At 51.6% G+C, this 121,896-nt stretch overlaps 2 protein-coding genes across 3 annotated transcripts in view; both read left to right on the top strand.

Annotated features, from left to right (window-relative positions):
- LOC147123797 (V-type proton ATPase subunit B, brain isoform-like) overlaps positions 1-20,512 on the top strand; it is a 265,836-nt gene extending 245,324 nt beyond the window's left edge. For both annotated transcript variants that reach the window (XM_085976134.1, XM_085976125.1), the window contains 4 exons: positions 36-118; positions 14,985-15,089; positions 16,907-17,036; positions 19,141-20,512. In XM_085976134.1, the coding sequence (XP_085832260.1) occupies positions 36-118; positions 14,985-15,089; positions 16,907-17,036; positions 19,141-19,304 (482 nt within the window). In that variant the 3' untranslated portion in view covers positions 19,305-20,512. The remainder of the gene's footprint in view (positions 1-35; positions 119-14,984; positions 15,090-16,906; positions 17,037-19,140) is intronic.
- Positions 20,513-34,897: 14,385 nt separating this feature from the next.
- Positions 34,898-121,667, top strand: LOC147123798 (shootin-1-like). The gene is made up of 16 exons (XM_085976159.1): positions 34,898-35,030; positions 47,234-47,286; positions 71,390-71,456; positions 73,623-73,717; positions 74,618-74,774; positions 85,784-85,881; positions 87,817-87,898; positions 91,038-91,132; positions 95,466-95,612; positions 97,419-97,572; positions 105,273-105,399; positions 107,636-107,697; positions 109,348-109,448; positions 112,801-112,869; positions 115,116-115,257; positions 118,139-121,667. The coding sequence occupies exons 1-16, from the start codon at positions 34,970-34,972 to the stop codon at positions 118,342-118,344; spliced, it is 1,716 nt and encodes a 571-aa protein (XP_085832285.1). The 5' UTR covers positions 34,898-34,969; the 3' UTR covers positions 118,345-121,667.
- Positions 121,668-121,896: the final 229 nt, after the last annotated feature.

Below are 121,896 nucleotides of genomic sequence, written 5' to 3' on the forward strand. Positions count from 1 at the left end.
CTCTAACTGTGTAGAGATTGTTCGATCTGTTACAGATATCACTCACCCCATCCCGGATCTGACAGGATTCATCACGGAAGGCCAGATCTATGTCGACAGACAGTTACACAACAGACAGGTGAGAGCATAAGAAATAGGAGCAGGAGTAGGTCATTTAGCCCTTCGAGCCTGTGAGCGGCTTCACTCCAGATCAGAGTCAGCTCCTCTTCTACATTGTCTTCCCATTAAGGCGAAGGTTACAAGAGCTTGGAATACAAGGTGTTAATTTAACAATAATAATAACAGCAAATGCTGGAGACACTCAGCAGGTCAGGCAGCACCTGTGGAGAGAGAAACAGAGTTAACGTTTCAGGTCGATGACCCTTTGTCAGAACTGGGAAAAGTTGGAGATGGAACAGGTTTTCAGCAAGTGTAGGGGTCGGGAGAGGGGAGAGGGGAGGAAAGAACAAAAGGGAAGGTCTGTGATCGGGTGGAAGGCAGGAGAGATTGAATGACAAAAGGGATGATGGTGCAAGGAGATGGTAATGGGACAAGTAAAGAAACAAAAGATGAGTCTAGAGGAGGTGTAAATGGGAATGGTAGAATCATCAACAGCTGCTGTCCGAAAAAATAGGGGCCGAGGTTATTGTCTGAAATTGTTGCACTCGATGTTGGGTCCAGAAGGCTGTAAAGTGCCTCATCGAAAGATGAGGTGCTGTTCCTCGAGCTTACGTTGACCTTCGTTGGAACAGTGTAAGAGGCCGAGGGCGGAGAGGTCAGAGTGGGAGTGGAGCGGAGAATTAAAGTGACAGGCAACCGGAAGCTCAGGACTGAATGGAGGTGTTCCGCAAAGCGGTCGCCCAATCTGCGTTTGGACTCCCCAATGTAGAGGAGACCGCATCGTGAGCAGCGAATACAGTATACTAGATTGCAAGAAGTACAGGTGTTAACTTAAGTTGCGGGAGTATGACAGTGGGGGAGACAGCATCAAACTAGTGAAAGGTAAATTTAGGACAGGAAATTCTTCAGAGAGAGTGATCATTGCGTGCAATAAACCTCCAGATACAACAGTGGAAGCAAAATTGAGGATTTAAGATGATTGCAGGATTCGATAGGGTAGAAAGAAACTATATCCTCTGGTGCGGGGAGTCCAGAACAAGGGGGCGTGACATTAAAATTAGAGCCAGGCCGTTTAGGGGTGATGTCAGGAAGCACTTCACACAAAGGGTGGTGGGAATCTGGAACTTTCTCCCCCAAAAAGCTGTTGATGCTGGGGGTCAACTGAAAATTTCCAAACTAAGATTGAAAGATTATTGTTGGGCAGGAGTATGAAGTGTTACAGAACCAAGGTGGGTAATTAGAGTTAAGATACAGATCAACCATGATCTAACTGAATGGCAGAACAAGCTCGATGGGCTGAATGGCCTCCTCCTGTTCCTGTGTAACAGGCTCGAGGGGCTGAATGGCCTCCTCCTGTTCCTGTGTAACAGACTCGAGGGGCTGAATGGCCTCCTCCTGTTCCTGTGTAACAGGCTCGAGGGGCTGAATGGCCTCCTCCTGTTCCTGTGTAACAGGCTCGAGGGGCTGAATGGCCTCCTCCTGTTCCTGTGTAACAGGCTCGAGGGACTGAATGGCCTCCTCCTGTTCCTGTGTAACAGACTCGAGGGGCTGAATGGCCTCCTCCTGTTCCTGTGTAACAGGCTCGAGGGGCTGAATGGCCTCCTCCTGTTCCTGTGTAACAGGCTCGAGGGGCTGAATGGCCTCCTCCTGTTCCTGTGTAACAGGCTCGAGGGGCTGAATGGCCTCCTCCTGTTCCTGTGTAACAGGCTCGAGGGGCTGAATGGCCTCCTCCCGTTCCTGTGTAACAGGCTCGAGGGGCTGAATGGCCTCCTCCCGTTCCTGTGTAACAGGCTCGAGGGGCTGAATGGCCTCCTCCCGTTCCTGTGTAACAGGCTCGAGGGGCTGAATGGCCTCCTCCCGTTCCTGTGTAACAGGCTCGAGGGGCTGAATGGCCTCCTCCTGTTCCTGTGTAACAGGCTCGAGGGGCTGGATGGCCTTCTCCTGTTCCTGTGTAACAGGCACGAGGGGCTGAATGGCCTCCTCCTGTTCCTGTGTAACAGGCTCGAGGGAGCTGAATGACCTCCTCCTGTTCCTGTGTAACAGGCTCAAGGGGCTGAATGGCCTTCTCCTGTTCCTGTGTAACAGGCTCGAGGGGCTGAATGGCCTCCTCCTGTTCCTGTGTAACAGGCTCGAGGGGTGGTATGACCTCCTCCTGTTCCTGTGTAACAGACTCAAGGGGCTGAATGGCCTCCTCCTGTTCCTGTGTAACAGGCTCGAGGGGTGGAATGACCTCCTCCTGTTCCTGTGTAACAGGCTCGAGGGGCTGAATGGCCTCCTCCTGTTCCTGTGTAACAGGCTCGAGGGGTGGTATGGCCTCCTCCTGTTCCCATGTAACAGGTTCAAGGGGCTGAATGGCCTCCTCCTGTTCCTGTGTAACAGGCTCGAGGGGCTGAATGGCCTCCTCCTGTTCCCGTGTAACAGGCTCGAGGGGTGGAATGGCCTCCTCCTGTTCCTGTGTAACAGAATCGAGGGGCTGAATGGACTCATAGAAACATAGAAACATAGAAGATAGGAGCAGGAGTAGGCCATTCGGCTCCTCGAGCCTGCTCTGCCATTCAATGAGATCATGGCTGACCATCCAAATTCAGTACCCTGTCCCTGCCTTCTCCCCATATCCCTTGATCCCTTTAGCCTTAAGAAATATATCCAACTCCTTCTTGAACATATTTAATGAACTGGCCTCCACCGCCCTCTGTGGCAGAGAATTCCACAGGTTCACCACTCTCTGGGTGAAGAAATTCCTTCTCATCTCAGTCCTAAATGGCTTACCCCTTATCCTTAGACTATGACCCCTAGTTCTGGACTCCCCGGCCATCGGAAACATTCTTCCTGCATCTAGTCTGTCCAGGCCTGACAGAATTTTATAGGTTTCGATGAGATCCCCTCTCAATCTTCTAAACTCCAGTGAGTACAAGCCCAATCGACATAATCTCTCCTCATACGTCATTCCTGCCATCCCAGGTATCAGCCTGGTGAATCTTCGCTGCACTCCCTCCATGGCAAGAACATCCTTCCTCAGATAAGGCGACCAAAACTGCACACAATACTCAATGTGCGGTCTCACCAAGGCCCTGTACAACTGCAGCAAGACGTCCTTGTTCCTGTACTCGAACCCTCTTGCTACGAAGGCTAACATACCATTTGCCTTCTTAACCGCCTGCTGCACCTGCATGCTTACCTTCAGCGACTGGTGCACAAGAACACCCAGGTCTCTTTGCACTTCCCCTTCTCCCAATCTATTGCCATTCAAATAATAATCTGCCTTCCTGTTTTTGCCACCAAAGTGGATAACCTCACATTTATCCACATTATAGTGCATTTGCCACGTTTCTGCCCAATCACCCAACCTGTCCAAATCGTACTGGAGTTTCACGACATCCTCCTCACAGCATACCCTCCCACCCAGCTTTGTGTCGTCTGCAAATTTGGAGATATTACATCCAATTCCCTCATCCAGATCATTAATATATATTGTGAACAGCTGGGGTCCAAGGGCCGATCCTTGCGGTACCCCACTAGTCACTGCCTGCTCTTTGCTTTCTATCTGCCAACCAGTTCTCTATCCAAGTCAATACCTTGCCCCCAATCCCATGTGCCTTAACTTTACACGCTAATCTCTTATGTGGGACCTTATCGAAAGCCTTCTGAAAGTCCAAATACACCACATCCACTGGTTCTCCCTTATCTATTTTACCAGTTACATCCTCAAAAAGTTCCAGTAGATTAGTCAAGCACGATTTACCTTTTGTAATTCCATGTTGACTTTGTCCGATCCTGTCACTGCTTTCCAAGTGCTCTGCTATTACATCTTTTATAATGGACTCTAGCATTTTCCCCACTACCAATGTCAGGCTTACCGGTCTATAATTCCCCACTTCATCTCTACCACCTTTTTTTGAATAGTGGGGTAACATTAGCTACCCTCCAATCCATGGGTACTGTTCCAGAGTCTATCGAGTTCTGGAAGATGACCAGCAATGCATCTACTATCTCCAGGGCTACTTCCTTAAGTACCCTAGGATGTAGATTATCAGGCCCTGGGGATTTATCGGCCTTCAATCCCGTCAACTTCCCCAATACCATTTCCCTACAAATACTGATTTCTTTCAGTTCCTCCCTCTCATCAGACCCTATGTTCCCCGACATCTCTGGGAGGTTATTTGTGTCCTCCTTTGTGAAGACAGAACCAAAATATGTATTTAATTGGTCTGCCATTTCTTTGTTCCCCATTATAAATTCCCCTGATTCTGACTGTAAGGGACCTACGCTTGACTTCACCAATCTTTTTCTCTTCACATATCTATAAAAGCTTTTATAGTCAGTTTTTATGTTCCCTGCAAGCTTACGTTCCTAATCTATATTCCCCCTGTTAATTAATCACTTTGTCCTCCTTTGCTGAATCCTAAACTACTCCCAATCCTCAGGTTTGCTGCTTTATTTTGGCCAATTTATATGTCCTCGCTTTGGATCTTATGTTATCCATAATTTTCCTTGTTAGCCACGGTTGAGTCACCTTTTTTGATTTGTTTTTATGCCAAACTGGGATAAACAAATTCTGTAGTTCATCCATTCGATCTTTGAATGTTTGCCATTGCCTATCCACCATCAACCCTTTGAGTGACATTACCCAATCAATCCTACCTAACTCGTGTCTCATTCCATCATAGTTCCCTTTATTTAAATTCAGGACCTTAGTCTCTGAGTCAATGACTTCACTCTCCATCTTAATGAAGAATTCTATCATATTATGATCGCTCCGACCCAAGGGGCCTCGCACAACAAGGTTGCTAATTAATCCTTTCTCATTACATAATACCCGTCTAAGATGGCCTGATCCCTAGTTGGTTCCTCGACATATTGGTCCAGGAAACCATCCCGTATACACTCCAGGAATTCCTCCTCCACAGTATTGTTACTAATTTGGTTAGCCCAATCTATATGTAGATTAAAGTCTCCCATGATAACTGCTGTGCCCTTATTGCACGCTTCTCTAATTTCCCTTTTAATGCCATCCCCAACCTCTGCATTACTGTTTGGGGGTCTATACACCACTCCCACTAACGTTTTCTGCCCTTTGGTATTTCTCAGTTCTACCCATACAGATTCCACATCATCAGAGCTAATATCTTTCCTTACAATTGTGTTAATCCCCTCTTTAACCAGCAATGCTACCCCACCTCCTTTTCCTTTTTGCCTATCTTTCCTGAATATTGAATACCCCTGGATGTTGAGTTCCCAGCCTTGGTCCCCCTGGAGCCATGTTTCCCTAATTCCAATCATATCATATTCATTTACCTCTATTTGCGCTGCTAATTCATCCACCTTATTACGAATGCTCCTTGCATTAAGACACAAAGCCTTCAGGCTTGTTTTTTTAACGCTCTTAGACCTTTTAGAATTGTTATTTACTGTGGCCATGTTTGTTTTAAACCCTTGATTTCTCTGATTGCCACCTTTGTTTTTCTCCTTCCTGTCTTTTGCTTCTATCCTTGTTTCCCTTTCCTTTGTCTCCCTGCTCAGGTTCCCAACCCCCTGCCATTTTAGTTTAAACCCTCCCCCACAGCACTAGCAAACACTCCCCCAAGGACATCGGTCGCGGTCCTGCCCAGGTGCAGACCGTCTGGTTTGTACTGGTCCCACCTCCCCCGGAACCGGTTCCAATGTCCCAGGAATTAGAATCCCTCCCCCTTGCAACATTCCTCTAGCCACGTATTCATTTGACGTATCCTTCTATTTCTACTCTGACTAGCACGTGGCACTGGTAGCAATCCTGAGATTACTACCTTTGAGGTCCTATTTTTTAATTTACCTCCTAATTCTCTATATTCAGCTTTTAGGACCTCATCCCGTTTGTTACCTATATCGTTGGTGCCTATATGCACCACGACAACTGGCTGTTCACCCTCCCCTTCCAGAATTTTGTGTAACAGGCTCGAGGGGCAGAATGGCCTCCTCCTGTTCCTGTGTAACAGGCTCGAGGGGCTGAACAGCCTCCTCCTATTCCTGTGTAACAGGCTCGAGGGGGCTGAATGGCCTCCTCCTGTTCCTGTGTAACAGGCTGGAGGGGGCTGAATGGCCTCCTCCTGTTCCTGTGTAACAGGCTCGAGGGGCTGAACAGCCTCCTCCTGTTCCTATGTAACAGGCTCGAGGGGCTGAATGGTCTCCTCCTGTTCCTGTGTAACAGGCTCGAGGGGCTGAATGGCCTCCTCCTGTTCCTGTGTAAGACTTGAGGGGCTGAATGGTCTCCTCCTGTTCCTGTGTAACAGGCTCGAGGGGCTGAATGGCCTCCTCCTGTTCCTGTGTAAGACTTGAGGGGCTGAATGGCCTCCTCCTGTTCCTGTGTAACAGGCTCGAGGGGCTGAATGGCCTCCTCCTGTTCCTGTGTAAGACTTGAGGGGCTGAATGGCCTCCTCCTGTTCCTGTGTAACAGACTCGAGGGGCTGAATGGCCTCTTCCTGTTCCTATGTAACAGGCTCGAGGGGCTGAATGGTCTCCTCCTGTTCCTGTGTAACAGACTTGAGGGGCTGAATGGCCTCCTCCTGTTCCTGTGTAACAGGCTCGAGGGGCTGAATGGCCTCCTCTTGTTCCTATGTAACAGTCTCGAGGGGCTGAATGGCCTCCTCCTGTTCCTGTGTAACAGAGTCGAGGGGCTGAATGGCCTCCTCCTGTTCCTGTGTAACAGGCTCGAGGGGCTGAATGGCCTCCTCTTGTTCCTATGTAACAGTCTCGAGGGGCTGAATGGCCTCCTCCTGTTCCTGTGTAACAGAGTCGAGGGGCTGAATGGCCTCCTCCTGTTCCTATGTAACAGTCTCGAGGGGCTGAATGGCGTCCTCCTGTTCCTATGTAACAGTCTCGAGGGGCTGAATGGCCTCCTCCTGTTCCTATGTAACAGTCTCGAGGGGCTGAATGGCCTCCTCCTGTTCCTATGTAACAGTCTCGAGGGGCTGAACGGCCTCCTCCTGTTCCTGTGTAACAGGCTCGAGGGGCTGAATGGCCTCCTCCTGTTCCTGTGTAACAGGCTCGAGGGGTGGAATGGCCTCCTCCTGTTCCTACCTTACAGTGTTAGCCACGGCTTGGTGGGTAGCACCCTCGTTTCTGAGTTAGAAGGTTCTGGGTTGCAATGGGGGTGTTAAAAGAAAGAATGAAATTGAATTTCTACCATGCTAGTCACAATTTCAGGATGGCCCAGAGTGCTTTACAGCCAATGAAGTGCTTTCAAAGTGTAGTCACTGTTGTAATGTAAGAAGCGCAGCAGCCAATTTGCGCACAGCAAGCTCCCACCAATAGCAATGTGGTAATGACCAGATAATCTGTTTTAGTGATGTTGTTTGAGGGATAAATATTGACCCAGGACACGGGGGAGAACTCCCCCTGCTCTTCTTCGAAATAATGCCGTGGGATCTTTTACATTCACCTGGCAGACGAGGGCCTTGGTTTAACTGAAAAGACGGCCCCTCCGACAGAGCAGCGCTCCCTCAGTACTGCCCCTCCGACAGAGCAGCGCTCCCTCAGTACTGCCCCTCCGACAGTGCGGCGCTCCCTCAGTACTGCCCCTCCGACAGAGCAGCGCTCCCTCAGTACTGCCCCTCCGACAGTGCGGCGCTCCCTCAGTACTGCCCCTCCGACAGTGCGGCGCTCCCTCAGTACTGCCCCTCCGACAGAGCAGCGCTCCCTCAGTACTGCCCCTCCGACAGTGCGGCGCTCCCTCAGTACTGCCCCTCCGACAGTGCAGCGTTCCCTCAGTACTGCCCCTCCGACAGTGCAGCGTTCCCTCAGTACTGCCCCTCCGACAGTGCGGCGCTCCCTCAGTACTGCCCCTCCGACAGTGCGGCGCTCCCTCAGTACTGCCCCTCCGACAGTGCGGCGCTCCCTCAGTACTGCCCCTCCGACAGTGCAGCGTTCCCTCAGTACTGCCCCTCCGACAGTGCAGCGTTCCCTCAGTACTGCCCCTCCGACAGTGCGGCGCTCCCTCAGTACTGCCCCTCCGACAGTGCGGCGCTCCCTCAGTACTGCCCCTTCGACAGTGCGGCGCTCCCTCAGTACTGCCCCTCCGGCAGTGCAGCGTTCCCTCAGTACTGCCCCTTCGACAGTGCGGGGCTCCCTCAGTACTGCCCCTCCAACAGTGCAGCGCTCCCTCAGTACTGCCCCTCCGACAGTGCGGCGCTCCCTCAGTACTGCCCCTCCAACAGTGCAGCACTACCTCAGTACTGCCCCTCCGACAGTGCGGCGCTCCCTCAGTTCCGCCCCTCCGACAGAGCAGCGCTCCCTCAGTACTGCCCCTCCAGCAGTGCGGTGCTCCCTCAGTTCCGCCCCTCCGACAGTGCAGCGTTCCCTCAGTACAGCCCCTCCGACAGTGTGTCACTCCCTCAGTACTGCCTCTCCGACAGTGCAGCGCTCCCTCAGTACTGCCTCTCTGACAGTACACCGCTCCCTCAGTCCTGCACTCCGACAATGCAGTGCTCCCTCAGTACTGCCCCTCCGACAGTGCAGCACTCCCTCACTACTGCCCCTCCGGCAGTGCGGTGCTCCCTCACTACTGTCCCTCCGACAGTGCGGCGCTCCCTCAGTACTGCCCCTCTGACAGTGCAGATCTCCCTCAGTACTGACCCTCCGACAGTGCAGCACTCCCTCAGTACTGCCCCTCTGACAGTGCGGAGCTCCCTCAGTACTGCCCCTCTGACAGTGCGGCTCTCCCTCAGTACTGCCCCTCTGACAGTGCGGCGCTCCCTCAGTACTGCCCCTCCGACAGTGCGGCGCTCCCTCAGTACCGCCCCTCCGACAGTGCGGTGCTCCCTCAGTACTGCCCCTCCGACAGTGCGGCGCTCCCTCAGTACTGCCCCTCCGACAGTGCAGCACTCCCTCAGTACCACCCCTCCGACAGTGCAGCACTCCCTCAGTACTGCCCCTCTGACAGTGCGGACCTCCCTCAGTACCGCCCCTCCGACAGTGCAGCACTCCCTCACTACTGCCCCTCTGACAGTGCGGAGCTCCCTCAGTACTGCCCCTCTGACAGTGCGGAGCTCCCTCAGTACTGCCCCTCTGACAGTGCGGAGCTCCCTCAGCACTGCCCCTCTGACAGTGCGGAGCTCCCTCAGTACTGCCCCTCCGACAGTGCGGAGCTCCCTCAGTACTGCCCCTCCGACAGTGCGGCGCTCCCTCAGTACTGCCCCTCCGACAGTGCGGTGCTCCCTCAGTACTGCCCCTCTGACAGTGCGGCGCTCCCTCAGTACTGCCCCTCTGACAGTGCGGCGCTCCCTCAGTACTGCCCCTCCGACAGTGCGGCGCTCCCTCAGCACTGCACTGGAGTGTCGGCCTAGATTCTGACTCAGAGGCGAGAGTGCTACTCACTGAGCCACAGCTGACAGTGGAGACGAGGGGTTGTGTGCTCTGGGGAAGAAGGGGGAGCCCGACCCGTGATGTCACGCTGCTAGTCTGCAGCCTGCGTGGGCTTCCCTGAGAATGCCTCATCTGTCCCGGTGGGACCGGGGTGTTGCCGGGAGGAGTCACCTGGACAGGTTTTGGGCCTGATGGAGGTTCCCTGAGAAGGATCAAACAACACTCCTTCAGCAATCCTGGCATGGCAGGGCCTGGAGACCTTTTACAACGACCCCCCTCTCCGTCTCCCTCCCGATCCGGATCTCAGGACCTCCCTTAGTGTGAAGTGGGATCCCAGCACTCCGAGCTCCTCCTGTCCTCCCCACAGCACCTACAAAAGATGCCCCGTCGCCTGGGATTGGGAACAAGGTCCAGGAAATTTCAATCCTCGGATGCCTGACCTCTAGGGAGGCGTGCGGAGAAAGTAAAGCAGATCCATAAGAACAGTAACAAGGAGGCGGCAGCCACAATACAACAGCAACAATGTGCATTTATATAGCACCTTAACGGAGTAATACGTCACAAGGCGTTTCACAGGAGCGTTACTGTGGTAAACCACTTTTATCGTTCACTACCGTTACACTATGGTTATCACTGTTATATCGTTACTCTATGGTTATCACTGTTTACACTGTTGTATCACTACACGAGGTCGCCTCTTGCCACGCTGTTATACCTGGGCTGACCACTGCTGACTCCGCCCATAGCTCCGCCTACTTGCCCAGGTATAAAGGTGGTCGACTGGCTGGTATTCCTCCTTGTTGGATCCGATCACCCACGAGGGTGGGCTCTGTTATTTAGCTAATAAAAACCTATAGTTACTTTCTTAACTCGTCGCTTTTCATTGGATGAATTGATAGGTATATCAATTTTATTGGCTAAATTTTAAAAATGTCTAACGAACCGTCAGACCAGTCAGACGCCCAGCTACAACAGCCACAGCAGCCGGCCTGGCTGCGAGCCCTCCGACCGCCGTACCTGGATCTAAACCCACAGGCAGCAAACTCAGCCCTCGACTTCAAACACTGGCTGAGCTGTTTCGAATCCTACCTGGGAGAATCCGGCGTGCCTCAGAGATCCAAACTAAGAGTGCTGACCACCCAAGTGAGCCCTAAAGTATTCGCACTCATACAGGACCTTACTACATACGAGGCCGCCATCAACCTGCTGAAACAGCAGTACCGGAGCCCGGTAAATTCTATGTATGCCAGACACCTCCTAAGATCCCGCCCGCAACAGCCAGGAGAGTCTGTAGATGAATTTTTACGGGCGCTACAAGCACTCGGCAGGGACTGTGACTTTAAAGCGGTAACGGCTGCAGAAAATACTGAAGAGAATATCCGCGATGCCTTCGTGAAAGGCCTTCGGTCCGACTACTCACGGCAAAGACTGCTCGAATCAAAGGACCTCGACCTGAACACAGCTGCAGCCCTCGCCCGCTCCCTGGAAGTGGCCCATCGGGACCTCGAGGCGTACTCCAGGTACTGTGCCGCGCGACCCTGGGACTCCGGCCCGACCCCGGCCGCAATACCCCTCGCAACGCCGCCTCCGGGACCTACCTCAGCGTCGGCGTCCCAGAACCGATCGGGACCGCCACCCCCGGTACCGGCTGCAACATCGGACCCCCGCGATCGGGCCGCCGGCTGCTTCTTCTGTGGCCAGGCGAAACACCCGAGGACGCGCTGCCCTGCGAGAAACGCGACTTGCTCCCATTGCCAGAAGAAAGGCCACTTCGCTAAGGCCTGCAGGGGGAGAGCCACAGACGCCAGCAGTGCCTCATGCGAATTGTGGGGGCGGCCATCTTTCATCCAGGCCACAGATGCCAGTATCCCCTCGTGTGAGTCATGGGGCGGCCATCTTGGATCAAGGCAACCGACACCAGCAATGCCTCACGTGAGTTGTGGGGGCAGCCATCTTATTCAACCTCGTGGGCGCCGCCATTTTGTCCACCACAGTCGACCGCCACCTTGTCGTCAGACCCGACCACCGCCTCACCCGCAGACTACAGCAGCTCGCTCAGCCATACACTAGCCTCCGTCACACTGGACCAAGCTCGCCCGCATCACCTGTCCAAGTCCATGATGGACATCAAAGTAAACGGCCACGCCACGACCTGCCTGTTCGACAGCGGAAGCACGGAGAGTTTCATACATCCAGACACGGTGAGCCACTACTCCCTCACTGTCCGGCCAACACGCAACCGGATCTCGATGGCATCGAGGTCCCATTCTACAGACATCAGCGGCTACTGTATTGTGACCCTGTCGGTTAAGGGCACGGAGTATAAAAATTTTAAACTCCTCGTCCTGCCCCAGCTCTGCGCTGCCGCCCTACTAGGGCTGGACTTCCAATCCCACCTGCAAAGTGTCACTTTGGCATACGGTGGACCCCTCCCCCCACTCACAGTCGACAACCAGCAGCCTTTAAACCGCCCACCGCATACCACCTGCGGCCTATCCACCCTCAAGGTCCCGCCCCCCTCCCTGTTCGCTAACCTCACCCGCGACTGTAAACCCGTCGCCACCAAGAGCAGGCGGTACAGCGCCGGGGACAGAGCTTTTATTAGCTGTGAGGTGCAGCGTCTCCTGAAGGAGGGCATCATCGAGAGGAGCAACAGCCCCTGGCGTGCCCAGGTCGTAGTCGTTAAGACCAGCGATAAAAACCGCCTAGTCATCGACTACAGCCAAACCATAAACCGGTACACCCAGCTGGACGCATACCCCCTTCCCCGCATATCTGATATGGTCAATCAGATTGCGCAGTACCGGGTATTCTCCACCATCGACCTTAAGTCGGCCTATCACCAACTCCCTATCCGCCCTGAGGACCGCCAGTATACAGCCTTCGAGGCGAACGGCCGCCTCTACCACTTCCTTAGGGTTCCCTTCGGCGTCACCAACAGGGTTTCGGTCTTCCAAAGGGAGATGGACCGGAAGGTTGACCAGAACGGGCTGCACGCCACGTTCCCCTATCTAGATAACGTCACCATCTGCGGCCGCGACCGGCAGGACCACGATGTTAATCTGGAAAGATTCCTCCGTACGGCCCAACGGCTGAACCTCACCTACAATAAGGAGAAATGTGTGTTTAACACCTCGCGCCTTGCCATCCTCGGCTGCGTAGTAGAGAACGGAGTCATCGGCCCCGACCCCGAAAGAATGCGCCCCCTCATGGAGCTTCCCCTCCCCCACTGTCCAAAGACGCTGAAGAGAACCCTGGGGCTCTTCGCCTACTATGCCCAATGGGTGCCAAATTATGCGGACAAAGCCAGACCCCTCATGAAGTCCACCTCCTTCCCCCTGACGGCAGAAGCGTGCGCAGCCTTCTCCCTCATTAAGGGAGACATTGCTAAGGCCACAATGCACGCGGTGGATGAGTCTATCCCTTTCCAAGTGGAGAGCGATGCATCCGACTTCGCCCTAGCCGCAACCCTCAACCAGGAGGGGAGACCGGTGGCCTTCTTCTCAAGGACCCTCCAGGGCCCTGAGATCCGACACTCTTCGGTCGAGAAGGAGGCCCAGGCGATCGTGGAGGCTGTACGACGCTGGAGGCATTACCTGGCAGGCAAACGATTTACCCCCCTCACCGACCAGCGTTCGGTCGCTTTTATGTTTAATAACAAGCTGAGGGGCAAAATCAAGAACGACAAGATCTTGAGGTGGAGAATCGAGCTCTCCACCTATGATTATGATATCTTGTACCGGCCTGGTAAACTGAACGAACCCCCAGATGCTCTATCACGAAGTACATGCGCCAACGTGCAAACTGATAGACTGCAGACCCTCCACAACGACCTCTGCCACCCCGGGGTCACCAGACTTTACCACTTCATTAAGGCCCGCAACCTGCCATACTCCATCGAGGAGGTCAGGACCATGACCAGGAACTGCCAAACCTGTGCCGAATGCAAACCGCATTTCTTTAGGCCGGACAGAGCAAGCCTGATCAAGGCCACCCGCCCCTTCGAGCGCTTGAGCATCGATTTTAAGGGGCCCCTCCCGCCCTCTGACCGTAATGTGTACTTCCTCAACATCATTGATGAGTACTCCCGTTTCCCCTTTGCCTTCCCCTGCCCAGACATGACCAGCACCACGGTCATCAAATGCCTGAACGACCTCTTCGCCTTGTTCGGGTTCCCGAACTATATACATAGCGACCGGGGCTCCTCCTTCATGAGCGAGGAACTTCGCCAGTTCCTACTAGTGAGAGGTATTGCTGCAAGCAGGACCACCAGCTACAACCCCCGAGGGAACGGCCAGGTGGAAAGAGAGAACGCGACTGTCTGGAAGGCCGTTCTCTTAGCCTTAAAGTCTAAGGGCCTCCCAACCTCTCGCTGGCAGGAAGTCCTCCCGACAGCGCTGCATTCCATCCGGTCACTGCTTTGCACTGCCATTAACGCCACCCCCCATGAACGAATGTTTGTTTTCCCCAGGAAATCGACTACGGGAACCACGCTGCCAACTTGGCTGACTTCTCCGGGGCCCGTCTTGCTGCGAAAGCATGTGAGGGCCCATAAAATGGACCCCCTGGTCGAGAGGGTGGTCCTCCTGCACGCCAACCCCCAGTACGCCTACGTGGCATACCCAGACGGGCGGGAGGACACAGTCTCCTTACGAGACCTCGCACCCTCGGGCACCCCTGAGACACCACCGTTACCCCCCACCACCCCCCCAAATCCAGCCCAGGTAGACGGCATGCCGGAACCCCACGAGCCTTCGTCAACCACGCAGACACCAGCATTAACACCGGAGACTGCAACACCGCCGCTGCTGCTGCGCCGATCAGAAAGACTTACGAGGCCTCCGGACAGACTGACATACCCGAACTGGTAGTACACTTCACCCCACCGGACTCAAATCTAAACAAGGGGTGAATGTGGTAAACCACTTTTATCGTCCACTACCGTTACACTATGGTTATCACTGTTATATCGTTACACTATGGTTATCACTGTTATACCGTTACACTATGGTTATCACTGTTATACCGTTACAGTTACAAAACAAAATTTGACACCGAGTCACATAAGGAGATATCAGGACAGGTGAGGTAGGATTTAAGGAGTGTCTTAAAGGAGGAGAGAGCTATCCAATTAGTCCCATTCCCCTGCTCTTTCCCCATATCCTGGCATCATTTTCCCTTCAAGTATTTATCCAATTCCCTGTTGAAAGTTCCCATTGAGTCTGCTTCCACCCCCTTTCAGGCAGCGCATTCCAGATCACAACAACTTGCCGTGTAAAAACATTCTCCTCATCTCCCCTCTGTCTCTTTTGCCGATGACCTTAAATCTGTGTCCTCTGGTTACCGACCCTCCTGCCACTGGAAACAGTTCCTCCTTATTTACTCCAGCAAAACCCCTCATAAGTTTGAGAATTGTATTGAACGCGGCGATCGACTGCCGGCATACTCCAATCCCTTCGGTCAGGGCGTGGACCCAGTACACGTCATCAGTAAGATAAGAGTGCATTGGTTTGTCCATCGCATGCTAAAGGTGTTTGTTCCACCTCCAGATCTACCCGCCAATCAACGTGCTCCCCTCGCTGTCCCGTCTGATGAAGTCAGCCATTGGAGAGGGGATGACTCGCAAAGACCATGCGGATGTGTCCAACCAACTGGTAAGGATAGAAATGCCCATTGGACCATGGCAGTTAGGGTGGGTACAGTCACCCAACAAGAAAACAAAATGAGACAACAGAGGGAGCAACCCGATGGGAATGGGGGGAGGGGGAGATGGGATTGGGGGAGGGGTGAGATGGGTTTGGGGAGGGGTGAAATGGGATTGGGGGAGGGGTGAGATGGGTTTGGGGAGGGGTGAGATGGGATTGGGGGAGGGGTGAGATGGGATTGGGGGAGGGGTGAGATGGGATTGGGGGAGGGGTGAGATGGGATTGGGGGAGGGGTGAGATGGGATTGGGGGAGGGGTGAGATGGGATTGGGGGAGGGGTGAGATGGGATTGGGGGAGGGGTGAGATGGGTTTGGGGAGGGGTGAGATGGGATTGGGGGAGGGGTGAGATGGGATGGGGAGGGGTGAGATGGGATTGGGGAGGGGTGAGATGGAATTGGGGGAGGGGTGAGATGAGATTGGGGGAGGGTTGAGATGGGATGGGGAGGTGCGATGGGATTGGGGGAGGGGTGAGATGGGATGGGGAGGGGTGAGATGGGATTGGGGGAGGGGTGAGATGGGATTGGGGGAGGGGTGAGATGGGTTTGGGGAGGGATGAGATGAGATTGGGGGAGGGGTGAGATGGGATGGGGAGGGGTGAGATGGGATTGGGGGAGGGGTGAGATGGAATTGGGGGAGGGGTGAGATGAGATTGGGGGGAGGGGTGAGATGGGGGAGGTGCAATGGGATTGGGGGAGGGGTGAGATGGGATTGGGGGAGGGGTGAGATGGGATGGGGAGGAGTGAGATGGGATGGGGAGGTGAGATGGGATTGGGGGAGGGGGAGATGGGATTGGGGGAGGGGGAGATGGGATTGGGGGAGGGGGGAGATGGGATTGGGGAGGGGTGTGATGGGATTGGGGGAGGGGGGAGATGGGATGGGGAGGAGTGAGATGGGATTGGGGGAGAGGTGAGATGGGATTGGGGGAGGGGGGAGATGGGACGGGGAGGTGAGATGGGATTGGGGGAGGGGGGAGATGGGATGGGGAGGAGTGAGATGGGATTGGGGGAGAGGTGAGATGGGATGGGGAGGAGTGAGATGGGACGGGGAGGTGAGATGGGATTGGGGGAGGGGGGAGATGGGATGGGGAGGTGAGATGGGATTGGGGGAGGGGGGAGATGGGATGGGGAGGAGTGAGATGGGATTGGGGAGGGGGGAGATGGGATTGGGGGAGAGGTGAGATGGGATGGGGGGAGGGGGGAGATGGGATGGGGAGGAGTGAGATGGGATTGGGGGAGAGGTGAGATGGGATGGGGAGGAGTGAGATGGGACGGGGAGGTGAGATGGGATTGGGGGAGGGGGGAGATGGGATGGGGAGGAGTGAGATGGGATTGGGGAGGGGGGAGATGGGATTGGGGGAGAGGTGAGATGGGATTGGGGGAGGGGTGAGATGGAATCACTCTCTCTCTCTCTCACCATGCCCATTATCCCTCCTTCCACTGACTGGACTCGCTCTATTTCTATCTCTATCTCTCTCTTTATCTCTCTCTTTTTCTCTCTTCATCTCTCTCTCTCTCTATCTCTCCCTCTCTACCTCTATCTATCTCTCTCTCTCTAAATCTCTCTCTCTGTTTCTCTCTATCTCTCTATCTCTATCTCTCTCTCTCTCTCTCTCTATCTATCTCTCTATTTATATCTCTATCTCTCGCTATCTCTACCTCTATCTCTCTACCTCTCTCTCTGTTTCTCTCTCTCTCTCTCTCTATCTCTCTCTCTCTATCTCTATCTCTCTCTCTAACTGTGCCCATTATCCCTCCTTCCTCTGACAGTACGCCTGCTATGCCATCGGGAAGGATGTTCAAGCCATGAAGGCTGTGGTTGGTGAGGAGGCCTTGACCTCCGATGACCTTCTGTACCTGGAATTCCTGCAGAAATTTGAGAAGAATTTCATCACCCAAGGTAAGGAAACCACAAACTCAGGATAGTCCATGAAAAGAAAGAGGAGCCTCAGCCTCGCTGGTCTCAGGACTGAGCCAGGCTGCCCACGAGCAGCCTGCAGCACCACATTATTCCCCAAGGCCGTTCTTTACTCCCATTTCCCCAGTGATACCCAACCAGACACAGAGAGATGTCCCCCGGTTCGGTCCCTGCCTTGAACCCCTGGGCAGCTCTCCCAGGCACACACCTGGACTTGGCACGCATGGGCTGGGGAGATTGGGCCGCCAGCCCACCAGGATTGCCCTGGCATCTCCAAGAATTGAAGGTTAATCTCCTGGGCATAAGGGGATTTAAGGAAAAACAATGTCTTGTTTTTTTCATTTTCTCTGAACATTTTTATTTATTAGTTATAAAAATATTGGAGATGGGAGGCCAGGTGATGAAATCGGCAGGAATACAGCCAACTAGAGTTGGCAATGCAGGGCGGGGGGGGGGGGGGCGGGTGCCGAGGTGGATGGGGTGGGGTGGGGGGAAGTCAGCCTGGGTTCACAATCCAAAGGACCCTGCTGGAAAGACCTGGTGCGGACGATCAGGCTTTGGTCCGACACCCTCTTTGGCCAAACAGCCTGCTGACGCTCATTATTTTTATTTACTCTTGGGATGTGGGCGATGCTGTCATGACCGTCTTCATTGCCTGTCCCTACTTGCCCTGAGGGCAGTTAATGGCCGACCACGTTGCTGTGGGTCTGGAGTCACATAGAGGCCCAGACCGGGCAAGGACGGCAGGTTTCCTTTCCTAATGGGACATCAGTGAACCAGTTGGGTTTTTGCGACAATCCCACAGCTTCACGATCACTTTCCCTGGTGCCAATCGACAAACTACCGCATTTATGGAATTCACGACTTATGGTGGGATTTGCCCTCATGAACTCTGGCTTGCTAGTCCAGGCCCAGATCTGCTAGGCTACTGTACCCCTGTGTTATTGGAGGGGCTGGTCTCTGCTGTTCTTGATTGAAGGCGCAATCTTAATATTAGAGCCAGGCCATTCAGGAGTGAAATCAGGAAGCATTTTTTCAAACAAAGGCTGGTGGAAATCTAGTACTCGCTCCTCCAAAAGGCTGTGGATTCTGAGGGTCAATTGGAGCTTTGAACACTGAGATCGCTAGATTTTTAATACACAAGGGTACCGAGGGATATGGAGTAAAGGCGGGTCGATGGAGTTGAGGTACAGATCATTCACAATCCAATAGAATGACGGAGCAGACTCGAGGGGCTGAATGGCCTCCTCCTGTTCCTGTGTAACGGGCTCAAGGGGCTGAATGGGCCTCCTCCTGTTCCTATGTAACAGACTCGAGGGGCTGAAATGGCCTCCTCCTGTTCCTGTGTAACAGACTCGAGGGGCTGAATGGCCTCCTGTTCCTGTGTAACAGGCTTGAGGGGCTGAATGGCCTCCTCCTGTTCCTGTGTAACAGACTCGAGGGGCTGAAGTGGCCTCCTCCTGTTCCTGTGTAACAGACTCGAGGGGCTGAATGGCCCCCTCCTGTTCCTGTGTAACAGACTCGAGGGGCTGAATGGTCTCCTCCTGTTCCTGTGTAACAGACTCGAGGGGCTGAATGGCCCCCTCCTGTTCCTGTGTAACAGACTCGAGGGGCTGAATGGTCTCCTCCTGTTCCTGTGTAACAGACTCGAGGGGCTGAAATGGCCTCCTCCTGTTCCTGTGTAACAGACTCGAGGGGCTGAATGGCCTCCTGTTCCTGTGTAACAGGCTTGAGGGGCTGAATGGCCTCCTCCTGTTCCTGTGTAACAGACTCGAGGGGCTGAAGTGGCCTCCTCCTGTTCCTGTGTAACAGACTCGAGGGGCTGAATGGCCCCCTCCTGTTCCTGTGTAACAGACTCGAGGGGCTGAATGGCCCCCTCCTGTTCCTGTGTAACAGACTCAAGGGGCTGAATGGTCTCCTCCTGTTCCTGTGTAACAGGCTCGAGGGGCTGAATGGTCTCCTCCTGTTCCTGTGTAACAGGCTCGAGGGGCTGAATGGTCTCCTCCTGTTCCTGTGTAACAGGCTCGAGGGGCTGAATGGCCTCCTCCTGTTCCCAAGTCCCCCTCATCTCTGATTTCTGTTTCAGGCCCGTACGATAACCGGTCGATCTTCGACTCCCTGGACATTGGGTGGCAGCTGCTGCGGATTTTCCCCAAGGAGATGCTGAAGCGAATCCCAGAGAGCATCGTGTCGGAGTTTTACCCCAGGGAGTCCCGGGAGAACAAGGAGGAGGCTGGGACTCACCTGTGAGCAGCCCCCCGCCACCCACCCCTCACCCGGTCCCCTCCACCCAAACACTCCCCTCGCTCGCCCTCCAACTGGTCCCCTCCCCTCACCACCCCTCACCCGAACACTCCCCTCGCCGCCAACACTCCCTCCACCCCCAACCCATCGTCCCCACCCCCCGGTCTTTCCCCTCGCCCCCTGCCCGCTCCCCCCCTCCCCAAACATTCCCTCCACCGCCGCCTTCCCTGTCCTCCGCCCCCTCGTGGAGCGGAGCAGTTCACTGAAGGAGAGGGGGAGCTCACCTCTCGTGTTAGTAATTACCATCTGAGGCTCGCATCATCTGGGATCATCATCCGAGGCCTCAGGGCAGGGGACAGCAGCCTGTGGCCCAAACCCCTAGCCTCTGCCCAGCCCTCGCTTCAGCTGGTGGGCGTGAGGGGCAGCGGGAAAGGGGGAGGGGCATCGCAAGGCTGAGTTTATTAACCTTTTTGATTCGGCCTTTACAACTGTTGGGAAATTCTCTCCCTCCTAAAACAGTAACAAGATGGAGGGGGAGAGAGGGAGCTAGAGTCCCACACCCACTTCCTTCCTACCCCAAACGTGGCAGGCATTGTAAAAATTAAACGATTGCCCTTGAGAAGGTGGTGGTGGGCCGCCTTCTTGAACCGCTGCAGGTTTGGTACAACAGAGTGCCTCGCTCGGTCGCTTCAGAGGGCAGTTAAGAGCCAACCACGTTGGTGTGGGACTGGAGTCACGTATAGGCCCAGACCGGGTAAGGACGGCCGGGTTCCTTCCCGAAAAGAAATTAGGGAAACAGTTGGGTTTTTAATACAATCCGACAGCTCCATGGTCACTATTACTGACCCCGGCTTTTTATTCCCAGATTTGTTTAAACTGAATTCAAATTCTCAAACTGCCCACGGTGGGATTTGTACTCATGCATTCTCTCGGAATTATTCGTCCAATAATCCAAACCACATTCAAATAAGATGACGTGTATCTCTTTATACCTGCCTCAATCCACTCCTTTCTTGAATATATCATATGGTCTTTAATCAGACAGATTTTAATATCTGAATATATTTTACTTGAATTTTATTTTGTTGAAAACTAATCTTGAATTAAACAAAGTTATGTGTTATAACTAAAAAAAACTTTCTTGATTTAATGCCCCTTCCTGTTTATTTTTTGATTGCGCTGTGTCTCTTTAATAAAACAAATAAACCGCTTTACTCAGTTGCTCGTGTCTCTGTGTTGCTGGGGCAGATTGAGGAGCTCAAGTACCTGCACCTGTCCCGTCACGCACTGCAGTAACCCATATTGTTATGTTTTATTCAGTTGTTGATGAAGTTGCCCCCTGAGAAATGCTCAGGAAAATGATTAAACACTGGCTCATTCAGGGCTCGACATGTCAACGAGGAGCCCGCCGGGATTGGACCTCTGTCCTTGTCGCCCAGTCAGGTTAAAATCTCAAATGGTCAGCTCCCGGTGGCTCGAGGGGCTGAATGGCCTCCTCCTGTTCTGGTGTAAAAGGCTCGAGGTGCTGAATGACCTCCTCCTGTTCCGGTGTAACAGGCTCGAGGGGCTGAATGGCCTCCTCCTGTTCCGGTGTAACAGGCTCGAGGGGCTGAATGGCCTCCTCCTGTTCCGGTGTAACAGGCTCGAGGGGCTCAATGGCCTCCTCCTGTTCCGGTGTAACAGGCTCGAGGGGCTGAATGGCCTCCTCCTGTTCCGGTGTAACAGGCTCGAGGGGCTGAAAGGCCTGTTACTGTTCCAGTGTAACAGGCTCGAGGGGCTGAATGGCCTCCTCCTGTTCCGGTGTAACAGGCTCGAGGGGCTGAATGGCCTCCTCCTGTTCCGGTGTAACAGGCTCGAGGTGCTGAATGGCCCCCTCCTGTTCCAGTGTAACAGGCTCGAGGAGCTGAATGGCCTCCTCCTGTTCCAGTGTAACTGACTCGAGGGGCTGAATGGCCTCCTCCTGTTCCAGTGTAACTGACTCGAGGGGCTGAATGGCCTCCTCCTGTTCCAGTGTAACAGGCTCGAGGGGCTGAATGGCCTCCTCCTGTTCCGGTGTAACAGGCTCGAGGGGCTGAATGGCCTCCACCTGTTCCGGTGTAACAGGCTCGAGGTGCTGAATGGCCCCCTCCTGTTCCAGTGTAACAGGCTCGAGGGGCTGAATGGCCTCCTCCTGTTCCGGTGTAACAGGCTCGAGGTGCTGAATGGCCCTCTCCTGTTCCAGTGTAACAGGCTCGAGGGGCTGAATGGCCTCCTCCTGTTCCGGTGTAACAGGCTCGAGGTGCTGAATGGCCTCCTCCTGTTCCAGTGTAACAGGCTCGAGGGGCTGAATGGCCTCCTCCTGTTCCGGTGTAACAGGCTCGAGGTGCTGAATGGCCTCCTCCTGTTCCAGTGTAACAGGCTCGAGGGGCTGAATGGCCTCCTCCTGTTCCGGTGTAACAGGCTCGAGGTGCTGAATGGCCCCCTCCTGTTCCAGTGTAACAGGCTCGAGGGGCTGAAAGGCCTCCTCCTGTTCCTGTGTAACAGGCCCGAGGGGCTGAATGGCCTCCTCCTGTTCCGGTGGAACATGCTCGAGTGGCTGAATGGCCTGTTACTGTTCCAGTGTAACAGGCTCAAGAGGCTGAATGGCCTCCTCCTGTTCCGGTGTAACAGGCTCGAGGGGCTGAATGGCCTCCTCCTGTTCCGGTGTAACAGGCTCGAGGTGCTGAATGGCCCCCTCCTGTTCCAGTGTAACAGGCTCGAGAGGCTGAATGGGCCTCCTCCTGTTCCTGTGTAACAGGCTCAAGGGGCTGAATACATAGATACATAGAAACATAGAAGATAGGAGCAGGAGTAGGCCATTCGGCCCTTCGAGCCTGCTCCGCCATTCAATGAGATCATGGCTGATCATTCAAATTCAGTACCCTGTCCCTGCCTTCTCCCCATATCCCTTGATCCCTTTAGCCTTAAGAAATATATCCAACTCTTTCTTGAATATACTTAATGAACTGGCCTCCACCGCCCTCTGTGGCAGAGAATTCCACAGGTTCACCACTCTCTGGGTGAAGAAATTCCTCCTCATCTCAGTCCTAAATGGCTTACCCCTTATCCTTAGACTATGACCCCTGGTTCTGGACTCCCCGGCCATCAGAAATATCCTTCCTGTATCTAGTCTGTCCAGGCCTGACAGAATTTTATAGGTTTCGATGAGATCCCCTCTCAATCTTCTAAACTCCAGTGAGTATAAGCCCAATCGACACAATCTCTCCTCATACGTCATTCCTGCCATCCCGGGTATCAGCCTGGTGAATCTTCGCTGCACTCCTTCCATGGCAAGGACGTCCTTCCTCAGGTAAGGCGACCAAAACTGCACACAATACTCAAGGTGTGGTCTCACCAAGGCCCTGTACAACTGCAGCAAGACATCCTTGTTCTTGTACTCGAACCCTCTTGCTACGAAGGCCAACATACCATTTGACTTCTTAACCGCCTGCTGCACCTGCATGCTTACCTTCAGCGACTGGTGTACAAGAACACCCAGGTCTCTTTGCACATCCCCTTCTCCCAATCTATTACTATTCAAATAATAATCTGCCTTCCTGTTTTTGCCACCAAAGTGGATAACCTCACATTTATCCATATTATAGTGCATTTGCCATTTTTCTGCCCAATCACCCAACCTGTCCAAATCGTGCTGGAGTTTCACGATATCCTCCTCACAGCATACCCTCCCCCCCCAGCTTTGTGTCGTCTGCAAATTTGGAGATATTACATCCAATTCCCTCGTCCAGATCATTAATATATATTGTGAACAGCTGGGGTCCTAGGACCGATCCTTGCGGTACCCCACTAGTCACTGCCTGCCACTCGGAAAACGACCCGTTTATTCCAACTCTTTGCTTTCTGTCCGCCAACCAATTCTCTATCCAAGTCAATACCTTGCCCCCAATCCCATGTGCCTTAATTTTGCACACTAATCTCTTATGCCGGACCTTATCGAAAGCCTTCTGAAAGTCCAAATACACCACATCCACTGGTTCTCCCTTATCTATTTTACCAGTTACATCCTCAAAAAATTCCAGTAGATTAGTCAAGCATGATTTACCTTTTGTAAATCCATGTTGACTTTGTCCGATCCAGTCACTGCTTTCCAAGTGCTCTGCTATTACATCTTTTATAATGGACTCTAGCATTTTCCCCACTACCGATGTCAAGCTTACCGGTTTATAATTCCCCGCCTTTTCTCTACCACCTTTTTTGAATAGTGGGGTAACATTAGCTACCCGCCAATCCATGGGTACCGTTCCAGAGTCTATCGAGTTCTGGAAGATGACCAGCAATGCATCTACTATTTCTAGGGCCACTTCCTTAAGTACCTCCTCCTGCTCCTCTATAACAGACTCGAGGGGCTGAATGGCCTTCTCCTGTTCCTGTGTAACAGGCTTGAGGGGCTGAATGACATCCTCCTGTTCCTGTGTAACAGGCTCGAGGGGCTGAATGGCCTCCTCCTTTTCCTCTATAACAGACTCGAGGGGCTGAATATTTTCCTCCTGTTCCTGTGTGACAGGCTCGAGGGGCTGAATGACCTCCTCCTGTTCCTGTGTAACAGGCTTGATGGGCTAAATGGCCTCCCCCTGTTCCTGTGTAACAGGCTCCAGAGGCTGAATGGGCCTCCTCCTGTTCCTGTGGAACAGGCTCGAGGGGTGGAATGGCCTCCTCCTTTTCCTGTGTAACAGGCTCGAGGGGTGGAATGGCCTCCTCCTGTTCCTGAGTAACAGGCTCGAGGGGCTGAATAACCTCCTCCTGTTCCTGTGTAACAGACTCAAGGGCCTGAATGGCCTCCTCCTGTTCCTGTGTAACAGGCTTGAGGGGCTGAATGGCCTACTCCTGTTCCTGTGTAACAGGCTCGAGGGACTGAATGGCCTCCCCCTGTTCCTGTATAAAAGACTCGAGAGGCTGAATGGGCTTCCTCCTGTTCCTGTGGAACAGGCTCGAGGGGTGGAATGGCCTCCTCCTGTTCCTGTGTAACAGGCTCGAGGGGTGGAATGGCTTCCTCCTGTTCCTGTGTAACAAGCTCAAGGGGCTGCATGGCCTCCTCCTGTTCCTGAGTAACAGGCTCGAGGGGCTGAATAACCTCCTGCTGTTCCTGTGTAACAGACTCAAGGGCCTGAATGGCCTCCTCCTGTTCCTGTGTAACAGGCTTGAGGGGCTGAATGGCCTCCTCCTGTTCCTGTGTAACAGGCTCAAGGGGCTCAATGACATCCTCCTGTTCCTGTGTAACAGGCTCGAGGGGCTGAATGGCCTCCTCCTGTTCCTGTGTAACAGGATCGAGGGGCTGAATGGCCTCCTCCTGTTCCTCTATAACAGACTCGAGGGGCTGAATGGCCTCCTCCTGTTCCTGTGTAACAGGCTCGAGGGGCTGAATGGCCTCCTCCTGTTCCTGTGTAACAGGATCGAGGGGCTGAATGGCCTCCTCCTGTTCCTCTATAACAGACTCGAGGGGCTGAATGGCCTCCTCCTGTTCCTGTGTAACAGGCTCGAGGGGCTGAACGGCCTCCTCCTGTTCCTGTGTAACAGGATCGAGGGGCTGAATGGCCTCCTCCTGTTCCTGTGTAACAGGCTCAAGGGGCTGAATGGCCACCTCCTGTTCCTGTGTAACAGGCTCGAGGAGCTGAACGGCCACCTCCTGTTCCTGTGTAACAGGCTCGAGGGGCTGAACGGCCTCCTCCTGTTCCTGTGTAACAGGATCGAGGGGCTGAATGGCCTCCTCCTGTTCCTCTATAACAGACTCGAGGGGCTGAACGGCCTCCTCTTGTTCCTGTGTAACAGGCTCGAGGGGCTGAATGGCCTCCTCCTGTTCCTGTGTAACAGACTCGAGGGGCTGAACGGCCTCCTCTTGTTCCTGTGTAACAGGCTCAAGGGGCTGAATGGCCTCCTCCTGTTCCTGTGTAACAGGCTCAAGGGGCTGAATGGCCTCCTCCTGTTCCTGTGTAACAGGCTCGAGGAGCTGAATGGCCTCCTCCTGTTCCTGTGTAACAGGATCGAGGGGCTGAATGGCCTCCTCCTGTTCCTCTATAACAGACTCGAGGGGCTGAACGGCCTCCTCTTGTTCCTGTGTAACGGGCTCAAGGGGCTGAATGGCCTCCTCCTGTTCCTGTGTAACAGGCTCAAGGGGCTGAACGGCCTCCTCCTGTTCCTGTGTAACAGGCTCAAGGGGCTGAACGGCCTCCTCCTGTTCCTGTGTAACATGCTCAAGGAGCTGAATGGCCTCCTCCTGTTCCTGTGTAACAGGCTCAAGGGGCTGAATGGCCTCCTCCTGTTCCTGTGTTCCAGACAGTAGACTTTCTTCAGTGGGCCTTTGGTGGGTTAGCGACCACGTTGACCAGCTCACCACCGGTATAACCACACGGCTCTGCAGTCGGAAAGGACACAGCCAAACCCTCAGCAGCAAAGGTCTCAGCCATTGCTGGAGTTCCTGATTTGCGACCCCTACATGTGAACTTTGTTGAAATGATTAACCGAGTGATTTCACTTCCCTTTTCTCCAAAGCCTGTCATTCGCCGCTTCCACATACGTTGCACACTCCTCGAGATGTCTGTGATTGTCGACACAAAGATTTTCAAAGGAGGGAGAAGCACTACTTGTAAAAAAAAAGCACCTTTCACGACCTCAGGACGTCCCAAAGCACTTTACACCCAGCGATGCACTTTAGACATGTAGTCACTGTTGTAATGTAGGAAAGGAGGGAGACGATTCAAGCACAGCAAACAGACATGAAACAAATGACCAGATTATCGGTTTTCGTGACATTGGTTGAGAGATTAATATTTGCCCCAGGTCTCCCCTGCTCTTTCAAATAGTGGACATGGGATCGTTTGTAAAGAGCGAAAGAAATCGGTTTCAGCTGTGGCTCAGTGGGCAGCACTCTTGCCACTGAGTCAGAAGGTCGTGGGTCAAGCCCAAAGTCTCCCCCTAATTTTTTTTGGGAGCACGGTCCCTTTACTGGGCTGTGCGGCCCATTCAAAATATTGTGCATGCGCGAAATCTCCCATTGCCGGGCTGAGCGGGCCCGCCAGACAGCTGCACAGCTTAGCGAGAAACGTTGGTCAAGCCCCACTCCAGAGACTCGCCCACGAATCCAGGCTGACGCTCCCAGTGCAGTGCTGGGGGAGCACCGCACTGCCGGAGGCGCAGTACTGAGGGAGCACCGCACTGTCGGAGGCGCAGTACTGAGGGAGCACCGCACTGTCGGAGGGGCAGTGCTGGGGGAGCACCGCACTGTCGGAGGCGCAGTACTGAGGGAGCACCGCACTGTCGGAGGGGCAGTACTGAGGGAGTGATGCAGTGTCGGAGGGGCAGTACTGAGGGAGTGATGCAGTGTCGGAGGCGCAGTACTAAGGGAGCACCGCACTGTCGGAGGGGCAGTACTGAGGGAGCACCGCACTGTCGGAGGGGCAGTACTAAGGGAGCACCGCACTGTCGGAGGGGCAGTACTGAGGGAGCACCGCACTGTCGGAGGGGCAGTGCTGGGGGAGCACCGCACTGTCGGAGGCGCAGTACTGAGGGAGCACCGCACTGTCAGAGGGGCAGTACTGAGGGAGCACCGCACTGTCGGAGGGGCAGTACTGAGGGAGCACCGCACTGTCGGAGGCGCAGTACTGAGGGAGCACCGCACTGTCGGAGGGGCAGTACTGAGGGAGTGATGCACTGTCGGAGGGGCAGTACTGAGGGAGTGATGCACTGTCGGAGGGGCAGTACTGAGGGAGTGATGCACTGTCGGAGGGGCAGTACTGAGAGAGCGCTGCAGTGTCGGAGGGGCGGTACTGAGGGAGCGCCGCACTGTCAGAGGGGCAGTACTGAGGGACAGCCACACTGTCGGAGGGGCAGTACTGAGGGACAGCCACATTGTCGGAGGGGCAGTACTGAGGGAGTGCAGCACTGCTGGAGGGGCAGTACTGAAGGAGTGCTGTACTGTCCGAGGGGTAGTACTGAGGGAGCATTGCACTGCCGCAGGGGCGGTACTGAGGGAGCGCCGTACTGTCGGAGGGGGGGTACTGAGGGAGAACTGTACTGTCAGAGGGGCAGTACTGAGGGAGCGCTGCACTGTCGGAGGGGCAGTACTGAGGGAGCGCTGCACTGTTGGAGGGACGGTACTGAAGGAGCGCTGCACTGTTCGAGGGGCAGTACTGAGGGAGGGCAGCACTGTCAGAGGGGCAGTACTGAGGGAGCGCTGCACTGTCTGAGGGGCAGTACTGAGGGAGCGCTGTACTGTCGGAGGGGCAGTACTGAGGGAGCGTTGCACTGTCGGAGGTGCAGTACTGAGGATGCGCTGTACTGTTGGAGGGGCAGTACTGAGGGAGGGCAGCACTGTCAGAGGGGCAGTACTGAGGGAGCGTTGCAGTGTCGGAGGGGCAGTACTGAGGGAGTGCTGCACTGTGGGAGGGCAGCACTGTCGGAGGGGCAGTACTGAGGGAGGGCAGCACTGTCGGAGGGGCAGTACTGAGGGAGCGCTGCACTGTCGGAGGGGCAGTACTGAGGGAGCACCGCACTGTTAGAGGGGCAGTACTGAGGGAGTGTAGCACTGTCGGAGGGATGGTACTGAGGGAGCGCTGCACTATTGGAGGGGCAGTACTGAGGGAGGGCAGCACTGTCAGAGGGGCAGTACTGAGGGAGCGCTGCACTGTCGGAGGGTCATTACTGAGGGAGCACCGCACTGTCAGAGGGGCAGTACTGAGGGAGCACTGCACTATCGGAGCGGCAGTACTAAGGGAGGTGCGCACTGTCGGAGGGGCAGTACTGAGGGACTGCTGCACTGTTGGAGGGGCAGAACTGAGGGAGAGCTGCACTGTCAGAGCGGCAGTACTGAGGGAGGGTAGCACTGTCGGAGGGGCAGTACTGAGGGAGGGCAGCACTGTCAGAGGGGTAGTACTGAGGGAGCGCTGCACTGTCGGAGGGGCATTACTGAGGGAGCACCGCACTGTCAGAGGGGCAGTACTGAGGGAGGGCAGCACTGTCAGAGGGGCAGTACTGAGGGAGGGCAGCACTGTCGGAGGGGCAGTACTGAGGGAGTGCTGCACTGTCGGAGGGGCAGTACTGAGGAAACGCTGCACTGTCGGAGGGGCAGTACTGAGGGAGAGCTGCACTGACGGAGGGGCAGTACTGAGGGAGCGCTGCACTGTCGGAGGGACGGTACTGAGGGAGCATTACACTGTTGGAGGGGCAGTACTGAGGGAGGGCAACACTGTCAGAGGGGCAGTACTGAGGGAGCGCTGCACTGTCAGAGGGGCAGTACTGGGGCAGCGCTTTACTGTCAGAGGGGCAGTACTGAGGGAGCGCTGCACTGTCGGAGGGGCAGTACTGAGGATGCGCTGTACTGTTGGAGGGGCAGTACTGAGGGAGCGCTGCAGTGTCGGAGTGGCAGTGCTGAGGGAGCGCTGCACTGTCGGAGGGGAAGTAATGTGGGAGGGCAGCACTCTCGGAGGGGCAGCACTGTGGGAGGGCAGCACTGTCGGAGGGGCAGTACTGAGGGAGCACTGCATTGTCGGAGGGTCTGTACTGAGGGTGCACCGCACTGTCAGAGGGGCCGTACTGAGGGAGCACTGCACTATTGGAGGGGCAATACTAAGGGAGGGCAGCACTGTCGGAGGGGCAGTACTGAAGGAGCGCTGCACTGTCGGAGGGGCAGTACTGAGGGATGTTAGCACTGTCGGAGGGGCAGTACTGAGGGAGAGCTGCACTGACGGAGGGGCAGTGCTGAGGGAGCGCTGCACTGTCGGAGGGACGGTACTGAGAGAGCGCTGCGCTGTTGGAGGGGCCGTACTGAGGGAGGGCAACACTGTCAGAGGGTCAGTACTGAGGGAGCGTTGTACTCTCGGAGGGGCAGTACTGAGGGAGCGCTGCACTGTCGGAAGGGCAGTACTGAGGGAGCGCTGCACTGTCGGAGGGGCGGTACTGAAGGACCGCTGCTCTGTCGGAGGGGCGGTACTGAGGGTGTGCTGTACTGTCGGAGATGCAGTGCTGATGGAGCACTGCACTGTCGGAGGGGCGGTTCTGAGGGAGCACTGCACAGTCAGAGGGGCTGTACTGAGGGAGTGCTGCACTGTCGGAGGGGCAGTACTGAGGGAGCGCCGCACTGTCGGAGGGGCAGGAGTGAGGGAGTGCTGCACTATCAGAGATGCAGTACTGAGGGAGCGCTGCACTGTCAGAGGGACGGTACTGAGGGAGCGCTGCACTGTTGGAGGGGCAGTACTGAGAGAGGGCAGCACTGTCGGAGGGGCAGTACTGCAGGAGTGCTGCATTGTTGGAGGAGCAGTGCTGAGGGAGCGCTGCATTGTCGGAGGGGCAGTACTGAGGGAGCACTGCACTGCCAGAGGGGCAGTACTGAGGTAGCACTGCACTATCGGAGGGGCAATACTGAGGCAGTGCCGCACTGTTGGAGGGGCAGTACTGAGGGAGCACCGCACTCTTGGAGGGGCAGTACTGAGGGACCGCTGCACTGTCAGAGGGGCTGTACTGAGGGAGTGCTGCACTGTCGGAGGTGCCGTCTTTTGGATGCGACGTTAAACCGAGGCCACATCTGCCCTCTCAGGTGGACATAAAAGATCCCACGGCCACTATTTTGAAGAAGAGTGGTTGTCCTGACCGAGATTTATCCCACAACCAACACCTAAAACAGATGCGGCATTGAAATTGGGATCGGTAGCCCCCGTTGTTTCGGTTCCAAAATGCGCACGCGCACACTTGTGGGGTGAACCACGCCGGACGCCATATTTGGTGACAGCACAAGTGCACATGCAGCTAACTTCCACCGGAAGTACGCAGAGCAGGCAGATGATAATGTGAATCAGCATGCAACCCTGAATGAATGCCAGCGCTGCCATTTTGGAGCGCAACACTCCAGCTAAGCTCGCACAACTGAACACGTGTTCAGTAGCAGGAAGGACCCCCTACCAGCCCCATCACCTACTTACAGGTTCGCTGCTGATTGATTTTCTCTGGCTGTTCCTACGATTCTGTTGCTTTCTATAGTTGTTTGAAGTCTACAGGGAGTGGTGTGGCAGGTGCAGAAGGACCATTTCCTGTCTTCAAGGCTTCTGCACAAAGCACTTGCTGCCAGACGTGCGTGCACCAGTAGGCATTCCCCTTGGAATACTGCATGACCTGGCTAATGAACACACGGCTTCACGAGGATAGCAGGCTTTCCCGTGCTGCAGGCTGCCATGGACCGCACGCACGTCACTTAGCATGTCCACTCTGCCCTATAACAGAACCGAAAGGGATTCCACTCCCTCAACGTCCAGCTGGTGTGCGCCCATAGGCAGCGCCACGTGCAGGTTAGTGCCCGGTATCCTGGCAGCGGTCACGATGCCTTCATTCCGCGGCAGTCCGCTGTGCCAGCTGCATTTGAGCCACCGCGGTAAACCAGAGGGTGGCTACTGGGCAACAAGGGCCATCCGCTAACAACATGGCTCATGAGTCCGGTGTGCAACCCACGTACACGTGGGCAGTATGCCATGAAAACCATGCTGCCACACGGAATGTGATAGAGCACACCATTGGCGTGCTGAAACAATGCTTCTGCTGCCTGGAGGAGTCCTGCAGTACTCGGCAGAGCGGGTGTCATGATTCGTGGTGGTCTGCTGCACACGATTCACTCCAGGTGATATCAAGAAAATTCTGTCAGGACTAGACAGATTAGACGCAGGAAGGATGCTCCCGATAACCAGGGAGTCCAGAACCAGGGGTCACAGCCTACGGATAAGGGGTAAGCCATTTAGGACTGAGATGAGGAGGAATTTCTTCACCCAGAGAGTGGTGAACTTGTGGAATTCTCTACCACAGAGGGCAGTGGAGGCCAGTTAATTAAATATATTCAAGAAGGAGTTGGATATATTTCTTAAGGCTAAAGGGATCAAGGGATATGGAGAGAAGGCAGGGACAGGGTACTGAATTTGGATGATCAGCCATGATCTCGTTGAATGGCGGAGCAGGCTCGAGGGGCCGAAAATGGCCTACTCCTGCTCCTATCTTCTAGGTTTCTATGTTTTTAAGAAACGGCTGAGCGCACTGGATACAGCAAAGGCTGTGGGCCCCAACAACATCCCGGCTGTCGTGCTGAAGACTTGTGCTCCAGAACTAGCCGCGCCTCTAGCCAAGCTGTTCCAGTACAGCTACAACACTGGCATCTATCCAACAATGTGGAAAACTGCCCAGGTATGTCCTGTCCACAAAAAGCTGGACAAATCCAATCCGGCCAATTACCGTCCCATCAGTCTACTCTCAATCATCAGCAAGGTGATGGAAGGTGTCGTCGACAGTGCTATCAAGCGGCACTTACTCACCAATAACCTACTCACTGATGCCCAGTTTGGGTTCCGCCAAGACCACTCGGCCCCCGACCTCATTACAGCCTTGGTCCAAACATGGACAAAAGAACTGAGGTGAGAGTGACTGCCCTTGATATCAAGGCAGCATTTGACCGAGTGTGGCATCAAGGAGCCCTAGTAAAACTGAAGTCAATGGGAATCACAGGGGGAAACGCTCCACTGGCTGGAGTCATACCTAGCACAAAGGAAGATGGTTGTGGTGGTTGAAGGTCAATCATCACAGCCCCAGGACATCACTGCAGGAGTTCCTCAGGGCAGTGTCCTAGGCCCAACCATCTTCAGCTGCTTCATCAATGACCTCCCTCCAACATAAGGTCAAAAATGGGGATATTCGCTGATGACTGCACAGTGTTCAGCACCATTCACAACTCCTCAGATAATGAAGCAGTCCATGCCCGCATGCAACAAGACCTGGACAACATTCAGGCTTGGGCTGATAAGTGGCAGGTAACATTTGCGCCACACAAGTGCCAGGCAATGACTATCTCCAACAAGCGAGAGTCTAACCACCGCCCCTTGACAGTTAACTGCATTACCATCGCCGAATCCCCCGCCATCAACATCCTAGGGGGTCACCATTGACCAGAAACTTAACTGGACCAGCCACATAAATACTGTGGCTACAAGAGCAGGCCAGAGGCTAGGTATTCTGCAGCGAGTGTCTCACCTCCGGACTCCACAAAGCCTTTCCACCATCTACAAGGCACAAGTCAGGAGTGTGATGGAATACTCTCCACTTGCCTGGATGAGTGCAGCTCCAACAACACTCAAGAAGCTCGACACCATCCAGGACAAAGCAGCCTGCTTGATTGGCACCCCATCCACCACCTTAAACATTCACTCCCTCCACCACCGGCGTACCGTGGCTGCAGTGTGTACCATCTACAAGATGCACTGCAGCAACTCGCCAAGGCTTCTTCGGTGACCTCTTCCACCTAGAAGGACCAAGGCAGCAGGCACATGGGAACACCACCACCTCCAAGTTGACTCACCACGTTCAGATCCCTCCTCTAACCAATGCTCTGAACTACGTGGAGTGTCAGTATCTGAGCTGGTGGCTGCGAGTGTGAAATCGAGTGATGGTGCTGTGTCTTCATCACCACTCTCTTCTTGGTGTTCCTCCACTGCCTGGCCAGGTTGGATTTCTTGGGTCTCTGAAAGGAGAAAGGCACGAGGGTAGTGTAAGGGTAAACCCGGAGAGCTTCTTCTCCCCGAGATGGACCCTCTGATATAAAGGGTTGATGTCCGCCTTATTCCCAATCAATCACTTGGAGTCCGGAGGTTTGTTCAGTAAAGCAACTTTATTGACAAGTCGACAGGGAAGACACCCATCCTGGGACGAATGCTCCCCGATTGTTGAAATTCTCCTGCCTTATATACAGGTTTTGTTCTGAGTCGTGGCTACTGTTTGCAATTAGGTGCATTACACGTATACATTTCTTTCATCATACAGTTGGCTTCGGGTGCAAATTCTTGTGACCTGTGTGCATTGGTCTTGTGACCCCATACGTTATCTCTCAATACATTCCTCAGTTAGTGAGTCACGGTTTGTGCACTTTGGCCACGACTACACCAGACTCTCCTTCTGTTCATAACCATTCCTTAACCCCCCTCATCTTAGCTCTTTTTTAACCCTTTCAGGTAGGTTTATGTTTGTGTGCGGGGAGGGGGGAAAGCAGGGGGTGCATGCTTACACCACGTGCAGCTTGTAAATCAGAAGAGAGTGTGGGATGAGGGAAAGTCAAAATCAAATCAAATCAAATCAAATCAACTTTTATTGTCATTGTTAGTGCACAAGTGCAGTACAACGAAATGTAGGCTTGCGGCTCCCGAGAGAGTACATTTGGATTAAGACATTTAAACATTCAACATACATTTGGCTTGTGGTATATTAACATAAACTTAACCATAATAAAGTGCATTGGCAGATGTGCAGGCTTTAGAGTTTGTTTGTGGAGTTCAGTAGGATTTAGTGGGATGTGAGAAGGAGAATTGGGTATGAGGATACCGTCATCTTCAATGGTTTCAGTCCCGCCGCTGGCCACAGGCTCATAAGAACATAAGAACATAAGAAATAGGAGCAGGAGTAGGCCAATCGGCCCCTCGAGCCTGCTCCGCCATTCAATAAGATCATGGCTGATCTGATCCTAACCGCCAATCCACTATCACAGAACCATCTCCTGAATCTAACAGAATTAGACACACGAAATAGGAGCAGGATCAGGCTACACGGCCCCTGGGCCCGCTCCGCTACCCACAGGGCCATGACTGATCCGAACCTAGACTCCTATTTCCAGTGAAGTCATTATATTTCCGATTTGCTATCACCTTTTCAACACTACTTCAGGAAATCAAACTCTGCCCCACTTAGCACAGTCACAGCTTTCAATTCCCATTTCGCACCTAAACATCTGTTTTCACTTTTAGTATTAGATAGAACTGAAACCGAGGCTGCACTGAGAGAAAACTTTCACAAGAGAAGCATAGGGAGATTCTCACACAATCAGGGAACACTGTCACTGGAGACAGCACATTATCTCTCTCTATCTGTGAGTGCAATTATACACTGCATTCTTTCTCTGTGAGTGCAATTATACACTGCGTTCTCGCTGTATCTGTGAGTGCAATTATACACTGCGCCACTCTCTTTCTCTCTCTCTCTCTCTCTGTGTATTTTTAATTTTTATTCATTCCTGGGATGTGGGCATCGCTGGCAAAACCAGCATTTATTGCCCATCCCTAATTGCCCTGGAGAAGGTGGTGGTGAGCCGCCTTCTTGAACCGCTGCAGTCCGTGTGGTGAAGGTGCTCCCACAGTGCTGTTAGGGAGGGAGTCCCAGGATTTTGACCCAGCGACAATGAAGGAACGGCGATAAATTTCCAAGTCAGGATGGTGTGTGACTTGGTGGGGAACTTGGAGGCGGTGGTGTTCCCACGCGCCTGCTGCCCTTGTCCTTCTGGGTGGAAGAGGTCGCGGGTTTGGGAGGTGCTGCCGAAGAAGCCTTGGCGAGTTGCTGCTGTGCATCTTGTAGATGGTACACACTGCAGCCACGGTACGCCGGTGGTGGAGGGAGTGAATGTTTAAGGTGGTGGTTGGGGTGCCAATTAATTATTCACTGGGCTCGCTCTCTCTCTATCTGTGAATGTAATTATACACTGGGCTCTCTCTGTCTAATATTAGACTGCATTATGACTGTGCTGCATTGATATATTCCTATTTTCACTTCCTTAACCTTTGCAAGCAGCGAGCTGATGCTTTGGGCGATACAGGAAGACTGCAGGTCTGTGCTGGAGGCAGTTTGCTGATCCCATGATGCAGAGGTCTGCTTACGGTTGGAGTTTGGAGGGTACCAGGTCCCCGTCACTCTCAGGTATCCTGTGTTGGTCGTCTTGATGTATTTGGGTAGAGGCAGCTCCTGCCCGCTGCGCCTAACTCTTGTAGGTGCATTTCCGTCATCTGATTTGGGAGCTGAATCACGTCCTCTGCTGCCTGGACTGCTCAAGCAAAGCAGCCTGCCGAGAGTCCGGAGATCGAATGATAGGCGAATGTGTGAGTGATGGTTTTCTGTTGGTGGACAGGGTAGTTTACTCTGCACCAGAGCCTGCCTGCTTTCTGTCTAGTTATTGGAATGGTTGGAAAATCGGTGAGGGGACATGGGGAGGGGCGGGGGTGGGGGTGGGGGGTGAGAGGGGGGACAGAAGGTGGCTCCCCTTTCAAACACGGGCCCCCACCCACCTGCTCTTTCAGTATTCGCTGCAGCTGGAGATCTACTACACCAATAGTGATCTAGTACACCCGGAATGGTCCAGTATACCTGGAGTGATCTAGTCATCATCTTCTAAACCTCTCTCGGTTCAGGAACTGTCCCTTTTAGATTGGAAAATTGCAAATGTTACTCCATTATTTAAGAAAGGTGAGAGAGAGAAACCAGGAAATTCTAGACCTGTTAGTCGAACATCTGTTGTGGGGAAGTTATTGGAATCTAGAATTAAGAACAAAGTGACTGAGCACTTAGAGCAGTTTGAGCTGAGTAGAGAGCCAACATGGATTTGTAACGAAATAACAACAGAAAATGCTGGAAAAACTCAGCAGGCCAGGCAACATCCATGGAGAGAGAAACAGGGTTAACGTTTCAGGCCGAAGACCCTTCTTCAGAACTGAGAAACAAGTCAGGAAATAAAACAGATTAAAAGGCCAGTTAGTGGGCTGGGAAATGGGGGAGGGGATGAAAGAACAAATGGGAAGTGAAGAGACATTAAGAGGTATTCAAGACGTTTAATCTGTTTCATTTCCTGCCTTTTTTCTCAGTTCTGACGAAGGGTCATCGACCTAAAACGTTGACTGTTTCTCTCTCCACGGTTGTTGCCTGGCCTGCTGAGTTTTTCCAGTGTTTTCTGTTGTTATTTCGGATTTCCAGCATCCGCGATATTTTGCTATGGATTTGTAATAGGTCATGTCCAACGAACCTAATTAAATTTTTGAGGAAGTAACTAAAGTAGTAGACAGGGGAATGTCTACGGATGTAGTTTATATGGACTTCCAGAAGGCATTCGATAAGGTTCCACATAAGAGACTGTTAACTGAAATTAAAGCTCATGGAATTGAAGACAAGTTATTGACCTGGTTAGGAGATTGTTTATGTTGAATCCGTGATTCTTAAAGTATGATGTTTTCCAATAACTAGACGGAGGCTGTAACTTAACAATCAACAGGTGTTTAGTGGAGGAGGGTAGTCTAAAGCCTAACAGTACAGAGGCATGCTCAAGGCTTATATACAGGTGTGGTCACTGCCGGTACTACAGTATACAGGAGCTGTAAAAGTGGTTCTCTCTTAAAGGTACATACACTACAATTCCTCCCCTTTTAGATTAACAGTACCCATAACATTCAAATAACAGTTAACACTTTAACATGCACATTAAACTGAAATAGTCCATTTATAGATTCAGTTTTTGGGGCGGCTTCCTGATCCTTTCTGGATAGCGCCTTTCCTGAGGTTCTTGTTCTTGGTGCGGAGGCGATTCTGGCCCCCTTTCATCGGTTAGTTCATCAGTTTCCGCTGCTACTGTTTCTGAGGTAGATGCTACCGGTATGTTAGGTTCATCCCCAGGTACGCGAGACATGGGGTTGACTCGTTCCTGTGACGCTAGGATCTGGTCGACGTGGTGTTTCTCAATGTTCTCCCTGACATCTACTGTGTACATTAATGGCCCCTGCCATGTGCATATCGTTCCGGGTTGCCATTTCTCTGTTCGGTAGTCGTGGGCCAAGACTGGTTGTCCTACATTGAAGCTCCTTGTCGGCTGCTCATTGATGTGCTGGAATTGCTTATCCTCAACATTTCTTCGCACATTTGGTCTGAGCAAATCCAGACGAGATCTCAACCTTCGGTTAAAGAACATCATGGCCGGGGTCTGGTTGGTAACTGCATGTGTCGCATTTCTGTAGGCTAACAGGAAATTGTCCACCTTATGCTGCAGTGGAATGTCATCATCGCACATGACCTTTATCGCCTTTTTAAAGGTTTGTACGAACCTCTCAGCCAATCCATTTGTGGCTGGATGATACGGGGCGGATGTGTAATGCCATACCCCATTCCTTCTCATAAATTTCCGAAACTCTTCGGACACAAACTGTGGTCCATTATCAGAGCAAATCTGCTCTGGCAAGCCATTCCTGGCAAATATGGTCCGTAGGACTGCAATTGTTTTCTCTGTAGTGGTTCAGGACATTTTTATCACTTCAGGCCATTTCGAGTGCGCATCCACTGCTATTAAGAACATTAAGAACATTAAGTCCATGAATGGACCAGCAAAATCAATATGCACCCGTTGCCATGGAGAGGAGGGCCACTCCCATGGGTGTAGAGGGGCATGTGGTGGTGCATTTTGGACCTTCTGGCATCCTGAGCAGCTCTTTGTTAGGTCCTCGATTTGCTGATTGATCCCCGGCCACCACACATAAGCCCTAGCAAGGCTTTTCATTTTCACCCCTCCCAGATGGCCTTCATGAAGCTCATTGAGCACTCTCTCCCTTAACTTGGGTGGAATTACCACTCTGGATCCACACATCACTGTCCCCTGGCATACTGTTCTCTTCTGGATGAGAATGCTGGCAACAGTGAGTCGCCATGTGTTGGCCATCCCCTCACCGCCAAATCATATACCCGAGACAGTGTCGGATCATTGCGGGTCTCCTTCTCTATATCCGCATTAGTTACTGGCAATTGTTCAATTATTGACGAATAAAATATTCCGATAGGGTCCACTGCTGGTGCTTCCTCCACAGTAGGCAGTGGCAGGCGTGATAGCCCATCAGTGTTTCCATGCTGTTTCGTGCCTTTATACTCTATTTCATATTGGTTCGCCCCTAGAAAAAGGGACCATCTTTGTAGCCGTTGTGCAGTGATCACCGGAACGCCCTTCTTTGGATTAAAGATGGACACATGTGGTTGGTGGTCAGTCAGCAAGGTGAACTTCTGCCCATGCAGATAGTGGTTGAATTTTTTTACTCCCCATACTAGGCTGAGGGCCTCCCTGTCGATCTGGGCGTAGTTGCGCTCGGCTGAGGTTGGTGACCGAGACGCAAAGGCTACTGGCCTCTCCAACCCGTCTGGGAATTTGTGCGACAGCGCCGCTCCAATACCATAGGGTGATGCATCACATGCCAACCGAATTGGTAGTGCTGGGTTGAAATGGGCCAACACCTCTTTTGATGTGATCAATTCTTTGCACTTCTGGAAAGCTCGTTTACATTCGTCATTCCACTTCCATGGTACCCCCGTTTGCAGTAGGGTGTTCAGTGGGTGTAATACTGTAGACAAATTTGGTAAGAACTTATGGTAGTAGTTCACCAGCCCAAGGAACGACCTCAGTTGTGACACATTTTCCGGTGCTGGAGCCTTGACAACGGCCTCAATCTTTTCAGGGGACTTATGTAACCCCTCTTCATCAGTAACGTGGCCACAATACGAGATCTTCTTCTGGAAAAACTCGCACTTGTGGCGATTAGCTCGTAGCCCATATTCCTTTAATCTAGTGAGCACCTTCTCCAGGTTGGCGAGGTGATCACTGTCATTTTCGCCCGTGACCAGGATGTCGTCCAAATAACACTGGGTCCCTGGAATCCCTTGCAGGACTTGATCCATTGCCCTTTGCCAAATAGTCGGAGCCGATGCTACCCCGAAAACCAGCCGGTTGTATTGGTAGAGACCTTTATGAGTGTTGATCGTGAGGTATTGTTTCGAGGCTTCTTCTACCTCCATTTGCAGGTACGCCTGGGCCAGGTCAATTTTGGTGAAGCGTTTACCTCCAGATAGCGAGGCGAAAATATCCTCAATCCGTGGAAGTGGATATTGTACCGTGTGAAGGACTGGGTTCACTGTCACCTTAAAATCCCCACAGATGCGGACCTTCTTTGGTTCCCCAGGCGTATTACTCAACGACCTCTTCATTACAGGAATGATGGGTGTAGCCCACTCGCTCCAGTGCACTTTGGACAGTACTCCTGAACGTTCCAACCCTTCCAGCTCTGCTTCGACGGCTGGTCGGATCGCATAAGGCACCGGTCTGGCCTTAAAAACTTTGGGCTTGCATTTTCCTCTACTTTAATCGTCGCTGTTATGCCTTTTAGTGTTCCAAGTCCCTCCTAGAACACTTCTTGTGCATCAGTTAGCATTTTTGACAGTCGACCAGGTGTGACGTCATCATCCTTTTTGGCCTCAACCTTCAGTGCCTGTATGGAATGCCAATCTAATTGTATCTTCCGGATCCATTCATGTCCTAATAGTGGTGGTCCTCCATCTGGCAATACATATAGCTCCATTTTAGGTAATTCCTGGCCTTTGTATATCACTTTCACCCTTATTTTTCCTTTGGGGTAGACTTTTTGCCCCGTGTACGTCTTCAAGACAATCTCTGTAGCTTTCAAGGGTATATGTGAAAATAGCCGCTTGTAGTCATAGAGTCATAGTCATAGAGTTTTACAGCGCAGAAAGAGGCCCTTCGGCCCATCGTGTCTGCGCCGTCCATCAATCCCTGTCCAGTCTAATCCCATTTTCCAGCATTTGGTCCATAGCCTTGTATGCAATGGCATTTCAAGTGCCCATCCAAATGCTTCTTGAATGTTGTGAGGGTTCCTGCCTCTACCACCCTTTCAGGCAGTGAGTTCCAGCTTCCAACCACCCTCTGGGTGAAAAAGTTCCTCCTCAAATCCCCTCTAAATCTCCTGCCTCTTACCCTGAATCTATGCCCCCTTGTTATTGACCCCCCCTACTAAGGGGAAAAGTTCCTCTTTATCTACCCTATCTATGCCCCTCATCATTTTGTACACCTCAATCAGGTCCCCCCTCAGCCTCCTTTGCTCCAAGGAAAACAACCCCAGCCTGTTTAGTCTTTCTTCATAGCTGAGGCGCTCCATCCCAGGTAACATCTTGGTGAATCTTCTCTGCACCCTCTCCAAAGCAATCACATCCTTCCTATAGTGAGGCGACCAGAACTGCACACAGTACTCCAGCTGTGGCCTCACCAGCGTTTTGTACAGCTCCATCATAACCTCCCTGCTCTTATATTCTATGCCTCTGCTAATGAAGGCAAGTGTCCCATATGCCTTTTTAACCACCTTATCTACCAGTTCCGCTGCCTTCAGGGACCTATGTACATGTACACCAAGGTCCCTCTGACCCTCTGTACTTCCTAGGGTCCTACCACTCATTGTGTATTCCCTTGCCTTATTTGTCCGTCCAAAATGCATCACCTCGCACTTTTCAGGGTTAAATTCCATTTGCCACTTTTCCGCCCATCTGACCAACCCGTTAATATTGTCCTGTAGCCTGAGGCTTTCCTCCTCGCAATTTACCACCCCACCAATTTTCGTGTCATCCGCGAACTTACTGATCATACCTTTTACATTCTCATCCAAATCATTAATGTAGATCACAAACAGCAAGGGACCCAGCACCGATCCCTGAGGTACCCCACTGGACACAGGCTTCCAGTCACAAAAGCAACCTTCGACCATCACCCTCTGCCTCCTGCCACTCAGCCAGTTTAGGATCCAACGCGCCAAGGCCCCCTGGATCCCATGGGCTCTTACCTTCTTGACCAGTCTCCTATGCGGGACTTTGTCAAAAGCTTTACTGAAGTCCATGTAAACCATATCCACAGCATTTCCCTCATCCACACACCTAGTCACCCCCTCGAAAAATTCAATCAGATTGGTCAGACATGATTTACCCTTGACAAAGCCATGCTGACTATCCCCGATTAATCCTTGCCTCTCCAAGTGGAGACTAATTTTGTCCCTCAGAATTTTTTCCAATAATTTCCCTACCACAGATGTTAGGCTCACTGGCCTGTAATTCCCTGGTTTATCCCTGCTACCCTTCTTGAATAATGGTACTACGTTAGCTGTTCTCCAGTCCTCTGGTACATCCCCTGTGGCCAGAGAGGTTCTGAAAATTTGTGTCAGAGCCCCTGCAATCTCCTCCTTTGCCTCACACAACAGCCTGGGATACATCTCGTCCGGGCCTGGGGATTTATCCACTTTTTGGCCTGCTAAAACCGCTAGTACCTCCTCCCTCTCGATGCTAATATGTTCAAGTATGTCACAGTCCCCTTGCCCGACTTCTATGTCTACATCGTCTTTCTCCATAGTGAACACAGAGGCAAAAAATTCATTTAAAACCCCACCTACTTCATCTGGCTCTACACACAGCTTGCCACTTTGGTCCCTAATGGGCCCTACCCTTTCCCTGGTTATCCTCTTGCCCTTAATATACTTATAAAACATCTTAGGATTTTCCTTTATTTTGCTCGCCAGTGTTATTTCATGGCCCCTCCTCGCCCTCCTAATTTCCTTTTTAAGTATGCCCCTGCACCTTTTATACTCCTCTAGGACTTCCTCCGTCTTTTGTCTTTTGTAACTGCCAAAAGCCCCCCTTTTTTTCCTAATGCATTTTTGTATATCCCTTGTCATCCAAGGTTCCCTTTGCTTGTTGGTCCCACCCTTGACCTTTACAGGAACATGTTGGTGTTGTACTCTCTCTATTTCCCTTCTGAAAGCCTCCCACTGTTTTGATGTGGATTTTCCTATAAGTAGCTGCTCCCAGTCCACTTTGGCCAGATCCTGCCTTATCTTATTAAAATCGGCCTTCCCCCAATTTAGAACCCTTATTTCCGGGCTGTCTTTGTCTTTTTCCATGACCACCTTAAATCTCACCGAATTATGGTCACTATCGCCAAAATGCTCTCCTACAGACACTTCCACCACCTGCCCGGCTACATTCCCTAGAATTAGGTCCAGTACCGCCCCCTCTCTTGTAGGACTTTCTACATGTTGGCTCAAAAAGCTCTCCTGGATGCACTTTAAGAATTTTGCACCCTCTAAGCCTTTCACACTCTGACTATCCCAATTTATATTGGGGAAGTTGAAATCCCCCACTATTATTACCCTATTATTTTCACACTTTTCTGAGATTTGCCTACATATCTGTTCCTCTATCTCCCCCTGACTGTTTGGGGGCCTATAGTACACTCCCAGCAAAGTGCTTGCCCCCTTTTTGTTTTTAAGTTCTACCCATATGGCCTCATTAGAGGAACCCGCTAATATATCATCCCTCCTTACAGCAGTAATTGACTCCTTAATTAATATTGCAACACCCCCTCCCCTTTTACACCCCCCTCTGTCTCGCCTGAAGATTCTATACCCCGGAATATTGAGCTGCCAGTCCTGACCCTCCCTCAACCATGTCTCCGTGATAGCAACAATATCGTACTCCCATGTGTTCAACAACAACTTCAGTTCATCCACCTTATTTGCAAGACTCCTTGCATTAAAATAAATGCCTTCCAGCCCTGCCATATTCCCTTTTGCCTTCACATATTTGCTCTGCCTTCCCTGCTGACTTGTTTTCTCCTCCGTATTTGGCTGTACATCACCCCCTACTATAGCTCCACTCTGTATCCCATCCCCCTGCCGAGTTAGTTTAAACCCCCCCCAGCAGTGCTAGCAAACCTCCCCGCAAGGATATTGGTTCCCCTCTGGTTCAGGTGTAAACCGTCCGACTTGTACAAGTCCCACCTTTCCCAGAAGCAGACCCAGTGATCCAGGAAACTAAAGCCCTCCCTCCTGCACCATCCCTTTAGCCACGCATTCATCTGTTCTATCCTCCTATTCCTATACTCACTAGTCCCTTTGGTTTATGACTGTTAGGGCTGATCCTGTGTCCAATTCCATTTTCACTTGGACTCCGTCTATCTTGAGTGTGACCCAGATAGTCTGGTGATCCTCCATTTTGATTACCTTATGTAGTTTCAGACAACCCAGCTCCTTGCTTCCGGAGTCTATATCACTTTTCTGTTCGTCTGAACTACTGTCCATCACCTTATGTACCTTTTTGTACTTCTCCTGTGGAGATTTCTTGCTGCTGGTTTTCTTCCCTGACCTGCAGACTCTTGCTATGTGTCCTGCTTTTCCACACTGTCTGCACACTTGGTCCTTGAACCAACAATCCTTCTGGTCGTGTGTTGTTCTGCCGCAGCGATAACACTTCCCTGCTCCATATGACATTTCATTGGTGCCATATTCTTGCGGTCTCCGTTGTATCTCTGCAGCGCCCCGTGCGGCTGCTTCGTGTGATACTGCCATGCTGGAGGCCTTGTCCAGCGTAAGATCCTTTTCTGATAGAAGCCGTTTCTGGGTTCCTTCGCTTTGAAGCCCACACACAAACTTGTCCCTTAACGTATCTACTAGTCCCGTTCCAAACTGGCAGTGTTTCGATAGCTTGCGCAGTTCCGTTAAGTACTCAGCATTACTTTCGTCTTTATGCTGGTTCCTTTTGTGGAACTTAAATCTTTCTGCTATCAGCAGCGGTGTGGGGTTTAAGTGGTCCTGTAGGATTTCCACTATGCTTTCGAAATTCTTATCCACTGGCTTCTCTGGGGTTATTAGGTTTCGCAGTAAGCCATAAGTTTTTGCACCCATGGAATTTAACAAAACCAGTGCTTTCCTAGCATCTGGCACTTCATTCGCCCTGCAGTACACCTCAATGCGTTCCACATATGTCGCCCAATCTTCAACTTCATTGTCGAACGCAGTGATACTGCCACTCTTCGGCATCCCTGGGTGTGATTAAACTGTCTAAAATGGCATCTCCCGCGCTCTCCCTTCTTCTCCGCTGGCACAAAATGGCATCTCCCGCGCTTTCCTTTCTTCCCGCGCTCGCCCTTCTTCTCCGCTGCGGCTTCTAAAATGGCGTCTCCCGCGCTTCCTTTCTTTTCCCTGCGGACGCTGTTCAGCCCTTGACCCCTGGCTGTGCTCTGCGCGTTCTCCTGTGCGCCTCTCCCGTTGCCGCTGCTCGGTCCTGAACCCGACTGCTGCTTTACCCTCTCTCTCTCTTTTTTGTTTTTCCTCGACGCTGCTCGGTTTTCAACCCCCGGCTGCACCCTGTGCGCTTCACCCTCTCTCTTACCCCGTCGACGCTGCTTGGCTTTTTCTGTGCCGTCGGTCAGTTCCAGCCGCCGCTGTCCGGGAAGGGTCTGCGCTGTACCTGTTGCCAGTCTGTTGCTGGATCGTTGTGGCTGGGGAACCAAGCCCGGCTCTCAACAGCCTCCCCTGCGATGTTTACTCTCTGCCGGATGACTGGGCGGTTGCTCGTGGTCGACGCCCGTGCTTCTGGCCTCGACTTTCTTCCACCGCCCTCCCGGAGCGAATCCTTGAAAGGAAATGCAGAGTTGCAGGTAGATTCGAATCGACCTCGTCGCCACTGTTGAATCCGTGATTCTTAAAGTATGATGTTTTCCAATAACTAGACGGAGGCTGTAACTTAACAATCAACAGTGTTTACTGGAGGAGGGTAGTCTAAAGACTAACAGTACAGAGGCATGCTCAAGGCTTATATACAGGTGTGGTCACTGCCGGTACTACAGTATACAGGAGCTGTAAAAGTAGTTCTCTCTTAAAGGTACATACACTACAGTTTAGGTGGTAGAAAACAGAGAGAAGGGATAATGGGTATGAACTCAAATTGGAAGGAAGCGAGTAGAGGTGTCACACAAGGGGCCTCAACTTTTCAATTGATTTATTAATGACTTAGATAACACAGTAGAGAGCCATATATCCAAGTTTACCGATGACACAAAGATTACATAGTGGCATATTAATAGTGTAGACTGGAGCATAAAATTAGAGAGAGCCATTGATAGATTAAATTAGTGAGCAAAACTGTGGCAGATGGATTTCAACGCAAATAAGTGCGAGGTCATCCATTTTAGACTAAAAATTTAAATGGTGAAAAGCTAGGAACAGTGGAGGTCCAAAGAGATTTAGGGGTCAGGTACACAGATCAGATTCAAAAAGTAATCAAAAAGGCAAATGGGATGTTAGTCTTTATAACCAGAGGGCTGGGATATAAAGGGGAGGGAGTTTTGCTGCAGCTGTACAAAGCCCTGGTTAGACCACATCTGGAGCGCTGTGTACAGTTCTGGGCACCGCACCTTAGAGAGGATATCTTGGCCTGGGAAGGAGAGCCGCGCAGATTCACCAGAATGTTTGCAGTCACCCTGTTCTGGAGGTTCCTGTGCTGAGCAGTAACGCACAGTATCGGGAGGTGAAGAGCATACCATCTGCATTCCCTGTAACCCGTGAGCCCAGGATTGTTTCTGGTCAATAAGGGGACGCACGCTCTCAAGAGGAAGCTGAAAAAGGAACAAGCTAACGACAGATCGCCTCTTTATGATGCTGAAAAAGGCAGTTTTTGTGACTTTTTCTTTCAAGGAATAAGGATTAAAGGGACAGTGGCAGCATGGATACGAAATTGGTTAAAGGACAGAAAGCAGAGAGTAGTGGTGAACGGTTGTTTTTCGGACTGGAGGAAGGTACACAGTGGTGTTCCCCAGGTGTCGGTCCTAGGACCACTGTTCTTTTTGATATATATTATTGACTTGGACTTGGCGGTACAGGGCACAATTTCAAAATTTGTAGATGACACGAAACTCGGAAATGTAGTGAACAGCGAGGCGGATAGCAACAGACTTCAAGAGGACATAGACAGGCTGGTGGAATGGGCAGACACGTGGCAGGTGAAGTTTAACGCAGCGAAGTGTGGTGATACATTTTGATAGCAAGATTGAGGTGAGGCGAAGCAATATGAACTAAATGGTACAATTTTAAAGGGGGTGCAGGAACAGAGAGACCTGAGGGTGTATGTAGTGAAATCTTTGAAGGTGGCAGGACAGGTTAAAAAAGCAGTTAACAAAGCATAGAGAATCCTTGGCTTTATTAACAGAGGCATAGGGCAGGATTTTCATTGGGCCGTGGAGGCGGGATTGGAGGCGTGTGGGAGGTTAAAATCCTGAAATCAGGGGGCACGAACCCATCCCGCCCCCAACCCGCCTCCATGCCAGTTTCAAAGGAGGTGGGTACCCAACCCGCACTGGGAGCCGCCTACCCGAGGCGTTAACAGGTAGTTAACAGGCAGTTTTTAGCCTAATCCCTATTTTCATTGGTGAAATGTGGGATTCCCGACGGCTCCAAACTACGCCAAGTTAGCGAGGCGGGCCGTCGGGATGAAGGGCTTGGAGGGGTCGAGATGTCCAGTGTTCAGGTGAGTGATGGGTGCATGAGTGCAGAGGTAAGTGTGTTTGCTATGTGTAAAGTGTTTAAAGAACTTTTACTTACCTTTACAGCCTTCCTTCCTTCAGGTCTCGGGAGTCCCTCATCTCACCGGCACAGAAAGCAGAATGGCCGCCAGCTGTCAAAAGTTGCAACATTCAGCTTTCTGTTCTGGAGAGATTCTCTAAATCATCCTGAGAGGAAGGAATTAACCTGGAGTACAGATTGTCAGTGTTTGACAGCTTCAAACAGCTGTGAAACGTTGATATTTCATCTGTCAAAAGGTCTTGACAGATGAAATATCAATCTGTGACGTCACCTGTTGCCGGGTGGCCCGTAATTGGCCTGCTGAGCCCGCTGGGCGGGGCTCAACAAGGTCAATCAAGTCAAAATCGCGTGGGTTGGCTAGAACTCGATGGAGGCGGGACTACAACCCCAAAAGTTGTAGTCCCGCCTCCTACCCGCCTCCTCAATGAAAATCCAGCCCATAGAGTACAAAAGCAAAGGGGGTTATGCTAAACATTTATAAAGCACTAGTTCGGCCTCAGCTGGAGTATTGTGTCCAATTCTGGGCACCGCACTTTAGGAAGGATGTCAAGGCCTTAAGGGGAGATTTGATAGAGGTGTTAGAAGGGTCATTAACCAAAGGAGACAGATTTAACATAATTAGTGAAAGAACCAGAGAGGAGATGAGGAGAATATTTTTTTACGCAGCGAGTTGTTGTGATCTGGAACGCGCTGCCTGAAAGGGCGGTGGAAGCAGATTCAATAGTAACTTTCAAAAGGGAATTGGATAAATACTTGAAGGAGAAAAATTTGCAGGGATGTGGGGAAAGAGCAGGAGGGAGTGGGACTAATTGGAAAGCTCTTTCAAAGAGCCGGCACAGGCACGATGGGCCGAATGGCCTCCTTCTATGCTGTACCATTCTGTGATTCTATGTTTTGATCTGTTTCTACCTGCAGCAATTGAAGAAAGCAGTCACGGCCCGGATGATCTCCAGGAGGATGAAGAGCAGGTGAGTTAGTTCAGGAATCGCAGGGATGTAGGTTGGAAAAGGTGATCTGGAAAGAATGGAATGATTTAATACTTACTCAAATTCTTTGGTCTGTATTTTCTGAATGGGAAGCTTTTGGAGGTGCGACTGCTGCTTGCCGGGTTTCAGTTCTGCCTCCATCAGCTTCTGGCCAACCAGCGGGAATTTCCTCTGATTGACCTTGTTAAGCCCACCCGGCGGGCTCAGCAGGCCAATTAGGGGGAAGTCAGTGACAGAGCACGTCAACGTCTGACGTGTCATCTGTCAAGAACATTTGAAAGAAGAAATGTCATCGTTTGACAGCTCTGTGAAGCTGTCAAACACTGACATTCTATATAGTTTGATGTGACCATGAAGCTGTCGGAGTGTCGTAAAAACCCCTCTGGTTCACTCATGTCCTTTAGGGAAGGAAATCTGCCGTCCTTACCTGGTCTGGCCTGTATGTGACTCCAGACCCACAGCAATGTGGTTGACCCTCCCCAACACCACCCCCCCCACCCCCCACCCCGCCCCAGCCCCCGGCCCAGTCCTGACTTACCTCTACATCACTACCAGTGTCCCCGATCTTCGTTCACTCTTTGTGCCTCGCAGGCTAGATCGAAATGAGGCCCGAGCCCCAATATTGGGGGCAACCCGGGCCTTACCCTTCAGGCACAGGAATCTCTCCAAAATTGGGCTGCCCGAATTTCCACTCCAGAAATTCGACAACAGGGGCAGGCATTGAAATCAAAGGGTCCATGACAAGGGGAGGGGCCTGTCAACACCTCCTACCCCACTTTTCTCTGGAAACTGCAGTTGAGAACCCATTTTAAGGGGTGCGAGAATAAGTTTCCACTTGACCAAGGGCGCTTGTCTCCCCTCAGATCAGAGGCCCTGAGAGGGCTGAAAGAAAGAGGGAGAAAGAAATCGCATTTCTATAGCGCCTTTCACGACCTCAGGACGTCCCAAAGCACTTTACAGCCAATGAAGTACTTTTTGAAGTGTAGTCACTGTTGTAATGTAGGAAACATGGCAGCCAATTTGTGCACAGCAAGCTCCCACAAACAGCAATGTGATAATGACCAGATAATCTGTTTTAGTGATGTTGATTGAGAGATAAATATTAGCCAGGACACCAGGGAGAAGTCCCCTGCTCTTCTTCAAAATAATGGCCATGGGAACTTTAACATCCACCTGAGAGCGCAGATGAGGCCTCGGTTTAACGTCTCAACCGAAAAACGGCACCTCCGACAGTGCAGCACTCCCTCAGTACTGCACTGGAAAGTGTTAGCCTGGAGTATGGGCTCAAGCCTCTGGAGTGGGGCTCGAATCCACGACCTTCTGACTCAGTGGTAAGAGAGAGCTACCCAACGAGCCACGGCTGACACCTCTGGCAAGGCCAGCATTTATTGCCCATCCCTAATTGCCCTTCAGAAGGTGGTGGTGAGCCGCCTTCTTGAACGGCTGCAGTCCGTGTGGTGAAGGTGCTCCCACAGTGCTGTTAGGGAGGGAGTTCCAGGATTTTGACCCAGCGACGATGAAGGATCGGCCGATATACTTCTAAGTCAGGATGGCGTGTGACTTGGAGAGGAACTTGGAGGTGGTGGTGTTCCCATGCGCCTGCTGCCCTTGTCCTTCTAGGGGGTAGAGGTCGCGGGTTTGGGAGATGCTGCCGAAGAAGCCTTGGTGAGTTGCTGCAGTGCATCTTGTAGATGGTACACACTGCAGCCACAGTACGCCGGTGGTGGAGGGAGTGAATGTTTAAGGTGGTCGATGGGGTGCCTATCAAGCGGGCTGCTTTGTCCTGGATGGTGCCGAGCTTCTTGAGTGTTGTTGGAGCTGCACTCATCCAGGCAAGTGGAGAGTATTCCATCACACTCCTGACTTGTGCCTTGTAGATGGTGAAAAGGCTTTGGGGAATCAGGAGGTGAGACACTCACTGCAGAATAACAGCCTCTGACCTGCTCTTGTTGCCACAGTATTTATGTGGCTGGTCCAGTTAAGCTTCTGGTCATGGTGACCCCCAGGATGTTGATGGTGGGGGATTTGGCAAGTGTAATGCCATTGAATGTCAAGGGGAGGTGGTTAGACTCTCGCTTGTTGGAGATAGTCATTACCTGGCACTTCTGTGGCCCGAATGTTACCTGCCACTTATCAGCCCAAGCTTGAACGTCGTCCAGGTCTTGCTGCATGCGGGCATGGACTGCTTCATTATCTGAGGAGTTGTGACTGGCGCTGAACACTGTGCAGTCATCAGTGAACATCCCCATTTCTGACCTTATGTTGGAGGAAAGGTCATTGAGGAAGCAGCTGAAGATGGTTGGGCCTAGGACACTGCCCTGAGGAACTCCTGCAGCGATGTCCTGGGGCTGTGATGATTGCCCTTCAATCACCACAACCATCTTCCTTTGTGCTAGGTATGACTCCAGCCAGTGGAGCATTTTCCCCCTGATTCCCATTGACTTCAGTTTTACTAGGGCTCCTTGATGCCACACTCGGTCAAATGCTGCCTTGATGACAAGGGCAGTCACTCTCACCTCACCTCTGGAATTCAGCTCCTTTGTCCATATTTGGACCCAGGCTGTAATGAGGTCGGGAGCCGAGTGGTCTTGGCGGAATCCAAACTGGGCATCACTGAGCAGGTTATTGGTGAGTAAGTGCCGCTTGATAGCACTGTCGATGACACCTTCCATCACTTTGCTGATGATTGAGAGTAGACTGATGGGACGGTAATTGGCCGGGTTGGATTTGTCCTGCTTTTTGTGGACAGGAGATACCTGGGCAGTTTTCCACATTGTCAGATAGATGCCAGTGTTGTAGCTGTACTGGAACAGCTTGGCTAGAGGCGCGGCTAGTTCTGGAGCACAATAGCTAAAGCTTGATCGCAGAGGAGGTTATTAAGGCGACTTTTAAAGGAGGAGAGAGGTGGAGAGGTTTAGGGAGGGAATTCCAGAGCTTAGGGCCCAGGGAGCTGAAGGCAAGACCGCCAATGGTGGAGCGATTAAAATCGGGGGTGCTCAGGAAGCCAGAATTGGAGGAGCGCAGAGATCTCTGAGGGTTGTGTGGCTGGAGGTGGTTACAGAGATAGGGAGGGGTGAGGCCATGGAGGGATTTGAAAACAAGGATGAAAATTTTTAAATCGAGGTGTTGCCAAACCGGGAGCTATTGTAGGCCAGCGACAACAGGGGTGATGGGCGAACGGGACTTGGTGCGAGTTAGGATATGGGCAGCAAAATTTAAGTCAGGTAGAAGATGGGAGGCCGGCCAGGAGTGCGTTGGAATAGTCAAGACTAGAGATAACAAAGATATGGATGAGGGTTTCAGCAGCAGATGAGCTGAGGCAGGGGCGGAGACGGGCGATGTTACGGAGGTGGAAGTTGGTGGTCTTGATGATGGAGCGGTTACGGGTTCGGAAGCTCATCTTAGAGTTAAGCAAGATACTGAGATTGCGAACAATCTTTCCAGTGACCTGGGAGGAGGTGGAGTTGAAGGTGAGGGAACGTAGTTTGTGGCGGGGGCCGAAGATGATGTCTTGCGCCTTCGAGTATTTAACTGGAGAAAACTGTGGCTCATGTCAGACAAGCAGTCTGAAAACACAGAGGCAGTGGCAGGGTCGAGAGTGGTGGTGGAGAGGTAGAGCTGGGTGTTGTCAGCGTACATGTGGAACCTGACATCATGGCTTCAGATGATGTCAATCAAGGGGAAGCATGTACATAAGGAAGACGAGGAGGCTAAGCATACACTGTTGGAGGACTCCCATTGCTAAGAGGCGGACAATTAGATAGGTAAGAATGGATTAGAAGGATGGGCTTCATTGGAGGAAGTAGGGTATCAGAGGGCTGGGCTTCGATGGGAGAGGTTAGGGTATTAGAGGGATGGTCTTCGATGGGAGAGTTAGGCTACAAGAGGGGTGGGCTTTGATGGGAGAGTTAGGGGACTAAAGGGATGGGCTTTGATGAGAGTTAGGGTACTAGAGGGATGGGTTTCGATGGCAGAGTTATTGTACTAGAGGGATGGGCTTCGATGGCAGAGTTAGGGTACCAGAGGGATGGGCTTTGATGGGACAGTTAGGGTAATAGAGGGATGGGCTTCGATGGGAGAGTTCGGTACCAGAGCGATGGGATTTGATGGGAGAGATAGAGTACCAGAGGGATGGGCTTTGATGGGAGAGTTAGGGTAGCAGAGGGATGGGATTTGATGAGTGAGTTAGGGTAATAGAGGGATGGGCTTTGATGGGTGAGATAGGGTAATAGAGGGATGGGCTTTGATGGGAGAGTTAGGGTAATAGAGGGATGGGCTTCGATGGGTGAGTTAGGGTACTAGAAGAACGGGCTTCGATGGGAGAGTTAGGGTACTAGAGGGATGGGCTTCGATGGGAGAGTTAGGGGACTAAAGGGATGGGCTTTGATGAGAGTTAGGGTACTAGAGGGATGGGTTTCGATGGCAGAGTTATTGTACTAGAGGGATGGGCTTCGATGGCAGAGTTAGGGTGCCAGAGGGATGGGCTTTGATGGGTGAGTTAGAGTAATAGAGGGATGGGCTTTGATGGGAGAGTTAGGGGATTAAAGGGATGGGCTTTGATGAGAGTTAGGGTACTAGAGGGATGGGTTTCAATGGCAGAGTTATTGTACTAGAGGGATGGGCTTCGATGGCAGAGTTAGGGTGCCAGAGGGATGGGCTTTGATGGGAGAGTTAAGGTACCAGAGGTATGGGATTTGATGGGAGAGATAGAGTACCAGAGGGATGGGCTTTGATGGGAGAGTTAGGGTAGCAGAGGGATGGGATTTGATGAGTGAGTTAGGGTAATAGAGGGATGGGCTTTGATGGGTGAGATAGGGTAATAGAGGGATGGGCTTCGATGGGTGAGTTAGGGTACCAGAGGGATGGGCTTTGATGGGAGAGTTAGGGTAATAGAGGGATGGGCTTCGATGGGTGAGTTAGGGTACCAGAGGGATGGGCTTTGATGGGTGAGTTAGGGTACTGGAGGAATGGGCTTCGATGGGAGAGTTAGGGTACCAGAGGGATGGGATTCAATGGGTGAATTAGGGTACCAGAGGGATGGGCTTCGATGGGAGAGTTAGGGTAATAGAGGGATGGGCTTCGATGGGTGAGTTAGGGTAATAGAGGGATGGGCTTTGACGGGTGAGTTAGGGTAATAGAGGGATGGGCTTTGATGGGTGAGTTAGGGTACTGGAGGGATGGGCTTCGATGGGAGAGTTAGGGTAATAGAGGGATGGGCTTCGATGGGTGAGTTAGGGTACTAGAGGGACGGGCTTCGATGGGAGAGTTAGGGTACCAGAGGGATGGGCTTTGATGGGTGAGTTAGGGTACTGGAGGGATGGGCTTCGATGGGAGAGTTAGGGTACCAGAGGGATGGGATACAATGGGTGAATTAGGGTACCAGAGGGATGGGCTTCGATGGGAGAGTTAGGGTAATAGAGGGATGGGCTTCGATGGGTGAGTTAGGGTACCAGAGGGATGGGCTTTGATGGGTGAGTTAGGGTAATAGAGGGATGGGCTTTGATGGGTGAGTTAGGGTACTGGAGGGATGGGCTTCGATGGGAGAGTTAGGGTAATAGAGGGATGGGCTTCGATGGGTGAGTTAGGGTAATAGAGGGATGGGCTTCGATGGGAGAGTTAGGGGACTAGAGGGATGGGCTTCGATGGGAGAGTTAGGGTACTAGAGGGATGGGCTTTGATGGGTGAGTTAGGGTACTAGAGGGATGGGCTTCGATGGGAGAGTTAGGGTAATAGAGGGATGGGCTTCGATGGGTGAGTTAGGGTACTAGAGGGACGGGCTTCGATGAGAGAGTTAGGGTAATAGAGGGATGGGCTTCGATGGGTGAGTTAGGGTACTAGAGGGACGGGCTTCGATGGGAGAGTTAGGGTACCAGAGGGATGAGCTTTGATGGGTAAGTTAGAGTACCAGAGGGATGGGCTTCCATGGGTGAGTTAGGGTAACAGAGGGATGAGTTTTGATGGGAGAGTTAGGGTAATAGAGGGATGGGCTTCAATGGGTGAGATAGGGTACCAGAGGGATGGGCTTTGATGGGAGAGTTAGGGTAATAGAGGGATGGGCTTCGATGGGAGAGTTAGGGTACTAGAGGGATGGCCTTTGATGGGTGAGTTAGGGTAATAGAGGGATGGGCTTTGATGGGAGAGTTAGGGTACTAGAGGGATGGCCTTTGATGGGTGAGTTAGGGTAATAGAGGGATGGGCTTCAATGGGAGAGTTAGGGTACTAGAGGGATGGCCTTTGATGGGTGAGTTAGGGTAATAGAGGGATGGGCTTCAATGGGTGAGATAGGGTACTAGAGGGATGGGCTTCGCTGGGAGAGTTAGGGTAATAGAGGGATGGGCTTCGATGGGAGAGTTAGGGTAATAGAGGGATGTGCTTTGATGGGAGAGTTAGGGTATTAGAGGGATGGGCTTCGATGGGTGAGTTAGGGTACTAGAGGGATGGGTTTCGATGGGTGAGTTAGGGTAATAGAGGGATGAGCTTTGATGCGGGAGTTAGGGTAATAGAGGGATGGGCTTCAATGGGTGAGTTAGAGTACTAGAGGGATGGGCTCCGATGGGAGAGTTAGGGTAATAGAGGGATGGGCTTCGATGGGAGAGTTAGGGTAATAGAGGGATGGGCTTTGATGGGAGAGTTAGGGTATTAGAGGGATGGGCTTCGATGGGTGAGTTAGGGTACCAGAGGGATGGGCTTTGATGGGTGAGTTAGGGTACTAGAGAGATGGGCTTCGATGGGTGAGTTCGTGTAATAGAGGGATGGGCTTCGATGGGTGAGTTAGGGTACTGGAGGGATGGGCTTCGATGGGAGAGTTAGGGTACTAGAGAGATGGGCTTCGATGGGTGAGTTAGGGTAATAGAGGGATGGGCTTCGATGGGAGAGTTAGGGTACCAGAGGGATGGGCTTCGATGGGTGAGCTAGGGTAATAGAGTGATGGGCTTCGATGGGAGAGTTAGGGGACTAGAGGGATGGGCTTCGATGGGAGAGTTAGGGTACCAGAGGGATGAGCTTTGATGGGTGAGTTAGAGTACCAGAGGGATGGGCTTCCATGGGTGAGTTAGGGTAACAGAGGGATGAGTTTTGATGGGAGAGTTAGGGTAATAGAGGGATGGGCTTCAATGGGTGAGATAGGGTAATAGAGGGTGGGCTTCGATGGGTGAGTTAGGGTACCAGAGGGATGGGCTTTGATGGGAGAGTTAGGGTAATAGAGGGATGGGCTTCGATGGGAGAGTTAGGGTACTAGAGGGATGGCCTTTGATGGGTGAGTTAGGGTAATAGAGGGATGGGCTTTGATGGGAGAGTTAGGGTACTAGAGGGATGGCCTTTGATGGTGAGTTAGGGTAATAGAGGGATGGGCTTCGATGGGAGAGTTAGGGTACTAGAGGGATGGCCTTTGATGGGTGAGTTAGGGTAATAGAGGGATGGGCTTTGATGGGAGAGTTAGGGTATTAGAGGGATGGGCTTCGATGGGTGAGTTAGGGTACCAGAGGGATGGGCTTCGATGGGAGAGTTAGGGTACTAGAGAGATGGGATTCGATGGGTGAGTTAGGGTAATAGAGGGATGGGCTTTGATGGGAGAGTTATGGTAATAGAGAGATGGGCTTTGATGGGTGAGTTAGGGTACAAGAGGGATGGGCTTTGATGGGAGAGTTAGGGTAATAGAGAGATGGGCTTTGATGGGTGAGTTAGGGTAATAGAGAGATGGGCTTCGATGGGTGGGTTAGGGTAATAGAGGGATGGGCTTTGATGGGTGAGTTAGGGTAATAGAGGGTGGGCTTCGATGGGAGAGTTAGGGTAATAGAGGGATGGGCTTTGATGGGAGAGTTAGGGTACCAGAGGGATGGGCTTCGATGGGTGAGTTAAGGTACCAGAGTGATGAGCTTCAATGGGTGAGTTAAGGTACCAGAGGGATGAGCTTCAATGGGTGAGATGAGTTATAGAGGGATGGGCTTCGATGGGTGAGTTAGTGTACCAGAGGGATGGGCTTCGATGGGTGAGTTAAGGTACCAGAGGGATGAGCTTCAATGGGTGAGTTAGGGTAATAGAACGATGGGCTTTGATGGGAGAGTTAGGGTACCAGAGGGATGGGCTTCGATGGGTGAGTTAAGGTACCAGAGGGATGAGCTTCAATGGGTGAGTTATGGTACCAGAGGGATGAGCTTCGATGGGAGAGTTAGGGTACTAGAGGGATGGGCTTCGATGGGAGAGTTAGGGTAATAGAGGGATGGGCTTCAATGGGTGAGTTAGGGTAATAGAGGGCTGGGCTTTGATGGGAGAGTTAGGGTAATAGAGAGATGGGCTTCGATGGGTGAGTTAGGGTAATAGAGGGATGGGCTTTGATGGGTGAGTTAGGGTAATAGAGGGATGGGCTTTGATGGGAGAGTTAGGGTAATAGAGGGTGGGCTTCGATGGGAGAGTTAGGGTAATAGAGGGATGGGCTTTGATGGGAGAGTTAGGGTACCAGAGGGATGGGCTTCGATGGGTGAGTTAGGGTAATAGAGGGATGGGCTTTGACGGGTGAGTTAGGGTAATAGAGGGATGGGCTTTGATGGGTGAGTTAGGGTACTGGAGGGATGGGCTTCGATGGGAGAGTTAGGGTAATAGAGGGATGGGCTTCGATGGGTGAGTTAGGGTACCAGAGGGATGGGCTTTGATGGGTGAGTTAGGGTACTGGAGGGATGGGCTTCGATGGGAGAGTTAGGGTACCAGAGGGATGGGATACAATGGGTGAATTAGGGTACCAGAGGGATGGGCTTCGATGGGAGAGTTAGGGTAATAGAGGGATGGTCTTCGATGGGTGAGTTAGGGTACCAGAGGGATGGGCTTTGATGGGTGAGTTAGGGTAATAGAGGGATGGGCTTTGATGGGTGAGTTAGGATACTGGAGGGATGGGCTTCGATGGGAGAGTTAGGATACTAGAGAGATGTGCTTCGATGGGTGAGTTAGTGTAATAGAGGGATGGGCTTCGATGGGTGAGTTAGGGTACTGGAGGGATGGGCTTCGATGGGAGAGTTAGGGTACTAGAGAGATGGGCTTCGATGGGTGAGTTAGGGTAATAGAGGGATGGGCTTCGATGGGAGAGTTAGGCTACCAGAGGGATGGGCTTCGATGGGTGAGTTAGGGTAATAGAGGGATGGGCTTCGATGGGAGAGTTAGGGGACTAGAGGGATGGGCTTCGATGGGAGAGTTAGGGTACTAGAGAGATGGGCTTCGATGGGAGAGTTAGGGTACTAGAGGGATGGGCTTTGATGGGTGAGTTAGGGTACTAGAGGGATGGGCTTCGATGGGAGAGTTAGGGTAATAGAGGGATGGGCTTCGATGGGTGAGTTAGGGTACTAGAGGGACGGACTTCGATGAGAGAGTTAGGGTAATAGAGGGATGGGCTTCGATGGGTGAGTTAGGGTACTAGAGGGACGGGCTTCGATGGGAGAGTTAGGGTACCAGAGGGATGAGCTTTGATGGGTAAGTTAGAGTACCAGAGGGATGGGCTTCCATGGGTGAGTTAGGGTAACAGAGGGATGAGTTTTGATGGGAGAGTTAGGGTAATAGTGGGTGGGCTTCGATGGGTGAGTTCGGGTACCAGAGGGATGGGCTTTGATGGGAGAGTTAGGGTAATAGAGTGATGGGCTTCGATGGGAGAGTTAGGGTACTAGAGGGATGGCCTTTGATGGGTGAGTTAGGGTAATAGAGGGATGGGCTTTGATGGGAGAGTTAGGGTACTAGAGGGATGGCCTTTGATGGTGAGTTAGGGTAATAGAGGGATGGGCTTCGATGGGAGAGTTAGGGTACTAGAGGGATGGCCTTTGATGGGTGAGTTAGGGTAATAGAGGGATGGGCTTCAATGGGTGAGTTCGAGTACTAGAGGGATGGGCTCCGATGAGAGAGTTAGGGTAATAGAGGGATGGGCTTTGATGAGAGAGTTAGGGTAATAGAGGGATGGGCTTTGATGGGAGAGTTAGGGTATTAGAGGGATGGGCTTCGATGGGTGAGTTAGGGTACCAGAGGGATGGGCTTCGATGGGAGAGTTAGGGTACTAGAGAGATGGGCTTCGATGGGTGAGTTAGGGTAATAGAGGGAAGGGCTTTGATGGGAGAGTTATGGTAATAGAGAGATGGGCTTTGATGGGTGAGTTAGGGTACAAGAGGGATGGGCTTTGATGGGAGAGTTAGGGTAATAGAGAGATGGGCTTTGATGGGTGAGTTAGGGTAATAGAGAGATGGGCTTCGATGGATGAGTTAGGGTAATAGAGGGATGGGCTTTGATGGGTGAGTTAGGGTAATAGAGGGATGGGCTTTGATGGGTGAGTTAGGGTAATAGAGGGTGGGCTTCGATGGGAGAGTTAGGGTAATAGAGGGCTGGGCTTTGATGGGAGAGTTAGGGTACCAGAGGGATGGGCTTCGATGGGTGAGTTAAGGTACCAGAATGATGAGCTTCAATGGGTGAGTTAAGGTACCAGAGGGATGAGCTTCAATGGGTGAGATGAGTTATAGAGGGATGGGCTTCGATGGGTGAGTTAGTGTACCAGAGGGATGGGCTTCAATGGGTGAGTTAGGGTAATAGAACGATGGGCTTTGATGGGAGAGTTAGGGTACCAGAGGGATGGGCTTCGATGGGTGAGTTAAGGTACCAGAGGGATGAGCTTCAATGGGTGAGTTATGGTACCAGAGGGATGAGCTTTGATGGGAGAGTTAGGGTACTAGAGGGATGGGCTTCGATGGGAGAGTTAGGGTAATAGAGGGATGGGCTTCAATGGGTGAGTTAGGGTAATAGAGGGCTGGGCTTTGATGGGAGAGTCAGGGTAATAGAGAGATGGGCTTCGATGGGTTAGTTAGGGTAATAGAGGGATGGGCTTTGATGGGTGAGTTAGGGTAATAGAGGGATGGGCTTTGATGGGAGAGTTAGTGTAATAGAGGGTGGGCTTCGATGGGAGAGTTAGGGTAATAGAGGGATGGGCTTTGATGGGAGAGTTAGGGTACCAGAGGGATGGGGTTCGATGGGTGAGTTAAGGTACCAGAGGGATGAGCTTCAATGGGTGAGATGAGTTATAGAGGGATGGGCTTCGATGGGAGAGTTAGGGTAATAGAGGGATGGGCTTCAATGGGTGAGTTAGGGTAATAGAGGGCTGGGCTTTGATGGGAGAGTTAGGGTAATAGAGAGATGGGCTTTGATGGGTGAGTTAGGGTAATAGAGAGATGGGCTTCGATGGGTGAGTTAGGGTAATAGAGGGATGGGCTTTGATGGGTGAGTTAGGGTAATAGAGGGATGGGCTTTGATGGGAGAGTTAGGGTAATAGAGGGTGGGCTTCGATGGGAGAGTTAGGGTAATAGAGGGATGGGCTTTGATGGGAGAGTTAGGGTACCAGAGGGATGGGCTTCGATGGGTGAGTTAAGGTACCAGAGGGATGAGCTTCAATGGGTGAGTTAAGGTACCAGAGGGATGAGCTTCAATGGGTGAGATGAGTTATAGAGGGATGGGCTTCGATGGATGAGTTAGGGTACAAGAGGGATGGGCTTCGATGGGTGAGTTAAGGTACCAGAGGGATGAGCTTCAATGGGTGAGTTAGGGTAATAGAACGATGGGCTTTGATGGGAGAGTTAGGGTACCAGAGGGATGGGCTTCGATGGGTGAGTTAAGGTACCAGAGGGATGAGCTTTGATGGGAGAGTTAGGGTACTAGAGGGATGGGCTTCGATGGGAGAGTTAGGATAATAGAGGGATGGGCTTCGATGGGTGAGTTAGGGTAATAGAGGGATGGGCTTCGGTGGGAGAGTCAGGGTACTGGAGGGATGGACTTCGATGGGAGAGTTAGGGTACTAGAGGGATGGGCTTTGATTGGTGAGATAGAGTAATAGAGGAATGGGCGTCGATGGGTGAGTTAGTGTACTTGAGGGATGGGCTTTAATGGGAGAGTTAGTGTACTAGATGGATGGGCTTGGATGGGAGAGTTAGGGTACTAGAGGGATGGGCTTCGATGGGAGAGTTAGGGTACTAGAGGGATGGGCTTCGATGGGTGAGTTCGGGTACCAGAGGGATGGGCTTCGATGGGTGAGTTAGGGTACTAGAGGGATGGGCTTTGATGGGTGAGTTAGGGTACCAGAGGGATGGGCTTTGATGTGTGAGTTAGAGTACCAGAGGGATGGGCTTCGATGGGTGAGCTAGGGTACTAGAGGGATGAGCTTTGCTGGGAGAGTTATGGTACTAGAGGGATGGGCTTTGATGAGTGAGTTAGGGTAATAGAGGGATGGGCTTCGATGGGAGTGGTAGGGTACTAGAGGGATGGGCTTTGATGAGAGAGTTAGGGTACTAGAGGGATGGGCTTTGATGAGAGAGTTAGGGTAATAGAGGGATGGGCTTCGATGGGAGAGTTGGGGTTCTAGAGGGATGGGCTTTGATGGGTGAGTTAGGGTAATAGAGGGATGGGCTTTGATGGGAGAGTTAGGGTACCAGAGGGATGGGCTTCAATGGGTGAGATAGGATAATAGAGGGATGGGCTTTGATGTGAGATTTAGGGTTCTAGAGGGATGGGCTTCGATGGGTGAGTTTGGGTTTTAGAGGGATGGGCTTCAATTGGTGAGTTAGAGTACTAGAGGGATGGGCATTGACGGGAGAGTTAGGGTACTAGAGGGATGGGCTTTGATTTGTGAGTTAGGGTAATAGAGGGATGGGCTTCGATGGGAGAGTTAGGGTACTAGAGGGATGGGCTTTGATGGGAGAGTTAGGGTACCAGAGGGATGGGCTTCGATGTGTGAGTTAGGGTACTAGAGGGATGGGCTTCGATGGGTGAGTTAGGGTACCAGAGGGGTGGGCTTTGATGGGAGAGTTAGGGTTTTAGAGGGATGGGCTTCGATGGGTGAGTTAGTGTACTAGAGGGATGGGCTTTGATGGGTGAGATAGGGTAATAGAGGGATGGGCTTTGATGGGAGAGTTAGGGTACTAGAGGGATGGGCTTTGATGGGTGAGATAGGGTAATAGAGTGATGGGCTTCGATGGGAGAGTTAGGGTACTAGAGGCATGGGCTTCGATGGGAGAGTTAGGGTACTATAGGGATGGGCTTTGATGGGTGAGTTAGGGTACAAGAGGGATGGGCTTCGATGGGTGAGTTAGGGTACTAGAGGGATGGGCTTCGATTGGTGATAGGGTAATAGAGAGATGGGCTTCGATGGGTGAGTTAGGGTACTAGAGGGATGGGCTTCGATGGGTGAGTTAGGGTACTAGAGGGATGGGCTTTGATGGGTGTTAGGGTAATAGAGAGATGGGCTTCGATGGGTGTTAGGGTAATAGAGGGATGGGCTTCGATGGGTGAGTTAGGGTACCAGAGGGATGGGCTTTGATGGGAGAGTTAGGGTAATAGAGAGATGGGCTTCGGTGGCTGAGTTAGGGTCATAGAGGGATGGGCTTTGATGGGAGAGTTAGGGTACCAGAGGGGTGGGCTTCAATGGGTGAGTTAGAGTACCAGAGGGATGGGCTTCGATGAGTGAGTTAAGGTACCAGAGGGATGAGCTTCAATGGGTGAGTTAGGGTAATAGAGGGATCGGCTTCAATGGGTGTGTTAGGGTTAGGAGGGATGGGCTTCGATGAGTGAGTTAGTGTACTAGAGGGATGGGCTTTGATGGGAGAGTTAGGGTAATAGAGGAATGGGCTTTGATGGGAGAGTTATGGTACTAGAGGGATGGGCTTCGGTGGGAGATTTAGGGTACTAGAGGGATGGGCTTCAATGGGTGAGTTAGGGTACCAGAGGGATGGGGTTCGATGGGTGAGTTAAGGTACCAGAGGGATGGGCTTCAATGGGTGAGTTAGGGTAATAGAGGGCTGGGTTTTGATGGGAGAGTTAGGGTAACAGAGGGATGGGCTTCGATGGGAGAGTTAGGGTACTAGAGGGATGGGTTTCGATGGGTGAGTTAGAGTACCAGAGGGATGGGTTTCGATGGGTGAGTTAGGGTAATAGAGGGATGGGCTTTGATGGGAGAGTTAGGGTACTAGAGGGATGGGTTTCGATGGGTGAGTTAGTGTACTAGAGGGATGGGCTTCGATGGGAGATTTAGGGTACTAGAGGGATGGGCTTCGATGAGTGACTTGGTGTACTAGAGGGATGGGCTTCGATGGCAGAGTTAGTGTACTGGAGGGATGGGCTTTGATGGGAGAATTAGGGTACCAGAGGGATGGGCTTCGATGGGAGAGTTAGGGTAATAGACGGATGGGCTTCGATGGGAGAGTTAGCATACTAGAGGGATGGGCTTTGATGGGAGTGTTAGGGTGCTAGAGGGATGGGCTTTGATGGGAGAGTTAGGTTAATAGAGGGATGGGCTTCGATGGGAGAGTTCGGGTACCAGAGGGATGGGCTTTGATGGGAGTGTTAGGGTACCAGAGGGATGGGATTCGAAGGGTGAGTTAGGGTAATAGAGGGATGGGCTTTGATGGGTGAGTTAGGCTAATAGAGGGATGGGCTTTGATGGGAGGGTTAGGGCTTTGTTGGGAGAGTTAGTGTAACAGAGGGATGAGCTTTGATGGGTGTGTTAGGGTATTAGAGGGATGGGCTTCGATGGGTGAGTTAGGGTACCAGAGGGATGTATTATGTCCATGTTAATTTGAGACACGGACTGCAGGACTTGATTATAACAAGTCTTTACTGAATGGAGACAACCTGGAAACTGAAACTACAGAAGCCTGCTAGGGCCTTTTATACAGGGGTGGTCACTGCCGGTACTGCAGTCTGAGACCAGTTATTCCCTTAAAGGTACATACACAACAATTCCCCCCCTTTTAGATAAACAGTGCATAACATTCATTTAACAACTAAATAGTAACTAATTACAATTACAATTACGGTTGCTAGATACATTGGTTGAAGTTAAGCAATTATAAGTTCAGTCTTTGAGGAGGCTTACTGATTCTGTCGGGATAACGCCTCTTTGGGATATCAGATTCTTCTGGCAAGGTTGAGTCGGGATCAATGTCGTTGTTTGGTTCGTCTGCTTCCAATATCACCGATTCTGCACTAGATGCAATTGGCACTTTGGTTTCATCGCCAGGTGTATCAGATCGTGGTGTGGAGTTGACGTTTTCCAGTGACTCTAGAATCTGGTCAGCATGGCATCTTACAATGCTCTCTCCAACGTCCACGGTATACATTAGGGGTCCTTGCCATGTACAGATCGTTCCTGGCTGCCATTTCTCTGTGCGGTAGTCCTGGGCCAAAACTGGTTGACCTATCTTAAAACTCCTGGTCGGCCTTTCATTCATATTCTGAACCATCAAGGAATTTATGTGACAGTACCGCCCCAATGCCGTAGGGAGACGCATCACACGTCAGTCTTATCAGTAGTGATGGGTTGTAGTGAGCCAATACTTCTCTTGAAGTGATTAGGTCCTTACTCTTCTGAAAGGCCCGCTTACATTCATCGCTCCATTTCCATGCTACTCCCGTTCGTAGTAGGGCGTTCAGTGGATGCAGAATTGTGGACAAATTCGGCAAAAACTTATGGTAGTAATTCACCAATCCGAGGAATGACCTCAGTTGCGACACATTTTCAGGCGCTGGAGCCTTAACTACTGCTTCAATTTTGTCAGGGGACTTATGCAACCCCTCTTCATCAATCACGTGGCCACAATACGATATCTGTTTCTTAAAAAACTCGCACTTGGGGCGATTGGCTCGTAGCCCATGTTCACGTAGTCTAGTGAGCACCTGCTCTAGGTTGGCAAGGTGTTCATTGTCATCTTCACCTGTCACTAGGATGTCGTCCAAGTAACACTGGGTCCCCGGAATCCCTTGCAGGACTTGTTCCATTGCTCTTTGCCATATCGCCGGAGCTGATGCTACTCCGAATACCAGTCGATTATACTGGTAAAGACCTGTGTGAGTGTTTATCGTGAGATACTTCCTAGAGCATTCTTCAACCTCCATCTGCAAATATGCTTGTGCTAGGTCAATTTTTGTAAAATGCTTCCCTCCAGATAGTGAGGCGAAGATATCTTCTATCCTTGGAAGAGGATATTGTACTGTGTGAAGGATTGGGTTCACCGTCACCTTGAAGTCCCCACAGATGCGAACCTTCCTTGGCTCCTCAGGCTTATTGTTTAACGTTTTCTTCATGACAGGAACGATGGGTGTCACCCACTCGCTCCAGTCTACCTTAGATAACACGCCTGCATTCTCCAGATTCTCCAGCTCTGCTTCGACGGCTGGGCGAATTGCATATGGTACCGGTCTTGCTTTGAAAAACTTGGGAATTGAATTCTCCTCTATTTTTATCGAGGTGGTTACGCCTTTAAGAGTGCCCAGTTCTTGTTGAAATACCTCTTTGGCGTCAGCTAAGATTGTTGACAATCGTCCAGGAGTGACGTCGTCATCCTTTTTACCAGCCACCGTCAGTGCCTGAATGGAGTGCCAGTCTAAACTTATCTTTCTGATCCATTCACGTCCCAATAACGGTGGTCCACCATCTTGCAGAATGTAAGATACAATTTCCGTATTTTCTTGCCGTTGTATTCGACAGGCACCCTTATTTTTCCTCTGGGGTATACTTTTTGCCCCGTATACGTTCTCAAGACAATGGATGTCTCTCTCAAGGGTATGTGTGAGAATAGCCGCTCGTAGTCTCGTCGATTCATGACGGTTAGAGCTGATCCTGTATCCAATTCCATTTTGACTTGGGACCCTGCTATCGTGAGGGTGACCCAAATGGTTCGGTGATCCTCTTTTGCGATTACGTTGTGAAGTTTGAGACAGCTTAGTCTCTTGTTCCCGGATTCACTATCGCTCATCTGGTCTTCGGAACTACTGTCCGTCATCTTTTGTACTTTCCTGTACGGTTCGTTAGTAGCCTTTTTGTTGTCGTTGGTCTTCTTCCCAGACCTGCAAACTCGTGCAATGCGTCCCATCTTTCCGCATTGCCTGCATATTTTGTCCTTGGACCAGCAGTCCTTCTGGTCATGGTTTGTTCTGCCGCAGCGATAACATTTTGCAAATCCCCGTGTCATTTCGTGGGTGCCGTATTCCTGTGGCTTTTGTTGTATTTCTGCAGCTCCCCTTGCTGCTGCTTCGTACGATACTGCCACGCTGAAAGCCTTATCTAGTGTCAGCTCTTTCTCTGAGAGTAACCTCTTCTGGGTTCCTTCACTGAGGAGTCCACAGACAAATTTGTCCCGTAAGGTATCTGCCAGTCCTGCTCCGGACTGGCAGTGCTTTGATAGCTTGCGTAGTCCCGTAAGGTAATCAGCATTGCTCTCATTTTTATGCTGATTTCTCCTGTGGAATTCAAATCTTTCTGCTATCAGCAGCAGTGTAGGATTTAGGTGTTCCTGTAGGATAGCAACAATTTCGTTAAAACTCTTCGCCTTCGGTTTGGCTGGAGTAATCAGGTCCCGCAATAGGCCATATGTTCTTGCGCCCATTAAATTTAGCAATACCGATGTCTTTTTCTCATCGGCTATTTTGTTTGCCTCGCAATATACCTCGACTCTTTCCACATACGTGGTCCAGTCTTCTATTGCATTATTGAAGACAGTGATATCGCCAGTCTTTGGCATCTTGAAAATCTAAGATGGCGCCTCCCGCGCTTTGCCTTCGTCCCCGACGGATCAAAATGGCGCCTCCCGCGCTTTTCCTTCTTCCCCGCCGAGTTAAGATGGCGCCTCCCGTGCTTTCCCGCCGCTGCCGCTGCTGCCAACGCTGTTGCTGGCGATTATATTTATTTTACTATCCTGTAATGGCGACGCCCTATGGTCTTCGCGCCTCCCCGATCGCTGCTGCCAACGCCGCTCTCTGCGGTATTTTTATTTTTCTATCGCGCTTCAATATTTGCTCCGTTCATTGAAGAACCGTTCCCGTCGTGGAGCGGACCCTCTGGGACACTTCCCTCCCTCTTCTTAGGTCCGAACGCTGCCCGGCTTCGAAGCACCGGCCGCGCCCTGTGTGCTCCACCCTCTCTCTCTCTCTTTGCTTCCCGACTCGCTACCCGGCCCCGTTGCAGAGCCACCCGATCGAGCTCTAGCCCGCCGCAGCCCAGGAAGGATCAGTGCACTACCTGCCACCAGCCCGATTAGCTGGGAAACCACAGACTGGAGAACCAAGCCTGGCTCTCGACAGTCTCTCCTGCACTTTTCAATTCGATGATTTGGAGGGCGGTTGCCCATGGTCGACGCCCGTTTCTCGAGTTTCTTTGGATTATTTTTTTTTTTTCTTTCTTCTGGCTTCGACCTTCAATAACGTCGTCTGAGGTGCTGCCGAGTTGCAGGTAAGTTCGTTTCTTACTCATCGCCAGTATTATGTCCGTGTATAATTGCCATGGTGTGAAGATGCCGGAGTTGGACTGGGGTGGACAAATGTAAGAAGTCACACAACACCAGGTTATAGTCCAACAGCTTTATTTGAAATCACAAGCTTTCGGAGCGCTGCGATTTCAAATAAAGCTGTTGGACTATAACCTGGTGTTGTGTGACTTCTTACACGTGTATAATTGAGACACGGACTGCAGGAGTTGATTATAACAAGTCTTTACTGAATGGAGACAACCTGGACACTGAAACTACAGAAGCCTGCTAGGGCCTTTTATACAGGGGTGGTCACTGCCGGTACTGCAGTCTGAGACCAGTTATTCCCTTAAAGGTACATACACAACAGGATGGACTTCGATGGGTGAGTTAGGGTAATAGAGGGATGGGCTTTGATGGGAGAGTTAGGGTAATAGAGGGATGGGCTTCGATGGGAGAGTTAGGGTATTAGAGGGATGGGCTTCGATGGGAGAGTTAGTGTAATAGAGGGATGAGCTTTGATGGGTCTGTTAGGGTACCAGAGGTGTGGTAAACCACTGTTATAGTTATCACTGTATATTGTTCTCACTGTTCTCACTGTCACATCACTACACGAGGTCGCCTCTTGTCGCACTGTTATACCTGGGTTGACCACCTCCGACTCCGCCCATTACCTGCCCAGGTATAAAGGTAGCTGACTGGCTAGTATTCCTCCCTGTTGGATCGGATCACCCACGAGGGTGGGCTCTGTTATTTAGCCAATAAAAACCTTCAGTTACGTTCTTAACTCGTCGCCTTTTATTGGACTAATTGATAGGCATATCAATTTTATTGACTAAATTTTAAAGATGTCTGATAATGAACAGCAACAGCAAGGAGCTCACCCAGCAGCACAGCAACAGCAGCCTCCAGACAACGGGCCACACCAGCCGGCTTGGCTGCAAGCCTTGAAACCACCATACCTGGATCTAAACCCACAGGCACCAAACTCAGCCAACGACTTCAAACACTGGCTGGACTGCTTCGAATCGTACCTGGAGGAAGCCGTCGTCCCTCAGAGATCCAAACTAAGAGTCCTGAAAGCCCAAGCGAGCCCGAGAGTATATACACTCATCCAGGACATGACTACGTACGACGACGCCATCAACCTACTGAAACAGCAGTACCGGAGCCCGGTAAACTACATGTACACTAGGCATCTCTTAAGATCTCGCCAGCAACAGCCAGGAGAATCGATAGCTGAATTTTCACGAGCGCTGAGACAACTCGGCAGGAACTGTGACTTTAAAGCGGTGACGGCTACTGCGAACATGGAAGACAATGTCCGCGACGCCTTGGTGAGAGGCCTACGTTCCGACTACACACGGCAAAGACTGCTTGAAGCTAAGGACATAGACCTGGACAAGGCCGAAGCCCTCGCCCTCACCCTAGAGGCCACCCAGCAAGACCAGGAAGCGTTTGCCAGGTACTATTCGCGACCCTGGGACTCGGGCCCGACCCCCACCCCACCACCCTTCACAGCGCTGCCCCCGGGACCTACCTCAGCGTCTGCATCACGGATCCGACCGGGCCCGCTAGCCCCGGTACCGGCCCCGACATCAGGCAACCCCGATCGGGCCGCTGGCTGCTTCTTTTGCGGCCAGGAGAAGCATCCGAGGTCGCGCTGCCCAGCCAAAAACTCGACCTGCAAAACCTGCCTCAAGAAAGGCCACTTCTCCAAGGCCTGCAGAAGCAAATCCTCAGAAGCCAGCAGTGCCTCATGCGAACCCTGGGGGCGGCCATCTTTGTGCGGGGCAGCCGAAGCCTGCAGAGCCTCATGGGAAAACCAGGGGCGGCCATCTTTGTGCGGGGCAGCCGAAGCCTGCAGAGCCTCATGGGAAAACCAGGGGCGGCCATCTTTGTGCGGGGCAGCCGAAGCCTGCAGAGCCTCATGGGAACAGCAGGGGCGGCCATCTTTGTGCGGGGCAAACGATTTAAACAGAGCCTCATGTGAACTACGGGGGCCGCCATCTTCGCCGCCATCTTGTCATGACAACGACGCGCTCATCTACACCCTAGCTTCCGTGACCCTGGATCAAGCCCGCCCGCACCACCTGGCCAGCTCAATGATGGACATCAAAGTCAACGGCCACGCCACGACCTGCCTGTTCGACAGCGGAAGCACGGAGAGCTTCATCCACCCAGACACGGTGAGCCACTACTCCCTCCTCGTCCTGCCAACGCGCAGCCGCATCTCGATGGCATCGAGGTCGCACGCCACAGACATCAGCGGCTACTGTGTCGTGACATTGTCGGTTAAAGGGACAGAGTATAAAAATTTTAAACTCCTCGTACTCCCCCAGCTGTGCGCTGCCGTCATACTAGGGCTGGACTTCCAATCCCACCTCCAAAGTGTAACCCTAGCATACGGTGGACCCCTCCCCCCACTCACAGTCGACAACCAGCGAAAGTTAAACCGCCCACCGCGTAACACCTGCAGCCTATCCACCCTCAAGGTACCGCCACCTTCCCTGTTCGCTAACCTCACCCCCGACTGCAAACCTGTCGCTACTAAGAGCAGGCGGTACAGCGCTGGGGACAGAGCCTTCATTAGCTCTGAGGTGCAGCGACTCCTGAAAGAGGGCATTATTGAGGGGAGCAGCAGCCCCTGGCTTGCCCAGGTGGTGGTAGTCAAGACCGGCGACAAAAATCGCCTGGTTATCGACTACAGCCAGACCATAAACAGATACACCCAGCTGGACGCATACCCCCTCCCCCGCATATCGGACATGGTCAATGAGATTGCACAATACCGCGTATTCTCGACCATCGACCTCAAGTCGGCCTACCACCAACTCCCCATCAGCCCGGAGGACAGCCAGTACACCGCCTTCGAGGCGAATGGCCGCCTCTACCAATTCCTTAGGGTCCCCTTTGGTGTCACCAACGGGGTCTCGGTTTTCCAACGGGAGATGGACCGGATGGTTGACCAGAACGGACTACAGGCCACTTTCCCCTATCTCGATAACGTCACCATCTGCGGCCGCAACCGGCAGGACCATGACGTGAATCTGGAGAAATTCCTCCGTACGGCCCAACGGCTGAACCTCACCTACAATAAGGAGAAATGCGTGTTTAACACAGCGCGCCTTGCCATCCTTGGCTGTGTAGTAGAGAACGGAGTCATCGGCCCCGACCCCGAAAGAATGCGCCCCCTCATGGAGCTACCCCTCCCCCACTGTCCAAAAGCACTTCGGAGAACCCTGGGGCTTTTCGCCTACTATGCCCAATGGGTACCCAATTATGCGGACAAAGCCAGACCCCTCCTGAAAACCACATCCTTCCCCCTCACGGAAGAGGCGTGCGCGGCCTTCTCCCTCATTAAGGGAGACATAGCCAAGGCCACAATGCACGCAGTGGATGAGTCAATCCCCTTCCAAGTGGAGAGCGATGCATCCGACTTCGCCCTAGCCGCTACCCTTAACCAGGAGGGTAGGCCGGTAGCCTTCTTCTCAAGGACCCTACAGGGCCCCGAGACCCGACACTCGTCGGTCGAGAAGGAAGCCCAGGCAATTGTGGAGGCAGTACGGCGCTGGAGGCACTACTTGGCAGGCAAACGATTTACCCTCCTCACCGACCAACGCTCGGTTGCCTTCATGTTTAATAACAAGCTGAGGGGCAAGATCAAGAACGACAAAATCTTGAGGTGGAGAATCGAGCTTTCCACCTATGATTATGAGATCTTGTACCGGCCCGGTAAACTGAACGACCCCCCTGATGCTCTTTCACGCATTACATGCGCCAGCGCGCAAAGTGATAGACTTCAGACCCTCCACAATGACCTCTGCCACCCCGGAGTCACCAGACTCTACCATTTCATTAAGGCCCGCAACCTGCCATACTCCATCGAGGAGGTCAGGACCATGACCAGGAACTGCCAGATCTGTGCTGAGTGCAAACCACACTTCTATAAGCCGGACAGAGCAAGCCTGATCAAGGCCACCCGCCCCTTCGAGCGTCTGAGCATCGACTTCAAGGGGCCCCTACCGTCATCCGACCGTAATGTGTACTTCCTCAACATCGTTGATGAGTACTCCCGTTTCCCCTTTGCCTTCCCCTGCCCAGACATGACCAGTAACACGGTCATTAAATGCCTGAACAAACTCTTCGCCTTGTTCGGGTTCCCGAACTATATACATAGTGACCGGGGCGCCTCCTTCATGAGCGAGGAACTCCGTCAGTTCCTATTGGAGAGGGGTATTGCAGCAAGCAGGACCACCAGCTACAACCCCCGAGGGAACGGCCAGGTGGAAAGAGAGAACGCGACGGTATGGAAGGCCACCCTCTTAGCCTTAAAGTCTAAGGGCCTCCCAACCTCCCGCTGGCAAGAGGTCCTCCCGATTGCGCTGCACTCCATCCGGTCACTACTTTGCACTGCCATTAACACCACCCCCCATGCTCGAATGTTTGTCTTCCCCAGGAAGTCGACTACGGGAACCACCCTACCAACCTGGCTGACCTCTCCGGGACCCGTCTTGCTGCGAAAGCACGTGAGGGCCCATAAAACGGACCCCCTGGTCGAGAAGGTGAACCTCCTGCACGCCAACCCCCAGTACGCCTATGTGGCTTACCCAGACGGACGGGAGGACACTGTCTCCTTACGAGACCTCGCACCCTCACCCCCCCCTCCCAACCCCCCGAGTCCAGCCGAGGTAGACGGCATGCCGGAACCCCACGAGCCTTTGCCGACTACGCAGACACCAGCTTTAACACCGGATAATGTAACACCGCCGCTGCGACGATCGGAGAGGCTAACGAAGCCTCCGGACAGACTGACATACCAGAGCTGGTAATACACTTCACCCCGCTGGACTCTAATCTAAACAAGGGGTGAATGTGGTAAACCACTGTTATAGTTATCACTGTATATTGTTCTCACTGTTCTCACTGTCACATCACTACACGAGGTCGCCTCTTGTCGCACTGTTATACCTGGGCTGACCACCTCCGACTCCGCCCATTACCTGCCCAGGTATAAAGGTAGCTGACTGGCTAGTATTCCTCCCTGTTGGATCGGATCACCCACGAGGGTGGGCTCTGTTATTTAGCCAATAAAAACCTTCAGTTACGTTCTTAACTCGTCGCCTTTTATTGGACTAATTGATAGGCATATCAAGAGGGATGGGCTTTGACGGGAGAGTTAGGGTACCAGAGGGATGGGCTTCGATGGGAGAGTTAGTGTAATAGAGGGATGAGCTTTGATGGGTCTGTTAGGGTACCAGAGGGATGGGCTTTGATGGGAGAGTTAGGGTACCAGAGGGATGGGCTTCGATGGGAGAGTTAGGGTAATAGAGGGATGGGCTTCGATGGGTGAGTTAAGGTACTAGAGGGATGGGCTTCGATGGGAGAGTTAGGGTAATAGAGGGATGGGCTTCGATGGGTGAGTTAGGGGACTAGAGGGATGGGCTTCGATGGGAGAGTTAGGGTACCAGAGGGATGGGCTTCGATGGGAGAGTTAGGGTAATAGAGGGATGGGCTTCAATGGGAGAATTAGGGTACCAGAGGGATGGGCTTCGATGGGGGAGTTAGGGTAATAGAGGAATGGGCTTCGATGGGAGAGTTAGGGTACCAGAGGAATGGGCTTCGATGGGTGAGTTAGGGTAATAGAGGGATGTGCTTCGATGGGAGAGTTAGGGTACCAGAGGGATGGGCTTCGATGGGAGAGTTAGGGTACCAGAGGGATGGGCTTCGATCGGTGAGTTAGGATACTAGAGGGATGGGCTTCGCTGGGAGAGTTAGAGTACCAGAAGTATGGGCTTTGATGAGCTGAAGAACAGTTGCATTTGTTCTGTCCTTTTCAGGGTGAGAATGGAGCCCATCTCCTGGAGACAGATGAGACGGAGCTGATGCTGAAGGAAATGGAACATGGTGAGTTCTAGGTCCTGTGCTTGTGATTCGGGACACCATGCTTGGGCCCTCTGTGTATGAGATTTGTGACATTTTGGGGTAATTACATTCCACAGAGAAAGAAATTGAAGGGTGTGAGAGCTACGCGAAGTTGGGACACAGAGAGGCAAGGAGATAGAGAAAAAGATAAATAGTGAGAGGGCTGGAGAATGAGTTAGAGAAAGAGCAAAAGAGAGACGGAGTGCGAGAGCCAGTGCGCAAGAGGCAGGGAGGAAGACAGAAAGATGCAGAGAAAGTGAAACACAGAAGTGGAGAGAGACAGACAGACAGAGGCAGAGACAGACAGAGGCAGAGACATACAGAAAGGCAGACAGGCAGATACAGACAGACAGGGACAGACAGACAGACAGAGAGGAGAATCATCAGGGAGCTTGCGAGCATCATTGAACTGTCTGTGGCGTTACAGATTGAGTTACTGAAATCTGGCGGCCTGTTGCGGTTGGATGGATAACCGTCACCATGAGATCCCGGTCATGTGATCACGGTGATTCCAGCCCATCCACCTAATCACATGGATCCCGATCCCCGATCCCCGAACGTGACTTCAAAACCCACCAGGACAGTTTGAGAATTTAAATTCACTTTAATAAATCTGGAAATAAAATCCGGGGTCAGTAAAAGTGACCATGAAGCTGTCGGATTGTCATAAAAACCCATCTGGTTCACTAATGTCCCTTTAGGGAAGGCAATCTGTCATCCTTACCCAGCCTGGCCTGTATGTGACTCCAGACCCACAGAAATGTGGTTGACTTTTACCTACCCTCTGAAATCATGGTATGGAGATGCCGGTGTTGGACTGGGGTGGACAAATGTAGGACAACACCAGGTTATAGTCCAACAGTTTTATTTGAAATCACAAGCTTTCGGAGCGCTGCTCCTTCGTTCATGTCACGCTACATGTAACCCCACCTAACGTAGGGTCATCCAGACTCGAGTCGTCGTTGGCTTGTTCTCTCTACACAGATGCGGCCGGACCTGCTGTGATTTCCAGCAAAGAAAATGTTTTTTGTCTGTTTTTTGTTTTCCATACAGACCCCAGCATCTGCAACATTTGACCCCTTGTGACCCCACCTCATTGTTCTTTGCTGTAATGTTTTCCTGACTGACCTGTTTGGACACCATTCACACCTTTGATTGCTGTGATTATCGCTCTGCCGAGGTGTGATAAATGGCAGTTAGAAAGATTACCTGTAATCATCTGGAATTATTCTCTGACTATATAATCTGTGTCTATAGGCATCTCTCCACTTCACCTGATGAAGGAGCAGCGCTCCGAAAGCTTGTGATTTCAAATAAAACCGTTGGACTATAACCTGGTGTTGTGTGACTTCTTACCCTCTGAAATGGTCTAGCAAGACACTCAATTGTATCAGCACTGCCACCAGCAGTTCAAGACGAAGGACCACCACCACTTTCCCAAGGGCAACCAGGGATGGGCAATAAATGCCGGCCTTGCCAGCGATGCCCACATCACAAGAACTGAGGGAAAGAAAATTCTAAACACCTCGATCACTCCTCAACCTTCGGAACTCAAGGGAAAAGAAAGAAAAAAGAAAGACTTGCATTTCTATCACGCCTTTCACGACCACTGGACGTCCCAACGTGCTTTACAGCCAATGAAGTACTTTTGAAGTGTGGTCACTGTTGTAATGTAGGAAACGCGGCAGCCAATTTGTGCACAGCAAGCTCCCACAAACAGCAATGCGATAATGACGAGATAATCTGTTATAGTGATGTTGATTGAGGGATAAATATTGTCCAGGACACTGGGGAGAACTTCTTGGCTGTTCTTCGAAATAGTGGCCACGCGATCGGTTACGTCCAGCTGAGAGAGCAGACGGAGCCTCGGTTTAACATCTCGTCCGAAAGACGGCACCCTCCGACAGTGCAGCGCTCCCTCAGTACCACACTGGGAGTGTCGGGCTGGATTTTTGTGCTCACAACCTCTGACTCAGAGGCGAGGGTGCTGCCCACTGAGCCATGGCTGACCCAGGAAAGGGAATTGTACCTCGCCTCACAGTGTAACCTGTTAAGCCCTGTATAATTCTCGTGCTCTACCCTCGCCAAGGTTATCCTTCCTGAGGTCTGTCTGCCTCATCGCCTAACGTCCGTCTCCTTATCTTTCAGCCTCAATGCAGATCATTGCCGAGCTGGACGAGCTCGAGACACAGCTGGAGATTGAGCGAGTTTGCCGGGAGAGTGCAGAGGTGTTTGCTGTGAAGGTGCGTTTTGGTAGGAAGAACGAGGAGAGGAAATATGAACTAAATGGTGCAATTTTAAAGGGGGTGCACGAACAGAGAGGCCTGGGGGTGAATGTACACAAATCTTTGAAGGTGGCAGGGCAGGTTGAGAAGTCTGTTAAAAATGCATACGGAATCCTTGGCTTTATTAATAGAGTACAAAAGCAAGGAAGTTGTGCCCTTTATAAAACACTAGTTTGGCCTCAACTGGAGTATTGTGTCCAATTCTGGGCACCGCACTTTAGGAAGGATGTCAAGGCCTTGGAGAGGGTGCAGAAAAGATTTACGAGAATGATTCCAGGGATGAAGGTCTTCATTTACGTGGAGAGACTGGAGAAGCTGAGGTGGTTCTCCTTAGAGCAGAGAAGGTTAAGGGGAGATTTAATAGACATGTTCAAAATAATGAGGGGTTTTGATAGAGTAGATAAGGTGAACCTGTTTCCAGTGGCAAAAGTGTCGGTAACCAGAGGACACAGATTAAAGATCATTGGCCAAAGAACCAGAGGGGGAGATGAGGAGAATGTTTTTTACGCAGCGAGTTATTGTGATCTGGAATGCGCTGCCTGAAAGGGCGGTGGAAGCAGATTCAATAATAACTTTCAAAAGGGAATTGGATAAATACTTGAAGGGGAAAGATTTGCAGGGCTATGGGGAAAGAGCGGAAGTGTGGGAATAATTGGATCGCTCTTTCAAAGAACCAGCACAGGCACGATGGGCCGAATGACCCCCTTCTGTGCTGTAGGATTCTATGATCACAGCCTGGAAAAAGGAGTTGAGAGATTGCTGTTTCTCACTCCCGTGCAGCGCTGGTAGGGGTTTTGCTAAGTGCAGCGAGTTTTCCATTATGACAGAGACCGTGTTTTGTTTCTGCTGTTCCAACAGCTCAGCAAGGAGAATCGGAAGCTCCAGAGGCTGAGCCTGGCCTTGCAGCCCATGTGGGACACGCTCCCCGAAGACATTGCCCAGCTGGCACTCCAAGATGAGGAACCCCCCGATCCCACCGCCGACCCCGCATATCATTGCCAGCTCCAGGTCAAAGGTGATGCCACAACTTCGCTTACAGGGTGCGGAGGTCAAACAGATGAGCCTTGTTAGAGCTAGGATCTGGAATTAGGTGCACGTGCAATCTCCCCACATCCAATCTTCTTCAGTCAAGTACTGGAGTCCAACTGGAGGCTCGAGTGGAGCATAAACGCCGGCATGGACTGGTTGGGCCGAATGGCCGTATATTCTATGTAATCCTATGTAAACACATCGAAGCAACAACAGAGAAACAGACCATTCGGCCCAACCAATCCGTGTTGGCGTTTACCTTCCACATGAGACAGTAGTCCCAATCACCCGCCCTGTTCCCATATCCTTTCAATCCCTTTTCCTTCATCCTCCTCTCCGATCTAATCCTGAATGTTGACATAGTTTCTGCCTCAACCACTACTGTGGAAGTAAATCCCACAGCCTCACAACTCTCTCTGTGTGAAGGAGTTTCTCCTGCACTCTGTTTCCACCATCTACAAGGCACAAGTCAGGAGTGTGATGGAATACTCTCCACTTGCCTGGATGAGCGCAACTCCAACAATACTCAAGAAACTTGACACCATCCAGGACAAAGCAGCCTGCTTGATTGGCACCCCATCCACCACCTTAAACATTCACTCCCTCCACCACCGGCGTACCATGGCTGCAGTGTGTACCATCTACAAGATGCACTGCAGCAACTCGCCAAGGCTTCTTCGGCAGCACCTCCCAAACCCGCGACCTCTTCCACCTCGGAGGACATGGGCAGCTGGCGCATGGGAACACCACCACCTCCAAGTTCCCCTTCAAGTCACACACACCATCCTGACTTGGAAATATATCGGCCATTCCTTCATCGTCGTTGGATCAAAATCCTGGAACTCCCTCCCTAACAGCACTGTGGGAGTATCTTCACCACACGGACTGCAGTAGTTCAAGAAGGCGGCTCCCCACCATCTTCTCAAGGGCAATTCGGGATAGGCAATAAATGCTGGCCTTGCCAGCAATGCCCAGATCCCATGAATGAATAAAGAAAAACATTTAACCTTGTATCTGTGACCCCCTCATTCTTGACCCCATAAATACAGGAAACAGTCTGCTTCTATACACCCTGTCCCATCCTTTGATAATTTTAAACACTTCCATCATATGGCCCTGTAATCTGCATTGTTCTAATGATAAAAGCCCAAAGTTTGCAATATGACTGCATGTTCTTAACAGCGCTTAAACCCAGCGCCAGTCAAGGATCCAACCTGTCTCCTTCCTGCTCTGTTATGGTGCAATACAATTCTGGGCAGTGTATTTGACAGCTGAGGCATCAGCATATTAGACGTCTATCACAAGGTACCCTTTATCAAAAGATAAATGTTTTTGCTGTCGCTGTAACCCTGTCCTTTGAGGCGGGGTTGCCTGGTGAGTTTAATTCCATTGGTGCTGCAGTGTGTTGGATGTTTAGATCTTGACCAGTGATATTGGTCTCCTTACTCCTTATAATCATAGAATAGTTACAGCACAGAAGGAGGCCATTCGGCCCGTCCAGCCCGTGCCGGCTCTCTGCAAGAGCACTTCAGCTAGTCCCACTCCCCCGCCCTTTCCCCGTAGCCCTGCAAATTCCTTTTCCTCTGGTACTTATCCAATTCCCTTTTGAAAGCCACGATTGAATCTGCCTCCACCGCCCTCTCAGGCAGTGCATTCCAGACCCTAACCACTCGCTGCGTAAAAAAGGTTTCCCTCGTGTCGCCGTTGGTTCTTCTGCCAGTCACCTTAAATCTGTGTTCTCTGGTGCTCGACCCTTCTGCCAATGGGAACAGTTTCTCTCTATCTACTCTGTCTAGACACCTCATGATTTTGAACACCTCTATCAAATCTCCTCTCAACCTTCTCTGCTCTAAGGAGAACAACCCTAGCTTTTCTAGTCTATCCACGTAGCTGAACTTCCTCATCCCTGGAATCATTCCCGTAAATCTTTTCTGCACCCTCTCTAAGGCCATTACATCCTTCCTAAAGTGCGGTGCCCAGAATTGGACACAATACTCCAGTTGAGGCCGAACCAGTGTTTTATAAAGGTTCATCATAACTTCCTTGCTTTTGGACTCTATGCCTCTATTTATGAAGCCTAGGATCCCGTATGCTTTTTTAACCGCTTTCTCAACCTGTCCTGCCACCTTCAACGATTTGTGCACATATACCCCCAGGTCTCTCTGTTCACGCACCCCCTTTAGGGTTGTATCCTTTAGTTTATATTGCCTCTCCTCGTTCTTCCTACCAAAATGTATCACATCGCACCTTGGAAGTCCATGTACACCACGCCAACCGCATTTCCCTCATCAACCCTCTCTGTTACCTCATCAAAAAACTCCATCAAGTTAATTAAACACGATTTGCCTTTAACAAATCCATGCTGGCTTTCCTTAATTAATCCACACTTGTCCAAGTGACTGTTAATTTTGTTCCTGATTAACGTTTCTAAAAGTTTCCCACTACCGAGGTTAAACTGATTGGTCTGTAGTTGCTGGGTTTATCCTTACACACTTTTTTGAACAATAATGTAACATTTGCAATTCTCCAGTCCTCTGGCACCAGCCCCGTTTCTAAGGAGGATTGGAAGATTATGGCCAGTACCTCCACGATTTCCTCCTTAACCTCCCTCAGCATCCGAAGACGCATCCCATCTGGTCCTGGTGACTTATCAACTTTAAGTACAGCCAGCCTTTTGAGTACCTCCTCTTTATCAATTTTTATCCCGTCCAGTATCTCCACTACCTCCTCTTTCACTATGACTTTGGCAGCATCTTCTTGGTGAAGACAGATGCAAAGTATTCATTTAGTACCTCAGCCATGCCCTCTGCCTCCATGCGTAGGTCTGATTTTTGGTCCCTAATCGGCCCCACACCTCCTCTTACTACCCATTTATTATTTATAATATCCCTATAGAAGACTTGATTTTCCTTTTATGTTGGCTGCCATTCTATTTTCAGGCTCTCGCTTTGCCCCTCTTATTTCCTTTTTCACTTTCCCTCTGAATTTTCTATATTCAGCCCGATCCTCACTCGTATTCTCAACCTAACATCTGTCATATGCCCCCTTTTTCTGCTTCATCTTACTCTCTACCTCTTTCGTCATCCAGGGAGCTCTGGCTTTAGTTGCCCTACCTTTGCCCCTCGTGGGAATGTACCTCAACTGTACTTGAACCATCTCCTCTTTAAAGGCAGCCCATTGTTCGATTACAGTTTTGCCTGCCAATCATTGATTCCAATTTACCCGGGCCAGATCCGTTCTCAACCCACTGAAATTGGCCTTCCTCCAATTAAGTATTTTTATTCTAGATTGCTCCCTGTCCTTTTCCATAGCTAATCTAAACCTTATGATACTATGATCACTGTTCCCTAAATGTTCACCTACTGACACTTGCTCCACTTGACCCACCTCATTCCCCAGATCTAGATCCAGCACTGCCTCCTCCCTCGTCGGGCCAGAAACGTAATGATCAAGAAAGTTCTCCTGAACACACTTCAGAAATTCTACCCCCTCTCTGCCCTTTACACTATTACAATCCCAGTCTATATTAGGATAGTTGAAGTCCATGATTATTACTACGCTATAGTTCTTGCACCTCTCTGTAATTTCCCTGAAAATTTGCTCCTCTATATCTTTCCCACTATTTGGTGGTCTATAGAATAGACCTAGTAGTGTATTCTCACCTCTATTATTAACTCTAGCCATATAGATTTTGTCCTTGACCCCTCCAGGACATCCTCCCTCTCCAGCACTGTAACATTCTCTTTAACCAATACTGCCACACCACCTCCTATCTTTCCTTCCATATCTTTCCTGAACACCTTATATCCAGGAATAGTTAGTACCCAATCTTGTCCTTTTCTGAGCCAGGTCTCCGTTAGTGTCACAACATCATATTCCCATGTGGCTATTTGCACCTGTAGCTCACCAACCTTATTTACCATGCTTCGTGCATTCACACAGATGCACTGTAAACCTAGCTTAGACCTTCTTGTATTCTCTTTTAGTCTGACCTAATACCGTACTATCTCTTACTCTATTGCTATCTGTCTCTGCCCATCCTTTGTGCACTTTGTTTCTCCTTTCTAATGCTACATCCTGGTGCACATCCCCCTGCCAAATTAGTTTAAACCCTCCCCAACAGCACTAGCAAACCCCCCCCGCAAGGATATTGGTTCCGGCTCTGTTGAGGTGCAACCCATTCGGCCTGTACGGGTCCCACCTCCCCCAGAACCGGCCCCACTGCCCCAGGAATCTGAAGCCCTCCCTCCTGCACCATCTCTCCAGCCACGCATTCATCTGCTCTATCCTTCTATTCCTATACTCACTAGCTTGTGGCACAGGGAGTAATCTCGAGATTTCTACGTTTCAGGTCCTGCTTTTTAATCTCTTTCCTAGCTCCCTAAACTCTGCCTGCAGGACCTCATCCCTTTTTCTACCTATGTCGTTGGTACCAATATGGACCACAGCCTCTGGCTGTTCACCCTCACGGCTCAGAATGTTCTGCAGCCGCTCAGTGACCTCCTTGATTCTGGCACCAGGAAGGCAACATATATATAGAGTCATAGAGTTATACAGCACGGATAGAGGCCCTTCGGCCCATGCCGGCCATCACGCCCTGTCTAATCTAATCCCATATTCCAGCATTTGGTCCGTAGCCTTGTATGCTATGGCATTTCAAGTGCTCATCCAAATGCTTCTTGAATGTTGTGAGGGTTCCAGCCTCCACAACCCTTTCGGGCAGTGAGTTCCAGACTCCAACCACCCTCTGGGTGAAAAAGTTCTTTCTCAAATCCCCTCTAAACCTCCCGCCCTTTACCTTGAATCTATGCCCCCTAGTTATTGACCCTTCTACTAAGGGAAAAAGCTCCTTACTATCCATCCTATCTATGCCCCTCATAATTTTGTACACCTCAATCATGTCCCCCCTCAGCCTCCTCTGCTCCAAGGAAAACAAACCCAATCTGCCCAGTCTCTCTTCATAGCTGAAGCGTTCCAGCCCTGGTAGCATCCTGGTGAATCTCCTCTGCACCCTCTCCAAAGCGTTCACATCCTTCCTGTAGTGTGGCGACCAGAACTGCACACAGTATTCCAGCTGTGGCCTAACCAGTGTTTTATACAGCTCCATCATAACCTCCTTGCTCTTATATTCTATGCCTCGGCTAATGAAGGCAAGTATCCCATATGCCTTTTTTACCACCTTATCCACCTGTTCCGCCGCCTTCAGGGATCTGTGTACTTGCACACCCAGATCCCTCTGACCCTCCGTCTTGCCTAGGGTCTTACCATTCATTGTGTATTCCCTTGCCTTGTTAGTCCCCACAAAGTGCACCACCTCGCACTTTTCCGCGTTAAATTCCATTTGCCACTGTTCCGCCCATCTGACCAACCCATCGATATCGTCCTGCAGACTGAGACTACCCTCCTCGCTATTTACCACCCTACCAATTTTTGTATCATCCGCAAACTTACTGATCATACCTTTTACATTCATATCCAAGTCATTAATATAGACCACAAACAGCAAGGGACCCAGCACCGATCCCTGTGGTACCCCACTGGCCACAGGCTTCCAGTTACAAAAACAACCTTCGACCATCACCCTCTGCCTTCTGCCACTAAGCCAGTTTTTTATCCAACGTGCCAAGGCACCCTGGATTCCATGGGCTCTTACCTTCTTGACCAGTCTCCTGTGCGGGACTTTATCGAAGGCCTTACTGAAATCCATGTATGCCACATCCACTGCGTTGCCCTCATCCACACACCTAGTCACCCCCTCAAAAAATCCAATCAAATTAGTCAGACATGATCTTCCCTTGACAAAGCCATGTTGACTATCCCTGATTAATCCTTGCCTCTCCAAGTGGAGACTGATTTTGTCCCTCAGAATTTTTTCCAATAATTTTCCCACCACTGATGTTAGGCTCACTGGCCTGTAGTTCCCCGGTTTTTCCCTACTCCCCTTCTTGAATAATGGAACTACATTAGCGGTTCTCCAGTCCTCTGGCACATCCCCTGTGGCCAGAGAGGTTCTGAATATGTGTGTTAGAGCCCCCGCAATCTCTTCCTTTGCCTCACACAGCAGCCTGGGATACATTTCGTCTGGGCCTGGGGATTTATCCATTTTTAGGCCTGCTAAAACCGCCAATACCTCCTCCCTCTCGATGTTAATGTGTTCGAGCATATCACAGTCCCCCCGCCCTATTTCTATGTCTACATCGTCCCTCTCCATAGTGAAAACAGATGCAAAAAATTCATTTAGAACCCTTCCTACATCTTCCGGCTCCACACACAGATTGCCACTTTTGTCCCTAATGGGCCCTATTTTTTCCCTAGTTATCCTCTTACCCTTAATATACTTATAAAACATCTTAGGATTTTCCTTTATTTTGCTCGCCAGTGTTATTTCATGGCCCCTCCTTGATCTCCTAATTTCTTTTTTAAGTATCCCCCTGCACTTTTTGTACTCCTCTAGGGCTTCCTCCGTCTTTAGCCTTTTGTATCTGCCAAAAGCCCTCCTTTTTTTTCTAATCCATTCTCGTATATCCCCTGACATCCAAGGTTCCCTGTGGTTTTTGGAACCACCCTTGACCTTTACGGGAACATGTTGCCATTGTATGATCTCAATCTCCCTTCTGAAAGCCTCCCATTGCTCCGATGCGGATTTTCCTACAAGTAGCTGATCCCAGTCCATTTTGGCCAGATCCTGCCTTATCCTATTAAAATCGGCCTTCCCCCAATTTAGAACCCTTATTTCCGGCCCATCCCTGTCCTTTTCCATGACCACCTTAAATCTCACCATATTATGGTCACTGTCACCAAAGTGCTCACCTACTAGCACTTCTTCCACTTGGCCGGCCACATTCCCTAGAATTAGGTCCAGTACTGCCCCCTCTCTTGTAGGACCTTCTACATGCTGGCTCAAAAAGCTCTCCTGGATGCACTTTAAGAATTCTACACCCTCTGTGCCTTTCACACTCTGACTATCCCAGTTAATATTGGGGAAGTTGAAATCCCCCATTATTATTACCCTATTATTTGCACATTTCTCTGAGATTTGCCTACATATCTGTTCCTCTATCTCCCCCTGACTGTTTGGAGGCCTATAGTACACTCCCAGCAAAGTGCTTGCCCCCTTCTTGTTTTTAAGCTCCACCCATATGGCCTCATTAGAGGAACCTGCTAATATGTCATCCCTCCTTACTGCAGTAATTGACTCCTTAATTAATATTGCTACACCCCCTCCTCTTATACCCCCCCCTCTGTCTCGCCTGAAGATTCTGTACCCCGGAATATTGAGCTGCCAGTCTTGCCCCTCCCTCAACCATGTCTCCGTGATAGCAACAATATCATACTCCCATGTGTTTATCAACACCTTCAGTTCATCCACCTTATTTGCAAGACTCCTTGCATTAAAATAGATGCCATCCAGCCTTGCCCTTGTATATTTGCCCTGTCTACCAAGCTGACTTGTTTTTTTCTCTATAATTGGCAGCACATCACCCCCTATTTCAGCTCCCCTCTGTATCCCATCCCCCTGCCAAGTTAGTTTAAACCCCCCCCAACAGTGCTAGCAAACCTCCCCGCAAGGATATTTGTCCCGCTCTGGTTCAGGTGCAACCCGTCCGACTTGTATAAGTCCCACCTTCCCCAGAAGCAGGCCCAGTGATCCAGGAAAGTAAAACCCTCCCCCCTACACCAACTCTTTAGCCACGCATTCATCTGCTCTATCCTCCTATTCCTATACTCACTAGCACGTGGCACTGGGAGTAATCCAGAGATTACAACCTTTGAGGTCCTGCTCTTTAATCTGTTACCTAGCTCCCTAAATTCTTGATGCAGGACCTCATCCCCCTTCCTACCTATGTCATTGGTCCCAATGTGGACCACGACCTCTGCCTGCTCACCCTCCCCCTTAAGAATGCCCTGTAGCCGCACAGTGACATCCATGACCCTGGCCCCAGGGAGGCAACAAACCATCCTGGAGTCACGTTTGCGGCCACAGAAACGCCTATCTGTTCCCCTTACGATAGAATCCCCTACCACTATTGCTCTCCCACTCTTTTTCCTCCCTTTCTGAGCAGCAGAAGCGTCCCTGGTGCCAGGAAGCTGGCTGCTGCTGCCTTCCCCTGGTGAGTCATCCCCCTCAACAGTATCCAACTTGGTATACCTGTTTGAAAGGGGGATGTCCGCAGGGGGCCCCTGCACTTCCTGCCTGCCTCTGTTGCTCCGCCTGATGGTCACCCCCTGTGCAGCCCTACCCTGAGGCGTGAACAACTCACTAAACGTGCTATCCACGACCCTCTCAGCATCGCGCATGCTCCAAAACTCATCCACCCGCAGCTCGAGCGCCACAATGCGGTCTACAAGTAGCTGCAGCTGGATGCATTTCCCGCACACATGGTCGCCAGGGACACTGGCAGCGTCCCTGACTTCCCACATAGAGCAAGAGGAGCAGAACATGGGGCTGAGCTCTCCTGCCATGACTTACTCCTTCAATTAATCTAAAAATGTATTCAATACCCCAGTTACAGGTATACTCTAGGGCGCTTTATTTACCAACTGTCCTCACTACAACACAGAGCCCCTAGAAAATTAACACCACAGAATTCAAGCTTGTAATGAAAAGAGAGAAATACTCACCAACCAATCACAGAAACCCCACAGTGCAGATAGAGGCCATTTCGGCCCATCGAGCCTGCACCGACACATATCCCACCCGATCCCCGTAACCCCTGCACCAACACATATCCCACCCTATCCCCGTAACCCCACGTATTTAATCCCCCTAACACTAAGGGTCAATTTATCATAGCCAATCAACCTAACCCGCACATCTTTGGACTGTGGGAGGAAACCGGAGCACCCGGAGGAAACCCACGCGAACACGGGGAGAATGTGCAAACTCCACACAGACAGTCACCCGAGGCCAGATTCGAACCCGGGTCCCTGGCGCTGTGAGGCAACAGTGCTAACCACTTACCTGCTCCCTGGTGACGTCACACCCCGATTACTTTTTACCTCTCTGCAACTTCTGAGCTCGCAGACTGGAGTTTGGTATGCCTCTCCTGGCCCCGCTGCCGCCTTAAGTACCTCGCCGCCGAGTCTCCCACAGGTCCCGCCTCTCGCTGCCTGCCGCCGCTGCTGGTTAGTGTAATGGTCATGTTACTGGACTAGTAATCCCAAGTAGCTGGTCTAGTAATCCAGTAGAACGTGAGTTCAAATCCCACCGGGACAGTTTGAGAATTTGAATTCAATTTAATAAATCTGCAAATAAGCAGCTGGTCTCAGTAAAAGTGGCCATGAAACTATCAGATAGTTGTAAAATCCCAACTGGTTCACTAATGTCCTTCAGAGAAAGAAACCAGGCCTCCTTCTGCTCCCACTTCTTATGTTCTTATCACCAGCCCTAGGGAACTGAGTAAGAATATAAAAAATAGGAGCAGGAGTCGGCCATTCGGCCCCTTGAGCCTGCTCCACCATTCAATAAGATCATGGCTGATCATCCACCTCAACTCCACTTTCCCGCCCTATCCCCATATTCCTTGGTTCCCTTAATATCCAGAAATCTATCGATCTCTGTCTTGAATATACTCAACGACTGAGCCTCCACAGTCCTCTGGGGTAGAGAATTCCAAAGATTCATCACCCTCTGAGTGAAGAAATTTCTCCTCATCTCAGTCCTAAATGGCCGACCCCTTATTCTGAGACTGTGACCCCTGGTTCTTGGTGAAGACAGATGCAAAGTACTCATTTAGTACCTCAGCCATGCCCTCTGCCTCCATGCGTAGGTCTGCTTTTAGGTCCCTAATCAGTCCCACCCCTCCTCTTACTACCCATTTATTATTTACTAGCTGGGGGTGCCCGGCGTGGCCAGGGCAATTTTGGGGCACGCGGTCTCCCTGCCCCTGTCTGTCCCCCCTCTCTCTCCCTCTTCCCCTCTCCCTGTGCTGTCCTCTCCCTCCCTCCCCTCCCCCTCCCTCCCCTCTCCCTGCCTAGCGCCTGAGGCCCGGTGCCGTTGTGATAGCGGCCGTGCTGGGCCTAGCGCTTGAGGCGCGGCCAGGCTGTCGGGCCGAGACGGACCCGAGCTGAGCTCCCCGCAGAAGGCGCGGCTGACGGCCGGCCGCTGCTGCTCCCCCGACCGTTGTGTGTGTCGGGCCGAGCGGTTGCGAGGCACGGCCCAAGTGAGCCCAACTTACCTGCCACTCCGGCGGGGCGGGAGCGGGATCGGGAGCCGCAATGTGGGGGTTTCTTTTGCTGCTGCTGTCCCTGTGGGGATGGAAAAAATGGCGGCAAAGTTTAGGGAGACTGGACGATTAGGACCCGCCCGTGATGCACTAGTTGGTCAACCATCAGGTGAGTGAACTGTAGGATTGGTCAAGCAGCATGTCACTCAATGCTAATGAGAGGTAGGATTGGTCAACCGCTAATGAGTGGATTTTTGAATGTTTTTTGTATACTGTCCAAACAATTTTTGTCTGATGAAAAAGTAAATACCCCTACGAGAGTCCCCTAACGATAAGCTTTCTTTTGATATAACATACGTGAAGGTACGCTCTATAACATTTGATTGTATAGCCGGACAGACAGACAGAGAGACAGACAGAGAGACATACCGGTTTATATATATAGATATGCCTTTAGAAGACTTGATTTTCCTTTTATGTTGACTGCCATTCTATTCTCAGGCTCTCTCTTTGCCCCTCTTATTTCCTTTTTCCAGCCAGGGGGAAACATCCTCCCTGCATCTACCCTGTCAAGCCCTGTAAGAATTTTGTATGTTTCAATGAGATCACCTCTCATTCTTCTAAACTCTAGAGAATATAGGCCTAGTCTACTCAATCTCTCCTCATAGGACAATCCCCCATCCCAGGAACCAGTCTGGTGAAACTTCATTGCATTCCCTGCATAGAAGTCAGGCCGTGTATAGTTCTAGAATGGTCCATGAGGTTCCAAACCCACAGCTTAGTATCAACCCTGCTTATACCTTCACTGATGAACCTGTTGTTTTATCAGAGTTTCAGGAAAGAATCTCTCATCTACTGGAGGAAAAGAGACAACTGACCAGCAAGGTGCAAGAGATGGAAAGCCAATTGGCTGAATTGATGGAGAAAGTAAGTATTCTGACTACTCGGCTATTGTTGCACCAGTAGTATGCGATTGTGGCAGGTTATTTCTCTCCAGAGCCCACACTGGGAGTAGTTTTAATTACATCGATCACTTCTCATTCCTACATTTACTCCCATTGCATAGAATTTCAGTGAATGAAACCTCTTCCTATTCACTCCCACCATATAGAATCCCAATGGACCAAACCCCTTCCCATTCACTCCCACTGCATAGAATCCCAATGGACCAAACCCCTTCCCATTCACTCCCACTGCATAGAATCCCAATGGACCCAAACCCCTTCCCATTCACTCCCACTGCATAGAATCCCAATGGACCCAAACCCCTTCCCATTCACTCCCACTGTGTAGAATCCCAATGGACCCAAACCCCTTCCCATTCACTCCCACTGTGTTGAATCCCAATGGACCCAAACCCCTTCCCATTCACTCCCACTGCATAGAATCCCAATGGACCCAAACCCCTTCCCATTCACTCCCACTGTGTTGAATCCCAATGGACCCAAACCCCTTCCCATTCACTCCCACTGTGTTGAATCCCAATGGACCCAAACCCCTTCCCATTCACTCCCGCTGCATAGAATCCTAATGGACCCAAACCCCTTCCCATTCACTCCCACTGTACAGAATCCCAATGGACCAAACCCCTTCCCATTCATTCCCACTGCATAGAATCCCAATGGACCCAAACCCCTTCCCATTCACTCCCACTGTGTTGCATCCCAATGGACCCAAACCCCTTCTCATTCACTCCCATTGTATAGAATCTCAGTGAATGAAACTCATTTTCATTCATGATCATTGTACAGAATCCCTTTGGATAGAACCCTAATAAACGAAACCCCTTCCCATTCACAGCTATAATTACCACCCGGGCAGGTCCAAGTATCATGCTCAGGGCAGGGTACGTGAGCAAGGAAGGAGGGCAAGAAAGTTGGAACCCGACACACCTTGCATTATCTCTTGGACGCACCCTGGAGATGTTGATTAGAAGCAGGAGCGTTGTTGAGTCTCTGTGAAAGAGAAGGCAACACGATAAGTGGAAAAAAATAAAATAACACGTTACAGAAGCAGATGAATATATTTTGTCCACTAATACTTTGGATGCACAGCTTGGGTAGCAGGATCTCTTGGGGGCCTGTACTTTGTCATGTTCCTAAAGCTGTAACTAGCTCTGGACTCGCAGGTTGGACATAATACAGGTGAGTTGGTGTCAACTGTGGCTCAGTGAGTAGCACTCTCACCTTTCAGTCAGAAGGTTGTGGGTTCAAATCCTGCTCCAGAGATTTGAACCCGTAATCCAGTCTGACACTCCCAGTGCAGTCCTGGGCGAGCGCTGCAAGGAGGTGCCGTCTTTTGGATGAGATGTTCGAGGCCCTTTCTACCCTCTCAGGTGGAAGCAAAATATCCTACAGCCACTATTTCAAGGACGAGCAGGGGAGTTCTCTCTAGTATCCGGGCCAATATTTATCCCTCAACCAACATCACTAAAAAACAGATTATCTGGTCATTTATTTCATTGCTGTTTGTGGGAGCTTCCTGTGCGCCTATTGACTGCTACGTTTCCTACATTACAGCAGTGACTACGCTTCCAAAAGTACTTCATTGGCTGTAAAGTGCATTGGGACATCCTGAGGTTGTGAAAGGTGCTATATAAATGCAAGTCTTTCTTTTCTTGGGGTAGGTTAAGCTGGGTCTCTGGGGTGGAGTCCATGCCATACTCAGAGTGCAGCATCATAGAATCATCAAACCACACAGCACAGGAGGCCATTCGGCCCCTCGTGACTGTGCTCGGTAACTCCGTCAGGAGAATCCTCCTGGAATTTCTGGACCAATAGCTTTTTCCTCTTCCTTAAAAGTTTTACTGGTGGCGGTGGTGCAAAGACCTGTTCTGATTGGTTATTCAATGGCACCTTGTAGGTGGAGAAGGAACATGCTGAAAAGACGGGTCTGCAGAAAGCCCTGGAGAGGCAGAACAAGAATCTCCAACGATTCAGCACAGGTGAGGACTTACGTTGCATTCACTGGAGCCATTTTATCTCCGTGAGGACCAGGTTTGATATTGTTTATTGAGGAAGCCGTGCCCCTCCCCTAGCTCAATTAAAATCTCTCTCTGTCTCTCTCTGTCTGTATCTCGCTCTCTGTATCTCTCTCTCTGTCTGTCTGTCTCTCTGTATCTCTGTCTATCTCTGTCTGTCTCTCGCTCTGTCTCTCTGTCAGTTTCTCTGTATGTCTCTGTCTGCCTGTCTCTGCCTCTCTGTCTGTCTCTATTTGTCTGTCTTTCTCTCTGTCTGTCTCTCTCTGTCTGTCCGTCCCAACCTATCTGTATCTCTCTCTCTCTCTCTCTCTCTCTCTCTCTCTATCACTGTCTATGATTGTTTATCTCTCTGTATGGCCGCGATTTCACCGACCGAGGCGGGTCCGGGTCGGCCGGGGTCGGTGTCGCGGTCCCAGCCCGTTGCCTACTGCAGCCCGCACTTTCAATGGGGTTTTGTTAAGCCCGCCCAGCGAGGTTCCTGGCCAATTAATAGGAAGCGGGTCTGATGACGTCACTTGATGACGCGTCATCAGCCGGTTTCCTTAAAGAGGCCATGTCCACATTGATCTTGACAGTTGTGCTGTCAGTGTTCTACAGCATTGAGGTGCTGCAAACACTGACAAGCGCTGCACAGGCTCTCCCATATACTTATGGAGGGAGTCACAGCACGCAGGGAGGTCATCTTCCCTTCCCAAGGGTGGAAGAGACCGCCCCAGGAGACCAATGCAGCCTGGTTGCACATTGCACAGGAGGACACAAGCAGGGATGTGGTCAGGAGGATCAGGCTGCAGTGGTGCAAACCATTGAATGATCTCAGTAGATCACGAAACATTAGTACAAAGCCACACTCAACCTCATCCTGCTGTGCCACTCATCACATCCACATCACTCTGCCTTCCCTACCCTACTCCTGCACATCCTTACTCACACCAACTTACCTTGCACTTCCACCCATCCCCCTCTATCTACATTATCACTTCCCCATCTCACTAGCCACCCCTCACACTCACCCTCATCCTAGTGCAATCATACCAACTAACAACACACAAGGGTAGGCACCTGAGTGTTTTAGACAATGTTCATGTAAATTTTCTGTTAATGTGTTGTTAAACATTGAAATCTTTATTTTCAACACTTTACCTTATTGGACAGATCTGTGCTCACCTTTGGAAGTGTCTCTTCACTTCTTTTGTTCTATCGCAGCCCTGCCTTCGATCTATTTCATTTCCTTTCCAGTTTTGAAAAAGGGTTTCGACCCGAAACGTCGACTCTAATTTCTCTCCACGGATGTTGCCTGGCCTGCTGAGTTTTTCCAGCATTTTCTGTTGTTATTTTGGAAGTGTCTTAGTGAGTTCCAGTGAATGTTGAGACATAACTTCCTCAACTTCCTCCCCCCCCCACCCCCCCCCAATTGTGATGAGTGTGAAAGGAATGGCTTGGACATTGTAGGGATGTTTTATGGTGCTGGTGTGGGGTGGTGTCAACCTGGCGCATCATGTGGCAGCCAAGGTGTACAGCATCAAGTGAAGTAAATCTGGCCATGGTGATGCCATCGCTGGTCTCCCGGGCAGCAATGTTGTCAGGGGCTGATGCCCTGTGTCCTGTGCAGCATCAGGTGATTGCGGAGAAGGTTGGTATTGTTGTTGGTGATGTTGGTGTGCTTGGTGATGTTGGTGCTGGGGCTGATCGTGAAGGGATTCAGAGGTGAGATTTTTTCAAGGGCACCGATGTTGTTGGAATAGATGGCAGCTGAAGTTGAGATGACAGAAGCGATCCGTCAATGGTGAGAGAGCTTGCTCCAAGGAGGCGACAGTGGATAGAGAGTTTACCCCAAACACTTCCAAACTGCATAAAGCTCGAAAGTGTCTTCCAAGTCCTGAAGGCTCAAGCTTCTGACACTGGAAAGTGACCAGCTGTGAAATGGTAGCTTTCATACCACTTTTGCAGCTGTCACCTATTCACAGCAATGGGGAGACAGAGAGAACCTGGTCTACTTACCTGACGTGAACCTCGTTAATAAAGTGGTAAAATAGAAATAGGCTGGCAAAATAGTAGTTAACAAGCGTTTAACAAGCATTTAATTATCTTAAAGGCCTCCCCCACCGCTTGGTGTCGGGTCTGTTCTGAAATCGCAGACCAGACACTTTGGAAACTTATATGGAGGCGGGTTCAGAGCAGGCTCCCAACCCGCTGTCAATCATTTTGATTTTGACAGCAGACCCACCTCCGAACCCGCCCTCTGAGCACCGGCAAAATCGTGGCCAATGTCTCGGTCTGTCTCTGTCTCTGTCTGTCTGTTTCTACCTGTCTGTTTCTATCTGTCTGTCTCTGTCTGTCTGTCTGCCTCTCTCTCTGTCTGTCTGTCTCTACCTGTCTGGCTGTCTGGCTCTCTCTGTCCCTCGCTTTGTGTGTCTCTCTCTTTCACTCTGTCTCTTTCTTTTTCTCTCTGACTCTCTCTGTGTCTCCTGCTTTGTCTCTCTCTCTCTGTCTCTCATTCTTTCTCTCTCTCTCTGTCTCTCATTCTGTCTCTCTATCTCTGTCTCTCATTCTGTCTCTCTCTCTCTGTCTCTCATTCTGTCTCTCTCTCTCTGTCTCTCATTCTGTCTCTCTCTGTCTCTCATTCTGTCTCTCTCTCTCTGTCTCTCATTCTTTCTCTCTATCTCTGTCTCTCTCCACCTTGACACTTCATGGTAAATGTGATGAACCCACACTTTGAGTTGGGAGCTGTGCTTGAAGTGAGCGCAGGTCTGAGATAGCAGCTCCATCACTGCCCCGCCCAACCAGACACTTACTCTGAGCACAGCTCTCCACCGGCAGAGTGGGATTGAAACCTTTACCCTGATCCTTCTATTGCTTCCCCCTGGCTGACACCTTTCTTCCTGATGCCTCTTAGCAACACCAGCATCGATTGCAAAATTCTTTCCAATAATCATAGAATCTCACAGCACAGAAGGATATTCGGCCCATCGTACCTGTGTTGGCTCCTTGAAAGAGCTCTCCAGTTAGTCCCACTGCCCCTGCTCTTTCCCCCAGAGCCCGACAAATAAGAGAGACCTCCCAGCAGTAACGAGGATAACATTTCCCCCTTTTCTTTTCTCCTCAGTCTCCTCAATGGTGACCCATGAATGCCAGGAACTCAGGCAAGGTCTGGAGCTGGAGCAGGACCTCCGCCAGCTGGCTGAGACCTACGCACATCGGGTACTGGAAACGCGAGGTGGGGGGGTGGGGGCTCGGAATCGGACCACCCGACATTCACCTACAGGACATCCAAAACAGAAGGGTACTCCCCACCCAGTTTTGGTCTTCCACACAAGTGGAAACATTTTCTCTATGTCTACCCTATCAAACCCTTTCAGTGCCATTCGCAACTCCTCAGGTAATGAAGCAGTCCATGCCCTCATGCAACAAGACCTGGACAACGTTCAGGCTTGGGCTGATAAGTGGCAGGTAACATTCGCGCCACGCAAGTGCCAGGCAATGACTATCTCCAACAAGCGAGAGTCTAACCATCGCCTCCTTGTCATTCAACGGCATTACCATCGCCGAATCCCCCACTATCAACATCCTGAGGGTCACCATTGACCAGAAACTTAACTGGACCAGCCACAGAAATACTGTGGCAACAAGAACAGGTCAGAGGCTGTTATTCTGTGGCGAGTGTCTCACCTCCTGACTCCCCAAAGCCTTTTCATCATCTACAAGGCACAAGTCAGGAGTGTGGTGGAATACTCTCCACTTGCCTGGATGAGTGCAGCTCCAACAATACTCAAGAAGCTCAACACCATCCAGGACAAAGCAGCCCGCGTGATTGGCACCCCATCCACCACCTTAAACATTCACTCCCTCCACCACCAGTGCACCGTGGCTGCAGTGTGTACCATCTACAAGATGCACTGCAGCAACTCACCAAGGTTTCTTCGACAGCACCTCCCAAACCCGCGACCTCTTCCACCTAGAAGGACATGGGCAGCAGGCGCATGGGAACACCACCACCTCCAAGTTCCCCTCCAAGTCACACACCATCCTGACTTAGAAATATATCGCCAATCCTTCATCGTCACTGGGTCAAAATCCTGGAACTCCCTCCCTAACAGCACTGTGGGAGTACCTTCACCACACAGACTGCAGCGATTCAAGAAGGCGGCTCACCACCACCTTCTCAAGGGCAATTAGGGATGGGCAATAAATGCTGGCCTTGCCAGCGACACCCACATCCCATGAACAATTTTTTTTTTTAATCTTAAAGACCTCAATCGGGTTACCCATCTGTCTTCTCTTTTCTAGAGAAAAGAACTCCAGCCTGTTCAGTCTCTCCTGACAGATAGAACCTCTCAGTTCTGGTATCATCCTTGTAAAAGTTGAGCACAATTTCTTTGAACAGCTCTTGTCTTTGGATAAGGGGGTTACAAGGACCATCAAAGGTCTTTGAAGATTAGTGGACAGGGAATGTCCGCCTGGTCCTCTCAGCAGGTGTCCGTCCCTTTCACAACATAACAAGTAATTTTCCTTGCATGCTCCCTGCCCCTTGCTGGGCTACAACTGATACCTCACCCATGGCCAGCCTCGGGGTGGGAGTCCAGGCAGTGAGTGCCAGCGGGAACTTTGCCAGTGAAGTGGGAGGGCAGCAGATCCTGACCCATGGTCCATCAGTGCACACCGTCCTGCGGAGGTCACTGGATACCATCAGGAGCAGGAACCTCCAGTTTCCCCCTTCTAGAATCATAGAATGATACAGCACAGAAGGAGGCCATTTGGCCCATCATGCCTGTGCCAAAAGAGCTCCAATTAGTCCCACTCTCCCTGCTCTTTCCCCATAGTCAAAGGGAGGGTGGATTTACTGAGTCCAATTGTGGAGTCCTTACCATCGCTCGGGCTAGGAGCAGCTGGCTCTGCTCCAAATCCAGATTGAGACCGGGTCCTCCAGTAGCACAGCACTTACCAACTCATTCAATGGGACCCCTTCCCCGTGTTACTCTCCAAACCATGCCAACTCATTCTCCTCCTTCTTTATTTATTTAAAATTCATTCATGGGATGTGGGCATCGCTGGCAAGGCCAGCATTTATTGCCCATCCCTAATTGCCCTAATTGCCCTCGAGGAGGTGGTGGTGAGCCGCCTTCTTGAACCGCTGCAGTCCGTGTGGTGAAGGTGCTCCCACGGTGCTCTAAGGTAGGGAGTTCCAGGATTTTGACCCAGCGACAATGAAGGATCGGCGATATATTTCCAAATCGGGACCATGTGTGACTTGGAGGGGAACTTGGAGGTGGTGGTGTTCCCATGCGCCTGCTGCCCTTGTCCTTCTAGGTGGAAGAGGTCGCGGGTTTGGGAGGTGCTGCTGAAGAAGCCTTGGCGAGTTGCTGCAGTGCATCTTGTACATGGTACACACTGCAGCCACGGTGCACCGATGGTGGAGGGAGTGAATGTTTAAGGTGGTGGATGGGGTGCCAATCAAGCGGGCTGCTTTGTCCTGGATGGTGTCGAGCTTCTTGAGTGTTGTTGGAACTGCACCCATCCAGGCAAGTGGAGAGTATTCCATCACACTTAAAGAACCAGGTTGTGAGGTTCTCCCTGTGTCTGCGTGGGTTTCCTCCCACAGTCCAAAGATGTGCGGGTTAGGTTGATTTGGCTATGATAAATTGACCCTTAGTGTTAGGGGATTAAATACGTGGGGTAACGGGGATAGGGTGGGGTATGTGTCGGTGCAGGCTCGATGGGCTGAAATGGCCTCTATCTGCACTGTGGGGATTCTGTGATTCTGTGATTCTGTGAGAGAAACCTGGGACGAGACCCAGAGTAAGTGCAGGGCACAACACCGGAGGGAGGGAGGTGGAGGTAAATGAGGAAATGGAGTTCAGAGGGTGCCAGGCTTGTGTTGAAAACGCCTGTTGGTTGTAGGAGTGAGGGAAGACTTCCACTCTTGGGAAAGGATGAGGTAGAGCTAGAAATGGGGCGATCAGTCTTTGTTTCTGTTCATTCTCAGGGTGTAGGTTGAGGACGGCAGATAAAGGCAGGAGGCCACTCTTTCCCCCTCCTGGAGCCTAGGTGGTTGACCCACAGGCAACCAAGAGGCTCCGTTTCCCGCTCTTCATGTGTAAGCATCAGCAGGCTACTCAACCATAGACTAGATTGATTCCCGGGATGAGAGGGCTGTCCTATGAGGAGAGATTGAGTAGATTGGGCCTATACTCTCTGGAGTTTAGAAGACTGAGAGGTGATCTCATGGAAACGTATAAAATTCTTAGAGGGCTTGACAGGGTAGATGCAGGGAGGATGTTTCCCCTGGCTGGGAGTCTGGAACCAGGGGTCACAGTCTCAGAATAAGGGGTCGGCCATTTAGGACTGAGATGAGGAGAAATTTCTTCACTCGGAGGGTGGTGAATCTTTGGAATTCTCTACCCCAGAGGGCTGTGGATGCTCAGTCATTGAGTATATTCAAGACTGAGATCGATTGACTTTTGGACTCTAGGGGAATCAAGGGATACGGGGATAGGGCGGGAAGGTGGAGTTGAGGTCAAAGATCAGCCATGACCTTATTGAATGGTGGAGCAGGCTCGAGGGGCTGAATGGCCGACTCCTGGCTCCTATTTCTTATGTTCTTATGTGAAGTGCCACACAGTTGACTCTGATCCTCTCCTCCCCTGATGACTGCAATCCAGTCTATTTTACCCTTCCTTGTGCAAGGGCGGTGAGGCCGATCGTATCGCTCCCTCTCCATCACCCTGTCCGGGGAAAGACTTTGGCCCGGAAATTGAGCGAAGACTTGCCGATCTCTCGGCACGGCTCCAACGGGAAACCTCAGGTAGCCCAGGTTGCACGGGGTGAATCATAGAATCATAGAAATTCACAGCACAGAAGGAGGCCATTCAGCCCATCGTGTTTGTGCCAGCCGACAAAGAGCTATCCAGCCTGATCCCACTTTCCAGCTCTTGGTCCGTAACCCTGTAGGTTTCGGCACTTCAAGTGCACATCCAAGTACTTTTTAAATGTGATGAGGGTTTCTGCCTCTACCACCCTTTCAGGCAGTGAGTTCCAGACCCCCACCACCCTCTGGGTGAAAAAAGTTCTCCTCAACTCCCCTCTAATCCTTCTACCAATTACTTTAAATCTATGCCCCCTGGTTATGGACCTCTCTGCTAAGGGAAATAGGTCCTTCCTATCCACTCTATCTGGGCCCCTCATAATTTTATACACCTCAATAAGGTCTCCCCTCAGCCTCCTCTGTTCCAAAGAAAACAACCCCAGCCTGTCCAATCTTTCCTCATAGCTAAAATTCTCCAGTCCTGGTAACATCCTCGTAAATCTCCTCTGCACCCTCTAGTGCAATCACATCCTTCCTGTAATGTCAGAACTGTCGGGTGTTTCTATGTGTGGAGTGTGGGGTGGGGGAGGGGGGCAGATATCCTCTCGGAGTCAGGGCGAGAGAGCAGGAAAGCCCTGCTGGAATTTCAGGACCCTCTTGTTTATTGAAGGGAGTGCCTCTTTTGTCCTCTTTAATTCTGCCTCTCCCTCTCTCCCTGCTCCGCGAACACAGATGCGCGTGAAACAGCAGGAGGCGAATCGGCAGAGTATGATACTTCTGGAGAACGCGGCTCCCAGCACACAGCTCCTCAAAGCCATGGAGGAAGTGGCCAACGCGACAAAGATCCTGGAGGAAGAAAGGTTCCAGCACCAGCAACAGGTACAACAAACCAACACGAGGGGCAGAGGCGAGGGGAGGGCAGGGGATTGTCCTCCAACTCACAGCCCCCTCCCCCACGCAACAATCCGAGGAAGGAACACCGTCTGAAGCCCATCAGTCCCACTCCATCCACAGCCCACCTAACCTGTACGCCTAACGGTCAGCCGTGGCTCAGTGGGCAGCACTCTCAGTTCCGAGTCAGAAGGCCGTGGGTTCACGTCCCACTCCAGAGACTTGAGCATGTACTCCAGGCTGACACTCCCAGTGCAGTACTGAGGGAGTGCTGCACTGTCGGAGGGGCAGTACTGAGGGAGTGCTGCACTGTCGGAGGGGCAGTACTGAGGGAGTGCTGCACTGTCGGAGGGGCAGGACTGAGGGAGTGCTGCACTGTCGGAGGTGCCGCCTTTCGGATGAGACGTTAAACCGAGGCCCCGCCCGCCCTCTCAGGTGGATGTAGAAGATCCCATGGCCACTATTTCGAAGATGAGCAGGGGAGTTCTCCCCAGCGGTCTGGCTAATGCTTATCCCTTGACCCACACCACTAAAACAGAATATCTGCTCCTTTATTTCATTGCTGTTTGTGAGATCTTGCTGTGCACAAATTGGCTGCTGCTTTTGCCTAAATTACACCAGTGACTGCACATCAAAACGAATTTCTTGTTCATAAATTGCACAGGACGTCCTGAGGATGTGACAGGTGCTAAATAAAAGCATGTTCCAGGAATTTATTACCAAGATTAGTGGTTCAGGCAGAAACTATGGGCTGGATTTTTTGAATGAAGACGTGTTGGAGGCGGGGCTGCTGCTTGCCGGGTTTCAGTCCCGCCTCCATCAGCTTCTGGCCAACCAGCGGGAATTTCCCCTGATTGACCTTGTGAAGCCCGCCCGGCGGGCTCAGCAGGCCAATTAGGGGGAAGTCAGTGACACAGTATATCAACGTCTGATGTGTCATCTGTCAAGAACTTTTGAAAGAAGAAATGTCATCGTTTGACAGCTCTGTGAAGCTGTCAAACACTGACATTCTGTGTAGTTTGATGAGTCCTTGTGTTCAGGACTCATCAAACCTTTCTAGTTTGCAGAAATCAGCTGGCTATTGTATTGGAGGATGCAAAAACCAGTCTGTGATCTCTACAATGGAGATGTCGGGGACTCCGGCTCCACAGCAGCTGAAGGCTGAAGGTAGAAACAACAGTAAGTTAACATTTTCTAACACTTTACACTCACCTCACATACTTACCACTCCACACTTGCACCCATCACTCACCTCTACATCGCACTTTCACACCCCTCCGACCCCCGCAGACCTCCTACTCACCTCCTACACCCCGGCGGGGTTTCCCCAGGTCGTGAAGCCCGCACTTCAGGACGAAAAATGGGGGTAATCCTATTTTCTGCCTGTTAACGACCTGTTAACAGGCAGTTAATAGGTTTTAAGCCCTTCCCGCCTCCAAGGAGACGGGACCCAGGGTGGGACGGCTTCCCGCCTCCTGGCAAGAGGGCACGGAGGCGGGTTGGGGGCGGGATTGTCACCCGCCCACAAATTCTGCCACTTTCCCGGCAGTCCCGCCTCAACACCCACCTCCTCGGGGCTGAGAAAATCCAGCCCCATGTCTACATTTGGGATTAGATCGGAGAGGTGGAGGAGAGGATATGGGAACAGGGCGGGTAAATGTGATTGGAACTATTGCCGCGAATGCAGTGTAAACGCCAACACAGACTGGTTGGACCGCAAGGCCTGCTTCCGTGATGTGACCGCGATGTATTTCTATGTATATAACGGAGAGCCTGTTTGCCTTGTGACAAAAGGTGAAAGAACTGCGGGAGCAGATCGTAGTATCACAATCCCAGAAAGAAATCGACAGGCTCCAGCTGCTGCTACAACTGATGGAAGAAGAAAAAGAGGAGATGGAAACTAAAGTCCAGGAGGCTGAGGGACAGAACAAAGAGCTGGAGGCAAAAGGTCAGCAAAAGGCACACACAGTCCCGATAGTTAGTCAGTCCCTGCCCTGGGAGTGTTTGATGGGACAGTGTAGAGGGAGCTTTATTCTGTATCTAACCCGTGCTGTACCTGCCCTGGGAGTGTTTGATGGGACAGTGTAGAGCGAGCTTTACTCTGTATCTAACCCGTGCTGTACCTGCCCTGGGAGTGTTTGATGGGACAGTGTAGAGGGAGCTTTACTCTGTATCTAACCCGTGCTGTACCTGCCCTGGGAGTGTTTGATGGGACAGTGTAGAGGGAGCTTTACTCTGTGTCTAACCCGTGCTGTACCTGCCCTGGGAGTGTTTGATGGGACAGTGTAGAGGGAGCTTTACTCTGTATCTAACCCGTGCTGTACCTGTCCTGGGAGTGTTTGATGGGACAGTGTAGAGGGAGCTTTACTCTGTATCTAACCCGTGCTGTACCTGCCCTGGGAGTGTTTGATGGGACAGTGTAGAGGGAGCTTTACTCTGTATCTAACCCGTGCTGTACCTGCCCTGGGAGTGTTTGATGGGACAATGTAGTGCGATCTTTACTCTGTATCTAACCCGTGCTGTACCTGCCCTGGGAGTGTTTGATGGGACAGTGTAGGGGGAGCTTTACTCTGTATCTAACCCGTGCTGTACCTGCCCTGGGAGTGTTTGATGGGACAGTGTAGAGGGAGATTTACTCTTTATCTAACCCATGCTGTACCTGCCCTGGGAGTGTTTGATGGGACAGTGTAGTGCGATCTTTACTCTGTATCTAACCCGTGCTGTACCTGCCCTGGGAGTGTTTGATGGGACAGTGTAGGGGGAGCTTTACTCTGTATCTAACCCGTGCTGTACCTGCCCTGGGAGTGTTTGATGGGACAGTGTAGAGGGAGATTTACTCTTTATCTAACCCATGCTGTACCTGCCCTGGGAGTGTTTTTTGGGACAGTGTAAAGGAAGCTTTACTCTGCATCTAACCCGTGCTGTACCTGCCCTGCGTGTGTTTGATGGGACAGTGTAGAGGTGTGGTAAACCACTGTCGTTCACTGTGTTCACTATTGTTGTTGTTGTTGTTGTTGTCGTTCACTCTTGTTTCACTGTTATACCTGACTATGCCTCAGCTGACTCCGCCCTTGGCTACCTGGTATAAGGACGGCTGCACGGCAGCTCTCTGCCATTCGGTCGTCCACTAGAGGCATAGTCCTGATCTGTTTGTAGTTGCATTCAGTAGTTAATAAAAGCCTGTTGTTCTGAACTCTACTCGGCCTTTTATTAGAATCGATAGCGCATCAAGAGGAAGCTTTACTCTGTATCTAACCCGTGCTGTACCTGCCCTGGGAGTGTTTGATGGGACAGTGTAGAGGGAGCTTTACTCTGTATCTAACCCGTGCTGTACCTGCCCTGGGAGTGTTTGATGGGACAGTGTTGAGGGAGCTTTACTCTGTATCTAACCCGTGCTGTACCTGCCCTGGGAGTGTTTGATGGGGGCAGTGTAGAGGGAGATTTACTCTGTATCTAACCCGTGCTGTACCTGCCCTGGGAGTGTTTGATGGGACAGTATAGAGGAGGCTTTACTCTGTATCTAACCCGCACTGTACCTGCCCTGGGAGTGTTTGATGGGACAGTGTAGAGGGAGCTTTACTCTGTATCTAACCCGTGCTGTACCTGCCCTGGGAGTGTTTGATGGGACAGTGTAGAGGGAGCTTTACTCTGTATCTAACCCGTGCTGTACCTGCCCTGGGAGTGTTTGATGGGACAGTGTAGAGGGAGCTGTACTCTGTATCTAACTCATGGTGGGAAACCAAGAGTTTAATGAGGATGAAGAACTTAACATAATTAATATAAGTAGAAGATAAGTACTAGAGAAACTAATGGGACTAAAAGCCGATGAATCCCCCGGACCTGACGGCCTACATCCTAGAGTTCTAAAAGAGGTTGTTGCAGAGATAGTAGACTCATTGGTTTTGGTCTTCCAAAATTCCCTAGATTCTACAACGGTCCCAGCGGATTGGAAGGTAGCAAATATAACACCGCTGTTCAAGAAAGGAGGGAGAGAGAAAACAGGAAACTGCAGGCCAGTTAGCCTGACATCAGTCGTCAGGAATCCATTGTTAAGGAAGTGGTATCAGGGCATTTAGAAAATTATAACATGATTAGGCAGAGTCAACATGGTTTTATGAAAGAGAAGTCCTGTTTGAGAAATTTATTAGAATTTTTGAGCAGGGTAGATAAAGGAGAACCAGTGGATGTAGTATATTTGGATTTCCGAAAGGCATTCGATAAGGTGGCACATAAAAGGTTCTTACACAAGGTACGGTCTCATGGGGTTTGGGGTAATATGGTAGCATGGAGAGGATTGGTTAATGGACAGAAAACAGAGAGTAGGGATAAACGGGTATTTTTCAGGTTGGCAGGCTGTAACTAGTGGGGTGCCGCAAGGATCAGTGTTGGGGCCTCAGCTATTTACAATCTATATTAATGACCTAGATGAAGGGACCGAGTGTAATGTATCCAAGTTTGCTGACGATACAAAGCTAGGTGGGACAGTAAGCTGTGAGGAGAACACAGAGTCTGCAAAGGGATATAGATAGACTGAGTGAGTGGGCAGTAAGGTGGCAGATGGAGTATAATGTAGGGAAATGTGAGGTTATTCACTTTGGTAGGAAGAATAGAAAAACAGAATATTTTTTAAATAGTGAGAAACTTTCAAATGTTGGTGTTCAGAGAGATTTGGGTGTCCTCGTGCAAGAAACACAGAGAGTTAGCATGCAGGTACAGCAAGCAATAAGGAAGGCAAATGGCATGTTGGCCTTTATTGCAAGGGGTTGGAGTATAAGAGTGAGGAAGTCTTGCTCCAATTGTACAGGGCCTTGGTGAGACCACACCTGGAGTACTGGGCACAGTTTTGGTCTCCTTACAAAAAAACATAGAAGATAGGAGCAGGAGTAGGCCATTCGGCCCCTCGAGCCTGCTCCGCCATTCAATGAGATCATGGCTGATCATCCAAATTCAGTACCCTGTCCCTGCCTTCTCCCCATACCCCTTGATCCCTTTAGCCTTAAGAAATATATCTAACTCCTTCTTGAATATATTTAATGACTTGGCCTCCTCCACCCTCTGTGGTAGAGAATTCCATAGGTTCACCACTCTCTGGGTGAAGAAATTCCTCCTCATCTCTGTCCTAAATGGCTTACCCCTTATCTTTAGACTGTGACCCCTGGTTCTGGACTCCCCCGCCATCGGGAACATCCTTCCTGCATCTAGTCTGTCTAGTCCTGTTAGAATTTTATAAGTTTCAGTGAGATCCCCTCTCATTCTTCTAAACTCCAGCGAGTATAAGCCCAATCGACCCAATCTCTCCTCATACGTAATTCCTGCCATCCCAGGTATCAGCCTGGTGAATCTTCGCTGCACTCCCTCCATGGCAAGAACATCCTTCCTCAGATAAGGCGACCAAAACTGTGTACAATACTCAAGGTGTGGTCTCACCAAGGCCCTGTACAACTGCAGCAAGACATCCTTGTTCCTGTACTCAAACCCTCTCGCTACGAAGGCCAACATACCATTTGCCTTCTTAACCGCCTGCTGCACCTGCATGCTTACCTTCAGCGACTGGTGCACAAGGACACCCAGGTCTCATTGCACCTCCCCTTCTCCCAATCTATTGCCGTTCAGATAATAATCTGCCTTCCTGTATTTGCCATCAAAGTGGGTAACCTCACATTTATCCACATTATACTGCAGCAGCCATGCATCTGCCCAATCACCCAGCCTGTCCAAAACGTACTGGAGTTTCTCGGCATCCTCCTCACAGCATACACGTCCACCCAGCTTTGTGTCATCTGCAAACTTGGAGATATTACATCTGGTTCCCTCGTCTAGATCATTAATATATATTGTGAATAGCTGGGGTCCTAGGACCGATCCCTGCGGTACCCCACTAGTCACTGCCTGCCACTCGGAAAAAGACCCGTTTATTCCAACTCTTTGCTCCCTGTCTGCCAACCAGTTCTCTATCCAAGTCAGTACCTTGCCCCCAATCCCATGTGCCTCAACTTTACACGCTAATCTCTTATGCAGGACCTTATCGAAAGCCTGCTGAAAGTCCAAATACACCACATCCACTGGTTCTCCCTTATCTTTTCTACCAGTTACATCCTCAAAAAATTCCAGTAGATTAGTCAAGCATGATTTACCTTTTGTAAATCCATGTTGACTTTGTTCGATCCTGTCAATGTTTCCCAAGTGCTCTGCTCTTACATCTTTTATAATGGACTCTAGCATTTTCCCCACTACCGATGTCAGGTTTACCGGTCTTTAATTCCCCGTTTTCTCTCTACCACCCTTTTTGAACAGTGGGGTAACATTAGCTACCCTCCAATCCATGGGAACTGTTCCAGAGTCTATAGAATTTTGGAAGATGATCAGCAATGCATCTACTATTTCTAGGGCCACTTCCTTAAGTACCCTAGGATGTAGACTATCAGGCCCTGGGGATTTGTCGGCCTTCAACCCCATCAATTTCCCAAACACCATTCCCCTACAAATATTGATTTCATTCAGTTCCTCCCTCTCATTAGACCCTATGGCCTAGAAATTCGGTTGGTAGCGCCAGCGATTAGCGCCTAAAGAGCCCGAGCATTGGGGCGTTCCCCAATTTTCGGGCGGGCGCAGTGAATATAGCGCCACCTCCCATATTGAGTATCCTTTTAGCGCCAGCGCTAACTCTTTGCGCGCGCCGGCGGGCGCAGGCAGATCATGACGTCATTTCAGTGTGCAACGCCTTTTTAGCGCCCCAGACCGGATATTCGGTGGCGCCCGCAACCTTTCCGCCTGGCGCTATTAGTGACAGTTGGATGGAGCGTTCCCAGGCCCTTCTCGGACTCGGGGGGCGCTGTTTAAAGGGGACAGCACTAGTATAAAAGCTGCAGCCATTTGGGCTGGCCATTCTGATCGTTGCTGGAGAGAGTTCCTGACCTTCTGTTGGACAGTAATTTTCTCATTGAGCCTTCGGAGGCACTGGCACTGGCAGCTTGAGGGCCCGGCTCCCGAGCTGGTGATGCAGCATCTGAAAGCAGGGAGGTGGAAGAGTGGCTTTAGCAAAAGGACTGCTTGGCAGCAAGGGATGCCAGATTGTGGAAAGGCTATAACATGGGTCCACAGTGAGAAAGCATGCTGGCGGGGGGAACAAGTGGAAGGAGACAGTTGTAAAAGGTGAGAACCTTACCATCGCTGTTGACAATGGGGTCGGCAGCTGCAGTAGTTACAGGACCACTCAGACGTCCTCCAAGAATCTGGTGGACTCTCTCCTCGAGATCTGTGAGAGTGACCACTTGTGGAGGTCCTCCACCGGTGCGAAGCTGGTCTTTGCCAATCCTCGCCAGCTTGGACTGCAGGGGAAAGGAGGGGAAGTTATGTTACATGATGCCCTGAGTGATCATCTCATGCCCCCCATGGTGGAAGAGCCCTTACATGATGCCCTGAGTGATCATCTCATGCCCCCCATGGTGCAAGAGCCCTTACATGACGCCTTGAGTCAAATGTGCATGTGCGTGCCCAGAAAGGGCCATGGGTGCTTGCTGGCAGATGGCCAATGGGGCACAGCCCACCCTGTAGCCATAAAGTCAGGTGCAAATGAAGGGATGCAGAAATTTGCAGAAACAACACTCACCCTCACGACCCGAGTGAGGTCGTTGAATTTCTTTCTGCATTGGACACGGCTCTTGGTCACCATGCTGCTGGAGTTGACCCTCTGGCATACATCCCTCCAAGCTTGTCGGTAGAGAACATCTCACCGGCGCTCCAGTGCGGCCACCAATTGCTCCAGAGCCTCATTGGTGAAGTGCTCTGCTCTCTGTCTCACCTTCTCCATCTGGTCCATGATTTTAGCGCCAGAGAAGGGCCTGCGCCGGTTCTGAGGCCTGCAAGGCGCAGAGTGTGGATGCTGAAGCTGACTGACCCACCCCTTTAAGAGCTGGCCGGCGCCTGGAAGTCTCGTGGTCATCGGTAATTGAGAGCACCTGCGCAGCGCCCGTCCGCTCCGATATTGGGTTGCGCTGGAAGTTTAGCACCTTAGGAGTCCCGTGTAACGCCTGAATTCGTGCCTCAATCACCTTTAGGGGCGATGCAACCCAATATCGCGCCAGGTGGCGATACGTTGCATCTGGCTATAAACTTTGCGCTGCGCCAATTCTAACGCCCCAAGCGGGGCTATACCCAATTTCTAGGCCTATGTTCCTTATCTAAGGAAGGATATACTTGCCTTGGAGGCGGTGCAATGAAGGTTCACTCGATTGATTCCTGGGATGAGAGGGCTGTCCTATGATGAGAGATTGTGTAGAATGGGCCGATACTCTCTGGAGTTTAGAAGAATGAGAGGTGATCTCATTGAAACATACAAGATTCTGAAGGGGATTGACAGGGTAGATGCTGAGAGGTTGTTTCCCTTGGCTGGAGTGTCTACAACTAGGGGGCATAGTCTCAGGAGAAGGGGTCGGCCATTTAAGACTGAGATGAGGAGGAATTTCTTCACTCAGAGGGTTGTGAATCTTTGGAATTCTTTGCCCCAGAGGACTACGAATGCTGAGTTGTTGAGTATATTCAAGGCTGAGATAGATAGATTTTTGGACTCTTGGGGAATCAAGGGAGATGGAGATCGGGCCAGAAAATGGAGATGAGGTCGAAGATCAGCCATGATCTTATTGAATGGCGGAGCAGGCTCGAGGGGCCATATGATCCTATTTCTTATGTTCTTACGTGCTGTACCTGCCCTGGGAGTTTTTGATGGAACAGTATAGAGGGATATAGTTTGATGTCCAACCTAAACAGGGTTAGAAGGGAGTTAGGTGAAGGGACTGTGAGCGTTAGATTGAAGGACACTTTTGAAGGTGAGAAGTAATGTGGTCAGATAGAGAACTCTAGGGAAAGAGTTCCAGAGTGTGGGAGCTGCCGGAGGACTGGGAATAGTGCAGCAATCTAGCAGAGCTGGGAAGCCCGGGCCCCTCAGGGTTGGGTCAGGCACAGTGGGTGGGAGATTTATTGTGGAGGCTGAGGAGATTGAAGCTGATGAGCTGAGCGATGGTGAGTCCATGGGGATAAACGAGGATGGGGGTGGATGGATGAGCGTGAAGGACGCAGAGAGGGCGGCGGAGTTAGATCTGGGCGAGATGGAGTCTACGAAGGGTGTAGCTCGGGAGGTCATCGCTGGAGGCTGGAGGAGACCAAGGCTGTAAAAAGGGTCGGGAACAGAAAGACTTGCATTTCTATAGCGCCTTTCAGGACCTCAGGCCATCCCAAAGCACTTCACAGCCAATTAAGTACTTTTTTGACCAGATAATCTGTTTTTAGTGATGCTGATTGAGGGATAAATATTGGCCCCAGGACACCGGGGAGAACTCCCCTTGCTCTTCTTCGAATACTGGCCGTGGGATCTTTGACATCCACCTGGGTGGGCAGACGGGGGCCTTGGTTTAACGTCTCATCTGAGAGACGAAGATGTGCGTGGAATGTCTGGGCTGGCGGAGGGGATTGAAGCTGCTCTTAGTGCACTGCAGGAGCTGCAGGCTGCGGATTGTTGGGTGTGTGAGGAGGGAGAAGGTTCGGAGCTAGGTTAATGGGGATTCTGTGCTGGTGGATCAGGATTGGCACCTGGAATGATTTCGCTGCCGGAACCAAGCCTGGAATTTATCTTCTTTCTTTCTTTGCTTCCAGTCAAGGATCTTCAGGAGAAACTGACGGCAGCTGAGGGAGCGCTGTGTGAAGCGGAGCGGGAACCAGTGGCCCCGCCTCCCCCACCTCCCCCACTGCCTCCCCCTACCCTGCCGACAGCCACAATCGAGTAAGCAAACTGACCGTCCAGGGCGACAGTGTCTTCCTCCCAGGCTCTGCTCACCTGCTCTCTTCTCGAATCTTTAATTCACAGCTTGTCCTTAGTTATTGCACCAACCCGGGGGTTCCCCGGAACTCACCCCCCGCACCTCCTCTCTCGCCCCCTCGCTCCTCGCCCCCTCTCCCCGTGCCCCCCTCTTACCCTCTCCCCCTGCCCCTTCTCCCCTCGCTCTATCCTCCCCCCGCGCCCCCTCTCCCCCTCTCCCCGCGCCCCCTCTCCCATCTCCCCGCACCCCCTTGTCCCTTTTCCCCCTTTCCCTCTCTTCTCTCACCCATCGTGTCTCAGTCCTCCCCTCCCTCAGTCTCTCCCACCCTCAGCAGTCTCCCCCTCCCTCACTCTCCTCCCTCACACTCCCCCGTCTCACTCTCCCCCTCCCTTGCTCTTCCCTCATTCCCCTCCCCTCGCCTTCTCTCCCTGCGTCCCCCTCTCCTCTCTCCTCATACCTCAGTCCTCCCCTCCTTCATTAGTCTCCCCCTCATTCTCCCCCACCCTCGCTCTCCCCATCCTCGTTCTCCCCCTCCCACGCCTCTCCCCCTCCCTCGCTCTCCCCCTCACTCTCCCCCCCCACTCTCCCCCCCTCGCTCTCCCCCCCCACTCTCCCCCCCTCGCTCTCCCCCTCCCCCACCCTCACTCTCCCCCTCCCTCGCCTCTCACCCTCCCTCGCCTCTCCCCTCCCCTCGCTCTCCCCTCCCTCGCTCTCCCCCTCCCTCACTTTTGCCTCCCTTGCTTTCGCCTCCCTCGCCTCTCCCCCTCCCTCGACTCTCCCCCTCCCTCGCTCTTCCCCTCCCTCCATCTCCTCACTCTCCTCTTCCTCTCCCTCACTCTCCCCTTCCTCTCCCTCACTCTCCCCTTCCCTCTCCCTCACTCACCCCCTCCACGCGCTCTCCCCCCTCCCCTCGCTCTCCCCTCGCTCTCCCCCTCCCCTCGCTCTCCCCATCCCCTCGCTCTCCCCCTCCCCTCGCTCTCCCCATCCCCTCGCTCACACCCTCACCTCGCTCTCTCCCTCCCTCACCCCTCCCCTCGCTCACCCCCTCCCTCGCTCTCCCCCTCCCTCCCCCTCCCACCCTTCCCCCTTCCACCCCTCCCCTCGCTCACCCCCTCCCTCGCTCTCCCCTCGCCCCTCTCCCTCTCCCCTTCCCCCTCCCCTCCCTCCCTCCCTCTCCCTCGTTCGCTCACACCCTCCCCTCGCTCTCCCCCTCCCTCGCTCCCTCTCCATCGCTCTCACACTTCCTCGCTCTCCCCCTCCCTCGCTCTCCCCCTCCCTCGCTCTCCCCCCTCCCTCGCTCTCCCCCTCCCCTCGCTCTCCCCCTCCCTCGCTCTCCCCCTCCCTCGCTCTCCCCCTCCCTCGCTCTCCCCCTCCCTCGCTCTCCCCCTCCCTCGCTCTCCCCCTCCCTCGCTCTCCCCCTCCCTCGCTCTCCCCCTCCCTCGCTCTCCCCCTCCCTCGCTCTCCCCCTCCCTCGCTCTCCCCCTCCCCTCGCTCTCCCCCTCCCCTCGCTCTCCCCCTCCCTCGCTCTCCCCCTCCCTCGCTCTCCCCCTCCCTCGCTCTCCCCCTCCCTCGCTCTCCCCCTCCCTCGCTCTCCTCCCCCTCCCTCGCTCTCCCCCTCCCTCGCTCTCCCCCTCCCTCGCTCCCCTCTCCATCGCTCTCACACTTCCTCGCTCTCCCCCCTCCCTCGCTCTCCCCCTCCCTCGCTCTCCCCCTCCCCTCGCTCTCCCCCTCCCCTCGCTCTCCCCCTCCCTCGCTCTCCCCCTCCCTCGCTCTCCCCCTCCCTCGCTCTCCCCCTCCCTCGCTCTCCCCCTCCCTCGCTCTCCCCCTCCCTCGCTCTCCCCCTCCCTCGCTCTCCCCCTCCCTCCCTCCCCTCTCCATCGCTCAATCTGCCTGCTAATTTAGCCCCAGGATTTGCCTTGTCCAGCCACTATTCTGATGTCCCTTGGCTTGCGTCCTGCTCCATTCCGCCTCGGCCCTGTCGCGCTCGGGAGGCCCTCGGCCCTCGGCCCTGTCGCGTTCGGGAGGCCCTCGGCCCTGTCGCGCTCGGGAGGCCCTCGGCCCTCGGCCCTGTCGCGTTCGGGAGGCCCTCGGCCCTGTCGCGCGCGGGAGGCCTTCGGCCCTCGGCTGAGTTGCTCAGTGTGAATTTTTGTGAAAAGTCCGCACTCTTGATGCTGATGCCATCGTGTGATTCCTCCACAGCCCCTTGGCGGATTTATTGCGGAGAAGACATAAGAATCAAAAGGAGACGAAGAGCAACAATGGTCAGTCTATCCCTCGTTGGGCGCGGCTGCCAGCTCCGAGGGAGCAATTGTTGGGATTCGGTTCCCCCACAACCCACCCCCCGGGGGGACTTCGAGCGGCTGGACAGGGACCGCGCTGGGCCAGGGGACCCGGTGCCTTGCTCTCTCAATAGTGCTGGTGGTCCCAGGGGTCTCAGTGGACCCGGTGGTGCCGAGAGTCCCGGGGGTCTCTGACATGAATCAGTCATTCATGAAAGAAAGACTTATGAACTAATACTGAGCGGCCTGCAGGTGGCGCTGTCCAGGGAGAGTATAAATACTCAGGCACGGGCCCAGCTTGCGCAGGACATTCTTAACAGGAACTAGTGAAGGACACAACTAGACCTCCATGTTGTAAAACAGTTGATTAAAGTTTTGTTTAATGCTTAGACCAAATGCCTAGTAGTTTTCTTACGTCAGTCTCATTGGTCCCGGGGTCTCAGTGGACCACCCGGTGGTGCCGAGAGTCCCGGGGGTCTCGTTGGTCTCGTGGACCCTGGGGTCTCGGTGGTGCTGGTGGTCCCAGAGATTGGTACAGTGAGGAGGTTTTAGGATCCACACTATCCTTCACCTCAATGCAGGATCAAGGAGCAGGAAACATAGAGACGTCACGAACGTAGTGTCTGAGAGATTGACAGCAATAACTCACAGATACAGAACAACTTGTATTTATACAGCGCCTTTCACATAGTAAGATGCCCCAAGGCGCTTCACAGGAGCATTCGCAAACACAATTTGACATCGAACCACAGAAGGAGATATTAGGGCAGGTGACTTGGTCAAAGAGGTAGGTTTTAAGGAGCGCCTTAAAGGAGGAGAGAGAGGCAGAGAGGTTTAGGGAGGGAATTCCAGAGCTTAGGGCCAAGGCTGGTGACATGGCTTCTCGCCACCACTCACAGCAGTCCCGGGTCAAACTATACCGAGTTCCTATACAGGTATCGGCCATGGCTCAGAAGGTTGTGGATCCAAGTCACACTCCAGGGACTTGAGCACAAAAACCTAGGCTGACACGCTAGTGCAGTGCAGCACTGTCGGAGGTGCCGTCTTTCGGATGTGACGTTAAACCGAGGCACCGTCTGCCCTTTCGGGTGGACATAAAAGATCCCACGGCCACTATTTGGAAGAAGAGCAGCGTAGTTCTCCCCGGTGTCCTGACCCAATATTTATCCCTCAACCAACATAACAAAAACAGATTATCTGGTCATTATCACATTGCTGTTTGTGGGAGCTTGCTGTCTGCAAATTGGCTGCCGCGTTTCCTACATTACAACAGTGACTACACTTCAAAAAGCACTTCATTGTCTGTAAAGCGCTTTGGGATGTCCTGAGGTGGTGAAAGGTGTAGTGTATGTACCTTGAAGAAGGAACTATATTCTGCAGCCCCTGTATACTGCAGTACCAGTAGTGACCACCCCTGTATATAAGCCTGTGCAGTAACTTTGTATAGTAGTTCCAGTTTTGTCTCCATTCAGTAAACACCTGTTATAACCAACTTCTGCAGTCCGTGTCTCAATTACACACGGACATTACAAAAGGCGCTATAGAAATTTAAAGAAAGTCTTGGATTTATATAGTGCGATGCCACTTTAAACACCAATTTGCCGATTTCCATTCTCTCATCTCTGCTCCCAGACTCGGACGGTCTCAGCACCCTCAAACTGAAAGCCGTGGATGAGATGATGGAGAGGATCAAAAATGGCGTTGTCCTGAAACCAGCGAAAAGGAGGATGGAGGTACGATGGGACTTGCAGTTCACCTGACGCATTGAATCATAGGATCTTACAGCACAGAAGGAGGCCATTCGGCCTGTCGTACCTGTGCCGGCTCTTTGAAAGAGCGCTCCACTTTAATCCCACTCCCCGCCAGCTTTCTCCCATGACCCTGCAAATCCGTCCTCTTCCAGTACACGGCCAATTGCCTTTTGAAAGTTCCGATGGAATCTGCCTCCACCTCTCTTCCAGGGAGTGCGTTCCAGATCACAACAACCCTCTGTGTGAAAATCTTTCCCCTCATTTCCCCTCTAGTGTTTTTGTCAATTATTTTTAATCTGTGACCTCTGGTTACCAACCCACTTGCCAGAGGAAACAGATTATTCCTACTTGCGCTATCCAAATCCCTCATTACTTGAACACCTCTATTAAATCTCCCGTTAACCTTCTCTGTTCTAAGAAGAACATAAGAACACAAGAAATAGGAGCAGGAATAGGCCACTTGGCCCCTCGAGCCTGCTCCGCCATTCAATAAGATCCTGGCTGATCTTGGGCTCAAAGCCACTTCCCTGCCCGCTCCCCATAACCCTTCACTCCCTTATCTTGTAAAAATTTGTCTATCTCCACTTTAAATGTATTTAATGACCCAGCCTCCACGGCTCTCTGGGGCAGAGAATTCCACAGATTTACGACCCTCAGAGAGAAGAAATTCCTCCTCATCTCAGTTCTAAAAGGGCGACCCTTTATTCTGAAACTCTGCCCCCGAGTTCTAGATTTCCCCACGAGGGGAAACATCCTCTCTGCATCTACCTTGTCGAGCCCCCTCAGTATCTTATATGTTTCAATAAGATCACCTCTCATTCTTCTAAACTCCAATAAGTATAGGCCCAACCTGCTCAACCTTCCTTCATAAGTCAACCCCCTCATCTCAGGAATTAACCTAGTGAATCGTCTCTGAACTGCCTCCAATGCAAGTATAGCCTTCCTTAAACAAGGAGACCAAAACTACACAGTACTTAAGGTGTGGTCTCACCAATACCTTGTACAGTTGTAGCAGGACTTCCCTGTTTTTATACTCCAATTCCCTTGAAATAAAGGCCAACATCCCATTTGCCTTTTTGATTACTTGCTGTACCTGCATGCTAACTTTTTGTGTTTCATGCACAAGGACCCCCAGGTCCCTCTGGACTGCAGCATTTTGTAATCTCTCTCCATTTAAATAATAATTAGCTTTTTTATTTTTCCTGCCAAAGTGGATAACCTCACACTTTCCCACATTATACTCCATCTGCCAAATGTTTGCTATAGCCCTTTGCAGATTCTTTGAGTCCTCTGCACAACTTGCTTTCCCACCCATCTTTGTATCATCCGCAAACTTGGCTACATTACACTCGATCCCTTCATCCAAGTCATTAATGTAGATTGTAAATAGTTGAGGCCCCAGCACCGATCCTTGTGGCACCCCACTAGTTACCGTTTGCCAACCAGAAAATGATCCATTTATCCCGACTCTCTGCTTTCTGTTAGTTAGCCAATTCTCTATCCATGCTAATATATTACCCCCAACTCCGTGAGCTCTTATCTTATGCAGTAATCTTTTACGTGGCACCTTATCGAATGCCTTCTGGAAATCCAAATACACGACATCCACTGGCTCACCCTTATCCACCCTGCGTGTTACATCCTCAAAGAACTCCAGCAAATTTGTTAAACATGATTTCCCTTTCATAAAACCTTGCTGACTCTGCTTGACTGCATTATGACTTTCCAAATGCCCTGCTACTGCTTCTTTAATGAAGGACTCCAGCATTTTCCCAACGACAGATGTTAGGCTAACTGGTCTATAGTTTCCTGCTTTCTGTCTCCCTCCTTTCTTAAATAGGGGGTTACATTTATGGTTTTCCAATCGGCTGGGACCTCTCCAGAATCCATGGAATTTTGGTAGATTACAACCAATGCATCCACTATATCTGCAGCCACTTCTTTTAAGACCCTGGGATGCTGGCCATCAGGTCCAGGGGACTTGTCATCCTTTAGTCCCATTATTTTATCAAGTACTTTTTCCTTAGTGATAGTGATTGTCTTTAGTTCCCCCCTCCCTGTGGCCCCTTGATTATCCATTATTGGGATGTTGTTAGTGTCTTCTACAGTGAAGACAGATACAAAATATTTGTTCAGAGTCTCTGCCATTTCCCTGTTCCCCATTATTAATTCCCCAGTCTCATCCTCTAGGGGACCAACGTTTACTTTAGCTACTCTCTTCCTTTTTATATACCTGTAGAAGTTATCACTTTCTGTTTTAATATTTCTTGCCAGTTTACTCTCATAATTCATTTTCTCTCTCTTTTTTTTGTGTCATCCTATGCCTTCATTTTCAATTTGATACCATCCTTTACTTCCTTAGTTAGCCACAGATGGTGCTCCCTTCTCTTAAAATCTTTCTCTCTCACTGGAATATATTTTTGTTGAGAGTTATAAAATATCTCCTTAAATGTCCGCCACTGCATTTCAACTGTCTTACCTTTTAATTTATTTTTCCAGTCCACTTTAGCCAGTTCTGCCCATTGTAATTGCCTTTGTTTAAGATCAGGACACTGGTTTGAGATAACCCTCCAACTGTCTCACCCTCCAACTGAATTTGAAATTCAACCATGTTATGATTACTCTTTCCTGGAGGATCCTTTACTATGAGATCATTTATTAATTCTGTCTCATTACACAGTACCAGATCCAAGATAGCCTGCTCCCTGGTTGGTTCCATTACATACTGTTCTAGGAAACCATCCCAGATACACTCTATGAACTCCTTCCCAAGGCTATCATGGCCAATTTGATTTGTTCAATCAGAACAATCCCAGCTTCTCCAGTCTCCCCACTGAAGTCCCTCATCCCTGGTATCATCCTGGTAAACCTCCTCTCCAAAGCCTTGACATCCTTCCTAAAGTGTGGTGCCCAGAATTGTACACAATACTCCAGCTGAGACCTTTGATTTGTAAAGGTTTAGCGTGACTTGCTTGTTTTTTTGCATTCAGTGCCCTTATTTACAGAGCCAAGTATTCCGTACGCTTTCTTAACCACCTGATCAACTTGTCCTGCTACCTTCAAAGACTGGTTCACTGATGTCCCTTTAGGGAAGGAAACCTGCCGTCCTTACCCGGTCTGGGCCTACGTGTGACTCCAGTCCCACACCGACGTGGTTGACTCGAAACTGCCCTCTGAAGTGGCCACTCAATTGTACCAAACCGTTCAAGAAGAAGGCAGCCTACCACCCTCTTCTCTGGGTATCTAGGTGATGCCCACATCCCACAAATGAATATTAAAAAAACCTGTCCTGCCCAGGGTGACTGATCGGCACTTGCTCTGTTCCTGCCCACAGCTCCAGGACCAGAAGCTTTCCAACAGTGAAAATGAAGAGGTTGCTGTGGACGGGCTCAAAGGGATACTGGTAGGTCGGGGACTGGTCTTTGGGTGAGAGGGAACGCTGGGGAAGGACTTGCCTGAAACCTTTTACTCCCTCGCACCCCTGTGAGTGCGGGCAACCCCAAGGGACGACTGGGGGGGGGCTGGGGGAGGGGAACCTGAACCCGAGATGTGGCCGGTTTGGCAGGAAGGGGAGCGAGCCGGGAATCCAGGGAACGCAGATTGACCCGGTGTGAATGCCGAGCCGGGAGCCACAGAGACCCAGAGGCCGTAAGCAGGCAACAGAGGTTCCTGGAAGCGAAATGGAGGCAGGTTCAAAGCCACCTGGACCAACCTCAAAATGATTGGTGGGTCATGAACTTCCCCCCTGCTCCTGACCCCGGACCCCCACGGGCTCCAGCATGGGATATTCTGGAAAGAGGGGAATGAAAGTCTCCCCATCTAATGAACTCTCCCAGCTCTGTGAAATATAGGAGGCTGAATGAGCCAATTGCCCACATTGAGGAGATGGAGACAGCCTGTAGCCCCGTGGTAACGTTCCCCGCCTCTGAGACCAGGGGTTCAGGGTTTCGAACCCCGCTCCAGACAGTCCCGGTGAGTGGGCAGCCCCTCTCCCCTCATAGCATGGGTTGTGGGAGCCCATTAAACCCTCCTGCTGTGTAGGACTGACCCCCTATCAGCCATTTGAGGGGCGTCGCATCACGGCCTGACAGACGGTTAATCAGCCCGCGATTCCTTCCACTTCTGCACACTGTTCTCCAAGGGAAGAGAGTGAGTAGATACGCAAACACCAACAACAACGTGCATTTATACAGCACCTTTAATGTAGCAAAACGTCCCACGGCGCTTCACAGGAGCGTAATTAGACAGAATTTGACACCGAGCCACACAAGGAGATATTAGGACAGGCGACCAAAAGCTGGGTCAAAGAGGTCGGTTTTAAGGAGCGTCTTAAAGGAGGAGAGAGAGGTGGAGAGGTTTAGGGAGGGAATTCCAGAGCTTAGGGCCCAGGCAGCTGAAGGCACGGCCACCAATGGTGGAGCGATTATAATCGGGGATGCTCAAGAGGCCAGAATTGGAGGAGCGCAGAGATCTCGGAGGCTTGTAGGCCTGGTGGAGATTACACAGATAGGGAGGGGGAGGGGGAGGGGGGAGAAGGATTTTAACACAAAGATGAGAATTTTAAAATTGAGGTGTTGCCGGACCAGGAGCTGACGTAGGTGAATGAGCCCAGGGGTGATGGGCAACGTTCGCTGTAAGCTGCACGGCCGCGCCCTGCTCCAGGGAACCCACACAGCCGACTCTTCAATGTACAAACCCCGCATGCGTGGAACTTTCAAAGGGACGATGCAGGGCCAAAAAAAATTATAAGGAACATTGGTGATGGGTGAACGGGACTTGGTGCGAGTTAGGATATAGGCAGCGGGGTTTTGGATGAGCGCATGTTTATGGAGGTGGAAGTAGGCGGTCTTAGTGATGGTGCGGATATGTGGTCGGAAGCTTATCTCAGGGTCAAATATGACACCAAGTTTGCGAACAGTGTGGTTCAGCCTCAGACAGTTGCTGGGAGAGGGATGGAGTCAGTGGCTAGGGAACGGAGTTTGTGACAGGGACCAAAGACAATGGCTTCGATCTTCCCAATATTTAGTTGGAGGAAATTTCTGCTCATCCAGAACTGGATGTCGGACAAGCAGAGTGACAAATCAGACGGTGGAGGGGTCGCGAGAGGTGGTGGTGAGGTAGAGCTGGGTGTGGTCAGCGTACATGTGGAAACTGACGCTGTGTTTTCGGATGATGTCACCGAGGGGCAACATGTAGATGAGAAATAGGAGGGGCCAAGGATAGATCCTTGGGGGACCCCAGAGGTAACGATGCGGGAGCGGGAAGAGAAGCCGTTGCAGGTGATTCTCTGGCTACGATTAGATAGATAAGAATGGAACCAGGCGAGTGCAGTCCCACCCAGCTGGACGACGGTGGAGAGGCATTGGAGAAGAATGGAGTGGTCAACCGTGTCAAAGGCTGCAGACAAGTCAAGAAGGACAGATCGAGAGGGATACTTTACCACAGTCACATAGCATGTATTTTGTGACTTTGATAAGGGTCGGTTCAGTGCTGTGCCAGGGGCAGAAACCTGATTGGAGGGATTCAAACATGGAGTTGCAGGAAAGATGGGCACAGATTTGGAAGGACTTTGGATTCCCAGCAATAATGGACAGGCCTCACGGCTGGTTTGCTCGGGTGTGGCTAAAGCAATGTAAATCCCACTTGTAGAACACGATGACCAACAGAAAGATCCGGCAATGCAGTTGGAAAAGTGAGAAGAAACGGAATGAGCTGGACACCATCTTGCTGAGGCGGAGAAAAGTGACAGACATGGCAGCAGGAGCCAGGAAGAAAGGCACGGAAAATCCAGGTATGGATCACAGAGAGACCAGGGCACAGAGACCAGGGCACAGAGACCAGGGCACAGAGACCAGGGTGGGGAGAGAGACCAGGGCAGAGAGACAGGGTGGGGAGAGAGACCAGGGCAGAGAGACAGGGTGGGGAAGAGAGATCAGCCCGAGACACAGAGACAGGGGGTGAGGAGAGAGACCAGCCCGGGACACAGAGACAGAGGGTGAGGAGAGAGACCAGCTCAGGACACAGAGAGAGAGGGGGTGGGGAGAGAGACCAGCCCGGGACACAGAGACAGAGGGTGAGGAGAGAGACCAGCCCAGGACAGAGAGAGAGAGGGGGTGGGGAGAGAGACCAGCCCGGGACACAGAGACAGGGGGTGAGGAGAGAGACCAGCCCGGGACACAGAGAGAGAGGGGGTGGGGAGAGAGACCAGCCCGGGACACAGAGACAGAGGGTGAGGAGAGAGACCAGCCCAGGACACAGAGAGAGAGGGGGTGGGGAGAGAGACCAGCCCGGGACACAGAGACAGGGGGTGAGGAGAGAGACCAGCCCGGGACACAGAGAGACAGGGGGTGGGGAGAGAGACCAGCCCAAGACACAGAGACAGGGGGTGAGGAGAGAGACCAGCCCGAGACAGGGAGAGAGAGAGAGGGGGTGAGGAGAGAGACCAGCCCGAGACAGGGAGAGAGAGAGAGAGGGGGTGAGGAGGGAGACCAGCCCGAGACACAGAGATAGACAGGGGGTGAGGAGAGAGACCAGCCCGAGACACAGAGAGACAGGGGGTGAGGAGAGAGACCAGCCCGAGACACAGAGAGACAGGGGGTGGGGAGAGAGACAGGGGGTGGGGAGAGAGACAGGGGGTGGGGAGAGAGACCAGCCCGAGACACAGAGAGAGAGAGGGGGTGAGGAGAGAGACCAGCCCGAGACACAGAGAGAGACAGGGGGTGAGGAGAGAGACCAGCCCGAGACACAGAGACAGGGGGTGCGGAGACAGCCCAAGACACAGAGAGAGAGAGGGGGGGTGGGGAGAGAGACCAGCCCGAGACACAGAGAGAGAGGGGGTGAGGAGAGAGACCAGCCCGAGACACGGGGAGAGAGAGGGGGTGAGGAGAGAGACCAGCCCGAGACACGGAGACAGGGGGTGAGGAGAGAGACCAGCCCGAGACACAGAGAGACAGGGGGTGAGGAGAGAGACCAGCCCGAGACACAGAGAGACAGGGGGTGGGGAGAGAGACAGGGGGTGGGGAGAGAGACCAGCCCGAGACACAGAGAGAGACAGGGGGTGAGGAGAGAGACCAGCCCGAGACACAGAGAGACAGGGGGTGCGGAGACAGCCCAAGACACAGAGAGAGAGAGGGGGGGTGGGGAGAGAGACCAGCCCGAGACACAGAGACAGGGGGTGAGGGGAGAGACCAGCCCGAGACACGGGGAGACAGGGGGTGAGGAGAGAGACCAGCCCCAGAGACAGAGGGTGAGGAGAGAGACCAGCCCGAGACACGGGGAGACAGGGGGTGAGGAGAGAGACCAGCCCGGGACACAGAGACAGGGGGTGAGGAGAGAGACCAGCCCGAGACACAGAGAGACAGGGGGTGAGGAGAGAGACCAGCCCGGGACACAGAGACAGGGGGTGAGGAGCGAGACCAGCCCGGGACACAGAGACAGGGGGTGAGGAGAGAGACCAGCCCGAGGCACAGAGACAGGGGGTGAGGAGAGAGACCAGCCCGAGACACAGAGACAGGGGGTGAGGAGAGAGACCAGCCCGGGACACAGAGACAGGGGGTGAGGAGAGAGACCAGCCCGAGGCACAGAGACAGGGGGTGAGGAGAGAGACCAGCCCGAGACACAGAGACAGGGGGTGAGGAGAGAGACCAGCCCGGGACACAGAGACAGGGGGTGAGGAGAGAGACCAGCCCGAAACACAGAGACAGGGGGTGGGGAGAGAGACCAGCCCGAAACACAGAGACAGGGGGTGGGGAGAGAGACCAGCCCGGGACATGGAGACAGGGGGTGAGGAGAGAGACCAGCCCGGGACATGGAGACAGGGGGTGAGGAGAGAGACCAGCCCGGGACACGGAGACAGGGGGTGAGGAGAGAGACCAGCCCGGGACATGGAGACAGGGGGTGAGGAGAGAGACCAGCCCGGGACATGGAGACAGGGGGTGAGGAGAGAGACCAGCCCGGGACACGGAGACAGGGGGTGAGGAGAGAGACCAGCCCGGGACACAGAGACAGGGGGTGAGGAGAGAGACCAGCCCGGGACACAGAGACAGGGGGTGAGGAGAGAGACCAGCCCGAGACACAGCGACAGGGGTTGGGGAGAGAGACCAGCCCGAGACACAGCGACAGGGGTTGGGGAGAGAGACCAGCCCGAGACACAGAGACAGGGGGTGAGGAGTGGGGTCAGTGAGGGGTGGGGGGGTCTGTGAGGGGGGTCAGTGAGGTGGGGCGGGGCGTCAGTGAGGAACACGAGCAGAGAGGTATTGATGTAACAGAAATAGAGACAGAACTGGTTATGATTGAAATAGTCAGCGAGAGAGAAAAACAAAAAGAGACAGAGAGGAACAGAAAGTGAGAGGCAGAGAGTGAGAGAGACAAATCGAGAGAGAGAAAGGGGGAATGAGAGAGAGAGAGAGACAGAAAGCGAGAGGCAGAGAGCGAGAGACTGAGCGAGAGAGACAGAGAAACAGAGTGAAAGAGGGAATGAGAGAGACAAAGAGACAGAAAGCGAGAGGCAGAGAGACTGAGCGAGAGAGAGAGAGAGACAGACAGAAAGAGAAGGAGGGACAGAGAGGGCGAGAGAGAGGGAATGAGAGAGTGAGAGAGACAGAGACTCTCACACAGAGTGAGGGAGAGACTCATGAACTCGTGTGCAGTGTATTTTCTCTGTTTCCCGGCAGCAGCAGCAGAGCCTCAGGGAGAGGGAGAGGGAGGGGATCCTGCCAGCCCGAGACTGCCCGGAGCTGCCGACAGCAGCAACCCGTGGAAGGGGTTGAAGCGAGCAGGATGGACGCAGCAGGGCCGGAGAACGTCGGAGATCACCGCTCTCAACGGAAAGTCACACGGCACGGGGGACCCAGCAACACAGCCCCTCCCCGCCCAGTGAGGAACAGGGACCACCCACCCGGGGATCGATGTCCCCATCCCCATCCCATCCCCAGCATCCCCTCCCATCCCCCATCCCCATCCCTGCCCCATACCCTCCGTCCCCTCCCATCCCCAACCCTTACCCACCCACCATCCTCCTCCCAGTCCCCACCCCTCCCAATCCCCCCTCTCCACCATCCTCATCCCACCCCCAACCCATAAGAACATAAAAACATAAGAAACAGGAGCAGGAGTCGGCCATTCGGCCCCTCGAGCCTGCTCCGCCATTCAATAAGATCATGGCTGATCCAATCTTGTCCTCAACACCACTTTCCTGCCCGCTCCCCATAACCCTCGACTCCCTTGTAGTTTAAATGCCTGCCAATCACCGCCTTAAATATATTCAGTGACTCCGCCTCCACAGCTCTCCGGCGCAGAGAATTCCAAACATTCACGACCCTCAGAGAAGAAATTCCTCCTCATCTCCGTCTTAAATGGGCGACCCCTTATTCTGAAACTATGCCCCCTAGTTCTAGATTCCCCCACGAGGGGAATCCACCCTGTCGATCCCCCTCAGAATCTTATATGTTTCAATAAGATCCCCTCTCATTCCTCTAAACTCCACTGAGTATAGGCCCAACCTGCTCAACCTTTCTTCATACGTCAACCCCTTCATCTCCGGAATCAACCTCGTGAACCTTCTCTGAACTGCCTCCAATGCAAGTATATCCTTAAATATGGAGACCAAAACTGTACGCAGTGCTCCAGGTGCAGTCTCACCAGCGCCCTGTAAAGATGCATCAAAACTTCCCTACTTTTAGACTCCATCCTCCTTGCAATAAAGGCCAACATTCCATTAGCCTTCCTAATTACTTGCTGTACCTGCATGCTAACCTTTTGTGTTTCATGTACTAGGACCCCCAGATCCCTTTGTACCGCAGCATTTTGTAATCTCTCCCCATTTAAATAATAATTTGCTTTTTCATTCTTCCTTCCAAAGTGGATAACCTCGCATTTTCCCACATTGTACTCCATCTGACAAATTCTTGCCCATCACTTAACTTATCTATATCCTTTTGCAGACTTTGTGTCCTCCTCACTACTTGCTAACCCACCTATCTTTGTATCATCAGCAAATTTGGCTACATTACACTCAGTCCCTTCATCCAAGTCATTAATATAGATTATAAATAGTTGAGGCCCCAGCACTGATCCCTGTGGCACCCCACTAGTTACAGTTTGCCAACCTGAAAATGACCCATTTATCCCGACTCTCTGTTTTCTGTTAGTTAGCCAATCCTCTGTGCATGCCAAAATATTACTCCAACCCAGTGAGCTCTTATCTTATGCAGTAACCTTTTATGTGGCACCTTATCGAATGCCTTCTGAAAATCCAAATACACCACATCTACTGGTTCCCCTTTATCCACCCTGTTTGTTACATTCTCAAAGAACCCTAGCAAATTTGTCAAACACGATTTCCCTTTCATAAAACCATGTTGACTCTGTTTGATTGTTTATGATTTTCTAAATGTCCTGCTATTACCTCCTTAATAATGGATTCCAGCATTTTCCCAATGACAGATGTTAGGCTAACTGGCCCATAGTTTCCTGCTTTCTGTCTCCCTCCTTTCTTGAATAGGGGCGTTACATTTGCGGTTTTCCAATCCGCTGGACCTCTCCAGAGTCCAGGGAATTTTGGTAGATTACAACCAATGCATCCACTATCTCTGCAGCCACTTCTTTTAAGACCCTAGGATGCAGGTCATCAGGTCCAGGGGACTTGTCGGCCTTTAGCCCCATTAGTTTGCCTGGTACTTTTTCTCTAGTGATAGAGATTGTTTTAAGTTCCTCCCTCCCTATAGCCCCTTGATTATCTTATTATTATTGGGATGTTTTTAGTGTCTTCTACCGTGAAGACCGATCCAAAATAATTGTTTAGAGTCTCTGCCATTTCCTATTATTAATTCCCAAGTCTCATCCTCTAAGAGACCAACGTTTATTTTAGCTACTCTCTTCCTTTTTATATACCTGTAGAAGCTCTTACTGTCTGTTTTTATACTATTTGCTAGTTTACTCTCATATTCTATCTTCTCCCTCTTTATAATTTTTTTAGTCATCCTTTGCTGGTTTCTAAAAATTTCCCAATCCTCTGGCCTACCACTAATCTTCGCAACATTGTTTGCCTTTTTTTTCCAATTTGATACCATCCTTAACTTCCTTAGTTAGCCACGGATGGTGCATCCTTCTCGTAGAGCCTTTCTTTCTCACTGGAATATATCTTTGTTGAGATTTATGAAATATCTCCTTAAAATGTCTACCACTGCTGATCTACTGTCTTACCCTTTAATCTATTTTCCCAGTCCACTTTAGCCAACTCTGTCCTCATACCCTTGTAATTGCCTTTATTTAAGTTCAGGACACTAGTTTCAGACCCAAGTTTCTCACCCTCAAACTGAATTTGAAATTCTACCATGCTATGATCACTCTTTCCTAGGGGATCCTTTACTATGAGATCATTAATTAATCCTGTCTCATTACACATTACCAGATCTAAAATAGCCTGCTCCCTGGTTGGTTCCTCAACGTATTGCTCTAAGAAACCATCTTGAATACATTCTATGAATTCATCCTCAAGGCTACCCTTGCCAATTTGATTTGTCCAATGTATATGATGATTAAAATTGCCCATGATTATCGCAGTACCTTTCTTACAAGCCCCCATTATTTCTTGACTTATACGCCCATCTCCCCAGCCCATCCCCAATACAAACCCACTCACAATCCCCCTCCCCAACCCACTCCCACCCTCACCCTCCATTGCCCCCATCCCTCCATCCACCATAGCCCCCATCCCCACCCCTCCACCACAGCCCCATCCCCACCTCCACCCTCCATAGCCCCCATCCCCACCTCCACCCTCCACAGCCCCCATCCCCACCTCCACCCTCCACAGCCCCCATCCCCACCTCCACCCTCCACAGCCCCCATCCCCACCTCCACCCTCCACCCTCCATTGCCCCCATTCCCACCCTCACCCTCCATTGCCCCCATTCCCACCCTCACCCTCCATTGCCCCCATTCCCACCCTCACCCTCCATTGCCCCCATCCCACCCTCACCCTCCATTGCCCCATCCCACCCCCACCCTCCATAGCCCTCACCCCCACCCTCCATAGCCCTCACCCCACCCCCACCCTCCATAGCCCTCACCCCACCCCCACCCTCCATAGCCCTCACCCCACCCCCACCCTCCATAGCCCACATCCCACCCCCACCCTCCATAGCCCTCACCCCACCCCCACCCTCCATAGCCCTCACCCCCACCCTCCATAGCCCACATCCCACCCCCACCCTCCCCCTCCATAGCCCTCACCCCACCCCCACCCTCCCCCTCCATAGCCCTCACCCCCACCCTCCATAGCCCCCATCCCATCCTCACCCACCATAGCCCCCATCCACCATAGCCGCATCCCACCCCTCACCCTCACCCTCCATTGCCCCATCCCACCCCTCACCCTCCATTGCCCCATCCCACCCTCAGAGCCCCCACCCTCCATAGCCCCCGCCCC

Source organism: Somniosus microcephalus, chromosome 2, assembly GCF_052327205.1.
Source record: "Somniosus microcephalus isolate GS21.2 chromosome 2, FLI_Smic_1.0, whole genome shotgun sequence".
NCBI lineage: Eukaryota > Metazoa > Chordata > Chondrichthyes > Squaliformes > Somniosidae > Somniosus > Somniosus microcephalus.

What these genes read in the sequence shown, in the direction of transcription:
- LOC147123798 (XM_085976159.1), top strand. Translation starts at nt 34,970, where the DNA reads ATGATGCAGAGGTCTGCTTACGGTTGGAGTTTGGAGGGTACCAGGTCC. An exon ending in CTGAGACCTACGCACATCGG is followed by an intron (nt 91,133 to 95,465) that starts GTACTGGAAACG and finishes CCGCGAACACAG; the next exon opens with ATGCGCGTGAAACAGCAGGA. An exon ending in ACGGGCTCAAAGGGATACTG is followed by an intron (nt 112,870 to 115,115) that starts GTAGGTCGGGGA and finishes TCCCACTTGTAG; the next exon opens with AACACGATGACCAACAGAAA.